This window comes from Vidua chalybeata, chromosome 6, assembly GCF_026979565.1.
Source record: "Vidua chalybeata isolate OUT-0048 chromosome 6, bVidCha1 merged haplotype, whole genome shotgun sequence".
Classification (NCBI taxonomy): Eukaryota; Metazoa; Chordata; class Aves; order Passeriformes; family Viduidae; genus Vidua; species Vidua chalybeata.
This window is the reverse complement of record NC_071535.1, coordinates 12622772-12766950: the sequence shown is the minus strand read 5'-3', so window position 1 is coordinate 12766950 and position 144179 is coordinate 12622772. Positions and strand designations below refer to the sequence as shown.

Genomic DNA, 144179 nt, shown 5'->3' with positions numbered 1-144179 from the left:
GAAAGTGCCTTCACCACGCTCCTGAGAGCTGTTCCTGCCCACAGTGCCTATCCAACACCAGCTTCCTCAGCCCCAGTGAACCCAGAGACAGGGGATGTCAGATGTTATGGCCAAGCAGAAGCCTGGAGGAGACAATGCACTGCCAGTGTAGCCACTAGATTTATGTGAAGGGATGAAAACTCACTGAGAGGCAGGGTCTGCAAAAGCCTCTCACAAAACAGAGAGCCAGATTCACCACAAATGAAGTTCATTACTCTGTTTACCCAGAGGGAGCAATATTGACTTATACAAAAAGATGGTCCAAAGTCCCACATTTATTCCCAGGCCACAGTCTCACTTAGGTGTTTATACTACCCCTAAAATAAGCACTTCACAGTAAGTGTTTGCAGAGTGAGGCACTACTTACCTATTTTCTGACACCATAAAATTCCCCTCTTGATTTGCCAGTCCACGTTCTCACACATTTTTCTTGCTTCATTTCTTAGGCCATGTTAACCAGGTGCATACCATGACCAGAGCTGGCTTCCAGGGCAATCTTTCTAAAGAAAACTTTGCAGTTTTGAAAGAACCAAAAAACACATCAGAGTGAAGAGTGGAAGTTTCAAAGCTGGGTATGGAAATTAAAATACAAACCACTGTAAATTATTTCAATACTTTGGCTAGAAGTGCTGAGTGTAAGGAAGCCCAAACACAGAAACCTCCAGGTCAGCTGTGGCCCCACAAACAGGTCAGGGTGTCTGGGAGCCCCAAAACCTGCTGCCTCAGAGGTGTGCCTGGCACTGGTAGCTGTAGGGTACTGTGGGGCTACATGAGGGTCCCACCAGCAGCAGGGATAAGTCCAGGAGCACCCCTGCACAGACAGCCCAAAGAGTGGACAGTAGAGAGGGAGCAATGAGGAGCCAGGCTGGTTTTGATGAAAATCTGCTTCCTTGTCCAGTTTTGAAATCATTTGGAAGATGTGTTAGAACAGGCCTGTTCTTTTGAAATGACTGGGTGCCAGCAAACAAGTGTGTTTTTAACAGAATAAATGTTTCAGCACAAAAGCTTTGACCAGATTCACAGAGGAGCGCAGTCTGCTAAACGTCTTCCTCAGCAGTAATCTATGGGATATGAGAGTCTGCTTTAGCCAGAAAAATAAAAGCCCAGTTTCTTGACTTACGGTGCCTCAGCTCACACCTTCTACTACTATAGGTCAGCCTCCAGTGTTTAGCCAAGATTACAACCTGTACAAGACCTCTGCTGATCTCAGAAATCCATCTATAAACCTCATCCAAAGTTGAGAGAAGATGGCAGGAGATTTTTCCATAAGCCTCAGTATAGAAAAAGACCTTAATGAAGAGCGTGGATGTTCCCAGACAGTTTTCACACATTCATGACTGCTTTTCCACCCACTGAAAGGACTGATTTTATCTTGTAATGCTTGAGTCCAACCATGACATGTACTGATTGGAAAATCTCAATGCATGAAAGAGGAACATCTGCTAAACAGGGATACAGGATTCTGTCCTGACTCAATCTCTTCACTGAATTTCAGCATTGAAAAAGGGATATCATGCCTCCATTGATTGCCAGTGCTGGATTCTCAAAGCAAAGGAATATTTTCTACTGACATAAAACTCCCAGAGACATTTCCTAATGCCAAACTCACTTCCTTCCCTGCAAGGCAGAGAAGGAAGGAGATGTCTTGGAGAGTGTTTGAGGATATCATCTCCATTTTGTCCCCAAACCTCAGTGGCAAAGACTCCCTTAGCAGCTGTTTCAAATCACAGCAACAAAGCAACATCTAACTCACACAGGGAAAGGACATCCAGTAAATTCAAGAGTTAATTTCCTACCAAGTGGATCCTGGAGTGGAAAAGAAATCATTCTGCACCTAGTGTCCCTCTACAAGCCTCTACCTTCAGCAAGGAGAGCAAAACTTAGCAAAAAGCAGTAAATATGGATAACTTAATAAACGTTTGGAGGATGAGAGATTTAAGCTCTTGAACCTGCAGTGAAAGCAAGCTTGAGAGATTTAAGCTCTTGAACCAGCAGTGAAATCAAGCTTGGACATTTTCTCCTTGGCAAATGTCCAACCAGTAGCTATTCCGGATTTGCACACACAAAGTGTGTTTATATCTTTCATGCAAATTTCTATGCAAAAGAGGGGCTTCAGAGCAAAAATTACCCCTCACCCCTGTTCCCCATCATCCCTGCTGGAGAGCACACAGTATGCTTGAGAGATCTTGTCCAGACCCACTGGGAGGCTTTGACAAAAACCTTTTGCTAGCACATGGTCCTAAGTGGTATCAAAAATAGTAATTCAGCCATCTCTAAGCAAACAAAACAGAGACTGTAAGAGACAAGAGCCTGCCAAATCTGAAGTGATGCATGTAACATTTTTCTTTCAGGAAGAAGGGATGTTTTCCCTTTCATCTGTTTTCTGTTTGTTCATTTGGTTTCATTCATTTACAAGAGTCTCCTTTTAACCAAAGGGGAAAAAGTTGATGTTTATTTACATCCTCTCTGCATAATAAGGCCCTGGCCCTCACACACATATGTATAGTCCCACTTAAATCAATGGGATTACTTGCCTGAGAAAAGTTAAATAAGTAGGAAAGTCCTTGAAGGAGTAGGGCATAAAATACCTACCATTGAGATAAAATAATTGCCCCTTATAACAACCCAAATAATCAGATTCAGCAGTTGTCACCCTTTTTCCTCATTTAATCTATAAAATTGTATTCTTTTCTGTTGCTAAATCAACACAAAGTTATCAGTGGAGTTAAGGAGGCAGGACCCAGTCTGATTTCCACACTGCCCAACACGCAGCCCTTTGTTATAATCATCATAACAATATTAAATAAAAGATAAGGACCGCTGTCAAAAAGTTAATCATCAAAAGCTGGAAATCACGTAGTGAATCTGTCAGTCGTCTGCACTGGACGGGGTCATGAAAATGAAAGGGAAAGAATGTGCAGTCCACAGATGATGTTTACATGCTAATAAAAACCAGCCAGGCAAAAACATATATGCACAAGGCTGAGCAATTTGTCACCCTGGGCTATCATGGCTGTTCCCCTGCCTATTGTAACAATGCCAGCATTCAAAATAGTCAGAAAGGAGCTTACAGGAGCTGAATGCCAGCACATGTGTTTTTCCAGCTGGAGCCGAGTCCTGGACCAGCTTCTGAATTCTAGTTTAAGTTTCTTACTCTCTCCCTCAAACAGGAAAAACACATAATGCAAAGACTGAAAGCCCTAAAATAAAAATGTTGAAGAGAAACTAATGCTGGAAAGAGTCCTAAAAACATAGCTGCAAATTTGGAAGTGTTAACCATCCCCCTGCTGCACACATACCTTCCTCTCCACAGAGGCTCCCCCAGGGCTGCCTGTCCCTAACGCCGTGAACCAGGGACTGCAGAGCCCCTGCACCCTCCCTGCCCTGCACCCGCAGCTCGGCACACGCCTGGCCCTGCTGGGGCTCTCGGACTGGGAAGGGTTTTCCAAGTACACCTCAGCCTGGTGTTGAGTCACTTTACCTCAGAAAATTCCAAATGCTCTGATGCTTTCAGTATTTTGGTCTTGCAATTTAGCAGAGCCGCCCTCTCAGCCACTCGCCTTCTTCAGCAGGAATGGTTCAATGAGGCACAAGTGTGTGTTTAGAAAAAAAAAATTTAAAAGATAGTTTTCATCCCTCTCCAAAGTTTACAGCCATCTACTCCAGGCATAATCATTTCAAACTCTGCAGCACTTCACATTCGGTTAAAACCACTTCAGTTTAGAAGTGATTAGAGGTTGAAGATTTGCAGTTTAAAATTTAAATTAAACTGTTTAAAATTATTTGAACACTTCAGACATTTAAAGCAAATAATTTTTTTATATTTATTTATCTTTCCTTCCCAGTAGTTCTGGATTTTCAGCAGCAAACTGCAGAGCAGAAGCAGTTATTAAAGAATCAGGGAGGACCAGAAGTCAAATTTAGGTTTTCAAATCCTAGTCACTTGTAAAGGACAAAGTTGTGAAAAGGACTATGTTACCACAATAGCAAGGACAGTAAAAATATCTTTAGAGACATCGAGAGAAAATCATGGGAATAGATAATAATAGTGTGTGGTTTAAGTCTTGTGCTAAAATATTACTTCAAATCATTGGCAGCCAAAATCCTTTATTTATAAAAAGGCCTGAAGAGGCAAACAAGCCTACTATACTGTTTTATCATTTCCTTTTAATTTTCTGAGATTTCATACTTTAGTGACAAATTAACCCTCTTCTCCAAAATAATCTGTCTTTTTCTTTCCACCCCCCCGAAGATACAGACAACTTCCCTAAACTTATCACTTTTACAAATTGACATGGCACAACATATTATCTGTATCTGACCTGAAACTAAACTGCATTTCCACAGAAATTAATCATGAGTTCCTCCCAAGAAGCAGCAGTGTTTGTGCCAAATTGCAGCTCCCAAATCACAAGAAGAATGGCACACCCGTGTGTGAACCTGAAATGAAACCGAGCCTTTACACAGAGCACAGCCTGATGCTTTCAGGGCAGACTCTGACAGAGTAAGCAAAAATTGGAGCATTTTCTAGTGTGCATCACTACTAAAACCAGTGCTGAAGGGTTGCACCGGCCTTTGGACACATATGAACTGGAAGTATAGGCTTGTGCTGTTTCTCCCTTCGGGGAAGGAGGTGGAAAAGAGGATAGGCCTTATATGCAATTCTTTTAGTGCCCTTAAAGGTACATTTGTATATACTGATCACTGATTTTCATCAGTGTTCCTCTGGCTTCCCTGATCAGTGCAGAACTATAAATAACCTTTATAGTTAACAAAGGGTCATTTACAGTTAGATTTTTATGGTGCTTGAACTGCTTAATATTGTGAGTGATAGAAAAAGTAAAGAAACATAAAACTAAGTGAAAATCAAACTCAAGATATACAGCGTCATGTTTAACAAAACCATCAAAAGCACTTTCATCCCTTTCTTACACATTCTTCCTATTATCAGTAGCTAATAAACCCCATTTCCTCATTAGGTTCATTGATAGCCATATATGCATGAAAAAAAGTAGATACACAGGTTGGATTAGAACTCTGCACTTATTCTTCACAGATGGAAATCTATGGCAAAAAACAAAAACAAAAAAAGGTGGGGGCAGAAATAAAGGAAATAAAAGTTGGGGTTTTTTCCAAGTACCCACAAGTAATACTCAACACTTGTACATTTGGTATTCAAATCTTTTATGATCTTTATATTAAAACTGCCTACTTGCCACATGCCTTTTTAAGCAGTACTAGTCTTTGACACACACACTGAAATCTACCCAGTGTGTTAAAGTTATTGAACTGTTGCGAGCTTCCTGACAACAGTGCTCTGCTAATGCCAGTTTTGATTCCACTGACATTAATCTTGGTAGGGCTGAGATGCTGTTAATACTCACTTCCTAAGCGAGGTAACCCCTTCAAAGGCTGACACACACCACCTCGCCTTGTTCATCAAATATATAATCTTACTAAATGCTGTAATCTTAAATCCCAACCTAGAGTAACTAGCAGTGCTTACATTATCATTTTTCTTTAAAGTTCATCTAGAGGGAAAAAAATATCTATTAAAGAATTGTAGATTTCAAAATCAAAACTTAGGACCACCACCTTCTCCATATACTGCACCAAACTTCTTATTAAGCCTTAATTTTAACACAATCTAAAATTATTTTTGCCTTTCTGCCAGTCCTCCCACGCTTCCATGCACACAACACACATGAATCTTCCAGAAGGTCCCATTGAATTTTTAAAGAGCTCTTTTTTTTTTTTTCCCCATTTGACAACTTTACATCCTCAAATTAAAAGGGGTAATGTGGTTATAGTATGTGATGTAGAAGGAATTATAAAAATGGTTCTTCATTGCCAATGCTACTCAATGACAGCTCATTTTCTTGTGCCAATAGGAAGAACAAGATTAGAAGTGACTCTAATTCTTACCCAGACTTCAGGCCGGTGAAAGTCAAGTTAAAGAAATAAGGCTCTCAGTCTCTGGAGGGCAAGGGTACCAGTCACTTATTTCTTATGAACACTTGCTGACATGTGCATTAAGCATAATAATAATTTTATTTATAAAGTGTTCCCCCACTGAAGTGCTTGGGGCATTGTACAATATCATAAAAGAAATTTAAAAAACATTTTAAAACACAGGAAATAATGGACCACCCTCTAATAATAATAATTTTTATTTGGAAAGTTTATGACAAGAACACTGGCCTGATGTTAGAGACTCCCATCAGCTGGAGGAGAGGAGAGGAGAGGAGAGGAGAGGAGAGGAGAGGAGAGGAGAGGAGAGGAGAGGAGAGGAGAGGAGAGGAGAGGAGAGGAGAGGAGAGGAGAGGAGAGGAGAGGAGAGGAGAGGAGAGGAGAGGAGAGGAGAGGAGAGGAGAGGAGAGGAGAGGAGAGGAGAGGAGAGGAGAGGAGAGGAGAGGAGAGGAGAGGAGAGGAGAGGAGAGGAGAGGAGAGGAGAGGAGAGGAGAGGAGAGGAGAGGAGAGGAGAGGAGAGGAGAGGAGAGGAGAGGAGAGGAGAGGAGAGGAGAGGAGAGGAGAGGAGAGGAGAGGAGAGGAGAGGAGAGGAGAGGAGAGGAGAGGAGAGGAGAGGAGAGGAGAGGAGAGGAGAGGAGAGGAGAGGAGAGGAGAGGAGAGGAGAGGAGAGGAGAGGAGAGGAGAGGAGAGGAGAGGAGAGGAGAGGAGAGGAGAGGAGAGGAGAGGAGAGGAGAGGAGAGGAGAGGAGAGGAGAGGAGAGGAGAGGAGAGGAGAGGAGAGGGAAAAAGAAGAAAAAGAGAAAGAGAGAAAGAAAGAGAGAAAGAGAAGAAAGAAAGAGAAGAAAGAAAGAGAGGAAAGAGAGGAAAGAGAGGAAAGAGAGGAAAGAGAGGAAGAAAGGAAGAAAGGAAAGAAAGGAAAGGAAGGAAAGGAAGGAAAGGAAAGGAAGGAAGAAAGGAAGGAAAGGAAAGGAAAGGAAGGAAAGGAAAGGAAAGGAAGGAAAGGAAAGGAAAGGAAAGAAAGGAAAGGAAAGGAAAGGAAGGAAAGGAAAGGAAAGGAAAGGAAGGAAAGGAAAGGAAAGGAAAGGAAAGGAAAGAAAGGAAGAAAGGAAAGGAAGAAAGGAAGAAGAAAGAAAGAAGAAAGAAAGAAAGAAAGAAAGAAAGAAAGAAAGAAAAGAAAGAAAGAAAGAAAGAAAGAAAGAAAGAAAGAAAGAAAGAAAGAAAGAAAGAAAGAAAAGAAAGAAAGAAAGAAAGAAGAAAGAAAGAAAGAAAGAAAGAAGCTCTTCTCGTTTTGACTTACAAGTTTTTTTTAAGGCTCCTATAGCATCTGTGTTTAAAAAAAATCACACATTTCAAGTAGCACTGTTTTCCTATGTATAATGAAAATCATAAGGGAATAATATGACTAACAAATTACAGTCAGGTAGTTAATTCTCAGCTCCTGTTAGCTGGCATTGATGCTTCAATTTTCCAGACTATCTTGAATTACTTAATTTCCTAGCTTTCACTGTTGTAAGTGGTATTCCTTATAATAATGCAGGAGCAGTTGGGTATTTTTTTCCTCTCATGTATTTTATGTATGTAGAATTTTTAATTAATGTTTATTTAGGGATAAAAAGAAGAATTTTTCTATCATGGGAATGGCCAAATTTATCACACATGCTAATCTACTAGTGTCAGCCAAATTACCCTGGGGATACGTTTGGCTCTATGTGTCACACTATCATATATAATTCCAATAATGGGCATCTCCTGGGGAATAAAAGATAGAAACCAGAAGGAGAACCAGGAAGTCCAGGGTAGGATGCTGGAACATGCTTTGACAGTGCCTGGCACTGGACATCTCCTCCCAGGCAGTAACCCTGGTGCACCGTAGCACCGCCTTAGCCAAGGGCCCAGCCAGACCCCGAGGCTGTGGCACTGCTGGTGATCCAGGGCTCTGGGCAGAGCCAGGTAGAACTGGGGATTTGTTTTCTTCAGAAGACCAAGTGTGAAGATTTCCACTGTGATTATCACATATGTAGGCTGATTCTGCAAAGCATGTTCAGAACCACCAGAAATTTCAGCAAAGTGGGACTGGGAAGGTCAGATAGGTTGTGCCTTGCAATGCACAATCAGAGAGCATAGATCAGAATCCTAATTAGGACTCTATCAATTATTTTGAAAGGATGGATATGCTTAACAAGAAACTTAGCTGAGTATCTTTGTACACTCTACATTACCTATGATATCAGTTTTTACACCTACACTTAGAGGTAAAGAACAGAGAGAACTAGAATTGAATCTGACTGCTGCAGTGAAATACAATTAAAAATATTTCCATAAATACATTAGCAACAAAAGGGGGCTAAGGGAAACCTCTATACTAGATATGAGGGGAAGCATAGTGACAAATGATGAGGGAAAGGATGAGTTACTGAATGCCTTCTTTGCCTCAGTCTTTAATAGTAAGATAAATTGTTCTCCAATTAATCAGCCCCCTGAGCTCAGAGTGGGTGGGAGCAGAAAAAAAAAACATAATCCCAGAGGAACTGGTCAGCAACCTGCTACACCACTTAGGCACAACCAAGTGTATTGTGTTGGATGGGATCCACCAAAGGTTACTGCAGGAGCTGACTTTCCCACAGAACTGTCTTGGGCAAACTGGCTTTCCATGTTGTGCACGGGTCTACTCTTCCCTGGGTAAAAAGCTGGGTGGATGGCCAGGCCCAGAGAGTGGTGGTGACTGGATTTAAGTCCAACTTGTGACCGGTCACCAGTGGTGTTCCCCAGGAATCAGTGTTGGGGCCAGTCCAGTTTAATATCTTTATCAATTATCTGGATGAGGAGATCAAGGGCACCCTCAGTCAGTTTTCAGATGACACCAGGTTGGGTGGGAATGTTGTTCTCCTGGAGGGCAGGAAGGCTCTGCAGAGGTATCTGGACAGGTTGGATCAATGGTGTGAGGTTAAACAAGGCCAAGTTCTGTGCCCTGCACTTGTGTCATAACCTGCCCCTGCAGTGCAACAGGCTGTGGACAGAGTGGCTGGAAAGTGGCATAGTGAAAAAGGACCTGGAGGTGCTGGTGGCAGTGGCTGAACAGGAGCCAGCTTGTGCCCAGGAGTCCAAGAAGGCCAATGCCATCCTGGCCTGGATGAGCAAGAGTGTGGCCAGCAGGACCAGGGCAGGGATTGTCCCCTTGTACTCAGCACTGGTGAGGTCACACCTCAAATCCTGTGTTCAGTCCTCGGCTCCTCACAACAAGAGAGACACTGGGGGCCTGGAGCCTGTCCAGAGGAGGTCAATGGAGATGATGGAGAGTCTGGAGCACAGCTCTGATGAGGACTGGCTGGAGCTGGAGAAAAGGAGGCTCAGGGGGGACCTTATCATTCTCTACAATCACCTGAAAGGAGGGTACAGCCAGGTGGGAGGTCAGCCTTCCCTCTGAGGTAAAAAGCAATAGAAGAGGAAATGGCCTCAAGCTACTCCAGCATAGGTTAGGGACAAAGTTTAGTGGTGGAATTGGCAGTGCTGTTTTAACAGTTGGGCTCAATGATCTTCAGGCTATTTCCCAACCTAAACAATAACATGATTTTCAAGAAAAACTCTGCATAGATTAATTTTCATAGAAGCGGCTGAATAACTCCTCAAATTTGGTCCCAAAATTTCAACAATAGTGTCAAGAAACCCTTTTAGTCTGTCTGTACACTCCCAAAAGAAAAGATTATGGCTTTACTTATATTTTGGATGACCCCAAGCAACTCTTTGTACTTAAAAAATAAAAACACATTCAAATACCATTGATTGGCCTCTCACTCTCAAATGTGCACATGTCCCCAATAGGCAGTCAGTCCTGCTCAGAAATAGAATTGAAATTATTATAACCAACTCACCACTTGATTTTTTTAAAGCCTTTTTCTGTGTCATTTGTACCTTTTCACTGGGTAGAATTACTTTGGTCTTTAAATTATATTTTCCTCATTGAATTTCCATGTTGTATGCTCCTTTGCATGTTTCATTGCTCAGCATTATCATTCATTAATGTTTCAGCTGCCTTCTTTTGTCTGCTGCCCTTCTCCTGTTAACATCAAGTTTCTTTGCTAGTCAAATAAGTTATCACGCTCTTTTTATAAAGCCTTGGTTATTGCTTTAAAAAAATAAAAGCAAGAGGATACAAAATCTTCAAATGGCTTATTAGAATTCAGTATGACTGGCAAGTGTCATTTAAAAAAGAGATACTGCACCTTTAATAAATTTAATCCACATCTGATTACAGAGGAAGAAAGCTCTTTTTTAATCTTACAGGGCTGGAATATTGCAATAACTGTTCCATCAGATTTTAAAAATAAGATTTGCTAAAGGTCAACGTATCTCCTGGCCACATATGCAGCAACATTGAAATTTCCTTGGCCAGGGAATAAAAAGATTCTATCATTAAAAATAAAAGCGCAAGGACATCTTGCAAGCCCATAGGGTTTTTAGAAAGAGAAGGAGACATTTCGTTATCAACTAGCAATCATAAGATTTTTAAGCAATATCTCTAATCTGCTTCTCTTCCCCCCACCCCCGCTCCCCACAACCCCCCTTTCCTTTTCACATCAAGGTCTTTTTATCTTCCAATTTTGCATCTAAAGATGAGGTGAATGCCATTAGCTCAATTCAACCTCAAGTGTAGTCAGATGTGCCTGTGATTTCTGAAAAGCACTGTCTAAGGTCACATTAAAATGTATAAGAGCTTTTCTATTCCTGAGAAGGGGGCTTATTACCCATCCATGGTGTAAGGGAGTAATGTCAGTGGCCATAGACTAGGGTGAAAACAAAAGAGATACCAGGGTTTCAGGCTTTTGTCAGAGAACCTCTCTGCCTCCCTTTTTTTGCTGTCTGAAGCCCTACAGATAGCGCTACAGACTGTAAACTTGGGCAGCGCTGGGGGAGAGAAAAACAAGTTAAACAGGCTCAGACTCTCCTCCCCTGAACCCTCATCTTTAAAAGCTTAACTCTTTCTGCAAAAATAAAATCTGAAAGCAGCTCTCCCCACCCACTGAGGGGTTTTGCTCCTCTCACTTCCCAGATGGGATCATCACCACCATGGGGGCCACCAGAGCTCCAAGCCTGCCAGAGACAGAGGCACCCACATTGCTCTGAGCACACCAGTGTTCTCGGAAAAGAAACCTGGTGAATACTCCTTGGGATTAGAGTCAGGACAAGATCAGAGCTGCCAAATTTGGCAGCAACTTGGAGTGCCATTTTTTTTTCCTTTAATTTAAAAAGGGCTGCCAAGAAAAGTTAATGACTATTTACCTGGGCCTACCTGGGCATTACCGTATTTTCCTGCAATTGAATTAAGGAACTGTCACTCAGAGATAATGCGAGTCATCAGTAAAAATATTACAGTACCAACACATTCTGTTTTCCTTCTTTCTTTAGAAAAAAAAAATATCAGTCAAAAGAAAAATTCAATCACAGAGTCTTTTCAAAAACAGATATTCATGGCCTGTTTTAAAACACTTTTCAAATGTAATTGTATATTTTAGACTCAATTCCCATCTCAGACCTTTCTGTGTGATGTTATAGCTTTAAGTACCTTGTAGCTATCCCTTCAGGGCCATGTGCATGGCTGACTTGCAGCAGTCTGATGTCTTTAAGAGACTGCAGGCATGCTCTTTCTACTGTACAATTCTGCACTGAACTCCCATGACCTGGTACAGAAGATATTCTCTCTTGGTGATCTACTGCTGAAGCTGCAGGTAGGCCTTTTCTGGAAAAACAAGGGATTCCACAACTTCAACTGCCTTTTGCCCTAAGGAATGGGCAAGCTAAAAGCATGAGACAGGCTTTTTCTTCCTTTTTTTTTTTTTTTTTCCTTTTCCCAACAGCAGGTCTGATTCATCTCCTCTCCAAAGAACATTAAACACAATCTAATTTATAAAGGGTGGGCCAAATGTATTCAGGGCATAATACTTCTGAATGCTACACTAGGAGTTAATCTGACCCATAATTTTCCACCTTGGTAAATTTTCCCATCTTGCAACAGTGATGCCAGTTAAGTGACTCACTGTGATGAGATAATGTAGTGACTTAATTACCATTGTGAACAATGAAGTTACCGTGCCATTTGTGCACCTTAAAATGGCTCACAAGCTAGTAAAGGTAATTCCTGGCTTTACTGTGTAGCATGGAGCTTATTAGAAGGAGTAATAAATTGATATATCTCTTTCTTTGTGAGTAGGGTTAAGACCTTCTGCAATATTTTTTCATGGGACTATATATTTTCAAATCTTGCCTCTGAACTCATTAGCTTTTTCCCATGCAAGCAACTCTCTGTGAAAAGGGAGCTAAGGCATGTTTGCAAACTCCAGGCAGCAGCACAGATCTGTAATGCAGTCTGCACAATCATTGTGGCATGCAAAGAAAATCACTCGTGCAAAGGAGGCTTTGACGTCTCTGAGATGTGTTTTGTCTCATAGACAACATTAGCTGGAGTGAAAATCACTCTGTTTCTATGTGCTGACAGTGCAGTTGACATGCACAGGTGATGCCAGTATAGGTTTCATCTATTTCAAGCATAAACAGCAACGAATATTCAGCATCCCAGGCTTTTAGCCCAGGTAAGGCAAAACCTCTTCTCAAGTTGCCCTGCTCAAGATGGTATCCAAAGGTTCTACACACTGCAGAGACAAAGCAAGCTCTTCTAATCCTTGTGGAAAGATACAGTGTGTTGTCTTTGTCCTTTCTTGAGAAAAAATGCCATCAGTTGGACAACAACCGTTCTGGCCTCATGTGACAATAGATTTAAAAAAATTGAGCTCTTGGGTACATCACTGTATTTACCCTATTTGTCCTTTGGTCCTGTCAGTGTTGTCACTTTCCATGAAGCCCATGGAGCACAGGCAGCCTTTACCCTGGCTTCACCATGTCAAGCCAACTCTTGACCTCTGTACAAAGCACACCTGGTGCTTTTCACAGGTCTGAAAGTGCTTCCTCTGCAGACTCCAGCTAGCCTGGGATCAGAAGGATGAGTTAAATACATAACTTCAAATATAGTCAAAGTTTCAGTAGGCTACTTGGTTGGTTTCCACACCCCACATGCCAAATACATCCTCTAAATTACTTCCTTATTTGTCATTTATGTACTTTTGAATTTTAATGAATAGTTCTCTCGTTCTTTGCCAAACTCCTATATTCATAGAAAGCTGGCATTTCACAAATATCAAAGAGTGCTGCTAAGTGAACCAACCTCAGAGAAACTCAGGAATCATCATTCAAATTCCTTGTTAAAACAGGAAAACAGATAAATGGCATTTATCTGTTAAAATACAAATAATATTTCTGTTTATCCCTTCACTGCTCCTGTACACCCTTAGAATGTCTCCCAAAGTGTTTGTGCTGCAATTTTGTTATGATTATTTGAGCTCAGGTTTCAAAATCTGCAGCAGTATGAATCAGATTGGGATTTCAGTTTTCTGCTGTTCTTTTTAATAGGAAAGTTCATAAAGAAATTGACCCCTCTTTCTTTTTTGGCAGCCATTTGACAGTAGATCATCTTTCTTTTAGTAACCAACATCACCGTTTCCACAGTAATACCACAGTATTTCCACAGTAATACTGCAGAGCACAGACATATTGATAACTACAGCAATGTGAAATATTTGTTTCATACTCGTCTTGTTTTGTTCTATTTATTTCTTTCTTTAGAAGGAAGGGGTTTTTTTCTGATAAGAAATCTCTGACTTAAGGAACAGCTATAATTTTTGTTTAGGGAAGATGAAAGACCTCCTCAGAGATCAAGGAAAAGAAACAGGGAAAGAAACAAAGGTGAAATCAACCCAGGTGATTTTTTTCACAGAGCCTTCCAATACAAAGCATTGGCAAAGAAAAGCAAAGACAGCTATGAGACACGGATCACTGTATTCTCCTGCAGTACAGAGAAAAAAGATTTTAGAATAAAAAAGCATTTGGCTATCTCCTGTGATGAGAGATGGCTGCTTTGTTTAGACGGTCTCCACTAAAACATAGAGCGACAACTTCTCGGGTACAAAATTGGCTTGTTATGTGGGCTTTAAAATACTCTGAACGGAGAAGCTTTTACTTAATGCAAAGAATCAAGTGTGTGCTTTTAACACACAAAGACAGAAGCTGAGGATCTGAAATCAGAGATGAATAGTAAGAGTACTAAAGTTATAAAGTAGCTCTGTGTGAATGGAAATTCTGTATGGGAAACAAGCAAGAAGAACTAGAAGTTTCACTAAATAATGGAATATATGAGAGCAAGTGAAACCTTGTAAAATGATTCTCATAACCAGAATATCAGTACAGACAGGTTCAATTTATATAGAAGAGATGCAACGGGAAGAGACAGAGGAGGGATGGTTTTGTATGTGAAAAACATCTCCAATGCCAGCAGATGACAATATGAAAATGGAGAATAGGGTAGTGAAGTTTTTGGACAAAGACAAAAGGAATGAAAATCAAAGGGGAATCTACAGGAGGTAAATGCTATATAGATCACCAAGACTAGAGGAAAGCAAGAATAATAATTCTTGGACCAACTCTCAAGATACTTGTAACCACAGGATACCCTCCCCACTAGAGAATATAATTTCCCAGATATTTACTGTGCAGTTAGAGCGAGATACAGGTTACATCAAAGAGATTTTTGAATAGTGTGGGAGACAGCTTCATAAGCCTGACAGGAGAGATTCCAACTGGTAAAAAAGTCAACCTGGAAGTAATTCTTCCTCAGAGGCTTGAATTAATCATCTAGAGGCGACCAGTAAAGAAACTCAGAATGAGTTAACTGCCATTTTCTTGCCCTGAGAGGAAAGGATTCATGGAAAAATATACATTTTAAGAAGCCATATTCTGAGTAGAAATGTAATTTAAATTCAATTCTCCTGCCTTCAAATCAGTGACAAAGCAACCATTGATTTTGTTTTTTAATGCTGGCTTCATCTTTGTCTAGAAGTCAATTCACATTTAGATGAGAATTTGCAGCACACCAGTAATTCTGCATGAAGGGCAAGGATTCACCTATGAGAGGTTACAGAGACACTGTCTGAGACACCAAACCCAGGTGCCAAATCTTTACCACCTTGTCAAGAGAGACATCTCCCGAGGGTGTTCCAACCCACCTAAGATCTGATTGCCCTCTGGATACAAGTAGGATTCTATGTGAAACACCTTAGGGTACCTACAGTTAGGAAGAATTCATCCCCTGCTGGATCCTCACGCGGATGCTGTTATGCTCCCACTAAGAATATTTTTATGTGAAGCAGTTAACTCTGACGGTATCCATATGGAGACCGGATAGGAAATCGTTTCAGTGTTGCATACTGTAGCCTACTTTTCCTATCTAAAGAAGACTGACGGATATATTAAAATTCATCTGTGAGAAACCAAGCTGTGAAATATCAAAGTACATAGGAAGTGATTGTTTTTAGGGTCCACATTAAATTCTCTGCCATTGTTTAACTATCAAATGGTCTGGGGTATTTTTTCCCATTTTTGCTTTTGAAGCCAGAAATAAAGTTTTCAGGCAGGAGGGCAGAGGCAGTACACTGGCTTCTCTTACTGACATCTTTCCATCTCTTTTTCTGAGACAGATTACTTCTCTGTCTTCTTCCCAGTGGATTCATGCATACATTTTCCCCCGCTTAAATTAATCTTTAGTCAATAAGAATGAACAATTGCAGTGTACACCATATTCTAGAGATTATTTTTATGCCATGTGTAGTATCATTGATAATTTGCTATTTCTACTAGGTATGTCTTACCTGGGATTTCATTTGCCTTTTTTACAGCCACATCATTGCCAATGGCTTAGACACATCTCTGTGTATTACTTTGCAATGGTTGAGATACAGGCATATGTCTGCTGTTTAAATGAGTCTCCTTTTTTCTTGAAGAAATTCTTGTTACTGTTTCCTAAGGGAAGTACTTTGCACTTTGTACTACTAAATTTAAACAAATTTTCTAGTACCAATATTCTCCAGATCATTTGTATTTCTCCTTCTCCCAGCTTTTGGAAGCACAGAGCCAGTTATACAGTGATGATGGAAACTCTCATGGTTTCTTGTAGCATGAAATCTAGGGCTAGCAGCAAAGCTTAGAACACAGAGAAAAATCTTCAGACTGTGTAAATCAGCAAAGCTCCTTTGATTCAGTTTTCACAAGGATGTGGCTCTAAATCTCTAGCATGTGTTCAAAAAATGTAGTCCAGTTAATGTGGAAGAAAATCCAAGTGCTATTGTTCTTTTGAAGACTGAATATTATTATTCATGAAATGCACTGGGGCAACAAAAATCTCATAAAGAAAAACAAACCAAAAAAAAAAACCCCAAATATGTAACATTTAAAATGAACTTGAAGATTTTTATCTCAGTATGGAAAATAATTTTTCTACCATAGATTTGAGATGTTAATAAGTTTTCCCTTATGCAGACTAACTTGAAAAGAATACAAATGTCATAATCTGGATTAAAATCATTCCTACTCTATTTGAGATATACATCTTGTAATCAAGAATATCCAGGTCCCCCTTTCACAGGCACTGGTATATTCCCCAGGGGTTTTCCATGCTGAAGTTAACTTATGCAGAAAGAAAATTTAGAGAGAGTGAGACTTAGAGCACTAACACTCAGGGCTGGAATTCATATACACGTGAAAAAAAAAATGGATGAACTAATTTTAAAACTGTGTTTACTAGATGCACTCTGTCTCTTAAGGGCTGTCTGTTGCCTCTCCTGGGTTCTCAGAGCTCTCTGTGAGCTGAGAATTGCAGCCTCTTACTGAATAATCACCAAGGCAGCTTTTGATAAGTATCACACACAGTGAAGGAAGCAGCTCAGAGTTTCTGAAGGCAAGGTAAATAGGCTTCCATTAATTGGAAAGAGCATTCTTTAATTACTTTTCTAGCCTGGACTAGCCTATTCTAATATATATCATAATTCAGAATACAGTAACTAATATCTACAGAATTTTCATTACAAAGGGTAAAGAGCTAACTTTTTAGGAGCTAAGGGTAGTTATGCCTTTGGTTTTAACAAGGTCAAGAACTCACCATAGATAGATAAAGTTGTTCCTCACTAGCGCTCTGTGCTTGTGTGAGCAAGAGCAAGTCACAGACTCCTGTGGTCTCTCCCACAGCTTCTTTCTATATTCAAGCCCATTAGCACAGGGACTGTCTCCCCACTTTGTTTGACTGGACTAATAGGGTGAGAAGTGCACCAGACAAAAGTTCTCAAAGTAGTTTAAAAAGGCTATTAAAATTTTAAAATAAATGCAAGCAAGTTTTTTGAGCACCGGACACATAACATAAAACCCACCCTGGATCAGACAACAATCTGCCCAGCATGTGCCCAGTGATGGATGTTTGGGGAAGCAGCAGAGATGCAGCTCCAGGTTGGGCCTTATCTCCAGTTTACCTGCCAAGCCTCCCTCAATCAGTTCTAAAGATCCCACAAAGCAGAATCTATGATCTGAAACATGGTTTAGAAACCACCACCAGAATTTCAGGAATATGTCTATTCTTTTTTTTTAACTCATTTTTGCTTTTCATTTCTATCATATCCTATTCCCCATTTTGATTATGTACTGCCCAAAAAAAAAAAAAAAAAGGAAGGTTTTGTTGTTTTAAACCTAGCAATTTCACTGAATTGTGAAAATCAGAGCCTAATCCTTCCCTAATGACATTCTCTGCAATATTAATTATATACCCTCAAAAGTTCCTTTCCAAGCTAAGAAGTCAAATTTTTTCCAGTCCACAGTGTATGGAAGGTATTCCTGCATCTGGTAAAGCACACCACATTTCTCTATAATTGCATTCAGTATTTAAGATACAGATATGCCATGAACATGCATAAGAACATAACAAAGCTTATTGTTCCCACTATTCTTTACCTAAACAGTCCTAATCTCCCCTTTGCCTTTCTTGAACTGCCCTTTCTGAACAGCTCTCTGAAATTATTTAAACATCTCTGGGCAGCTATAACATCCTGTCCATAGATACACATAGACATGAACAGACAAGGATTTTAAGGAGAATTCCTCCCTCTCTGTAGCTATTTTGCAGTTACCACCATTGAATTTCATTTGCCATCTAAAAACAGAGTCTCTCTGGATCATGGGATACTTCAATCAAAGCTACTAAATGTATCCACCAGAATGTAACTATCAGAACTCAATTTTTGTAAATAACACTCTTCATATTTTTTTTAATAATTGATCCTATTTTATCCTACTTAACTCCAAATTACTCAAGAGTCTGACTATGTTGCACAGACTTACTGGAGTTCCCACTGAAAATAGGAAGTAATATTGATGGCACAATAGATCATACTGATGCAATCTTATAGAAGCAGACAGCATACAAGAAGACACAGTTGATGCTCCATGTGGCAATTACAGAATTTAGCTGTAGCACTTTGTTTGAATACTTGTACCATCTCCTAATTAAATGATTCCACTTCACAGGACTGCCACATAGTTTCTCTGATTCAGTAAATAAAGGACTGTACAAGCTCACATCATCTTAGCAAAGTTTTTTTCCTTTTCTTCTTTTCCTTTTGGTCTTTGGTGATCCCTCTGCTCCTGCACCTATCATAAAGTAGGAAATATAAGAATGAAAAACAATTCTGAAGAATATATAAAATAAAATGCTATGGAACTGAACATCCCTGGGGCACATATGTTTTTAAAAAAACACCTCCATATATTCTTACTTAATTATATGCTAAATTTCTCCTGATTCTGATTAAAGAATGCCTGCATTCTTTTCCAAAAATTAAGATATTTGATATAAATAATATATAGGATAACAGAGAATATTCTTCAATCACTAAGCCAAGGAAGGAATCATTTAGTAAGTAATGGCAAGAGCCTGTTGCCATCCCTCCACTGCACAGGCTGTCAGCCAAAGAGCACCACACAGCTGCAGTTTTACAGAAGGATTTTTGGAGTTCTGTGATGTTATCCAAAAAAGAAAAAAAAAAAAAAAAAAAAAGCCAAAACTGTTTTCCACTTTCCACTTTCAAGACAATAAAAGCTTTTCAGACCCTTTATTACATTTATAAATACATAATCTAAACTAACATATAAAGACATTATTTTTTACAATAATAAGCACATAAAATATATGGTTATTCTTTTTTAGATATGAATAAGGATATAGGTATTCTATAAGGCCTATATTAAAACATAAGGAAATTATCTACTGTAATGTCAGGGACTAAAGAAGTTGCACCCATGATGTCCTATTATTTAAGAATTTCATATGAAACACATCAGATATACAGCTAATGGAAAAGTATTAAGACATCATAGTTAAATTCTTTAGACACTATCAACATATATGACATCCCATTTTTCTCCTGAAAAAAAGGGTAAGACAAATTAATCTTTTGTAGAACATCCCTGAACTGGATGATAGGTGAATTGCCTTAGCTTTTCCTAGGCTCACACATCACACAAAGCTCATAGCTTACTGGCAATTTTATTTTAAAATGTTCTACTTAGGATGCATCCATAATTGCAACTTTTAGTACATAGCCTGGCTATGGCTTTTACGAATGTTTAAATTTACCTTGTAAATCTGGAGAACCCCAAAATTAGGTTCTTTTCCTCTGTTTAGAGAAATGACAGTGGCTTACAAAATGTTTCCGCAGAAGAAGAGCACTAACCACCTGAGTACTGCGTGAGTGTTACACACTAAAGCCCATGAAAGTTGTTTTCCAGGAGCAGCATTGGTTAACAGAACCTGCCAGAGCTGTGTGTGTCAGCTGGGCTCTCTGTGCCAGCCCCAGCCACAGGCCACGAGAGTGCTCGCGTACAGCCCTGTGCTCCCGCGCACACCGCGCACTTGGTGCTGCAACATGCTATTAAGATATTTCCTTCCTTTCATCCAGAGAGCATTACAGAGGATTAACCAGCTCTCCCTTTCTTCCCAGCACACTGTGATTCTCCAAACTCGGAATTCGTGTAATTCTGAAATTCAGACTGGAGGAGGTTTTCCTCATTCTGTGCAGATCAAAGGCAAACGGGAAAAAAACAAAATTATGCCTCATATACAATGCAAGGGCCTCTTCATTTCTAAGTTATGCAGATGACCCCTCGCAAAAATAACAATCTCTAGGAACTTGGAAGAAGAAACAGTAGTCCCAGTTGCTTTGACCTAAATAAAGTGTCTGTGTAATTATCTTCAACAGGGCTTGCCAAAACATCATTTTATACTGTTCAAATGCATATTCTAAGAGGGGATGGAAATTTGAGGGACAGGATGGCAAGCAAAGTACATTTTATTTCTCTGAACAATTAGAAAGATTATAATAATACAGCAAATACTATGCATCCTGCCACTATGTGCCATCTTCCATCCCAAAGGATCTCAAAGGGACTTGTCAGTAATTCCATTTTTCTCGTTCCAAAAAATAACATGTCAACCTTTAACTATTTTGTTCCATGCAGCACAATACATACTTAAATTTCCTACTACCATTTTTGTTCTTGCCAGTGTTCATTTGTTTGTGACTTTTTTCCAGTGTCTTGGGGTTCCATACAGTTTTGATACAGGCACCTTTGCTTAAGTACAAGCCAAGTTTTTCTCATGAATCATACCTGCCTTCTTCATTGCAGGAATTTTGCAAACCTTTTGCTCAAATATTGGAGATGGTTGGGCAATTTTAGTTATGCAATAACAAAAGTGATAAAATCTTATTTTGAAAGGATTTGCATGGAAGTAAAATCTCATTTCAGTCAGTGAAAATATAAATTTAAAAAGGAAATTAAAAGTGAGAATTTTCTTTTTTGATCAATACTATTTTTTTTAAAAAATTAACTTTTGAACAAAACGTATATTAAAAAAAATCAACAAAACTGTTTTAAATTGATAATCTACTACACAGGAAAACATGATTTACAGAATGATGTAAGAGTTCAATAGCATAACATCTTTTTCAGGATAGAAGTATAGATTGATTTGTAAGATACACACCCCAGCAGCTGCCTGAAACATAAGATATGTCAAAAAAATAGGAGAAATTTATTTACCATTTGAAAATGTTCTGCAGTTAATAAAAGCTGAAGTACAATTTCCTCAAAATTTAGAAAAAATAAAAAAGGGAATAAACATCTCAGACTTTCTCCTCATTATCTTAAACTGACATTTCCTTAACCTGACAAGTTAAATTCAAGAGTCTTTAGGACATGACGGTTTGTAACTTTGAGAGGGATTTTTATAGAGAGAAAATTATTCCCTGAATTGGAGTCTGGCCAGGGCACTGCAGAGAGAAGCATCTTGAGAAAAAGTGATCTGGTCAAAACAAGAGATACACTCATGCTAAACTGTTTATATAAAACCCTCCTCCTGGCACCAAGACAAGCTGTCAGACACTACCACAGTGACCATCACAAACAAAGCAGTAAAGCATTTCATCACGAATGTTATCCCACACTGTGCAATTTCAGACAATAGACACCAGTTTGTTAGCAATGAGTTTGAGCAATTTACCAGGAAATGTGAAAGCTGGTCAAAGAGAGAAAGGAAAATATTTCCAGCCTCTTACAGGAAAGTTAAACAAGGAACAAAACAGAGGATCTCTCACAAACATGATCTTACTAGGTTGATATACAGATGCATGCCAATAGTCCCTGCATTGTTAGAGCTTTATTAGGGCCAACAGTGAAAGGATAGGCAAGACAAAAACTGAGATGTCCTGATTCCAAAGCATACAATAGGTGATGAACCAGAAACATCTCAAACTACCATCAGGAGCCCCTGTTGGGATCAAATGCAACCTCATGAGAAATAATATACTAGTGAGGAAGATCCGTGTGTTGAACAGATAAAGCTTCAATCATGTCACACAGCAGTGGCTGGGTATATTATTCGCAAAAATCACAGATACACACTTATTACAAACTCAGGACATTAACATGAAGGTGGCACTGAGACTCAGTCTGCAGGATGTGGAAAGGAGCATAGCAGAAAAACATCCAGTAAACATCAGAACAGACTTTCAAAACACCCTGCTAACAGAAGAACCAAGTACAAGCCAGCCTCTTATCATCACAAGAATAAATTGCATTGGCACCAACATCAAGATGCCTGCAAGGTAAACACAAGGCTTTGTACAATACTGGCATGAGAAAGTAACTCTCTTAAACTCAGAAGAAAACACATTAATTCTCCAAGCAAACTGGAAGCTCACAAAAGCTATCAAAGAAAGAACTTGTTGTGAAACAGTGTGAAGTTATATAATTGAGAAGAATTTAAAGCATATAAGTTCTGCTAACCACATTTAATGTTGCTGATTTAAGTACAGTAAGAATCACATTAGGAAAGGTGGCTTCCCAATAAGGGATATTATATTTCGATAGGCTGCTTGTGTGATAGGTTTATGTATCTTTTATATATTTTTATATATATATATATATATATATATATAAAAAATATATATATATCTTTAATATTTCTTTCAAGAAGTTCCTATGATAGATAACCCTAACTAGATGTGTAGGAAGGACTAAAACTGAACTATGCACCACTTTGGCTCTCTCTCTTTTTGTGCTTGAACATCAAACTCCAAGGACATCAGTTCACTTTTAGTTCATCTTTTCAAGCTTACCAGATAACACTTAACACATCCTTTCAGGGAAGTGTAACTTCTAGGTGCTGTCTCTTCTCCTTTCTTCCCAAGAGCCAGTAAGGATGAAGGTGCTAATGTCCTTCAAATGAAATGACAACAGCTGTAAAAGAGAAGACATTGTCTAAAGTTCTGAAGAGACATGTTACTTGTCACCTTCTGCATTACCTGTTAGTGCTGTGCAGACTTATTGCTTCTTTTCTCTTAAACGGGACTTCACATTTGTCTCTAGCAGATCCTTTGGCTTCCGTGGGCCTTTGTTTTGTTGTTTACTGGGTTTTCATCAGCAGGAACAATGCATGCTGTTTTTCCCATAGTGTTTTTCTACACTGTGACCCAAAATTTAACACATCATTTCTTATTTTCTACTACAGAAAATGCCAATATTTTGAAATAACTTTTCCATTGAGACCAACTTCCACTGAGCATAGGAACAATCACATAACCTGTCTCTGTGCTGTACTGTGGGCAGAAATGAATGACGTGCCAGTGTCCTCAGCCAACCACACTTCACTCAGCCACAGTTAACAAAGTATTAAATCTGACATAAGTCCAGCTGATAATGAACCCAAATATGCTGACGTCAAGAAGGCAGACAACTGTCCCACTGTTTATGATGCTCCATTTTCTGCAGCTCAGCAGGGTTATGTCCTCCTACGTGTCAAATGAGTGCGCAGCGCAAACGCCATATCAATACACCCACCTACAAGAGGAAGCCAAGACATTGGATTCATTCCGTGTATCTACAGCCACTAAATATTTGCAGTGAGTGAAAACACATATTCAGATTACAGCTTTCCGCTGCTAAGACTCATGTTTAAATAATTTTCAACTTCCTTTTTAATTATGTGCCTTGGAGCCTGCTTTCCAGATTGAATCTGTACCCTAGGCAGGCTGGACCTGTGCTAGAACAGCATGTCTCATTTCAGCAGGTATATGGTAAGAGATGGCACCCAGAAAGCTGCCTCCTGAAGGGAAGGATGAAATGCAAGAGAAAAAGCTGAGGGGTGAAGGACCCCAGTGCAAGCAAACAAGGTGAACAGATTTGGATATATATGTTGTGCCTGCAGAGCAACAAATTGCCACAGGTGAGGTAAACCTCTGATTCTCAGCTCCAGTCATCAAGGGCAGCTTGAAATGGAAGGGTAACTAGAGCCAGCTCAGCCTTTTGAGGCCAGAATTTGCTTTGTCAGTTCAAATTCAGAAAGGCAAGTATGGAAGCTGCTGCAAACATCCTGAAACTTTGGCCTGTCCTTTTAGAACAATATAAAAAATGTGAGAAGGACCAGCTGAGGAAGTGAAGAAGACAGAAAGACTCTGACAGCCAATAACCCCATCAGGGCTTCCCATTACACAAATCTTCACCAAGTGACACAACATTCAGAGGGACAAAGAAATCCGTTTTCCCCTGACTAACTGACATCTCTTATCCAAAGAACCACTCTTTCCTGTATACCTTGAAAAATCACGTCTTATGATTCCTTGATCAGACCTTGTAAAAAGCATCACATTCAACTGTCTCTGCAATATAACTGTGGTTGAAGATTGAATCTAATATGTCTGATGGTTATGGGCAGCAAATTCCTAAATCCCTTTATCATTTCAATTCTCCATGTATAATTTACATGAGACTATTATTAAACTATGGCTGTTCATTTTCTCAAGTTTAATTTCCAGAAGTATTGTCTTCAAAGCTCCACTCCCAAAAAACAACTAAGAAATTTTTTTTTCCCCACTTAAAACTGCTCCTGATTTTGGGAAATATTGGAATTGTTTATTATTAAACCTTCTGTGTTAAAATTATCTTCCACAGGCAAGGAAACACAGCAGGTACCAACAATATGCACCTACAGACTTCCAGTTACTCAATGTGGGAGCAGAACTGAAGAATTTCTTCCTTTGGTCACAATTATTTTTTCCCTCTGCTTCTCTATAGCCTCCTCTGTAAGAAAAGTGATATTTGCTGTCATAGCTTCAGCCTCACTATGTAAGTTAAAAACATGTCCTGTCTCCATTACATGATTACAGGCAGACTTTCAACTCTGATAGTCTATGAGCTAAAGTCGAGGAACGTGCGCCAGCTGTTACAAAACAGTTTTCCTGGAAAATAGCCACCAGACCAGCAGTCAAACTAGGACATTCTACATACAAGGAAGAATAAAATTAAAAAAAATTAAAAAAAAAAAAAAAAAAGAGCAGTACAACACATGATTTTAATAAAGTCAGGAATGCCATGAAATGTCCAGAAGAAAACATGTCTATACTAACCACTAAATTTCATTAAATCCATGAACATTCACTGCAAGAGCACCATGGCACTGAAACACTCACCCCAACAATCTTCACTTTCTATTAAAATCTGCTGCAGAAATTCAGGTGTCCTTATGTCCTGTTGCAACTTAGATACTTGCTCATCTGAGTATCTGAGGACATCACAATATGGGATGTGTCTCACATCCATCACATGTTCTTTGTTCTCTCATCATCTCCCCATGGAGGAGGAGTATGTGGTGCCAGGCCTCTTGTTTTCCTAGGGATTGTTGTCTTTTTTCTGGTTTTGTCTGCACATGTTTCTGCATACTGGATAAATCAAGGTCACAACGCATGTCTCACATTTGGAGTGGAAGACTGTGAGGCTTGTGATAGTCCTTAGCTTCTTAGGCTTTTGTTTTAACTGATGGAGAGCTTCCCTAAGGCTTTGTTTCCCTCCCAGACAAGCTTTATCCAAATGGAAGAGTGCTCTCTTGAGCCAGAGGAACAAAACGATCACTGTCCACCACCAGAATGCCATTTATGTAGCTTTCTAGAAACTTCAGTGAATAAACCACTGGTGTTCCCTAAAGAATTCAAGAGAGGAGTCGTGACTTGGTCCCATTTCTGATTAGAAATTACTAAGTCTAATGATCCTTGCACTATGAACCATGACAACAAAAGGTACTGTAGCTTTTATTTAACACCCAAACCAACGTCTGCAACAAATGTTAAATTCGTGTGAACACTATTTAACTTCAGGAGAGAGCTCTGCTGACTAAGACCAAACTCTCATGTGTTTATAGGCTGGGGATTGAGAGCTAGGAGCCTACTCATCCTCCCAGATGTCCAGCTCTTATGCCAGTGTCCTCATGCCAGCATGAACACAAATCACACCAACACTAATCACAGACCTGCATACAAATATGAATGAATTTAAGGACTTACTGACCATAATATTATGTAAAATTCAGGAGAAACAGTTGCAAGATGTGACAACACTGCATGGCCATGATTGCTGGCATAGATCATGAGAGGAAGGAGGATGTTTAGTCAGCTTGTCCAGGATGTAGTGAGAGCTGTTGGCAGCTAGGAAGGACAGTTTTGGGCAGTCAGGGAAATTGCAGGTGGATTAAACATTTTGGAAGATCCGGGTATCTCCATTGCAGGAGATTGAGCAGCTGAGAAGACAAGGGGTCTGTGAATACTCTCATCACAGTTGGGAGGGGCTTCTCTTAGACTCTTCTTTGGATGACCCTGTGAATTTTGATGGCAAAGCAAAGCCATTCTGACATGCAAAACTGACAGTGCAGAAGCCAAGGCACACGGGAGGGCATTGCTGCTTGTTTAGGTTTGGCATTTCAGTGATTCTGTTGCAAATTGCCCAAAGGAACTGCTGTACCTGGTGGCTGAGGTTCAGAGTGTGCAAGTGAAAAATAAGTCAAAGAAAATGAACGAATGTGTGTGTGTGTGTGAATACACATATTTGTTATTCTGAAGGTTCAAAACAAAGTTAACTGTTCTAGAAGCAAGAAAGCTTACATTTAAGACAATAAATACAATGTCAGACCACCATGAATAGCAGGGAGAATCACATGTTTAGCATGTGCACATCAAGATTTTTAATTTTATCAGAGGGGAAGTTTGATCAAGAAATGTAAACTACCCTGATTTGGCTTGAGCATAAGTATTCCCTTAGAAACACTAACCAGTTAGGTAAAAATCAAGAGAAGACTGTTTTGCACAGACCTTTTGTCTTAGATACGAGTGAAACAGGAATAATTTCATGATGAGATGTACTCTACCCTATGTTCCCTAAACAGGGCTCAGTCCTAACTTGACTGAAAGGACCCCATCATAATTTTTTTTACAGACATGAGCTTTTTACTGTACATTGCAAGCACCAGTTCAAGCCATGATATTTGTGTTGTGCTTCTAAACATGCCAAGGTGTGTTTGGACAGGGCAATATGGGTTAATTGTAACTTTACCAGTTATACATTGCAAACAAAACACTGACAATAAAACATGAGACAGAAAATCAATACGGTTATAGACAAATTAATTATCAATGGTATATGGAGTTAAAAATAATGAAATGAGATCATCCACTTAGTTATTTTCAATGGTCTGTGCTTCTGCGGTCCTCTTTTGAGTTTAGAAAATTCTCCATAGGTCTGCAAAAGCAGAATAATTGCCTGTTCAGTCAAGCTCCTTTCTCCTTCTGCTTCTGAATTGTAAACTCAGACACACTTCACCAGACCCAGTCATTGCCCTGTGCCTCAGATCACATCAGTTCCTGGCTTGCTGGGTCCTCCCGGTGCTCTCATGCCTTATTATCTCAAATTAAATGAGTATTTCCAATTACCCAATCTTTCCCTCTTTTCCTACTTCCTGCTCAGGTGGCCAGCAGTGAAACCTTCCTAAACATTCTGCTGACCCTCACCTCCTACAAAGCCCTGCTCTTTCTCACTGCCTTCCCATCATTTCCCTGGCCTGGATTCCATTCCCATGCATTCCTTGTTCTCTCCTTGCTTCTTTTGGCCTATCCCCTATTTTGCATCCTCCACATCACCCGGGCTTTCTGAAGTTCTTCAAACTTGTTTGAAGGGTTTCCATATCTCCATCCCACCTGCAGCTCCCACAATCTCCCCTGCTTCATGCCTTTAGGTCAGGTTTCCAGCTTGAATGGTACAGTTACAGACTATCCCTTTCCCAAGTCAAAAGCAGATGTCTTTGGGCCAAATCCGAATCTGATATGCATCAGCTTGGCTCTCCTGATTTCAGGGGAAGGCTGCAGGCTCCAAGCAGCTGAGCAGCTCACAGGCAGCTTTGCCCAAGGGGATGACTGCACCACATCACACTGAGAAGTTCTCATTACCCCAGTAATGGCCATGGCTAGTTCTGCCTAAAGGCCAAAGACAGGAGCTGGTATATTATGTTTTTATAGTTGTGGGTCATTCACAGTTCTGACAGATACACAATAATCACAACAGACTTTGTTTGGCTGTTTTCAAAAACTTGAAATTGCTTGCGGGAAAAGGGTAAAAAGCAACAAAAGGACTTAATTAAAGCGTATTCACTGAGGTCACCCAGTTATGACACATACATTTGGTTAAAAAAATACATTTTCGTTCATTGTCACAAAAACTGGCAATTCCGATTTACAAGGCCAATTTCTGTCTGCTGACTCCACTGTTCAGTTTGGAGCCTCCCTTAGTGCCAGCATGTAACAGCAGCGGCCTCCTGCAACCTACATTTACGTAGGACAAAGTGTGATTTTCCAGGTTCCCCTCCCTCCTGGATTACCAAACTTTAATTAACAGGACTCAGAGGTCAGTAACTCAGACTTTCCACATTAAGAGATCCTTTCATCGACAAATTACGGCTCTGATCGTGCCGCAGGCGCAACCCTGGGACAGCAGTAGGTGACGACGGCGAGTCAGCCCAGGAGCAGCCCTGGGAGGCTGAGCTGCTCAGAGACAGCCCCGGCAGCACTGAGGCCCCGCTCCTGCCCCTTCCTCGGGGCAGAAAGCTCTGTCTGTCCCCAGCGTCTTCCAGCAGCTGCCGCCAGCCCTCCCCGCGACAGCCCCGCCGTCCCTGGGAGCCGCTGCCCGTGGGAGCGGGAGCAGCCGGGAGCCGCACCCGCACACCTGGGCACAGGCGGGTTCGCAACATCCTCACTCCTCTGCACGGACACACTGATCTGCCCCAACAGGTTTCGCTCCCCAGCTGCAAAATGACTGAAATCTTCTCAGATGATAGGTCTCTGAGCAAGATGAATGTGTTAAGAGCCAGGGCCAAACCCTCAGCTGTGGAGACTTAGAGCCACGCTGATTTCATGCAATATGGAGATTTGCTTTATTGTTTGGTTTTGGGCTTTTTTTCCCCCCTATATTTCCCCGCAAAACAAAGCTCTTGTCTTCTAGCAGCAAACTTTGACCAGAGATTATTCTATTGCTTTGGCCACCCTTTTGTTTTTCACTCCCTTCTTTTTTTACACATTTTAACCTCATAGATTTTAAATGAGAAAAAAAAAATCATTGCTTACATAACTTCCAGTGTGCCATTCTGACTAACGAAAGCCAACAAGTCTCAAAGTAAAACCAGTGTGAACAATGGTGCTACAAATGAAGAAAGAAGACACTTAGCAGAAAGTTGCCAAGAGAGGCTGTGAGATGCCAGATGAAAGCCAGGGATATATCTGAGGAAACAAGGCAATTGAAAGAGATAAGAAGGCAAATACAGATATTTAAGCTCAAGAAATAAAGCAGGTTTTTGTAAATCAGGACAAAGATACAAAGATAAAGATGAGAGAGAAAACCAGGAAGAACAATATGGAATTTATCAAGACAACACTGAACAAACAAAACAAAACTTGAAAGTATGGTAGTAGAAAGAAAGCACAAGAGAGGGAAATAACATTTTATTGCAGTGCTGGGAAAAAGACAGAACTCTGTAAGTGACAGGGCACAAATCATTAAAAGAACTGAAGTATTCTACAGAGACTTGGAGTCCTGCGTTTATAGCAACTAGCCAAGAAAAGACTTTTTGCCTTCAAAAAGCACCTCTGAATTCACAAATGAATGAAATGCGTGGCCTGACCAAAGCGTACAGCAGGTCAAGGCACTGGCAGGCAGTTGCCTTTGATAATCCATGCAACAGCCTGTCAGACAGCAGTATGCTCGTTCTGATGTCTGTTTAGTGTCCTGTATGAAAAAATAGCTGTTGGTTCCCCTTGCAGGAGATACTTGTCTCTCTTACAAAGGATACCTGGGTAGTTGGCACAACCAAGTCTCTGAGCAAAGATACTGAGAGATGACTGGGCACAGAGATTTTTACATTTTTTTATATATGGGCTAAGACATAGAGATATTCTGAATGAACAAATACAGCTTCACAGTTACAAACACGTAGCATGACCCCTGCTAGGAAGGCCATTAGAGACCGTTTCAGAAAATTTTAGCAAGCTGCCATGAAGTGCATACATACACCAGCCTCCCACATTTGATTGTCAGCCCCCAAGTATGATCATAGCAGCAATGTGTGGGATCAGAACAAAGGTCTGCACCTTTTTTCTCCAGCCGTGCCCAAATACAGGAGCATGTGAAGCACATAAGATCAAGGCAGCATGTACAAGATTTCTGTTGTCTTCTCAGTCCTTTGTGGCTCAGCAACCTCCTAGGCCAAAGATGGCTTCTGTGTATTCAGGAATCCTCAGGTTTCCTTTCTGCACACTTGCAAAGCCGTCCCTTTAAGGCAGTACACCTTTATAAAGAGATGAATCAAGGAGTGCTTTGGCTTACCTGCATATAGGGTGAAAAATCACTTCTGACCTTCTCCAGCCATCATCATTTTGTCCATCCCTATCAACAAACATGTTTTTTACAAACTTCAAATATCTTTTTCATGGTCTGCAGAGATCTTTTCTTAATTTTTCTTTCCATATGCTGCATCTTCCCTGTAGACCTTCTCTGAATAAGAACCACAATGAACCACTTGTAAAAGCAAATACCACCAATGGTCTTTGTATCTGATCCGAGGACCAGTGGAAGGCAGTTTTGTATCCGTGTTAATGGGGGGAAGGGGGGCAGGGGAAGGTGTTTGGTGACAGAGGGAAGCAAAATGGAAAACATTTCTTTCAGAAAAAGAAGACAGGAGAGATTTGAGAGTACATTGAAATTAACTTCTTTGTGCCTAACATACATGTAGAAATGCAATGCAGGTGTAACAGCATTTCTGTAATAGAAATATTCTGTACAAAGAGAAGATCAGAAGAGGTCCCTTCGAGTCTTACGAAGCCCCATCATGCTGAAGCAGCCCAGTAGAACAGTTAGAAGATGCCAGATCTCTGACCAACCCATCTTCTGTACTGTCTTATCACACCAGCCCAGGTTGCCACTGCACCAAAAGTGAAAGCCCCTTAGGGGATAGCAGTAAGATCTGCCTTCCTCTGAGCTACTTGGGTAGCTTCGCTCCCCTCTTACTCTATCTTGGAAGAGGTGATTTCGCACTGCCCTTATCTTAACCTCCATTAAACCATCTTTAATTCCACAGTGCCCCTTAATTTTAGTAAGATCAACCACAGATTAAGACACTATTCAGGGCAGGAGTGACCCTACCTTCCACTTTTGCTTTAAGAATCAGAGTCTGGGAAGTATTTCACAGGTATTTAACAGCTGGTACCTGTTACCACCCCTTCACAGATACTTAAGAGGCCAATCTATTTGTTTATAGCATTCATTTATCCCGGCCTAAGCAGTCAAGTGCTACCCTGCCTGGGGAGAACACCAACAGTGGCCGAGCACTAATGGACAAACCCTTACAAAGAAAAACAAGAGAAAACCAAGACAAAACACTTGCAAATCCTTAAATCTTCTTCAACATCACCTACAACCCTCTGCCACCAGCTCCAGGGTAATTGCTAACATGGTAGATATGGGCTCCAATTAGGCAATCTGCAAGGGGTTAAATACTGGGGCTGGATCTCGGAGCTTCTGCCGATTTTTACCACCTACAGATCTGGCTTGAGATCTGTTTTCCCGCGACAAACGCGAGAAAGAATACGTCTTATGCATCCTGTTAGCATTCGAGCAAACATCGTGTTTAATATTAGAAGCCGGTATGCATGTGGTTGCTTAGGAATGAGAAACATCCTTTTGCTATGCCCTCCGATATGCACAGGGTTGCTGTGGGATGTTTTTGTGCATTCTACTTGAGCAGTTACCAGGGTCTAGAGTCCACGGGAACATGACATTGTAATCTTGGTCATGTTTTATTTATGGGAAATAGCGCAGCAGATAGGGTGTGTTAACAAACAAAGATGATTGCTTCAGGGGCACTCTCTCGTCCTGAGGTAATTAAGACAAAGTAGTTTCACTGGTTGGGGGATTCATACTGCAGACAACCTTTCCCTTGCTAAAATGATCTGCAGCAACCAGGCCAGAAAGGCTAAATCAGAAGCAACGTGAGTAGTGTTTTATCTTTGGTTAAAGGTGCATCATTAAATGGCACTGACATAAATTATACTTCTTAAAAATCCATATAACATTAAAAGCTACTGAGAAGAAAATGTCATTCTCAGAGATGTGCAGATTTTCAGCTGGAGAAATATCCAAAGAATTACTGCTATAGCCCAGCATCTCTTTCACTTCTTGAACTGAAAACAGTAACTGTCACCAAGGCCACCCCAACCACAAACCCGGAGAGATACTGGCCTGACAAAACATGTAAACTCAGAGTCAGGCTCAGCTGTCAAAGAATCTCAGCATCACAAGGGAAATCTATTCCACCATCAAAGGTCACAACTCAGAGACCTATGGCTGCTCACATTTGTTGGTTATTTGCAAACTGTATGGCTGTGATCACAGCCCTGCAGTACTTGCTCCAGAGGAACAGACAGAAACACACACAAGGCACAACACAGGTTTCACTGGGAAGTACACAAAGACCCTCCTCTTTGTCCATTGCCTCTTCTCTTCTTTTATTGCTAGCCCCATCCCTATCACTGCAGCATATCCAGTTAGAAAACTCCCTCTATCGCCTTCTCCCTCTCCACAGCAGGTCAACTTCTCCTGGTTATGGGCAGGTGCCTTGGCTGGCCAAGGCCAGGCTGATCCCATGGGGTCTAATGCAGTCATGCTGTGCTCACGCCAAAAGTGGAGAATGGCCTTGCTCCCTAAAGTTTTTAGCTAGCCCACTGAATGAAACCAACAGAACATTTTTCACTGATTCAGGCAAGCTCTATGTGAAGCTTCTTTGATGGAAAAACCTAATTTCTTAGACTTTGAGACATAAAAACCATGCCATAAAAACATGGCTCCCAAAGAGTGTCCCATAGGACTAAGATCAAAACCCACCAGAGCTGAACTTGGAAGAGCTGCACAAAATTTCTGGTTACTTCATAGAATTTTTTGTATGACCTTCAACAAATAAATTAATATTTCTGTGATTCAGATCCCCATTTAAAAATATTATAATAGGTTTTTCTCTAACTGTTTATACATGCTGCCCAAAGATGTTAGGTCTCACAAAACCAGAGGTAACAAGCTCCAGCGCTGCTTTTCTGGGACAGTTATATGCATATGGAGTATTTCAGAGGCATCAGCTATAAAGTAATTCATTTTCAGGATTCCCTATCTTTCACTAATAGGCTACATTTGCTGTATAGAATGCTTACAGCAGTGCTGCTGTCTTCTGTCAGCATTAACCCAGAAGAGTGGTCTGCTCAAAGCAGAGACAATTTGAAAGAAAAGAATAAATACACTTAATGAAACCTGACAGGTACCTTTCACACCTTTCCAGGGAAAGACATTAATTGCTCCCTTTGCTTTTAACTGTCCTATGTTGATATTTTAAAATAGATCAATATAGTAAAAACCAGTATCTTGATTGCTTGAACTGTACTTTTAATTAGGCTAATTTGCCTAATTTTCTCTGAGTTAATTTAAGGGCTAAAATCAGGTTTGGTGAAAGAAGGGAGAATCCTTTCAAAGGTTATGTTTCTTTAGCTTACACTAGGTCTGAATCTAGTCCACAGGTCTTTTTTTATGTTTGATGAAGCCTAGGTGAAGGCAAGATTGCCACTGAACTTCTCTGGTTAGTAAACATCAAAAAACCCAAAACCCCTTGCTCTTTTAAGATGCCATTCAAGGGAGCCATGATCACTAATTTGTGAGGAAAAGTTTGCCAAGGAAAAATTCTGCGAGCGACATAAGATGAAATTCAATGTGAAGATGTAGTGGATTTGTTTCTTCGTCCAGATACCATGGAATCATATGATTCCCCACAGAGGGGGAGAACACCTTTACAACATTCTTTTTCCTACTTGAGTTATCTTCCTCCTTACTTTGGCTCCTTCTGCTCATATTTGCACAAACAATCCAAATTATTCCAATATTTCCTCATCAAACATACACAGTTTCCTTTTCTCCCTTTATGTCAGCCTTCCAACTGGACTGCATTTTTTTCTATTCTTATGAACCGAACCCACAGCTGGATGTCCAAAGTTCTCACCAATACTGGGTAGAGTGCACATCATAACATTTATAGGCTACTCTGGTTGATGCATGCCACGGTGGTATCTGTCTTTTTTGCAAGAGCATATTGCTGCCTCCCTGTCACTTATGATCATTCATGTCCATTTTTTTTTTCTCTGACCAATGGCTGTTTAGTAAATTAGTCAAATATTAAGATAACTTTGAACACCACCATCGGCCTTCAGCACAGTGTTAGTCTTTCATAACCTGGTTTGGTATGCAAATATAATAAATTGTCTTCAGTCTTTCACCTAAGGAGGTCATGAAATTAAATTTAACTGCACAGAACTGGCCCTAGTACTGACCCCTTAAAACCTGCTCTATTTTGAGAGTGGCTCCTCCAAGATGATTTTGTTCCCTTCAAGCTGTATGTGTCTTTCTCTTCCTGAACAGAAAAGGTCCCTTGAAAAGAAAATTGGGAGCGTGTAGTAATACAAGCAAACTGAGACATGATATTTGGCTGGTAGACAGAGAGGCAAGCTGAACAACACTTTACTTGTAGGTATGCAGGTTGTTCTGGTGTCCTTTGTGCTCAGACGATCTGAATTAATTTTTCTTTAAGCTCCTATTTCACTTAAGCAGCTATTATGTGGGACAACTGCAGAAGCAGATCACCAGACTCCTGGGCCAGAAGTGTTTCACAGATCAAGAAACTTCACTTGTGACACAATTACCTGTACAAATTACTTCACATTAGCAGTTTAGGGAGAAATCAATGTCCAGTCTTGCCAGGCCAGAGAAAGAAAGACTGAAACCTCATCTGTGGGAAAACAGCATGGTGAAGAGAAATATACTGATTTTACATTGAGGAATCATTCATCACCAGGTTAAAGTGGTAACATGAAATCACATGAGAATAACAGCTAACAAAAGAAGCAGTCTGAGTATGGAAAATCATGTGAACTCTCTGGCCAAGGTTTTTGCATATCAAGACAAGTATATACTTCTGGGAAAAATTGCTTGAGAGATTACATCAGACTGAAATGACAAAAAAGTTACTTCATTCTGCTGGCTGATCATTCACATACCTCACAGAAGCTCCTACTGACATGACAGGAGACTTAATTTGCCAAGAGTTACTGCTTTCCACTACTCACTCTTTTTTGAGGATTGACTTATTGGGAACTGACACTCAATATCACAAAGCAATCAAGTAATTTGGTTTAAAACAACTCTTGCTTTAAAAAGTTCTTTAAAAGAACACGGTACTCTTTTGAAAAAATATATCCAATATTAAAACCATTTACCAAGCTGAGTTGGATAGCACAAATTAGAAAATTACTCTCAGCTGATAAGTAAATATGCCTCTCTGCCTTGGCACAACAGAGAGATGCTGATTTACAGCACATATCCCAGTTTAGTTTGCTCCCCCACAAAGCAGAATTAGAAAATTCATTTCTCTAACTTATTACCAAAAAAAAAGAAAAAAAAAATCAGTTTTTAAAATCCACATCTGGGAAGACAATCCATCATCATAGACACAGCTCCATCTCCACTGGTCATTACCACTGTTCTGCATACATCTGCTGTGGAGTATCCCTGTGGGATGGATGGACAAGACATTCTACAGCCATCGTCACACATATAATGTAGAACAAGGTGTGCCAATGGAAACTGTACTCCTGAAGTCCTCTATTTTTCTCTGATTGGCTTGATCTGCCAGCAGAGAACTGGTTAATCTACCTGACTTTGCACAAGAGGGAATAAGGAGCACCTATGAGAGTTGTACTGCCACTCTTTTATAGAAAGAATAAACTTTGGCAGAGGAGTAAACTGCAAATGTTTCACATATCAAACTTCAAAACTAGTGCATACATAGCAACATTTCCATCAGAGAACATTTTTCACACAGAGACATGAATTTTTAACTAAAAATGTGTTTCCCTCAACAAGAAAGTTCATGTTTTTTGTCACTTGTAGATTGGACATCTTAAATAGCAACGATTTCATACTATTACTTCGGGTCTTTGCAATAAACCAAATTGAATATCTAAATTTCAGCCTCCTGCAGGTAGAGAGTGGTATCCACCAGGGTGTCATTCCAAGAGTTTCATAGGACTATTGCACTTACAAGCCATATAGATCTGAAGATAATTCTGCAGCCTTTCATATCCAGTGAAATGGTTAAAACACGGTCTTGGCCACATGCTGCTTACCCTGAATTTGTGTTATCCATTGGGTACAGTTATGGGTTTCTCCATCAGAAACATAGGGAGTTAGGAGTTATGTCTCTCTTTAGTAAAGATGAGGTTAAGACACAAACTGAAACAGGATGGATCTGGCATTTCAATTCCTCTAAAATGTTCAGACATTAAAAGCAATAACTTAAGCCATTTGAATATGAGCAGAATAATACCTATGACAAGAATTTTTCTAAAATAGCTTTGGACCACTGCCTTTTTTTTCAATATTCATTTGGAAATACAAAGGTTGTTAAAATCTGTAGGTCTTAGAACTCAAGTTATCTCTAAGATGCGATTTAAAATCCCATTTCACTTAGGTATTTTGAAATGTCTAACAGTCCTGATTCATCAATGATCCTCCAACACAGTCCTTTCATCTGAACATGATTATCATTTGAAACATGATTTTCTCCCTTGTTTATATCTCTTAATATCTCCTTACCTCTCCTCTTCTAATTCTGTAATTGTGTCATTTCATTCTGTCAGTCATTTGGGAGTATTGTGCTGGAATGGTGCTTTTCTCTGTGAAACTGCATTATGTTACATCATTGCTAAGAATTCAAAGTATTCTGTAATAACTGTCTGGATTCTGATTAGATTGCTTGAGCCACATTCTGAATAGAAACTACTATTGCTATCAATATAATTTTTCCTTGGTTTTGGTTCTGGTTCACATTGGAAATATATTATATGAAGACTCTACTCCTTTGGCCTCCTATTTCACTCCAACAATTCTTCTCACCATCACATCACAGAGAGTTAAATGAGGAGAGTTTGTCCTGAGTTCTTTGTTCTGTGCTTCATATCTACTTGGCTTTCCTAATTTATTTTAGTTTCACTTTCTCTCTCTACATCTCACCCTGTTGGGAAGAACTTTTAACATGATGAGTGAAGTCCCACATGTAGTTTTATGTAGTTTCATGTCGTTTTATGTAGTTTTATCCATCTTCACATATGAATTAATAAATACAGTGGGGGAAAGAATTATCAACATACCTCCTCATGGTACTTTGCTACTGTGGAAATTTAGCATGTACCCGATTATCTTGGCTAGTCATTGAACTTTGCTTTACGATCTATTGGTTTCTAGTGAAAAATAGCCTTTTAGATATTTTATAGTGTCTCATAGAATGTTATATAGACATTGTTCACATACAATGGGTGCTCCAATTGTGATTTCTAGCAGGGAAGATAGGGGTCTTCATTTATCATTGTAATATCCATTTTAAATCAGTCACTAAAGTGACTGGCAATCTTAAGAACATAATGTGGTGGACTAAAATAAGCTCATTTACACTTGTCTGTTAATTAGGAGAAATTCAAATGAAAGCACTATTATACTCTGGCTTTCTACAGGTACACTAATATCTAAGTTAGGTACAGAGAGATGTATACATTGTTTTTGCACACTTACATGCATCTAATATGTTGCTCATTGGACATCTATTCTTTATGCTTAAAATATTTTTGAAGAGCAATTTTTTTTTTTTGCGTTAATGTAATTACTAGTCAGTTTTCAGGAACAATTAATTCATCATGGTTTTCTTTCACATTCTCATGAGATATTATGTTCTCTGATGATATCTATGATTTCTACCATAATCAGCACAGGCACTTGTCAACTCTATCTGAAAATATGCAAGTGATCTTCACGTGCACTGGAAGTTTGTCACAAATATCCTGACAGAATAAGAATAATTTAAAAGATACATATAGAAGGAAACCTGTGTCTAACTTTTGTGCAGAGAAAGTAATCTATGAATCTCTACATAATGCAATGGTCTCCTCATTAGTTTGGGAAGTAGAAGAATCAGAAAAAAATTTTAAACTAGTCTCACCCTCAAACTGCAGTCCAACAAAGTCCTGAATTGTGTGTCCACACTCAGTAAATTTAGAACCTGTGGTTAAAGCCATGGGGAAATGGACAGTGACAAGAATGGATGAAGAATCTTTTCCTACCAGCCATTTTTTTTCCAGTGTACAATTACATTTGATTCTGTTCTCCATAACAGCTGGTTTAGGAAATGTACTGAAAGAAATAGTCTTGCATTGGTAAAGCATTGGCAAATGGCGTGAACTGGTCTTTTCCATCTCTCACATGTGTGATCTCAGAGAATGATCTGTCATCTGCCAGACAATGAAATGCATATTGTCATTGAGTAGCTAAAGGTCAGTGTTTAGCTGAGCTAGGAGAATAATTCAGAGCAAATCAACTATTAGGCAAATGCTGCTTCTTTTTTGCTTACAAGTTGTCTGCAAATAGATCACAATTTTCTCAAATATATTCATTATTCAGAATTATTTCCTGAATTATTTTTGTGTGTAATTATTGGTCTGTTCACAAGCCTTTCATTTTGGGTGCTTGGTTTTCAAGCTGTTTTAATTGGGCGTACAGATCACATGGCATCTTTCTGTCCTTTGGTAGGCTAAATGTAACTCTACTTTCTGATGGAAAAATCTCAGTCATTGTCTTGGAGTTCAGCGATCACTGCCGTTCTGTTATATGTTCCTATCATTTATGTAAGTTTTATGTACATAAAACCTCTAAACCAGATTCAAGTCCATGGAATACTTATGCAAATCAGGAGTAAATGTATTGAATCCAAAGAAGTAATATGGTGTAGAACCATTGTGAAAAATAAAGACCTTGAGAAATCAAATTTCCTTTATAATAGTTTTTCATTCCTTCATACCAAAGTTTGAATTCCATTAGTTTCACTTTTTTTCACAAAGATTTTTCTAAGCCCTCTTCCTTTACCAATTATTATGGAGTTCTTGGACTACACAAGCATGTGTGAAACAGGAGTAAACCGACCCAAGGATGTCACAAAGAGACTCATTTGGATTTGGTTGCTTGCAGCTTTATTTGTGTGATTTCTCACATTTTCTCTGTCAAAAGGGCCTAATTCTACTTTCCCCCTCATGCCAATGTGTGTGGGTAATCAGGGTTCTGACAGACAAGCTCTAGCATATCCAGTGGTGATGAGTTAAGGCATTACAATTTCCAGGAAGTCCAGAATTCTCCTTGCCAGGCATATATCACTTTCCCAAGCAGAGGCAGTAGACAGAGACCCCTTGTACCTCCAAACTCTCCCAGCCACAAGCTGGCATGCACAGCAGTGGCTGCTGCTGCTAAATCTTTGAGCACCACATCAACATCTGCAAGGCCTGCAGAGTCTTTACAGCTGGCAAAATGACGTGGTGGTGTAAAGCTCGGCTGGAGTGAAGTCATGTTTATGGGGTGTCAAAAACACCCCATTCAAATGCAAACTGTACAAAACTTAGAAGTAAAATGTAACAGCCCTTACAGTTCTCTTCAGAAGGCATCCAAAATGAACATGGCATTTGGGAAATTGTAGCGTGAACTATTGCCCAATATAATTGTCAGCGTCGGGTTCTGATTTCATTTTCACTGTTTTTTCATGAGTGCAACTTTTCAAAGCCTGTAACTTTTATATCACTCTGAAGCCTTGATCCAGCAAAGCGCTTACACACATACCTAAATTTAGATTGTAGATTCAGGGAGCCTGAGATCAGGAAGGAACCATCTGTAGGAGCTCTTCTGTAGCACACACCACTTAACTTCCCCTCCTGACTTCTGTGTTGAGCCAAATACTTTAAAGTCCAGGAGCAGTTCCTTTGAAATGAAATTCAATTACCTGCCTGCTTTGAATCAAAAGCCTGCTACATGGTTTGTTGGACCAGGGCCTCCAGGAAACCAGAATCTGGTCTCCAACACTCCAAATCTTTCCTATGCTTTCCAATAATGGTTTGAATAACAATTCTCTTATTTAAGATTTCCATGCATTAGCTAACAAGTTGGCTTGATAAAGAGCATCAGGACAGCGAACTGCCTGTAGCTGTCAGCTCTATCCTCAAAATGCAAATTGTGCAAAATTTTGCCTTTGAATGTTCATGTCTTTGTCCCTAGCTGAGAAGGAGGAGCAGATGTTTAGCTGCAGTTACATTTTGGTGCGTCTCACATAATACAGTCTGTTGCCCAAATTCAGGTCCTGGTTGAATTTGTAAGTGTTCTCCCTATTTGCATTGGCATCCAAAAAGCAGAACATGGTAACAAACCTGAGTGCACAAACCATACGGTTACATTTATGGGGAGGGAAGGAAGAAACATGAGCAAAGCACTTCTCAGCACCTTCAGAAAACTGAGGCAATGGCCCCAAACATAATTTTGTATGAGAAATGTGTCTGTTTCAAGCATTATTCGACCACTTTCTCTCAAGACCCCTATTCAGGATATACCTTGCGTTCTATTTAAGTCCAAGGGATGTAAGCAGGACTTGAGCATCTGCTCAGCATCATTCAGATTCTCATGTAGCTTTCTCAAACAAGATTTCTCTCCTGATGGACTCCCATGAGAACTGACAGAAAATATGGCAGGAGTTCTATCATCGGTACTGAGGCTTCAACCCTTTGCTCCCTTCTTTTTCCCCTTCCCACCCCTCAATGTCAAAAAAACAGGAAAGACAAGATTTGGAGATCAAGTCAAATGTCCAATTTATTTTTGTAACTTGAAACTGGAACAAACGTTGTTTTGAACGAGCGTACAAATGAAATGGTAGACACATGCTGAACTCAACATTGTGACAGTAAGGGGAAAAAAAGAGGCCAAAAATCTTGTACAGAGAATAAAAGGAACAATAAATATTTCACTAAGCCATATTGAAATGACCTCCAGCCATCTCAACATTTTATCCATAATAAAAAAAAAAAGTGCTCTTGTTTTTTAAACAGAGCACAAATACCAAGCAATAATAAATAGTTCCAAACTTGTAGTAAAAGACAAAACCTCCAAGTAAACAACAAAAGCTCATACAATAAGTAATAGAAAAAGGTAATAAAAATATTTTGCCTTGCCGGTACAAATGCAAACAACTTAAATCAATGTTACTTTGCTTTGCAGTTCTAAAATACAAAGAGCACCATAAAAATGAGTTTGCCTGTGATAAACAAAACCTTGGACTGTCTTTTACATAGGACTGGGATGAAATGCTGATTTTTTTTTTGACCCTTTCATTAAAAATTTCTATTTTTCTATCCAAAACCAGGTTTCTGCACCTGTCCTGTTGCTGGGGAGTCAACTGGAGTTTTGTTCTGGACTTCAGTGGCAGCAAGACTAGACACAATGAAAGTAATAAATTCAACCTTAAAAAAATGTAAAACTGAAAGTGTGAAAAGAACGATGGCAGCATTCTAGCTATGTCCATGTTATATTGTGCTTATGGCCTAGTAAACTACGGCTCTTCTAAGCAAGAAGAAAAGGTGGGCCATTTCAGTATCACTACAGTCTGCAGAAACACAACCCTTGTGCTTTTGGGTGACTTATTGTTAGTTTAAGTGATCTAAGTCACAAAATTAGACAACTGCTGGTGTTAGCTATCCTGGATAATCAAAAACAACAGCGAGACTGAAACTCCTAAACAACTTAAAATAAAATGAAAAGTTAAATTCTTTCTTAAATCAATGAATTGTGGACTGAAAATGTGCAGTTAACTTCTGATCTTCGTTGCACTGATGCAAGTCCAAGACATTCTTCTGAGTTCTGTGGCATGACTGGATTTATACAAAAGCCAGAGATCTGTATTTTCACCAAAAAGTAAAAATGTGCTTTTAAGGGACCACATTCCAACCTCAATTATGCTGGAATAATCCAGGACTAAGAGTGATGAATACTTCCTGATTTACATCAGTTTAATTGAGATACAGAATTTGTCCAGAAGACTTAAGGGTGCGACATTCTAGCCACAAAGGCATATATTTATCTGATAAGGTGGACCAAATTCTCTCTACTGTCACACCCATGACACTCCAATTGCTCCAGTGGTTCTGCACCAATGAAAGCAGAATAATTTGGCATGGCAATATATTTTTTTCCTGTTTTTGTTTTAAGTTTTACTGTCATTTTCTGCAAGAGCGGTGATCATTTTCTCCTCCCCTTCACTAAAGCATTAGTGCCTCTTCTGCCACATCTTCCCCTCAACCCAAAAGGGAGAGAGTGTGAGAGAGAGAGAGAAAAATAACTGCAAAGAAGAGAGACATCAAAAGGTACAGGATTTCATCCCAGTCCCTCAAACATTCAGAAATTTATGGAATGTACAATTAGAAGTGAACAGCAGCAAAGCAGCTAATAACATGGACTGGCAAGACCTGTACACGGAGTTGATCCTGTTCTAACAGGGAAGAGGAGGGCTGTGCCTGGACTAATTTTACTTCAACCCAATTACAGCTGTACCAACAGCAGGCCATTTCACCATTTTATGTCAAAGTGATGCAGCAGCTCTCACTTTTTGCTATAAAAAGACTTTCTTCCAGAGGGCAGTGGCAGGGTGTGAGGAGCAATGAGTGGGGGTTGGCCAGGAAAGAGAAGATGTATTGGACATCTTCTTGTTTGGAAGGAGGGGAAGAAATCTCCTCTCTCTCTCTCTCAAATCTGCAGGGAAGCTGTGGGATGTTACCCCAGACACCTTTCCAGGAACGGAATTTCTTTTCACACAAATAGCCAATATCCATCCAGCCTGGTTCAACCATACCTGGTAAAACCTTGATGCAAGGGGTCCAGGCAACTTTGAAGTTATTTAGAGCCCTGTGGGAACAGCACTTTTTTGTAGGCCATTTCTGACAAAAAAATATATATACAACTAAAATTATTTGTGAACAACAACAAGAAAAAAAAAAGTAAAATAAAAAAGCACTTAATTATTTTGTTTTGTTTCTTTTACTCAAAGGTCGTCTAACAACCCCCTTTTTTCCTGTACAATAAGGACTTCACATACAAATTTTTTTTTATTTTTGAATATTTTATCCTGCCAAATTAAAAAAATATATTATGGCAGCCTGTTTGTTTGTTTTTATTTTTATTTCCAAATTCACTAACAAAAAGGTACATTAAATCCCTTTAAAAGGACAAGCGTACAGTTAAAAAATTACAAGCTTCAGTAAAAATACAGCAAGTGCCTACATCATATGAATCAACCAATATCAATATCCATTCCAGAAGGGGAAGGGAAGGGGAGAAGGGGAGAAAAAAAGAGAAAAATAGGTACAGGTCAGAAACGTGATTTTTTTTTTCTGCAAAGCAATAACAATATTAAGCACTTTTTTCTACATACTTTTTCTACATGGTGTAGCAATCACCTTTTAATCCCCGAATACAAGATTCTATACATTTTTGAAATAAAAATTCAACACCCAAGGCAGAAAAAAATTTACTAAAACTCAAGACTTTACAGTTACAGTGACAAGAACAAATTTATAGACCCACCATTTAAATTTTACTGCAACATTTTCAAGGAAAAAAGAAATTTTTTTTTTTCTTTCTGGTTTTGTAAAATGCCCAGGCATTCTCCATTATTACAAATACTGGTCCACTTTTACAGTAATCAAGAAATTTTAATATATATAATATATACTAAAACCCCGTCACCAAAAGAAAACAATATACACATGGCCATTATGGCATTTTTTTAATAACCTATTAAGCAAACTTTGAAAAAAAAAAAGATTGCTCAAACACACATACACACAATTTCTTTTTTACCCTTGTATGTATTCAATACTGTAAACGTATTTTAAGACAGAGTGCACTAAATTTAACTTTTAAAAAAAAATTAGCCGTTGTTCCTGAATTGTTTTTTCTCATTCAATGATAGCAACTTGTAATTTGTGTCATTTGAGTTTTAATTCAGCAGTAAATCATTTCCATTCCATTTCCTAAGCAGCGTTGTCCTGAAAAAAAAAAAGGCTGAGAATAATTCAGCTAATGTATGTCCGAAGTTGTGCTGGGTATACATCTTCATTTGATTGGGTCTTATGGCATTTTCATGTCCACTATCTTCAACCAGTAATTTTTTTTTTTTTAAGTAAATGTGGCTCTTTTTTTTTTCCTAAAGAATGTACTTTTCTTGTTTTAGTTTTTTTTAAAAGTCTTTCCATTTCACAAAAACATTTTGCATTTGTCTCAAGAGACTCAAATAGGAAGATCAGTTTTCAAGGCACTCACGTCAAATTGAATGGCAGTAGAAAAACTGTCCAATAAATTATTTTTATTTATTTTTCTTTATAGTGCCAGTATTGTGAATGCCATGCTTAGCAACACTGACACTTAATCTCAGCTGTTCCTCTACAGTTTAACCCACCTTTGGGCCAAGTAGAATATGATGTAATTTCTTGTTGAGAAGCCATTTTTCTCTTAACCACAAACAAAAGATTTAAAGTGCGGGTCAACATAATTAAAATCTCTAACCACAATTGTCTACTGTTTGCTAATATTAGTTGAAAAAGGCTTTTAAAAATTTGGAATTTGAAAGTAGAGCAGGTGTATTTTTCTTTGCTTTAATTTTTCTCTGTTGAAATGCTTTTATCTGAATACAATTTCATTCTGTTCCTAATTAAGTTGGAAAAAATCTTACCGGCTTCAGTAGGAGCAGAATCTTGCCAAGACAGATAAATCAAACAGAATTTATTTTTTCCCTTCTTTATAATAACATCACTGTACAGCATCTAAGATAGTTCTAATATTTCTATTAATAAACCAAATGCCTGAGTTGAGGCTTTTCACTGAGAAATTCGCACTTTCCCATCTTTTAGTAATCAACTACAGCAAATACGGACTTAAGTAGATGTCCTAAATTCAAATTTATGATTTTGTGGTTTTCAAAGGAAAAAAAAAAAAAATATGGCATTTGGCTCCTCTGAGGTTTGAAAATAATATTAAAATGCTCAAGATGTACTTTTATTGTCTCTGGGAAGAGTCACAGGAGGGGAAGAGGGAGGGAAAAACACTCCAGAAAGTGACAAACTGGCATCATTATGTTGCCATAGCTTTTAACAAGAAGAAACTATCCTATAGTAATGCACAATTAACAATGTTTCTGGGTTTTGAGTGTAGCAGCCTTCTGCATCCATGTCTTTTTTGTTGCCATAACTTTAGCGCTGAAATCCATCTAGAAAAGGCCTCTATCTTCAGCGACATTGTCAGTGCTACGTATTTGATCCAATTTCAAAAGAAAGTGCTAATTTTCAAGATTGTTATCCGCTGTACAATTTTGTTTTTCCTAATCTTCAAGGTTATTTAAGAGGAAAGAAAAAGAGGAAGGAAGGAAGGAAGGAAGGAAGGAAGGAAGGAAGGAAGGAAGGAAGGAAGGAAGGAAGGAAGGAAGGAAGGAAGGAAGGAAGGAAGGAAGGAAGGAAGGAAGGAAGGAAGGAAGGAAGGAAGGAAGGAAGGAAGGAAGGAAGGAAGGAAGGAAGGAAGGAAGGAAGGAAGGAAGGAAGGAAGGAAGGAAGGAAGGAAGGAAGGAAGGAAGGAAGGAAGGAAGGAAGGAAGGAAGGAAGGAAGGAAGGAAGGAAGGAAGGAAGGAAGGAAGGAAGGAAGGAAGGAAGGAAGGAAGGAAGGAAGGAAGGAAGGAAGGAAGAAGGAAGGAAAGAAAGAAAGAAAGAAAGAAGAAAGAAAGAAAGAAGAAAGAAAGAAAGAAAGAAAGAAAGAAAGAAAGAAAGAAAGAAAGAAAAGAAAGAAAGAAAGAAAGAAAGATAAAAAAAGAAAGAAAGAAAGAAAGAGGAAAAAAGAAAAAAGAAAGATTTCAGTTCAAATGCTGGCTTCCTCACAAGAAATTACACACACTTAGCTTAAATTTCAACAAAGCAGCGGCCCAAAAATTATAATTTTAAAAGATATGTTTCTCTCCTACTTGCAAGTAATCTCAGGCTACGACTGGGTAAAATTAAAAAGGGATACCCAACAAAATTTTAAAAGAAATTTAAACAGAAAGAATAAAAAAAGTACCTGCACATGCCAAAAACTTACAAAAACCCAATAAATACAGAAATTATTGCACAGTTAAAAGGCTCCACAATTTTTACTGCCTTAATCAACCCTCGGGTTTAATAGAACTTTGTAGACACAGGTTATATTTAAGTGCCAAAGTCTGGCACCTTACCATAGTTATGCTAAGTTATGTTTACGGAGGCAAGTTAGGTCATCTTTTCTCAGTTGGCAATAGTTAAACTGTACAAATAAAATGTTACCTAGACCCCTGAAATTTAACCTAGCAGAGGTGGGGGCAGGGGGGATGGGGGGGGGGGGGGCCTTAGCTTCTTTCTGCCTGCTCAATTTTGACGTCATTTGTCAGCAAATGTTCTCCATGCCACTTTTTCATGTGTTTCTCCAGGGTGCTGTAAACACTGAAGGGCATCTGGCAAATGTCGCAGCGGTAGACCTCCTTCCCTATCTGGCCATGCGTTTTCATATGGCGCGTCAGCTTACTGCTCTGGGCACATGCATAGTTGCAGAGCTCGCATTTGTAAGGCCGCTCTCCAGTGTGGCTCCGACGGTGTACCGTCAAATTGCTGCAGTTCTTAAAGACCTTGCCACAGTACTCACATGTATCGCTCCTGCGTCCTTCCTTCGAACTGGGTCGCCCGGGGCCGGGTCCACTGATGTGGGGGGTGCTGCCTCCGCTCGCCGTGCCGCTGCGCCCTGAGAGCCCCCCATCCAGCATGTCCCCCGGCGGAGTGGAGAAACGCAGGCTCCCGTTCTCCGATGAGTGCTCAGAAGAGGTTGCAAAGGGGGATTGTCGGGAGTCTGTGAATCCGAGGAACGGATCCTTCATGAAGTGCCGCGATGCTGCGTACCCTACCAGCCACTGGGAGTAAACGTTTTCGGAAGGTATTATCGTTGCTGGTGGCAAGTCCAAATCTTTCTCTACCTTTATTCTTTTAGAGGAATTGTTTAAACTGGGGCTCGTGATAGGTGTTGGCTTGCGGGGGAACAAGTTTGGGAAGGGTTCACCCGGGCCAAAGTTTCTTCCATTGACCGTACCTTCCTCAGTGCGGTCCAGCTCTCCTACCACTGAGTCTTCATCACCTGGATCTCTCTGACAGAGGTCTCGAGGACACAAGTCTCGCTGGTCAGAGGACCTTTTCATGAAGCTACTCCTCTTCTGTTTCTCAGCTAACATGTCGTTATATTGCTGAATGGCACCTAGACTTACATTCTCAATGACTTTTCCCAGGACGAGGGACTTCTCATCTGGCAGCGACTTAGAGCCGTTTTCTCGGTTACGACTCAGCTCTGAGTCCATACTAAAGCTCGACTCTGGCCGGCTCTCATTTTCAAGCTCCTCTTCCTCCTCCTCCTCCTCTTCCTCTTCTTCATTGTCATGGCCCAGGGAAGGATCGCTCTCATTCCTGAAATCTGCCTCACTGGATTTCAGTCCCTCTCCAGTGAGCTCACTTGTGCCTGGCTCTGGGGAACTAGTGGTGGACAGTCCATCATCTGACCTGCCCGTCATGGAGCCAGCTTTATGCATATGCGTTTTCATGTGGCGTTTTAGCTTGCTGGCCTGGGAGCAAGCATGGTCACAGAGCTGACACTTGTAGGGTTTTTCTCCTGTGTGACTGCGCCGGTGCACGATAAGGTTACTCTGGAACTTGAATGTTTTCCCACAAAATTCACAGGACTTGCTCTTGGCCTGAGGCTGGGGAGGCGTAGTGCTGCTAGGGGGCATGGGGGGCAGTGGTGGGGTGCTCAAAAAAGGTGATTTAGGACTCGGCTGGAAAGGATTCAACAGACGGTGCATAGGGTTGGTGCGACTGGGTGAGACTGGCGGAGGGGTGGAACTGTTTCCTGCCAGCTCTCGAAGCCTTCTGGAGAAATCCATCGCTGGGGACTCAATTGCCATGGGGTTTAAACGCATAACTCTGTCAAAGGCACTGGGATGCTGGGCAACTAACCCCATTTCTTCGGCACTAAGGCGATGTGGATCCAGATGATGACGAGGCGGTGGGCTGAACAGCGGAGGCGTGTTTGGGAGCCGACCCTCACCAAAGCCAGGGTGTTCACGCAAGATGGGTCCTGTCATGCGCAAAAGGTTGAAGGGGTTGTTGTCTCCAAGAAAATTCATCAGTGGGGACTGTGCAACAGTCTCCGGTCCCAAAGGAGGAGGGATGGTGATGCGTGGAGTAAGGGAACTGTTTGAAGGGCTTGTTTCCAGGTAGATGCGGAATCCATGTGTGTTCTGGGCATGCTGAAGCAAGAACCAAGCGCTATTAAAAGGCTGCTTGCATGTTGTGCAAATATAGCTTGAAGGCTCATCTTTACCTATAAAAGAAAAAACAGAAAGAGCACTTAAAAAATAATACAGCGGAGAACATTTAAATACAGTTGGCATTCACTTTATTTTGCTAACACACTTCCTCCTTGGCATTTCTGAAAGGATTTAATTGCAACGTATTGACTGATATAAATTGTTGAACAGCACATTTACTCACTGCACTTATTCACTTAACATGTATGACAAATATCACACATACGCATTTGTGCTATATACGTTTACATCCTCTAATTTGCAAATAAAACCTTCTTTTATGACGTGTAAGGATACAAATCCTTTCATGTGCTTATTCCACAAAAAGGAATTTGTTTCAAGGGATTTATGACCACGGACAAAAACCAAGAAAAATGCAGTGTGGTAGGTTTTACAAGGCACCTGTAAGGACCTTTAGTGTCATTTTCACTCTCTCATTTTATATACTTCATGCAGCAGTCCCCTGAGATCTTGCTGAATTTAATTTATACATGCTTAAGTCATGCCAGCACTTCCATTTTTAAAATATTATGTAGCTATTTAGCCACAAAAGTCCTATTCAAGTCAACAGGAGCTTGGAAAACATACCCTTGCATAAACCACTTTGACGTTCTTTTTGCCAAAACACCAAGAAGCCACTCAAATGAAACATCCGGTAATCAAAGCCGACAGCACAGTTGCAATTAACAGTAACAAATGTCGGGCCATGCTTGAACCAGGTCCCAAGAATTTCTGAGGCAGCCTGAGCCTGCCCTCCAATGCAGAAATGCTCACCAGAGCCAAAAACACTGTTCTGTTTTCTTTTCTAGCCTCTTGGAACAACTGCATAAAGGTGGAAAGCATTCCTTTAACCTTGATTCAGCTTTACATAAAGGACAGGTGTGGACAAGTCTGCATCACAGTCATAATTTTTCTAGCTAGAAAATTCCGGTCCTAGGCACAATGTAAACTATGTGGTATCTGCAAAAAGCACTTCCCTCCTTGCCCTCCCTCCTTTTTTCAATGCCTCTGCAAGACTCTGATAAATTCATAAATATGTGTCAACTTGAAAATCATGATCCAGGATTTGTTTTGTTGTTTGTTTTTAAATGAGTGGGAGGTTTCCTGAAAAAAACCTGACCATTCCGGAAAACCAAAAATTAATTCCTTGCTTGCTTATTTGTTTATGATAGCGCATGTTTTGTCTAGCAATGGCCCCACTGAACTTAAAGGCACTAAACTTCCTGAAAGCTCAATACTTGAACCAAGTTTCCTGCCTGACCCATGATGGAACCGGGACCCAAGCAATGCCTGATTCAGCCCCTCCACAGGAGCTCAAATCCAAAGCTGAACTAACACATCCTTTCTAGACAGGGGGCTGCCATTCCCAAAAGCTTGTTGCATGAGCTTGAAAATTAAAGTGCTTATAAAGTGAACAGAACCATATTATCGAAACTACCTTGTATAAAGGAATGACTCATAGCAGACCAAAGAAAAAAACAAAAATCAAAAACCAAACATTTAAACTTGGGCACATCAAGAGAAGCTGATTGAATTCCCCTCTTCTGGCTGTTGCAGGAATGACTGCTGCTAACAAAACCTACAAAACCTTAGACAAGGAGGCTAGAAGATTATCTGCCTACCTATCAGCCTGTCAGTTTATTTAATCTTATCAAGCAATATGCATCCATAACAGCATAAAGGAAAAAGCATGTATCAGATTGAGACTTATTTACAAAGGTAGGTGATAAATGTGGTGCAAATCTTCATGCACTTATTGATTTAGTAAGACTATTGCTGTGGATAGCAGCTTCAAACCCTGATTTCACTGAAGCTGTCTTTTTACAGCCAATAAAAAATGTGCACAATACAGTAGACATTTCTGCCTAGCTGATGTGGCCCCCATGCACTGGACCCACACTGTGTCTGTATGGGCCAGACATAGTTGCTTTGATTAATTTCTATCAATCATTATTGGAAAAAAAAAACAAGTTTGGGAACTGCCCTTGGCTTGAAAAAAGTGCCCATAACTGCTATTGACATTAATGAAAGCCACATACAAACATGGAAAGGAACTGTTACATTATCCCTTAAAAATCTACTTAGTACTGAGGCAGTTAGGAAGTTTTATGTCAGCTTTGCAGCCAAAGCAACAGTAAATGCTCCCATTATTACTTCAAATATTTAAATTTCTGTTTCTTACAGAAATATTATGAAAATGTCTAGACCTTTAACTTTTCTTGCACAGCAACATGTGTAGTATAAAAAGTGACAGAAATCACTGAAGCAAATTAAAGTATATAACATACTCTGTCAAAAGCTTTTTTAAACAATATGTTTTACCTCAGCTCACCCTAGAATAGATTTTAATAAAGCCCCTTACAAAGTGTGATCTAATAGCAAATGCAGTGCAGCATCTTACAAGGTCATATATCTTTAAATTAAAGAGTGCTCTGCACCCTTCACCTTCACTTTATCCACTTTAATTAATCGATTTATTACCTACAGCTGTTCAATTCTTTCATTTTTAAAGTCACAGCATGCACTCTTTTTTTTTTGTTGTGGGTTTTTTTCCTTTAAAAAAATAAAATTACTGAGTGTCTGTGTATGTGCATGCATTCTCTTTGCTTAGCTCAAGAACTGACAGGAGGAAGAAAGCAGCTGTGTATTAGGCGACAACAACAGCAACATGTTTACTTCAGAAAAGGCGCATACGTAAGAAGGAAAATTCCTGAGCAGGCTGAGGATCAAGGCCAACCTAAAACTGAAATGGCTGATTAAAAAAATTACCCTCAAAATGGCAGCTGGCTGGATGCTTGCTATTACATGTTACATGGAACTAAGAAATTTTGGTTTGTTTTCCTCTCCAAAACTTCACCTCCATGAAATTCAAGAGAGGAAAGTAAGTCCCCACCTTTTTAGTTTTCTTTCAAAAAGACAAAATTAGTGCTACTAGTGATCTAAGATTTATATGCTAGCAGCCATAAGTCTTCTCTCCCTTGTTTGTTTTGTTTAGCTTTTATGTCCCTCAGGGCTCCTCTTCAGGAGACCACAGCAAAATTGACTGTAGGCCACCTGACTACTAATCTCTGACTGATTCATGAATGTTCATATATGCATACCTATATATATATATATTCACAACCCTCAAAGACTCTCCCCAGACTCCCTCTTAAAAAAAAAATAGGAAAAAAAAAAAAAGTTAATTACCATATTATCACTTCATGGTTATCTTGCCTAAAAGTTGCTCTGAGCAGTGTAGATGATCACTTTTAAGAACAGAACAATGTCAAAAAGTCTTTGAAGATCCTCTCCGAACATTTTTATGTTCAAAAACTTGCTAAATATTTTAAACATGCCCAGAAACAGCCATGTATTGCTCAAGAATGATCCTTATATTTAATAAGGCACCTACACTATAAAAGTCTTTGTTATAAGGCTATTTTTGATATATAGCTATCTTAATCCCTTGCCACCTGCACTGAAGTTTGTCTAAATACCCACTTTATGACAACTACCTATATAGTCTTTGTCATATGCAGTCTTTATCACTTTAGCATGTGCTTCACTTTGAGCATGTGAGTAATCAACATCAGTGAAACATAAGCATAGGCTGAAGTGCTCTGTTGGATGGTGATGAAATTATTCATGTGCTTAGAGTCAAACACAAGCCAAGACTTCATTAATACTGTTAGATGAATTGAACATGGTTTCAGTCCTACAGTCTGTAACTATGCTTGAATTTCGGGGCTGAGAGCTGAAGTATAATTCTTTATTTTTACAGTAGTTTGTAGATATGGTGTATGTACAGAGATGAGACATCCAGGTCACAGCTCCTGAGCAATCAATTGTAGCTTCCAGGTTGCAGTAAAGCCAAACAAATACTGCCAGTTTAGACATGATAGAGGTTTGTAGGGCTGAATCCTACTAAGACCTACTGAAATGGTATTTCAGGTATTCAGAAATACCATTTAAAGGCTAGGAGGGATTGTGAAATTAAAGAATGAGAGGACTGGGATAAACCCTAAGGTTTGACCTCATCCAATTCCAGCCCTCCTGTCATGGGCAGGAACACCTTTCACTAGACCAGGTTGCTCAGACTTCCATCCAGCCTAGCCTTGAATACTTCCAGGGATGGGACATTTGTAACTTCTCTGGGTAACCTGTTCCTGTGCCTCACCAATCTCATAGTAAAGAATTTCTTTCCTAATATCTGGTCTAAACCTACTTTCTTTTAGTTCCCTCTTTGTCCTGTCACTACATGTCCATGTCTGTGAATCTATTCATATCTATGCCAGCTTCTCCAATATCCCACTTCAAAGGCCACCAAATGGAGAGCCTACAATCTTTTAAAAGTCTACCTTATTCCTTCTCTCCTTTACCATCATTAAAATTCCCCAAGTGCCTAATCTAAATCTTTCTTCCTGCAATTAAGATCTTAATATATTATCCTTACCAGATGTACATGTAAAACACAGGAAAAAATTTGGTCTGCACCTCACAGTTATCATCCAACCCAAGGATTTTCAGCTGAACCACTTTGTGTCTTTTAGCACCCTCTTCTTTCAAGTTGATTTGGAAATGTTGAGGGAGAATTCACTTTGCATTGGAGTAGTCAGTGGCCATGTTGACTATTTTCAGTATGAGAAAAAAGCTGTCTTTCCAATTCTAATTGCTGAGTTCAACTCACAACAGTTAGATTTTGCTGTATTTTTACCTGGTAGATTAAAAATCTCTCTAGTATCTTCTCCCAAAGCAGGTCATTATAAACTTTGAACTTATTGAACACTGTTGCCTTTTCTGCATATTATGGCAAAAAGATGGTCTTCTCCAGAAATATTAAAATGTGTTCCCTCGATTAGTGCATGACAGATTATGTTCCATTCAAAATGTCAATACAATAATGAGCCTTTTTCTCTTTTGTGAACAGCTCTAAACAAAGCTGAATTCAGACCCTGCCTTCCAAATTCTGCCCTTACAGGAGACAGTGAGAAAATACAGGTCAGAACAAGACTAGACTGGGTCTGTAGACATCCACCCCACTGCACCAGTCAGCCTGAATCCCTGACTTATCTGTCCCCTGCAGTCTGACTTGTATCATTTAGTGATATGCCGATCTTCCTTGCCCAGTTGGTACATAACTTTATATGTACCCTGAATGCTGAGCGCCTTTACCCTGGAGATAAAAATTTCCCTCAAAATATCCTCAGTTATTCTGGATACCATCAAACAATAATCAGTGTGAGATAAGAACTGTTGAGAATTCATTATTTTCTGCTGAGCTACAGTGACATCCAGTGCCTTATGAATCCTCCCCTCAGCATGCCTGAATAATTCCATTAGCGGTAACAGGGAATGAACTCCCCCTCATTTTAATCACCCACCCATAACCCCTGCCAGGACTGCAGTGAGGACCTGCAGTCAGGTCCATATAACCACTGCCATTCCTTACCTCCAGCAGGACTTTCCAGATAATGGTTCTGGCTCCATTTTACAAAGTTACAACAGCAGCAATAAAAATGTTAAGGAATTTTAATGTTGGTTTACTGCACCTTTAGAAGTTCAGGAAAGGTAGAAACTTGCAAGCTTTAGAGAAAGGACACCTTTTATTGTAGCACTCAGGAACAGACATATATCAGGTTCCTACAATCTTTCCTCCAATATTGCTCTCTTCTCCACCACTTGATTTTTAATGAACATTTAAATAATTACTCCTTGTTATTATGATGGTTACTCTAATAATACCAATAAAGGTAGCATTGATGCTCCATAAAAAACACACCTTCAATTGAATTATTATTAAATTAAAATGCCATAATCGAGAACACAATTTTAACAAGTCTCCTTATAAGACCAGCTGACATTAAAGAGAAGGACATTAAATACTAGAAAGATTTAATGTTTCATAGTGAAAAAAAAAAAAAATCATCATAAGTGGTTTGACAGATCACCCAGACAAGGGCCAAATGCTTTTCAGGTGTCTGCAGTGTGGTTCTGCTATGTGACCTATATCAGTTCATGCTTGGTGTTTCATTGGGTCTGCAAAAATATCTCTAATATAGGTATTTATGCTGAAGGGGTTTAATAAGCCATATTACAACTTTAAATTTTCCAAGTTAGCAAGAACTTTTACTCACCTATGTTTATAATAGAATAAACATTATCTGAGCACACACAATATTGAGAGTTTTATCCTCCTTCCCTGCATTCACTGAGCTGTTTGGAAGTGCTGCTACCTCCATTTGAAAAGGACTGACAGTCTCAATAAAAATTAAGACAGAAATGCGAAGTAGGGTCCAAATATGGGTGTGAATCACCACTGCCAGTCCAATGCCAGTCACTAGCTTTAAACAACAGACACAAAGGTCCCATATCCCTTTTCACCTCTCTTAATATTAATTCTGTTTTGATGGCAGCAAGAATTGAAGACGGAAAACAAGCACAACTCTATCCCCAGAGCTAACACAGTTCATCCGTCCCTATACTGCCTCATCTAAAGAAAGGGCTCAAGAGAGTCTTGCAGCACATCCTGCTGAGGGTTATGGGGACTATCACCAACAGTTTATAAAGTTAGCATCAATTGGAAGCTAAAGTTGGTATTTTATGACTTAACAAGTCGCCTGCAGTCTCACAACCCACGCACCTCCAATTCTACACTCAGATAAACAGCCCTGGTCTCCTGTAAATCTCAGCCAACCTGAAGTGCATCTCAGTCAAGAAGAGTAGGTGAAGGTTTAGGTGTAAAAGCCCAAGCATGAGGGGCCACAGGGCCTGTCATCATCTGGAAATGGGGAATCTCAGGATGAGGTCAGTGAAAGAAAAGAATGTGACAGGGAAACAAAAATGAAATGTTTTTAAGAGGTGGATGGAAAATCAGGGGTTTCTGAAGAAAGAAGTAATCGTGAGGTGTTACTTCTCAGTTACAGAATCCTATTTCCTCCCATACAAGGCCCTGTTCTCTTTTCCTACCTTGCCTCTTGATAGCCTATCTCCTCCAGTGCCATCTTCAACAGAAGAAAAATCACGACTTCATGCAATATTCTTCTCCCACACACTGCCTGTATGTTTTACAGCTTTCCCCATCCTCTTTCTACCTTGACTAGTGAGACTGCAAGCTCTCAACAGAGATTATGCAAGAAGCTTTATGCCAAGAGAACATACACACCCCACAAGACCCCATTATTCCCTGCACTGATTTTGATTAGTGATGTGAATATTCTTGAGAGCATTTTCTACCTGTTAGAAAATATCTACAGTAGTACTGGTTTACACAAATATTAAAAAATATTAATATTACACTACTGTAAACAGTTGCTATCATTCTTCCTATGCTAAAGCTAACTGTCAAACTCTAGTTTTGGTGGACTAAGTGCTGTCCCACTTTTGGGAAACGATTTTATTTTCTGAAGTCATAACAGCAGTATTTTTTCCCTATTAGGCAGAACTGCAAATAATCTGTTTGTCACTCTTGTAATAATAAATATTTATTTTGCCAAATTAACTATTTTATTAAATGAGGGGAAAACCAAATGGATTAATTACCAATACAGAGCTGAGAAGTCAAATTGTCATGCTACCTACAGCCAACCTTTCAGAATTCCAAGAACAAAGAGCATAAATCCTTAAAATCTTAGCAATATCAAGCTGATATACCTTGCCAAACTCTGATTTGAATTACCCTGCTATGAATTCAAAGTAGCTGTGATGATCACCAACGCAGAATTTTCCAGATAAACCATACCCAGTTGTCACTAACAAGGATCTTAACTAGACTTACATAAATGTACCAAGTTGCAATTCATTTGTTTTTTTTCATTGAACTTTCCCCAGAAGCATATTATATGTCCTCTCTGGCATTTATACTTATAAAAAAGGAGGAGGCTGCAGGCAGACTACAGCCATGCATAACACAAACAGATGCTTCCTGCTTCTTAATGGACATGGGCGACCTTTGGCTGAAGCAGCTTGTGTTCAATGGTCCCATTTTCTGTGAGACTTAATCATACCTCAGATCTGTACTGCCAGATTCACATAAATGAACCAAATGCACAGCTCAGTTTAATTTCTAGTGCGTTACAAAATGGTAATACTCTATTTTTAGGTAGAAAATGTCAATAGGCATTTTGGGCAACTTCCTTCTGGATGTCCAATTTCTCATTCCTTAAAAGAGCTTCTGGCTTACTGGAAGTTAATGTTCAGCCTACAGAAGTATAAGATATGCTTTCACTTAGTGCAGAAAAGGAAAGAAAAATGGGTTGCAGAAGTTGGAACTTGTGACACAGGGATTTTTACCCAGAAGCACTATTTAAATGGAAGATAAAAAAACATGTTTGTCATCTCTGAACACCTTCTCCTAATTGGTGTTAAATCTAAAATGCAAAGGCAATTTATAAAGGAGAGGAAGGGAGAAGTGTGAAAAGTAAGGAGCAAACAGGAAAATCAATATTAAAAGATCAATAGTGAATGAGTTAACTTTTAAATTAGCCCTTTGTGATACAACAGTTTCAACTAACTCCACCTTTAGCATCTAAACAGCTTTGTGTCTTTTAGATAGTTTCTTTGAACCTAACACATCAACTAGCAGACTCAATGGATGTTTTACAAACCTGCAGCATAAAATAGTGCAAACTATCAGCTAAAATGGGGATGGTGATACAGAGGGGCACTATACCCACTCATGAGATTAAAAGACCACAGGACCACCCGTGGCTAGTGGTGTAATATGTAGAATCCCACTTACAGCACTCAGGAAAAACTCTTGTACTGCTCAAGGACACTTTTAGGCCTTTTCTTTGCATAAGGTATTCAAATGCATTTGAAATAATGTCAGTCTTTTCTACAACATATGAAATATGCCAGCAGCTTCCCTTTAAATCGGTTTCCTGTAAGCAGTTTTGTTTGAAAACTGGCAAGTGCTGGGATTTTTTTTTCCCACAGACTTCTAAGGTGCCATTTTCTCATCTTACAGTCAAGAATTCTCAGTAATCTGAATAGGAACTAAATGGAGGGTACATGAAGGAAATTGTCCATGTCACATAATGGAAAAGCAAAGAGAAAATTAGAAAACAATAAAAAAAGCCAAAGGGTGAAAACAAATTTTCCTGGGATTTTTTTTTCCCCAGGAGTACTTCTGTCTGTTTTACTACAACTGTTTCTTAAGGGTATTAGGTGTCTATTCATAGTTGCTAAATAAAATAGCATTTTTGTTTTAATTCATTGCTTCTTTAACAAATGCTAACTCCCATCTCTGCTTCTTTAAATCTACAAAATCTCCACATTCAAGCCTAAGAAGTATTGTAAAGGCTGTAAATCTTGTTTTAATGGAATGTACATTTAGCTATGAGGAGATAATTGACGTTATGGAGGGCCTAGATGCTGAATTATATAGGTTATCTAATACAAAGGGGACTCATTACCGAAGCACTACAAACAAGTAGTAATATATGTATATTGTTCTGAGTGGCGTTATAGCAAAAGTGTTCAGGTCTGCGGGGATTTATAAAACACAAGAAAACAGCAGACATGCACTTGTAAATTTGTCTCATTTGTCTCTGAAGTTAAAGGTTATTCCCTTGATCTGAATTTGTAATAAAAACATGCTAGACTAAGGTTTGTAGAGAATGTTTGAATATGTAAATTGTGTATAATGATAGGCAATTATAGGGTAAAAACTGGACCTTATGAATGTTAGAGAATTGCATGGAGCATCAAAGTATTTTCCTTCAGATGAAATATTTATCTTTTATGCATGTTATAAGCACTTTTTCAAAGGTATTCAGCAACCTATTTGAGCAGAGAGTTGACAAAAATCAAACCATTACAGCCAGCTAAGACTGTGGGCTTATGCACAGAAGAAGCCACAGCTTTTTACAGAATATACATAATAAATCTCTTGAACTAATGGTTCTGGAGATGGATCCTCAAGGACAAGTTCCACTGATTTTCACTCCCTTAGATGAAAGCTGGTCAGATGGTCCTGGATGTTTTAAAAAAATATATGTGGGTGGAAGTGTAGGGAGGGAGACTGCAGACAATAACTAGGTAAGAATGTGAATTTTCTTGGATTGATTCAATGAAACTCCATTTTCCCTCCAGTTCATTGGCTGCTGTTTTCAGGGAATAATAATAATAATAAAAAAAAAAAAAAAACCAAAAAAAACAAGGACGTTCCATCAAGATAGAAAGGAGTAAAGCCAGGAGATGATACTATAGTTTATGCTACTGAAGATAAGGTTTTCTCCTTCTCTGAGCACGACAGTCTGTTCAGGTTAACCAACTGCAGTGTTAGAATAACTCCAGCCGACTTGTCACAGAGTACAAAAGTCATCAGCAACTGAATGTTCTTTTCTGCACCGCAATTAAGACGAATCAATACGACGTGCCACAAATGGTATTTTACTCTCAATAAGAACTCGGGCTGAGTTTATTCAGAATATTTTAGCGCTTCCCCAGGGGATTTTGGTCCGACGCAGATGGCAAATAAAGTACTCAGCCTAGGGCTAGAGCACATTATGCTAATTCTAATGTCAGATGTACTTTAATATACAGCTCTATTTAATCACCCCATTATTTCACATTTCCATATGAAAAACCTGCGGCACTTCTGCAGAGCTTTCACTCTGCGACAATGCCAGCTTCCTTCAACTAGCTCACTGTGAAAGAGAAAAGAAGACTGGTCATTCTCGCCAGTCAAAATGTTACAGTTTCAAAGTTTCAGTATTCCTGAATTTAAAGTGGGTCTTCCAGTGCAATTAGCAAATCGCTCGGCTAGAATGCTGATATGTACAAAATGCTAAGGAGGTGTGATTGAAAAAAAAATAAAAATAACAGCCCTCCCTCTCCAGCTCATCTGCTCAAGCATGCAGACATAGGCAGGCACGTACCTCAAACCCGCTTGCAGAACAGTAATAATAAAAATAATGAAAATATTTTCATAGTGCAATTCAACCAATATTCTCAACACTTGTCACTAAAACGTTGCTATTCCCGGCTGTGTGGCTTCCGTTACTTAGAAGAACAGACATGGCTGGCACAGCTGCCAACCTACAGATGTCTCTGAATAAAACCTTCCTTGTGTATCAATAATTTTTGCCTGCAACAAACTACACCTCTAATTAGGTTTTAGAAGCCACACACCTTCAATACAGGCCACTACTCAAATTATCTGCAAATTTACCTTGATGCCCCTTCTCTGGTGACCACAGAATTTGAACCTTGAATGTAAAATGATTTAAAACTGGATTGATGTTGAAAGAAATGAAGGAAAAGACTTTGCTGTGGAGCAGTTTTTCAAGCCATGTAGGCTCTCAATGTGCAGACAGGGAAAGCAGAAGCAGTCCTTGGAGCACTTCTTCAGCATCCAAGCTTTCCCCTCTGAATAATTCTGTGAAGGAACCTTAATTCAGCATTTATGCACAACCACCAGTGAAATGAGCTGCATGGTCTCAACAAAATCTTCCCTCTGTTTGGCATAACTGGGGCTGCATGACAACCAGTACTGCTCCTCAGAGGGAGCCAGGTCAGGCCTAGATTATACAGAGCTGTTATTAGAGGAATGTATGAAGCTTAAGTCGATAATTTTGTAATCATTTCATTAAACCTAAAACATATTTCACTGAAAAAAAAAATGTATTTAGAAAAAGGCATCATTTTTCCTCCTCCCAGTCTGCATCCCTTAAAAATTGTTCAACAATGCATGCAGCAGCCAGCACCTGGGGCCAGATCTCACCTGGTTTCACTGCTATGCATCAACATTTAAAGACACAGAACTGCACTCTGTGGCTTGACACAACATATGCCACGACTTCCCTGTCCTAATTTAAACACAGAGAATGATATCCTTCACAGTCAAGGCAGAAATGATTACATTTTCAAGTTTTATTTTATTTTTATATGCATATACATATACAAATGTATATGTGTGTTTATGCATATATGTGTGTTTATATGTGTATAAATACATTATTTGGTCTTTGTTAGACTGGCTATGAGTACAGCATTATGCACAAAGAAGAAGGGTGACTCTGGACAGGGCAGAGGTCCATCCTTCCTTAGCTACTTAAACTAGACCTTCAAACACATGATCTTACCATGGAGAAGTATATGCAACAGTTGCACCCCACTGGAAGTTTTGCTTTTTTGAATGGTAAACACAGCCCAAGTTAATTTAGTAAATTAGGGCAACTTTAAGGTTTGTTTAAAATGAGGTCTGTCACTCTTAGAATGAGTAGTTAAATTTAAAAAAAGAAAAAATAAAATTTAAAAAAAAGATTAAATGAATGTTTAATATCCCAATGCAAAGCCCACCAAAGTCAATATGAATCTTTCCACTGGCTTCAATGGGGTTTGGAAGCAAGTCTTCTTCCATTCTGAGATTTGTTAGTCTCAAGACACTGTCTTCAGTGTGGGGATAAATCTGGCTGTGGTGGTGTAGTTAAAAGAAGATAACTGATTTCACAGCAGCTACAAACCTAAAGAACTTAGCTGTAAATACTTTAGAGGAATAAATGGCGACACAGATTGTAAAGTATCTTTTGTATCTTTAGTTAAAAGGAAAAACAGTTGAAATACAAGAAATACACGAACTGAAATTAATCCTTGACAATTCTGTTGCTTTTTTCTTCTGCTGATATTATGTTGATTTTTGGAAATAAAAAAAGGACAATAGCAGTTCTCCCTAGGTCTATCTTATTTCTTTAGCTCACTTTAGATAAACTGACTGCATTCTTAAACTCATTTTTAAAGAATTCTTTTGTTGAGACTAGCAAAACAATTATTAATAACATATTTATTCTTGACAATACACAAATTTGTGAAATCCCATTCAATTTCCATCATTATGGAAATGTTTGAGTGCCAGAATGTTTGCAGACACATCTACACAGAACTACAGGACTCAGAAGTCCTGCAAAGGGAAATCCAGTCTGAGTGAACAAAGAAGCAAAATGAACAGAAGCTTTAAAAGCCTAAATGTGGAGGGGGTACAGGGGGGGACAAGGGAAGGAGGAAGGTATAAAACACTTGGATGAAAAATAAAACCCATTAATTACAGAGGTAGGGATCTTGAGGGTTGCTCTAGATAAAGCATTTAAATTGCAAACTATGACTATGAAGTTAAAAAAGGTGAATCTCCAATCATACTTTTTGAAGTGCAAAGATAAAAATACAACTTTTTCTCCATAAATAGGTGATGTTTTATATCCTTATAACACTGCAGAAAAATAATGCCGATCTTGGCTAAAAAGAACCTAAAAAGTTCCTATTTTATTTCTATAAATCTAATCCAGATTGGTCACCTAAGAGAAGCATAATTAAACAATGCTAAGCATCCCAACCCCTTGGAGAATGTGCTGCTTAAAAATATTTTTAGAACAATCACTGTAGTAATTCTTCTTAGTTGTAGAAACACTCCAAATCAGAAAGTCAATTTTTCCTCTATTTGCAGAAGTGTGCTGGTTTTCACTGGAAAGGCGCCTGTGTTTTGTTTGGCTGCTGTTCATATACTGCCTTGGCAGGATTTCCTTGGATTGCTTACAGTGAACATTGCTCTTGCATACAGTAGCACTCCCATTTTAACCGTCCCAGCCACACGTTTTCTAATAACACACGGAGAGCTGCAAAATCCCTATAAGCACAGCTCTTTAAAGCAGCAACAGAAGGGGGTGGGGGCGGAGGACCGGAGAGGGGGAGGCTCTGCCCGTTCAAAATCCAGCGCTGCAAACAGAGGATAGTCCTTTTAAAAACAACCAATGTGAATTGTGTTTAAGGAGCAGCTTTCCAAGGAAAGAAAAATCATCTCCGAGAAGATTCAGCTGATTCACCGAATCTGATCTGCACAGGCTGAGCTCTGAGCATCACTGAATTGGGTCCTAAGTACTGTTTATGTGCTTTCTTTTTTTTTCTTTTTTTCAATATTTTTCCTGCCCTTCTGAGGGGTGTGCAGATAGCTTAATAATTTGTACGATTACCTTGCATGTTTGAGACCCTGCACCTGTGTTCCTTGTGTGCCCCAATTTTTTGCCTCATCGTGGAGAGGCTGGGATGCATGAAGAACACAGGGCTCCACTGTGAAAACCAAACGGGCAAGAGAGATGAAAAAGGAGGACATCTATCTCGCTGCAATAGTACCAGGAAACAAATGCAGCATTTCTACCTACGGCTGAGCAAAAGAAAAAGCCAATAACAAAACCGTTATTCAGCTCCATGCCCTTTACAAATAGGACTGACTTGTTAGTGGACAGCTGCGGCTCAGCCCCCCTCCACACCATTCCAACTTGCTGCCTTTGCCACCCTGCTTTTGGAGATCAACAGCAATTTGCATCTCCATGCATCTCATTTCTCGTTAAGTAAGTTGATTAATTTGGGCGAGGGAAGTTGTCATTCAAAAAAACAGAAATTTCCACTTGCATAATTTCTGCCTTTCAAAACTGGCTGACCTCCTCCCCACTGATCCAGCCCCCACTTCACACCTCTCTTTCTCTGGGTCCCTTTCTCCCCCATTCCCACTCCCTTTTTCTCCCTGTTGTTCTCCCTCTTTCCCTCTTTCTCCCTGTTGTTTACAAAGGTTTCATTATGTTTTCAACTAATCAGAAAGGCCTCCTAATACACAATTAACATGTGACTATAAAAAAATAGCTTCCAGAAGAAGGAAAAGTAATTAAGTAGAGAATGCTTTTCAGTAAGTGCTTGCTTTAACCCATTGTCAGAGAACAGAGTGTAGGTTAGTCCACAATGGAATGAACAGATGCCAAGGGCAAAATGTTAAAAGCAAATAAAAAAGGGCATTATTTTCTTTGGGAATAATAACTATCAACGCCACAAAAACGTACATCACATTGCAGTTGTTTATATCTGACCTCCTCCTCTTTCCTACACTTTTCTGAAGTGCCTTTTCTGCCTATTTTATTAAAATAAATACAAAAATAAAGGTATCATTTATTGCATCTTTGCTTCCAAAGTGACAGGAAACCAAGTGTCTTGGTTTCAGTTGGGATAGAGCTATTTTTTTTTCCTAGTAGCCAGTACAGAGCTGTGTTTTGGATTTAGAATGAGAATAATGTGGATAACACATTGATGTTTTAGTTGTTGCTTACTCAAAGGACTTTTCTTCTTCTCGTGCTGCCCTGTCAGTGAATGGGCTGGGTGTGCACAAAAAGATGGAAGAGGAAACAGCCAGGAGAGCTGACCCCAACTGACCAAAGGGATGTTCCATGCCACATGCCCTCATGTTCATTATATAAATGATGGGAAAAGCTGGCTGGGGGCTGCTGCTTGTCTATAGTCTGGGCATCGTTCTCTTCCCTGTAAGCAGTGGGTTTGTATTCACATCACTTGTTTTTCTTCAGTTTTACTTCTCTCTGGTTTTGTTATTTGCCTTTTGATTACAATTTTTCATTATTCTTTTATTTAATTTCAATTATTGAACTGTTCTTATCTCAACTCACAAGTTTTCTTACTTTTACCCTCCCAATTCGCCCTCCCATCCCACTGGAAAGGAGTGAGCAAGTGACTGTGTGGTGCTTAGCTGCCAACTGGGATTAAACTCAGCGACACTGAGGAATCACCATCACTATCAAAATAGCACAACACTGTAGTTTATTAAAAATATTTTACTTCAAAATATTTTAGGCCTAAATGTACACAAAAACTAAGCACCCAGAAAAATCAGTAGGAATTATGCCCAAGTAATGACAAGGGGTGTTGAACCCTTCTCAAGATGTGCTGTGTTATTACAACACAGGAACTACAGGAAACAGGAAAAATGTAGTGTTTGCAACACTTCAGTTATTAACTTTAGATCTGTCTGTTGACACTGTCCTCAGGCTGAGAGCTGCCATACAGGTTGGAAGCCTGAGGACACTAGCAGATATATATGTGTGTGCATATTGGGGAGGGGGCTTAAATGAAAGTGTTATCTAAATAGATTCTTTTTTTTTTTTTTTTTTTTAATACAGGGATTGTCAAAATATGTCCAAATGTTCCCTGTGTTCTTTATGCATTCAGTCAACCTCCCCAGTAAAAATCATTCCCTTTGGAAAAATATGTATTCCTCTATATGTCTATCCTTGGAGTGGAGTGTTTGGGATATTTTTTATCTCTGTTTTCGTCTCCCTTATATGAGTTCTGAAGCAAACAAGACACTTAATTGTGTCGTTTCAAAACCAAATTCTGCAAGGGGCTCAGTATTTTCAGCAAGATATGAAACACCATTTTGGTCCCACTGAAATCAAGTGGGAGCTGAGAGGTGTTGGGAGGAATAGGTCCTCCAAAGTCACAAAGGACTACACATAATAACAGCTCCTTTGCCTTATATTCCTCCCCTCCACCCCATGAATTTATATTCCAAACTATGTATCACATACAGAGTATTTTTTACTATCCAAAATCCCATTAGTTTCATTGGCACTTTAGGTAATAAGATTTGCATGGTAAAAATTCCATTTCTATTAGATTGGGTCCATAGGACTCACCAGCCTGATATGATTGTCAGAGGAAAGGGAGGATGTGTGGGTTTGTTACAATATGAGGATTTGTCCACACAGAATTTGGCACCAGTTTAATCAAAAGGATTCAGTTTAACCAGTGCAAACCCCAGTGTAGCCGCTATTTCTGTCAGCTTAAAACTGGCTGTATCAGGAATTTCTCACTGTACAGTTATATAGGTATGCTAAAACAGGTCAGCTAAACTGGAGTGGCAATCAGTTTAAATAATCTATACCCTGAAGTATTTTGATTATCTGTCTGGAAGACTCCTTTAGCTAAACTAGTGGAAGGAGGTGTTCAGGCCAGACCCAAATGATGCTTCACACAGGAGAGAGAGATGATGGCCTCCTGGGCCAAATCTCAAGGTCTCTTTCTGGACAGAGTGAAATCAGTGAGAAACTATCAGCCAGACACTGCTGCTCTTGTTCATGTAAGAACCTAAACCTAAATCATGCCCACAGTCAGGAACCCATTTTCAATCATGGCCACCAGCTGAAGCTGAGGGAAAAAGCTTGTGAACCAAGGTAGAAAAAAAGGCACAACTAGACCCTGTCCAGACCTCCTAGCAATCAATTATTTCAGTGCCAGGACTTGATCCAGATCAGCATTTTTATAAAGCACCCACCAAATCTTCCTGATTTTGCCTTTGCCTAGCCCTAACCTGTTCTTTATTTTTAGCCCATAGGGCAACCTGCAGCAATGAGTTCCACATTTCTATCTGTTGTGAACAAAAAACAACATCAGTTTTTGGTCCACTGCCTGATCCATGAGGTATTAAACTGGGACATTTGCACTGTCAAGTGCAACCTGAGCAGGCCACAGCAGCAGACCATCACAAGGTACTCTCTAGAGATATGGACAGAAAAATCACACTGTCTGCTTTTACATAATTCTTTCTTTAACCAAATCCTTACTGATCCCACAGGAGACTGAATTGTAACTAACAGCAAATAGAAAACTTCAGGATTGGGCATAAGTCAGATAGGGTAGCTCCTTTCCAGATCATCCCTCCCTTAATTTGTTTGCTCTTGATTTCTGATTGACTAAAGAGTTTTTTGTCCATTCCTAGCTTTGTTGAGGCTTAAACAAAGGAGACATATTCACCAAATGCTAGGAGATGGGTTTGTAACTACTTTGCTGAAATTTGGCAGTTTTCCACCTCTTAAGAATGCTCTACGACCTGAAAATGAGTCATGGTCTGGAATTTTTTTCTAATACTCATTTCACACATAGTTCTGTTACCTATTATTCATGGCTATAGCTCTCATTCTGAAAATACACCTATGTGTAGCATCAGGCTGATACTGAAGTCTCTTTAGCTTCAAAGACTTTGAAACCTCACTCAAAACCTTCTGAAAATGGGGCCTGGAAGGGCTGTCTCACTACTGAATCATCCCCAGTGTTCCTTCAATGGACACTTCAATCATAATTCCTCTACCTGCTCTTTATTTAACTTGCTCATATATTTTTAGTTTTCTTCATCTTTCCTTTTGAAAAAATCCTGTTAACATTTTAATCATTTTTGTTGTTCTTCTCTGAATTACCTCCAATTTGACAACACCCTCCAATTAGCAAGGTGCACAAAATCCTAGGCCATCTTGGGTCTTTGTTCTGCAGAAAAAATAGTTTCCCATTGATCCTTGCTGTGGATCACATTCTGACTTCAAGAACACCTTGAGATGCTGAAACTAAGGACTGAATTTGGCCCATGTACTTAACTGAGAAGTAAGATTATTTTCCACAGTTCTGTGTCAAGGTTCCTGGATGAAGAGCCTTCCTTCCTCTACCCTGAGACCAGGGTGACAGAAGGGTTGATTGACAGAGTTCAGTCTGGACTGTTTTGCCTTTATCACTCAGGCAGGTGTTTAACCCTACACAGAAGTTCTTTTCTAACCAAAACATCATGGCACACCAGATTTACAGAAAAATGCAGTTGAGGGATATGGGATACAAAGGAAGAAGGGCCCTGGACACGCACAAAGCAGACAGCAATCAGGCTGACTTATAACCAGAATTTGGTTGGAGACTCCAGATAATCATCCAGGAGTGTCTGACAGGGGACAGATAGTGAGGCTAGCAAGGAATTGTTTGAGGATCCCACTGGGGTATAAGAAGAAGTAATGAGATTTAATTGGACTACTGACAGTATAGGCTGATTATCAGGAAAACATTTCCTAACTCTGAGGCCAGCAAATCCTTGCAAGGAGCCCCAAGACACTGACATCTCAGATGAGGAGGAGCACTTCAGAGTACACAATGATAATGTCCCATTGCCAAAGTCAGGCAGCATTATGAAACAAGCATTTTCTACTTTCTAAATTTACAGTTGTGATTTACAAAAATGAATTGGGTTGATCCAGGCACCTCATTTAGAAACACTGGACTCAGCATGAGTTGCACACACCCCCTCCAACCTCAACGGAGGCTGTGCTGTATGGGAGCCTCAGTGTGCTCTAGAAATGAGTGTTATCAATATCAGTCACTGAGAGATCAGGTCAAAAATGTTAATATCTCATCAGTCACGCGAAATTCATCTCCTTTCCAACACACACCTACAGATTTATTATTAGGGTACTTCAACTCTTTTGTATTTTTAAATCAAGCTGATTCACATACTGTAACATTCATTATATAATTAAAAAGACATGATGGTAAAAGGTTTTTTCCTAACTCATTAGGAAAAACATATATATTTATAAATTACATATTATCATTGTTTTAGGCCTAATGATGTGTGCTGTCTCAGGCAAGATGACCTGTTACTCAGGCTAATTGATGCTATTTCATAACTACAAGCACGAGGTATTTTTATCTAAGCTTGGTCAATTGGCTCTATCCATTAAACATGTACTTCAGGTTTTGCTGGGAAGGGGGATGGGAGGGAAACAAGATTGAACATTTGAGTCAATATTTATCCCTTTGTCAAGATGGATGAGGAATGGATAAATCTGTGTATATGCTTTGTCTACTGAACCTGGCAACATGGACTCTGCTCAGCAGAGCTATCTAAGTCAACAAATACTCTCCCAATTAACTAACAGGGAATTCTAGGTGTGAGGCAAACAAAGTCCTGACTGCTGCAGTGAATAACATGAACTTTCATGAAGACAACTGACTCTCCTAAGAGGTGAGATAAACACTCAAGGTAATTGAAGTGTTGGGAGAAATAATAAAGTAATTTTGGGGGTGTCAATCCAAAGACATCAGTTTCTAAAGCCACTTTCTTCATCTAAGATCCCCTACAAATAGTAGCCTTCAATTCTTCTAAACCCCAGTGCACACACAGTTCTCAACTGTATTCTTATGTTTAAAAAAAAAAAAGAAATTGGAGTAATGCATAACCCTTGCATTACTGAAGACTAAAATGGAACAGAGGCATGAAACCACCCCTAATTCTCTAACCCTCAAAGCATGGATAGGGACTTGTATCTTTTTACTTCTCAAATCAAAGAGGACCTGAATCAAAGTGGTCACTCCTGCTTCAGCCGAGGGTTCTGACCTTCCTCAGAGACAGGGAGCGCTTTTTCACATCCCGTGCACAGAGTGGGGTTCTCTGAAAGCACAAAGCAAGAACTGGTGGAGGCTGGAGCCATATTCCACACAGCTCTGCACTGCCAGCCCTCCATCTCTTGGGTACACCAGTATGTTTGCGCTTGGCTTTGGAGCTGCAGGCAGACCGAGCTCCTCTGCACAGCTCAGCCCTGTGCTGAGCAAAGGCTGTGGCCACGGCATGCACAGTTCCAGCAGGACGGAATAGGGCTGGGAAGCAGCATGAGGACAGCAAAAGGTAACTGCCACAGAGGTACTGTCTGTGACAAAGCCATCAGGCTCTGATGAGGGAAGGCAAATGGTGGCAAGGGTGACATTGGAAAGCTGCTCAAAGAAAAACACTGTGGAGCTCCATTGAAGATACAGGGAATGAGAGATCTGCATTTTTCCCTTCAAATCTCACTCTGTGAAATACACAGTCCATTCATATTTTCCTAATAATTATCCATCCTCCTTTGCCAAATTTCCCTTTGTTTTACCTCCTATTATCAAGCTCTCTTATGGGAGCTTCTGTTTAATTTTTCCACCACTGGACTACCTGTCAGAAACTAAGCAGACCAAATTTTTGCCCTATTGTAAAACTACCAGAACCTTTTACCAGAGGTAAATGTAGCCCTGCACACACAATAGGATGCAACAGCATGGTATATGGAAAGATCTGATTTTCATTACTAGAAGGATAGACAGTGCAGATATGAGGTGATTATTATATAATCGACATTTCTATAATGGACAAACAGGAGTCAAACTTGTGTACTTCAGTAATAAAGGGTTTACAAATAGGCCTCTTCTAGTCATGTAAATAGTCTTCCCCATTTTATTAAGATCCATCTGGTGTACAGTGCACTGAACTAACAGGCAATCTTCAGTTGCCACCTTGCGTGTCTGCATTGCATAGTACAATTCCTCCTAGTTAAATATCTCAGGAGAAGCAGGAAAACAATTAAAACTAGAAGGTAATAAATGATGAAGAAGCCTATGAACAGCATGCTGGCCCTCTTCCCAGTCTTCATTCATGCATCAAAAAATCCCATAGCTCTGAGTCTGTGAGAGGGCAGCTGGGCAGTAGGGATGTCCACAGTAATATAAATGGGAATTAGATATGATCAAATGTGCTCATTGCATTTTCAACAGCACATGTAATATTCTCCCCCCTTCCCTCCAGTTCCCCCACCTCTCACCCTGCTACCAGAATAGATGACTAATGATTCTGTAACCAAGCAACGGGGCAATTGAAGAGTTTCAAAGTTCCAGTACATGACAATTTAGCTATGATCATTTAGGTGATCGGGCTCTGACTGGAGAACCCATTCCTGAGTTAAATACCTCTGCTCTCTCCAAATAGTTTTACCCTGGCAAGGGTTTGCAAGGATTGGCGGAGGTAGAATTTTGTCCTCGGAGCCTGGCAGATCTGTTCATTACTTCTACTGCTCCCTGACACATGCAAGAGGATGATGACCACAGAGGAAATGAAGATGCATCTACTTGACAGTCACCTGCATAGCAGCAATGGAGGCAGCCCAGTTAATACATCCATTGTGATACTCCATCAGTGATACCCCAATGAGATTTCATCCCCAGTGAGCAGCACTCATCAGTAGGTATACTCAGCACAGTTTAATCCACCACTGTTATTGTTTGGTTTTTTTTTTTTGGTTTTTTTTTTTGGTTTTTTTTTTTTTTTTTAAGGCAAGAACATTATTTATAAGAATTAAGTCACTGAAAACATTTTAAAATACCTAAATCTTTTTCATGGGTCTATTCTAACTGCAGTAGTCCTTTCCACTGGGGAATGTATTGTGAGATAATTGATTTTGATGCCACCACGTGTGCCCTTGCTTTAGACTCAGGACACATAACTCACGTGGGTCAATTATCTCATAGTACTATCCCCAGTGGCAAAGTCTATGGCTTGAAAAGATCCTATGCTAGAAAAAGTATACTATTATCACTGGCTGGCATTTGTTTCCAAAGAAAAATGTATTGGTAAAATTGTTTATTGCTGGCCCACATATACATGCAGATAGATGTGTGTGTATTAAATATATCTTGAACATAAAAGGAATATGTGGAATGTATATTTATTTATACACATGTGTCTGTAACTCCCACCGCAACAGCATCTTTGATGTAGATGTAGAAAAATACAATAAGGATTTTTAACTTTGCCTTGCAAAGAAAGTGTTTCTAGTAAGGACATTCAGCTCTAGTAATTTGAGTAAACAAGGGAAATATCTTTAAAAGAAATGCAGCCCAGATTCTGCTAATTGTTTTTAAACTCTGAGCTTTCTTAAGTCTTCTCAAATCCTGGACTATCCTGATAATACTGAGTTAGCATTCACGTATCATCCTTAACTGCCAACTAGCCACCACAGTTGAAAACTATTAGTAATAAAACTTAACTCTATTACATTGACCCAAGATTAAGTTTTCTGGCTAATCACTGAATGGAGGTGGTCAGACATGAATCTGTACATCTCCATTTAGCCACAGAGGCCCAAAAGAATGAGGCAGTATTCTAAAGAAAACTAGTCATAGGTAACTAAACCCCCCACAAAAGACTTGGCAAGTCACCCTAAGATCACACTGCCAAATTCCAAAGGAGTGAGTGCTTTCCAATCCCCAGTAAGTAGAGAGGCTAGATTCTTTGGTGACACAGAGCTTAAATCAGTATCAGGTAAAGAAAATTGGTGCAAACAGTGGCATCTTTACCAGTTTGGGATTCTAGGCTGAGCAGTTAAAGGTAGCTTGCAGATTAGGGGATATAGCAGGAAATTCAGTCAGCTGGAAAACATCACATTCCTTTTCTTCAGCCCAGGTGCTAGGTGCCTCTCCATAAGCAAGCACATTTGGGTTCCAACCTCAGGTTTTAGGTTACGTTCAATTTCTGACCCCAGGTGAATGCTGAAAGTATTCACATCTTACCACTTACAACTCCCTTTGTTTTTTACCACCTTAAACCCACACAATATAGCCTCAGCCATTTGAATACCAAACCTCAAGTCAATGTCAGTCCCAGTGAGAGATTTGCCAGAGGGACTGAGATCTGCCTTAAAGTGAAGACAGTCGAAGAAATTAGGAAAACTATCTTGGGAATGTGCATCACAGGGACACTAAATCTAAATGAGACCTATCTTCCTTTTCAAAGTCAGACTGAAAAACAGAGTTTCAAGTAAGAAAACATACAATCTGGGAAATTAAGAGGTTAGTGCAGATGGCGTTCTTAATCACTGCTTCTTAGTGTAGGTTCATTGGCCACTGTTAAGTGGCCAATAAGAGAAAAGAATGCTTAGCAGAAATCATCTTCAGCACAAAGAGCTTCAAACCTGGAACTATTAACAGCCTCTTCAGGGTAAATAATTACAATAAATAAATTCACCCTCTTAGTCCATGTTAGAATTACTGTGGCTGTGAATAGTGTAAATAAGGTGCAGGGTTTTGGGTAGTAACCCTGCTCACCACATTGGTCTCTCTGAACTTACATCTCACTGTATTGGGCAGTAATTTACAAAACTAGAGAGATTTTATTTTTTTTTTTTATCGTTTAAAAAATAAATCAAAACACTAAACCAAATTTAAACTCTCTCCAGATCTTGTGAACTACGGGAGTGAAGGAGGCCAGATCCCTATAGAGGTTGACGTTTAATAAAACTAGTAAGAAAACAACAGGGGTAAAAACAACACTGCATGAGAGTATTCAAGAGCAGAGAACAGAGTACCAACCACAGCACAACTGCCAAAGCACTGCCCATTCTCTTCCTTGCTGAGGCACTAACTCCAAACAATTTGCTGCAGCAAAGAAGAGATTTAATGAAACAACACAACTGGCAGGGCTGCAGTGGCAGGAGGCCCAGCAGCCCGTGTGACATGGCAGCACCAGGGCTCCTCCCCAGGGAAATGCCCATCCTAGAGTGGCCATGCAAGCGACACAGCCACCCACTCCTGCTCTCCCTCTACCCTTTGTCCTCTGAGGCAAGCCCTGGGAAGGTAGCTTGGTGCTCCAGAGCTAGTCTGGTGCTGGAAATGCTGGAGTGGGCTAAAGCAGAAGAGGAATGGAGGATGCTGTTACTCACACAGTGGTGTTGGGAGGTGCCTCACTCCTGTCTTACAAAATCCAGTTGGAAGCCTCCACAGAAGCTGACTGTGCTCCCCAAAACAGGTCGCTGATGGTCAGAAAGAACCATTCCTAAAAGGACTCCTTGGCAGCAGCCAGGGTAAAAGTACTCAAGCCCAGAGAGCCCAACACAAATCACTGGGAATTTTCAATACCTCAGTTTTTGACCCAAAATGTGCCCTCCTAAGTGTTAACAGGGGTGACCAGCATGTCCTATGTTTCCTAATATGATTTCTGCTTGATTTACAAACCTCTCAGTCTTCCTGAGCATGTCCTGCAGTCGTGCATGCTGCACTTGGAACGCTGCAGGCCCATCAATTCAGCCTGATTCAAATCCTCACTCTGGAGTGATGCTTTGCACCGGGCTATTGTCCACAAACCATTATTTGTCGAAAAACAAACAAAAGGAGAACATTGGAGATACTTTTACATGATACTTTTCTGATTCCTGAAAATGTGAGATAATGAATAAAAATGTTCATTACAGAATTATTCACTTTTCTTCGTGATTCACGTCCCAGTAATTACCGTGACCAGCCTAATAAAAACTGCTACAAAACGAAGGTCAACTAGCAGTTAGAAGTGTTCATTTTCATTTCAATGTATTCATCTCTGGCTCCTAATGGCCTCATTTTCTCCTATGCTCTTTAATAAATACCACTGAATTACAGGTTAAATAGCTAAATTAAATTATTGCAATTACAGTGTGCGGAGCACTGAAACTGGTTTACCTTTCCCAGTTCAATTAGAGGGGAAGTTTCAACAGCCTGAGACTCCTGATTGCTGTCAATATTCTGAATCACTAGGAATCCTCACTGAAGGCCAGGTTATTTGGTTACAGACTGAGTAATTTCCACACCCCTCTTCCCTCCTGTATAAAGAGGAATGACTTGAGTGCTCTCAGCTAAAATAAAATGAGGCAATCAAAGTATTTTGGGGAAAGTAACCGCAATGCATAATTGATTCTTTTTGACTGAAGAGAAGGAAGTCTTGAAGTGTCTCAGGCTGAAGGAGAGTATATAAAATGACAATCTCCTTCCTCTAAAGCAGAGGCAAGTACATTTTAATAAATATGAACCTGCCATCGGCCCACAATTATTTTACATGTACAAATTAAAGATGTTCTTCATTATTTAAATATATTCCAGCATTTGTTGATGTTGCCCCTTCCACGGGCTTAATTATTTAACATCCCTTTATAAGAATGAATATCTTAATAATAAGAACTGTTGGAATATAAATTTTAAAAATATAAAAAGGTTTCTTTCCAAAAGATCCCAGAGCATGCAGCGATATTTGTTGTGGAAGAGCTCCCCCTTACTTCTTCACTCTCAGCTTTGCAAAAAGAACGAAAAAAAGCTATCAAGAATGGGGAATTCTTTGCTGCAATGATAACGGGACAAGAAACACAGGCACTCTCAAACACAGTTAGAATGAGAGACTGAAATATTTTGACTGCTCAGCACTACTGCTATTTCTAGCATCAAGGGAGAAGGGATCTCTTTGTCTTTCACCAAAATCCACATGTTCAAAGCCACATGTTCTGTACTTCACTTAAACAGAGAAATTATACTGTCGCTGTGAGAAAAGTGAGCTGGACCATGCAGGTAAAACACTCTACAGGCTTGGATTATTTCTTCTTAGGAGACCTACAGGAAGTAGCAAGAAAGGGAATTACTTTGTGCCAAGCTGAGGAGCCACATTAAAACATTTCTACAGCCAAAGTGAAAATATATAAACTCATTAAGGTAATTGGAAGCATACACAAAATCCTGTTATTTTATTATCTCATCTTTGAGATGTTTTGCCATTACAAGAATTTAATTCCCAGTAATCAACTGGATGTAAGCAAGAACAGAAAACAGCCAAAACACTGAAATGAAGTTGGAAATTATTATGAATGTTAAAGAAGGGGACACTGATAGGGGCACAGCTGCAAATTAAAAATGCTACTGACTCCTTACATGTGCCACATCAAGGATATGCAACATTAAGATGATTTTGCCTATTGGATTTTAGGCTGAGGTTTTCTCACACGTGGACCCTACTGCAATTAACCTTAATGAGCCACAATATTGCAATGGTATTCTCAGTAGCTTGAGTGTATCCTACTGTATTTTCTACAAAATATAACCCACATTTCTCATGAATTTGGGTGGAGCAACAGATTCCAATGTGAATTACCAAAAGAAGATCAAATCACCAGCAAGGTAACCTACAGCGTGGGGCAGATCCTGAATGCATATTATAGCAATGCAAGAGTTAATTAGTGGCAGCACACAGGGCCCTGAAGGAAAGCATTGTACAGCTTGAGAGTGACTCAGCAAAGAAAGACAGAAACACAAGTAGAGGGAACCAGGATCACTTCAAAGTCCTGAGTAAAGAGTACAAAAGGGCTCAATGCTCATAAGAGTAGAGGAAGACTAAGAGGAGTAGTGAAGGTGTGAATTTCTCAGATTCATCCCTCTAAGCAAGCTTGAAAGGTTTGCTTCTCCACCCACCCTTCCTCAACCTGAGAGCAGGGTTCAGTTCACATACAACCTTGTGAACTGGACCCTGCAGGGCTTGAACAGTTCTAGACAAAACTGTAGCAATAGAAATGAAATGAGTGTTTTGTGATAGCTGACAAACTAGGTTAACTCTCTCCAACTGTGAAGTGCATCCACCCTACACGGTATGTTTCCACCACTTTCCACACAGATCCAAGAGGGCATCCATAATACCCCAGGGCTGAGTGACCCATGTTTGGACTTTCATATCCTATTTGTAATTTAGAGGGGATAGTCAGGACATAAAAGAGACAGTTGGAAGGTTTTTCTTATGTCTATCACATTAAAAAAGCTCTTTGATGATAACTGTACCAGCCAAGCAATTTAGTCAACATGTAAAGGCCGCTTCTCACAGAACACAACAGATCCTATCTTACAGATTTGACGTGCTTAAAGTTAAAACAAGCTAGAAGACAATGAACTAGAGATGCTCGGAACATTTTTACCAAAGATTCTTGACAGCTAATATGACCTGTGTTAGGAGCTGAGTTTCAGTGGAGTTTCATCAGAAAGACTGAGTGAGAGAGAATTGCTAAGTGGTCCTGAGCCCCATGTTCAACTCCTCTTGTCAGACTACAAATCGTGTGAGAGAAAAATGCTGAAATATTATTGGTAGTTACCCAGAAGTCATCAGGTATAAAATACTGTGTGTTTGCCTAACAAACTGAGAACAAAGCTTAATTTCTCAGAAGTCTCCACATTTGGGTTTCATTCCAGTAGAAAAATCCCACAAGACCTTAATAATTTTACAAAGTGAACATTTGCTCTTTTCAATTCTTAGGATGCAAATCCTTATGAAAAACCTACAGAAGTCACCATGAAGTTTCTGGTGGGTTTAACAGACCACAGTTTCATACGTAGATCATGTGGGGTTTTTTCAGAACACTAGTGCTAGTACATGAAAAAATGAAAGATTAATTTTTTCTGGACAATTTCAAGTTTTTACATCACTATGAAGTTCAGGTTTCCATAGCAAGAAGCCAAGGTAGGAATATTAATGAATTAGTAACAGATAAAAAACATAAAATATACATCCACAATTCCTTGAATTACAGACACCAGTCAAAGCTCAGATAACTTGGAAACATGAGCCAACACCAATTTCTTTTTTAATCTTTGTTTTCACATGGCAAAGCATAGTTTGTACCCTGTAGGGTGAAACTTTCATTATACTCCTTAGGGAAGAAGCACCAGCTTGCTGAAGTCACTTGTTCGCTTCTGGCTAAATCACCACTCCCTTCTTCAAGGTGAGGAGAGAGGGAAATATCACCATAAAGCACTATCGAGGTCTCAACAACTTCAAGAGACTCCAAACCAGCCTCTCAGGGCTGGTGGTAAACTGCATTGCCTAAGGGAGGGTAGCAATAAAATCTCGAGACTTCTTCAGGGCTGACAACTGTATCACTGCAGTCACATGCAATTACAGAGCTGGAGCAGCCAGCAGGAAAGGGGGTTGACAGTGACCAAGAAAGTGGAAAGTCCTGGGAGAAAGCAGACCAAACATTAGTAATGCAAAATCAGTGCCTACATTGCTAAATCCATGCATTACACAAAGGACCTCCTTTGGCAGCCACCACTCAAGATGACTAACGTTTGTTCATGCTGACTTCAACGAAAATTAAGTGCCTGAGAAACTGCTACCTAGGGTGAGGAAGGGTATGCCTGCATGGTACCTGCAGGCTGACAAAGCTCACCCTGCCTGCACTCTAACCTGGCCAGGCACAGGGCAGTACCAATGCAGAGGACCTGTAGCTGTGGTTGGTAAACCCCAAACCTGAGCTCACCAGCCCTGCAGAGAAACAGGGCTGGGGTTCCACATCCTCGCTCAGGCAGCTGTACAGCTTCCGCTGGAGCTTGGCTGGGCTCCAGTTGGCTTGAAGCATGGGCAGAGCAAGCTCATGTCTTCTTGCAAAATACTGCACACACCTACCTTCACACAGACCTGACTTTCGCCCAGGAGGTTGAAGAAATGAAGAAAACTCACATAAAGCAGCCATTATGGATTCTTGGCTTCTTCAAAACCTGGAGACTCACACTCTAGGGCCAATCCTGGTTTGCCTTCTTAGCAGGCTCCAGGTATTAAATACTTAATCTCAACAAAATAAAATTAATTGAATTTAAATATTTCAGGTCCCCTCTTTTTTTTTTTTATTTATTCCACATGTTCTCAATTACAGTAAAAGTTAAAACCCATTATTTGATCCAAAATGCTCCAGTATCTCCATGCCTAAGCAAGAATTGTAGATGTACGTCCATCATGCATTTCAATTCTGACTACCTTGGGCCAAAATATTCTTACCTTCTGCAAGATAATTTGATGACTGCTGACCTGGATTGTGGGCCTAATCCAAACCCAAAGCAAACCACTTTCAACAGTAAATTCATTTTATGCCTTTTGTTCATGCAGCAACGTGACCAGACCAGATTTCTAGAGGCTGGGAACATATTAACCAAGTTTGTACCCAAGCTCTTTGTTTTTTTCCTGCCTGTAAAATGGTCATATGCACCTGTGAGGGCTGATTAGGAGAAACCACAAAGAAGAGCTATGCTACACAATTTCAGGCAAGTAGGCAAGTTGCAGCATTTTTAAGGATTATCGCTCCACTTCTAAACCACCAAAATTCTATACTTCAGAAAGCAGAGCAATCAAGAAGCACTGCACTTTCTGACCCATACACAGCCTAAATCCTTAGAAATCTACATGTCAATGTGATGACCACTATTAGTAACAAAGCTGGACACTTTACCCTGGTGCCTTCCAATCAAAGCAGATTGCTACACCCCTTTCCAAAAATAATGACTAATGAAATGACTAAGAGGGATGGGTAACTGAAAGGAAGAGGCTGCAGGAATGACACAATACTGTGAAGTACTACTTCTGTCAGGGAACCTGGCACTGTTTGAATATTTTTTATCCTTTCTCTTTGGGAACACAATGCTAACCCAGCCTGGTCATTTTATTGCATGGGGGAGAGGAATTCCTCCTTGCAGCAGGAACCTCAGGACCACAAAGGAAAAAGTAAAGTAATCCAGTGGAGAAATCCAGTGGAGAAGCAAAATGTTAAAGCAAGCCTATGAATTAGAACTTAAAGTAGGACCCAGAAAGGTGGCAAATGACAACTGCATCAGAATCTTCTCTTGTTACTTATGGTACAAAAGATGTGAGAGAAGTAAGACAAGAGCATGGCAATTGCAAAAATGAATGGATGTGCCAGACTTTCTCTTACTGCCCTTGCCAAAATGCCCTGTTTTCTCCTGAAATACAACTTAACAGCAGTCAGGGAGCAAGCAACCTGACCTAATGCTTACTGAATCAATAGCAACTGATTCTCTGGGTTACTTCCATGGACTTCATCTATGTCCTGCCCTGAAAGAGTTCATTTATTCACCCACTATTTGATCATATTTCTTCTTAGAGTGGATCTCCATGGATTCAATTTCTCTGAACATACAAGTCTATTCACAATAATCCTGTTTAGTTCTTGCACTGCTTGCTTTATCCACAAAACTGTTTGCCTGAGATTAAGCCTCACATATCCCCACTCCAGCCACAGTTCACAGAGAGATGGTGTGGTGGGGGCAGCAGCAAGAAAACCATTTCCAGTGTCTTCCTAGTTCACCCATTGAACTACAAAACTACCCCTGCTATAATTACTTGGATTTCATTGTTTATTGTTTGCTCAGTCTTCAAATTAGAAGTGTTCTGGGCTCCTTGGAATGAGAAGCTCCAGCTAAGTCCTTGTTGTAGTGGTTATCATTAAGATAATTTACGAATAGAAGTGTCAAGGTAGATTCAGAGCAAGTTCTTCTGAGGGCCATATATCTTCCAGGCATCCATCCATGCTGTTATATAGTATTAAGGTGTGAACAGGGAAAACCATATACCCAGTCAGTGCTGTGTTTAAGTGGCCTGCCAATTCCAGCTAATCACCAAGTTATTTACTTCCAGTTTATTAGGCCGAAACTGCCACTAGCTGTTGGCAGCCTCTAATATACACATCTCACTTTCCTGGGGTCTCTTCAAGCACTGCTGTAATAAAAAAAGCCATTTCTTCCAGTTTCAGATGCAAGAATTAACACACAGAGCACCTCACAAGGCCAAGGCAAATTCTGATCTCAGTTACAAATGTGCAACCCCATTGATTTCCAGTGGCTTAATTTGCAATGGTCTTGAGCTGCTGTACCTGAGAGCACAATTTCATCCACTGTTTTCACAGAGAGGAGTAACAGCAGTACTTCTTATGTATTTGTGGGTATTTTAAACACAGTAAGAGTTGGATAAACATCAATCACTATCAATGGCCCTCAGAGTCATTTACATCACATCCAATAAAACCTTGGACAAGCAATTCATCAAAAATTAGCCTAAATTATTTGCATTCATTTTATATACTTCAGTAGCTTTTTATTATTTTAGTATTTGAGCACCTCAGAAACTTCCACATCTTTATCCTCATAATATTCCCATCCAAGACTGAAGAGTTGGAATTCCTTACTGAAGTAGGAGGCTTCCCATGGAGAAATTAAAGAATTTTTCCAAGATCACAGGGAAAATTCAACAAATGCTTGGATTTAGATTTCCCCAGCCATAGGGAATAGGACAGGAAATGCAAGAATCTTCTTCTCTTATCAATGTTTTTCACTGGGTAATAATAAAAGCGTATAGTAAATTCTCAAATTATCTCACAATATTTTTCAACTTGGATTTTCCTATTTTAACCAGATGTAGGGTCCTTACATTGGGAACACTGGGGACCCCTAGACAAGAATGTTTTATTTTCTCCCACCTGTACAGACAGTCTGCTTTTGGTCTCCTAGAGCTGTTTTTTTCCAAGGAACACTCCCTGTGCGGTGTTTTCCTTTGATTTCAGATGCATGATTAAACCTTACAGCCATGCCTGCAGTTGTGTAAGGCCAACAGAGTGTTTGTCCATGCAGAGCAAACAAGAGATTCCTGATGCTAAGCCTGAGGTGTGCACTGAGCTATGAGCACCACGTGAAGTTCCCAACCCCATTACACCTTCCCACTGCCAACATGAGGGAGTTCCACAATTTGCCCAGGGCCAGACACACCTTCATTCAGAGGAAAACCTGCTAAGAAGCAGCCAGAGAAAACCAATACTTACTCATAGCACATGTGTACTTGCTCAAGTGACCACTTCCAGGAACAATAAAATACTGCAGACAAGCCCTGTCCTGCAAAAATTACACACTCACAGCTCATTCTGCAGGCTGAGTTCATTGCAATGAGGAAAGCCACCATGTTATAAAAGATAGTTTTAAGAAAAGGGAGACATCTTTATAAAAGATATCTCCCTTTTCTTAAAGATATTTTCTTCTACTCCACATAAAGATGTAGGAGCAACCAGACAGGAGACCAGATAAAAAGAAATTGCAACATATATTGTTGACTGCAAGATCAGCTGTGTTCCATTTCTTAACTTCAGTCCTGACTCTTCTCCAAAGAAATGAAGTTTGCCATGCATTATTCAGTGACCAATAACAATATCAGCTACATGAGTAATTCACCAGCTTAATTTAGGATAGTCATATTTGCACCAATTCCATTTCCTGCCTATAAGAAAATAAAAGCTAAGAAGGGGGTACAGAAACTAAGAGAAGTAAAGACAAAAAGCAGATTTTGGTTTTTAGTAACTTGAAAGTATGTCCTAATAGGTAGAGAGTTACCATTTACTTTATTTTGGTCTGCTTTCTGATTTCCAGTCATTTTGTAAGATATATCAGCTGGGAATTATTGACATCATAAAAGAGTCAGGTAGATATAGGTCAGGGAAAATCATCAAGAACAATCTGAATGCCCAGGTTTTACACCAGTAAAGTGTAGTTACTTTAACTGAAAAAGTCTCACTGCTCAGATCAGTACTGTCTTAAAAAAAAAAAAAAAAAATATATATATATAGTTATATTTGGAATTATTGTTTTTATAGTTACACCCCAAATGATAAAAACAGCTTGAAAAAACAGTCTCTTCTCTGTTCTGACCTGGCTGCTGGATGTAGAGCCCCACTGAGATTCCAGGTGAACAGGAGGTGATACTGCAAGTACTCTTCTTTGCTGTAAGTTTGACAATGACTACAGTAGAACAGCTGACATAGATGGAGTTCTGGGATGCCAGTACCTGTCCTTCTCCATGACTCCTAATCCTTTTTCTCTGTGCCTTTTATCTCCCCTCCTCTCTCTCTTTCCCTCTCCTGCCATACACACATCCCAGGTCAGCCTGATTTATTGACATCAAAGAGAGTTATGTTGGTCGTTACATCTTTGTCTGTCCATCTGTGAAATAGTTTTCTTGTCACAGACATTACCTGAATAGCAATTTAACAAACAGTAAAAATGCAAAAGCTATTTCATACACACACACAAAAAAATCAAAGTGACTAAATCTGTTGTTTTCTCTCTAGCTCACAGTAATACTGGTGAGCATTTAAAAACTACTGGAAATATTTTTAAAAGAGGCTTTATAAAGAAAGCGCGCTCTGTTTTTTGGAAACACTGACAATCCTACTGCCATTATCAGAATTTCCTGCCCTTGGCTAAAATGTCTCTTCCTCTGTGCACTGGCCGCTAGCTTGCTGTTACAGTGGCTGGGAAGGGGAACTCCAGCAGCCCAGAGAACACGAGGGAGCCCTGCTTGTGAAAGGGCTGAAAAGCATCTTTACTAAACTGAAGACCCATGCAAAAAGATCCCATCTGTACCTGCTTTCATCTGAAAAGCTGTTGCACTTACTATGTGCAGTGCACGTCAAAGTTGCCTGGATGATACAAAAACTGATCTTGTGTGCCCAAGTCATTTAGTCTTTTACTCCTTTTACTGTCTGCTCTCCACAGATCTGCATGAGCTCAAGCTAGAAAACTCTGAAAAGCATTTGGCCTGGCTTGCCAGAAATGCCTGAGCACCTAGCCAGACCCCCAATAGCAAAGACATCAGTATCAGCCTTGGTTTGGTTTTGTTGGGTGGTTTTTCAGGGATTGGGTTAACTTCAGAATCAGCACTGTGCACTAGAAATTGAACTTACCAGCCCCTTGGACAATATACCAACACTACTCCCTGAGTGAAAACTCAGAGACAAAGTCCTTCTTGTCATCAATTCACAGTGCCTCCCCCAAACCAGAGTTTGTCAAGTACTTCTGACAATTTGAGGATAACTCTGTCTCGTGTATAGATATTACACAAGCAGAGAAAAACCTACCTGGGATATTTTATTTGCTAACTGCTCACTCTGCTGATGATACATGTGTGACTCTGAACTGCGTTTGGCATCTAACATCTCTCTTCTGATAGATAGCAGTCTCTCAGCAGCTTGCTGTCTGAGACAGTGCAGGCAAGGAATGGGCAGCACACGTTCATCAAACTAACATCTGCTTTCAGTTCTCATTTATAGATATGGAATCCTTTCAACTGGACATTAATCTTCCTCTACAGCAGCAATTAGATACTTGAGACAGATCAGAACAAATCAAATTAGCCTTATTTATTAAACAAAAAAATCCTGAGTAAATAAAAATTATGGCAGACCATCCTGTGTGCATCAACATAAAAAGAAAATTAAGGTACTAACACACAGGAGTCTAAAAGCTTTCAGGTGCTATTTTCAAAGCCTCAACTGTAACCAAATAGCAGAGGGCTCTACTGCAGAATGCCTCATGGATTATTTTAGCAATAAGGTATAATTGAAAGGATTATCATGAATGTAATGTTTCCCTTCCAAAAATTCCAGGAATGCAAAAATTAGTCTCATGTGCACTGCATGACTCATGTTTTTAATGATGGAGCTTCATTTTCACTCATGAGGAATTCAAACCATGGAAATGTTACCACAGAAATTCTCATTCAATTGACGAAAGAAAATCTTTTTTTTGCTACAGTTAAACAAAGCCTAAGAATTGTATCTTTAGAGAGACTGGCTTGGTTCAGCTTCAGGCAATGGACATCCTGCACACCAAGAAGAGACACTGCCATCCCTGAGGGATCAAATGGATTGCCCCGAAGAGCTCAAATTCTACAGATTTGTCTCAAACCAAGCAGAGCAGCTTCCTCTTGATAGATTTCCCCAGCTTAACATGGCTGATAGCTTTAAGCAAGCAAGGTGGGAGACTCTGTCACATTTGCATGGAAATTAGTAGCAAAATATTTGTAAGTCACAAGATGAATGGACTTCCCTGAACGGGGAAGGTGCACAGCTATCCACCAAGCACCTGATACTCTCTCTTTCCTTAATCTGCTTTTTTCCAAAAGTCATTTCAATTTTTGCTAAGGAAACATTTCAACATATTCATTAGAGAAAACTAGCACTGCCTAAGTGGAGTTCCCACCATCTAGATTACATGTATCAGCAGCATTCCAAGGCTGTCTTTTACAATGGGAGCTAAATGTTAAGCAGATGAGAAGTTTCATGAAAGAATATGTCGGAGAACAGGAAACAGGGTTTTGCCATCCAAAACCAAAATGATCCTCATCTGCTGGTGCCATAGATCATAAAGCTGATCATCTGCTCTCATCCAGAAAGCGCCATCCCACGCTGGGCTGCCTTTTGCTGCTGGAGAGCACGAGGGTGGGACAAGCAGGTCTGGAGGAAATGTGATTCTGTTGCACGCCTTAAAAAGCTGTGCTGCTTTATCGCCTTTGTTCTCAGCATCTGTTCAGGGCGTCCATGGGTGGGATGCATGGGAAGGAGGAAGAGACTTTTTCCAGTGAACCCATCCAACCTCTCCTTCAATATCCAGAGCCACTCACGCTGATCCTTCAATCTCCCTTCCTCAACTCTACATACACCTGACTAATAACAGCAGAGATATCATCTGGGGTTAGCTCATTACATGTTTATTACTGCTTTGTTTATTTCTTCATAAATATAAACTGCTGCTACCTGTGCAAGCCTGTGCATCTAGCCCAGTTCTGGTGAGCCTTAAAAGCTCCAAATTGAAAATAGCCTAAAGATGTGAGAAATCACAGCCAGCATCACCACCAGTTAGCCAAGGTATGGAGAGAGAACCATTGCAACATGCAACATGTAGGGTTGGGTTTATATTTAAGATTTCCTGGCTTGAAGGTACCATGTTAGCTGGTTAGATGTGGTTATAAATGGAAGCACCTGTTGACATTAATCACAATAATTTGGCAATGTGGCTACTAATGCAAAATTATGAAAGAGACAGTCACTTTGAAAACCTAAGTCCAGTTTATCATTGGCCAGAGCAACTATCAGCCAGAGAAAATAACCTGTCCTTTGTGTTCTGTGATCTCATGCAAATGGAGATCTGAGGAAGAGAGGGAGGAAGGGACCATGTTTTTTTATTTGATGGATTTTTCATTTGGTTCAATGTAACTTTAAGAAATATTAATCTGTTCCTTCATTTAATTTCATCTGTACCACTGGCCAAGAGAAATGCACTAATTTTTAAGTTGAAGTAAGCCTTGAGATAATGTCACCCACCATTCATCCAAATTTGTCACTAGCATCCCATTAAAGCCATAATTATTTTTTAATTAAAACTAAGGAAGCTGGCATGTGTGTGCCTACTTTATACATCTGTTATGGGTTAAAATAGCTTTTAAAAAATGTTTCTTTAGACCGCAGTCTTTTGTGGCCATGGCCTATGCCAAAGAAAACGCAAACTTGCTTATTTTCTCCATGGGGCGCAACACTGCCTATGTGTGCCTGAACAGATTCGACTGGCCGTGAAAAGAATTCTAAATAAAACACAAACATGGAATTTGGCAATGCCACAGAAGCGAGCTTAAGACTAATTCCAGCATGCGGACGGCTCTCACACAGCAAGTCTGGCTCCACTATAAATGAAACCAGGCTCTGTAAAATCGCCAGTAAAGTTTGAGTTAGGATTTAAAGAGACAGCACTCTTATTCCAAGGTCTAAGGGGGAAAAACACACACATGCACGCACACACATACCCCAGCTTATTAAGGAAATTCATGCTGGCTCAGTAAGTCTGTACATTGCAAACTGTGTTTATTTTCAGCAGTCATTTCCATTTTAAAAAATATGAAGTTTAAAAAAAAAAACCACTAAAAAGAACAATTTCACTTTGGACTTGTTTTTTAGAAAAAAAAAGTGCTGTAATTATGACTTCAGGGACTACTGGCAGTGACAGCAACAAATGAAGGACCTACCTGAAGGAAAAATTAAAATGTTATATATAAAATAAGAAAGAAATATGAATGTCTAGGGCAGAGCAGGGGAAGGGAAAGGTGCAGATGGACAGAAGCTCCATGGACAGAGTGGCCTGGGACAGAGCATCCTGTTCCCATCAGACAGCTAGCAAGCAGGATGGTGACTCACTGAGACTTGCTGGGAGGGAGCTATATGCAATACAGCTCCATGCTGCTGTGTAGATGGAGAAATCTAACCCTGGGGCAATGAAATCCCCTGGGAAATACCTCCCCAGCAGTGCCAGCCAGTCCCAGAGAGCAAAGACATCTGTGAAGAAAGAGTGAGGAGAAAGTGAAAAATAGCTTTCGCTCATCTTTACCTATTAAGGAGAATACAAATTTAAGAAATCTCAGTTTATAATCACAAGACACAGCCTGACAAGCTTAGACAGAAAGGGCAAGGAGCAAATTATTTAAGCACTGGTAGTTCTGTCTCCCACACTCTTTCTCCCCCTTACAGCTTTGGATGATACCAGGTCACTGAATTAAAATTATATCTCAAGTGCCCACCTCAAACCCTGACCACTGTGTTTTTTCTCAAAAAGGAAGAGCAGAAAGGGAGATTTGCTGGCTAGAGAGCTCTAAATATGGGAAGAACTCAGACATTTATGAGTGTGCTCAACTGCACTAATGAATGGTGACAGTGGTGATTGAAGCAGGAGCAGGATGGATGCAGCTTTCACAGCACTCTTCATGGAAAATGGGCAGGGAAAGTGTGAAGGAAATTGGGAAGGAGTTTACAGCAATCTCAGAGGATCACTTTACAACTATTCTATGTATCTATTGATAATGATAGTGAAGTGTTTGGTTTCAATAGACTGTGGAGCTTTTAAGATTCTACCTCAAATTTACAGTGGAGGAATTAGTTCCATTTGAAGAAAAAAAAAAAAAACAGAGAAAAATTGGTGGTTTTGGAATTAGATTTTACAGGAAGGTAAAGTTACTCACTAGTCTTGTACTCACTGTATGTCCACAATGGTCCTGTTCCCTGTTAATCAACAGTTCACACATTTTTATAAAGGATTTGGATTAATCAATCCATAAACACTCAGCTCCAAATTTTAGACATACTTTACATTTTAAGCCTGTCTGTGCCATAATAAGTTAACTTATTCTCTCCTTATTCAACCAGAAGAGATGAAAAAATAACCCAAAACTCTGTTAGAAGATGCAAACTGAAAGAAATAATTCCCCTGCAAGAAGAAGGCACTGCTGCTATACTGAGGTCTTAAAAGATTCCATGAATTTTTGGGTTTTACTCTCATCACCATGGGCAGTTTTAAATTATATGTATTTTCCAACAACACTCTGACTCTTACTTAAATCTCTGTACATCCTGGAATTCCACAGACCATGATCACCACTGGCAGAACAGTATAACACCACTGAAGTCAGAAAACACCTCACAGGAAGATGCTTAGTCAAGCATCTCTAGGCAGCCCCTAACCCATCTCTCAGTGGACTGTTGGCATGGTACAGCACACCCTGGGAGCTCCACGTTTGTCACACAGCCATGGAAGAGATGTAAGGATCAGGTTTAGATCTGTGTCTCACGTGAAGTAATCTAGGTCAATACAGGACATGTAAGGAGCCAGCCTGACACACAGGAAGGATGGGATGCTCCTCTCACTTTGCCAAGGGGATGTACTGAAAATAATATATTTATAGTTGGCTTCAAATACCAGGTGACGTCTAAACAACAATTGAAGCTGCAGGTATGTTGTGCAAACCAGTTCTTCTCTAACCAGAGGCCCTTTATGTTCATAGCAAAGACAGTAATTTAGAAAGCACTGTTTCATAGCACAATTCCAGTGACTGTCTCCCCATCTCCTTGCTTAGTGCCTGCATTAACCTCATTCCTGAAGTCCCAGGACCTCTGACTCATACAGCTGAATTCATAAAAAATGCAAGCCTTTGCTATGTGGGATTTTTGCCTCCTTCTTTCCAAGTGCAATTTTTAGTGTCTCATTGAACCTGGCTTGCCCAGCCCCTGCTATGGCAAGTTACATTAGCTGGAACAGGGGCCCAGAGAAATGGCTTGATTAAAGACAAAAACAAGAGGAAAATACAGATACCAAAGGCATGTACCATACACTAGCCTACCAGATTTCTTGAAAAAATCCTGTCCAAAAGAAGGCAAAGAGCATAAAAAGGTATGTTGCTAACAGTTGCTCAGCTGTTTATTGCTCAGCAGAAAGAAGGACCAACATGCAGAACACAGGAACCCAGTGGGGCACACATGAGATGCATCAGCATGGCTTCTTTGACTCAAATCCCATTCTGAACATAAAGCATTCCATCTCAGCATAGAAGCCTTCCTTTCATCTATTTTTATGAAGCACTCGGAAAACAAAAGAGCAGAGGTCCTTTGAATTAGCTCTGGAGGGATACATGCTAATTTTTTTGCAGTTCTCTGGCCTAAACCTGAGCTAACCCAGGAATAAATGATCCAGTTCCTCTAAAACAAATAAAATAAAATTAAGTGATTTCACCACAAAATGTACAACACCTCATTGTTCCCTCCACCTTTCCCACTCTGGCTTGTGAACTAAAAAGCAGTTCTCATCACAGCTACCTACACCATGCACCATGATTTGCCCTACTTCCTTTGACACTGAGCATTAGATTTGTGCTCAAGAGGTTTATCTCTGTTCTCACAAATTGAACAGGCCAATTCACTTCCTGGCTCAGACACACAAACACATCCGCACAAATCTGACAGAAAGCGAGAAGAAAAGTGATGTCAAAAAGCTACTGCTGAAGGGGCAGAAGGAAACTCCATCCTGAATATGCCAGGTGAGGCTGTACAAGTGAACTGCTTAGCATATGTTATGTACAAATGAATGGCAATTTGCTGAGAGAAAGAAAGAATAATTGCAAACATTTATGCCTTGTGCACGTGTATTAAAAAAAAAAACAAACCAGCTTTTAGGAAGCTGGTGCATTGCCCAACCAAAAGGCAAGGCACCTGACAAGCACTACCCCTAATTTTGTCGCTTTTTAGGTGATTGCTTCCTTCCTTCTCTTCCTGCAGTTGATTTCTTCTCTTTTTAGGAAGTGTTCACCAAGAGGCATTCAACTCTCTGAAAATGGGTAGGAAAACAGCAGTAGCAGGGAAGAGGCTGGTCCCATCCTGCAAACCATCCCTGGCAGTTACTCTGTTGCAGAAACATGAAAGCCATTCCCATCCCTTTGCTGATCACGGACACGCACCATGGTACAACTTCAAAAAGAGGTCTGATTCTCCTTCAGTTAACCAAGGTGTTTCTGGACATAATGGCTGCTGAGAGTCATGATGGTGCCCAAACCTTTCCTACTGTGCCTAATTAAAGCACTCTTCACTTTTGCTGGTGTCTTGTGGAAAGTACTGCCATGCAAAAAGAAGACTAATTTGTTTGGGTCTTCTGTCAGAGCAGCATAAACCATGTCATCAGTGGTGCCTCTTTGTAGCCAAGTTACTCTCTCCCTTCCAAATTACCAGTACTCCCAAATGTTTAATGAATCAAGGGGGAAAAAAATGGGGTTATTACTAATGGGAACAGCAAGACACGACAAGGCACAAGAAAGAAGCCCTGCAATGAAAAGAAAAAAACTGTTCAATGAGATAGAATAGAATAGAAATGTCCTTCCCTTGCTTTTCCAAAAGCTCCCTTTTTACCTCATCTCCCACCTGATACCACCAAAGCTTGTTTGTGCTTTAACAAATATGGATCTGTTGCTATGTGCTCCTTTGGTCCTTACCTATATTCTGAAGTCACCTCTTCTAATTCAGCTATCACTCAGCAAACTCCAAAAGGACAAAAATTCATTCATTCAAATAAACAAATTATAAAATCGCCTTCATCCATCTTGTTCCTATATTTTTAAATTTGATTGTGGCTAGAGAATTGCTGGTTGGAAATTACCCTGCCCCCACTCTCACATACACCCTTTAAAAATGCAAAATCTAGCCCTCTATTTCAATATTTCTGATGTCAGTGACCGGTGTCGGCTCTCCCCATACAGTAACTGCTTTAAAGCGCTGCATACAGCACTGCATTAAAAATTAATTACACATGCTATTTTATTGATAGTGCATAATGTAATGAGCACCAGCTGTGCTAAACATCCAAACTCCTTTTTAAGACAGCTATAAAAAAAGAAAGAAACTGCACTTCCAAATGCTTCTCCTGTCAGAGGAGAAAAACAGCAACATCTTGGATGGATTTGAAACAGGATTCTTTGATTTAGCTCTCCATTTGGAGCGTTTGAAGAGTTCAGACTCTCAGGCTCAGTGTAGTGGTATGTGATCAAGTTAACTCTCTCAATGTTGGAACCATTGTCCTTACTGCAAGCAATGTTGCCTTAAACCTTTTTGTACCAAGACTACCAGATTCAGTACTACCCATTAATATTGCAATTAAGGGCTTTTCTTTTTTCCTGGGATGTCCGGAAATGGCAAGCATCCGCTTTAAAGAACCTTTAAATATCACTATTACTCCTGCTGGTTCTTAACTTGACGTAATTAGGACTTACAAAGTTATAGTGATCAGCCATCTGTCTAGAACAAAGCCACAGCCATGCTCACATTGTCAGAGACCCTGCCCCATGCAGCACCCTCATTTTAGTCACCTCTTTGCAATTTTAAGGTCACTTCACTGCCTCTTGGCAAACACACTAGTCAGTCAAAAAAACAGTCTGTGTTAAATCCACTTATTTTGAGTTTGGATCTGATTTTAATACCTGGTGAGACAGGGAGCTGCCTAGACAGCAGGTCACATATGATTTTAATACTTGCATAGGTGAATGAATACAGAGATTGATAGATAGGTGTAAAGATGGATGCGTGCACTCAGACCGATGCATTACTCTTTTTAGTGTATACATCTCTCACACATCCCTGCACTCTGTAAGTACTGTCCACAAAGTCAATTCTACTATAGCATGCATTAAATATTTCACTAAAATAAATAAATACATGACTCATAGGGACATCTTTCCTGAATGTTAGCTAGTATTTTATGCAAACCTCTTACTTATGCAGCAAAATGAAAAGATACATTTACAAAGGCTCTCTCAGGGAAACTATAGATCTTTATCTGTCGTCTGACACTTACACCAAATTCCTCTTTCTCCTCTCAAAAAAGCACCGGTGCTAAAGAGAAATCAAATTTTTTGCACCTTTTTTTTTTTTTTTGAGACTCCATTCAGCAAAAAATGAAGAGTAGAGTATCAGCCATTGTCCTGGGACATTATGAGTTAGAAGGTTTTTGCTAGATGAGTTTGTATTCTCTGTTCTGATTACTGTTTTTTTTTCCATTGATCCTCCTGTGTTAATAAAACCCAGGCTGGAGTGAACAAAAGCTTGCTTCTTGTTCAAGTAAGAAACGTGCCGAGTGCATACCATATCATTAACATAAAAGTTTTTGAAATAATACTTTTTTCTAGACAGACTGTATTAATTGCACCAAGTTTTTTACAGCAGGATGGTCTAATCTAGCTCTTCTCATTGGCTGACTCCAGTTATAAAACCAACATAAAATGAATACGGTGATATAATAGATGGAGAAAAAAGTATTCTTTTAAAACCTATGATTTAGTTACAGGGACTGCTTTTATCTTTACTGTCACCTTAATCTCTGCCAAGAAAACACCAGACTAGTTAAATGATGCAGTAAGTAGAATTTCAGTAGCCAAGTAAATTGATATTAACTTTACAAGATGACTGTGATTTTCAGAATGTCCTAATGACTAACACAGCTGACTCCTTGAATTAGCAGGAGCTTGTTCCTCTCCTCCAAGATATGGCCCCATGCCTTCCTCTATTTTAGACCTTAAATTTCACAGCCCTGTCCATTAATCACTGCTGTCCATGCCCACTTGCTGTTTTTATACATGCAACTAAGTATCGTAATTGCTTTCCACCTCCTTCCATCAGCCTACATGTGGGAAGGAAGCAGTTTCACTGGTTAGATGAATATATGTGTATTGGACAGATTTAATTATCTTTACAGGGGTATATAAAACCCTCACTCGTAGGCCCAGGTGCAAAGAATTTGGACCAGGTATATATCTGAATGCAAGCACAGGGGATTAATTATTCTCTGTGCCATTACGATCCTCTTTGTCTTATGCTGATTATGAGCCTCTTCCTGGGGTTTTTCCACCACAGTATCTTCAAGGCAGGGACTTTTTTCTTTGGAGAACACACTGTAAAGTGCCGTGCACTTCTGCGCTGAGATTTTCAATGCTCGTTTCTCGTTAACTTTAATGGGAAATGGGCATCCAAATCTCTTAGGCAGCTTTGACAATTTAAGCCTTAATGTACAATATTAATAAATCAGCATCATAAAAAGATGCCTTATGAAGATGTATTGTGAAAAAATAGCCCCACAAAAAGCATTGCAGTGTATGTGTGCATGCACACAGGCATATACTTTTCTTTACATAATTATGTCTCTCAATAATCATTTGCATGTCTCTGTTATGCAAAAAAAAACTCTGTGTGTTTTACAGTTACTCTGAGCAGTTGCAATTCATTGAAATGAAATAAAAAGCAGGCCCAAAAAAAGCACCCTAATCTGGCAAGGGGTAAAGCAAAATGAATGCTTTGCCCATTTATATTTTAGATCCAAGCTACATAACCCTGTGAATTTCATTACTCCATTCCAACTTCTAATTAAATAGGCACTAAAAACATTTGAACGGGAGAACCCAATTCAACTGACAAAAGCTTCTGGGGCAAAATATATAAATAAATAAATAGACTGAGAGAGAGATTGAACCAGCGATAGAGATTTTTTTATAAATCACATGAAAAAACATGGACCTTTACTTGTAAATTCCTCATCCTGGGGTGCTTTGAACACAAATAATTGAACAAAGACAGAAAAGACCATGATCAGCACTGGCTGAGCAGCACAGTGGACATCCAAGCAGACCTCCCAGCACCATTTGCTGTGAATGAAACTATCAGCAGCACATTTTCTAAAAATCACTAACAACTGTGGATGAGGCAGCACTACTTCCTCTGTGCATGACTGAACACTAGTCAGCATCCCAGACAATCACTCTTATCTAGGTCGGAGATTTCCAAACACAGTTTTCACACATGTGTACCCCAAATCCCACCAGCAGCCAGACATTTGGATTCTCCTGCACAAACTGTTGTGAGGGACTCTTGAGGGCTCAGTTTGTGAGTGCCCAGCAAAGATTTTGGAGTACCTGCAACTTCAAGCCATCAGAGTCTCAGTCTGCTTGAGAACTGCATGGAAAATCTCCAGGTCCTGAATTAAATAAATGTTGAAAAACAGGAAAGGTAAGAAATGATGAAGGATGAGGGGAGGCGGGAACTGCTGATGGCTTTTGTTCAAAGAAGTAACCAATTCCTCAGAAGCAAGAACAGGGCTGACAGAATAAAAGGCTAATCAAGTCAGAGAGAAAAACTGATCTCTAAAGCTGGAGCAAGTGACTGTTGTATATGTCTATATTTAAAAAAGGCACAATGCAGAGATTGTCACTAGATTGTTAATCAACACAAAGAACTCCCATTTCTATCATTTCCACAAAACATTTTGAGCGACAGAAAGAACCCATAACCCTTGCCTAGGCTCACATACAGTGAATACTATGGGAGCTAAGAAAGGGTTAAGTAGACATAATCTCCTTTTTCAAGGGAAGAAAATGTTTCTTTCAAGCAGACCTTGACCAACTACTGTCATAAACACGTAGCATGCACTTTGATAAAACCTATTCTCTAAGTGTCTCAGACTGCAGCAGTAATTACAGGAAGCCATGATAACAGGTCTCCCTCTCCACAGAGCTGGCATCACTCTCCCAGCAAATAGGCAATTCCAAAGACTCACAGCACACAACTCCAAAGAACTCCAAGTACACAAAGTATAAAAGCCTCACCTTACCCACATTCTTCAATAAGTTATTCCTTCCTTCCTTTTCTATTTTGAGGTGCACTTGCTTCCATTCCCACTAGCTGCTGGCATCAGAAGTAAGAGGGAACCAGGGTATCCAATTCAGTGTTACAACAATGTGCCCCCTGAAGACATGTAAGTGCATACTACACCAGTGAAGATAGAGGATAGCAAAACATGAGACCAGTTCCAGTTTGGTTTACTGGTTCCTGGGAGGAGAGAAGGCAGGGAAGCTTTCTGACTTTCTGATCCAACGCTCACCATTTGCAGGAACCTGTCTCGACATCCGTCTCTGTCCAGTTGGTCAGTCTGCCGAGGCTGATAAAGCAAATTTCATTAAAGCAGCATCCTCTGCCATACTGCATGCAGCAGCTTGGATAGAAAATTTAACCAGACCCTGGATTTACTGATGGCACCTCACCACACAGCACATTGCTACGAACCCAGACCTGTGCACCACTGCAAGCAGATGGATGCAGGTTGAGCATCTTCCAGGCAGCAAGAGAGTCTTCACTGTGTGCCCTGAGCTTCACCCAGGACCTACACAGCACCCTGCAGAGTGCTCTTAGCCTCCTCCTGAGAATATATTATCTTTCAAAACCCAGGGTTTCCAAGATACAAATTTGAATTTCTTGCAAAACTTTATATCTCACTTTATTACATCAATGAAAGATGTACAGGAACATTCTCATGTGATACAGCATACTGTAGCCAAGTGGTACCAGCGCTTGTGGAAGAAAAAGCTAACACAACAAAGTTTTGCCAGCTTCAGGGGAGAAATGAGGAGCCATTTCCCAAAGGCTTTACTCCTGACAGTCATTGCTGTCTCTCTGAATCCTTTGGTCCTCACACTTTACTTATCCAGCATAATTTAGGGAACTCCTTATTAAAACTACATGCACATTATCATGAATGAGGGCTGTGGGATTTGGCCCACCACAGTGAGAGTCCATAAACATTTGTGGATCTTGCGACATCTGTATTTTCTTTTATACCCTCCCCATTTTCACCTCACCAATCCAGAGTTCATCACAGACCAAGTCTTGCCACTGAGCCATGCTCAGAAACACCCACTGATTTCAAAGAGATCACTGGGTCTGAAATGGTGGGGTCTGGTGACAATATGTCCGTGTTCTCTTTGGCTAACTTGGTTTGCCTTCATTTTCACTTTCCCCTCCTTGTGGTGATAAAAGTCAGGCATCCAAAAGGAATAAAGGAAAACTGATGGGGTAAAAGGCCAGGGATGCATGATGAGTTACCAAGGAGCATTTTCTCAAAGCAAGGGAGAAAACAGCATGGAGCAAATACATCCTGCGTGCACATGGATGTGGAGGAGAGCCTTTAATATGAATGACTGAGGAGAAAGGGCAAAAAAGAAGAAAATAAAAATAGTTCAGATGTTAAATACTATCCAATTAAGCTTAAAATAAACAGCCTAGAGAGATGAAATCTTGATACTGGGGTATCACATTCTGCAAGGAGTCAGACATTTGTTCACAACATGGCACAAACGGCCCAGCAGTGGCCGCAGGTGACAACTGAGGGTGGGAAGGCAGGAGGGGAGGGATGAGGAAATGGACAGAGTCGCATGCCTTTTCCCACTCCCCATCCTCTTCCAGGGTGGAGAAGGAAGGAGGAAGGGAAGTGGGGGGTGGAGGGCAGGTTAGGGCATTTTCTCTGCCTTCCCCATGTGACCCAGCAAAGGCAGCTCTCCCACAGCAAAGACGACATCACTTGGCAGCACTACTGACCTTCAGATAGCAACAAAAAAAAAAGTATTTCTATTACCTGACAACTGACAATGACATCCAAATGTGCCTGAAGTCTCAGTCTGAATCTCAGTCTGAGTCCCGCCAACTGAGACTGCACGTGCACCACAGCAGGGCAGGCTAAGGCAGGGCGGGAGGGAGGCCAGTGCGCGGAGAGGTGACGTGATCACGGATGTGTGAGGGTGGGAGGAGGCAGCTATGGGAGCCCCCGGCAGGTTTGCAGGCCTGGACGGCCCTGGAGAAAAAACAATAGAAAAAACTGTCAGTCGGATCTAAGTTTGAAGGGACAGAGGAGGCATCAAACAAGCGAAGTGGGGGCTGGCTGCCTAACGCACAACACGCTTGGTCTGAACCCCTCTCTGGGTCCAGCTGAGGCTGGTGGGCTCACGCTGGGCGGGGGAAGAATAAGAAAAGACCTGAAGGACCTGCGAACCCAGGCTGAGGGCCTGTGTGGGCAAGGATCAGGGTGAAGGTGGGGGATGGCCAGCCCTGGCACAGAGCAGAGCCAGAGGCGGCGGACGTCGCCATCAGAGCTTGCTCAGGGACCAAATCAAAAGGGGGATAATTGTTTTATGGCTGTGCTAATGCACTGAGCTGACACAAAACTGGGCAGGCTTTCTGCCGAGCCACTGCTGAAGCGGGCTTCACACACCAGCCCGGACAAAGTGCGGTGACTTAGAGCTCAAATGGCTTCAGTGAGGTGCCAGGAGCCGAGCTCCCAGAAGGAAGCCTTGGCGGCCATGTGCTGCCTTCCCGCTTGAGCTGCAGCCAGTTGTGCATTTTGCATGCCCTGATTATGCAGGCTGATTCCCTACTGAGCCTGCGAGGAAGGGAACAACCTTTTTCCTGGTAGCTAAAAGATGATATTGTAACCTATAACCTTATTATTTATTTTTAACCCCTCTAGGAATCACCTGCCATTTAAAAGCTGCATTTAAGAGTTTTCTCCTGCTCCACTGGAAATGCTTGCTCCTCCTGGCACTAGTCCAATCTGAATTCTGTGGCTTTGAAAAACTAAGATATAAGTCTTAAATATCGACATACACCTGCACAAATACAGACACACACACAGAGAATCATGTAGGAGTCACGTTTTTGGCTGGCACAAATTAGCAGACTTTAAAGGGAAGTATTTTTATTTTCTTCTTTTTTGCCCTTCCTCCTCAGTCCAAGTGAACGGCATCACTTTCCATTCATTGGGAATCCCAACCCCTCCATTTCAAACTATTCCTGCCACTTAGTTATTAAATATTAGCTACTAATCAAAGCCAGTTTCTACATGAAGAAATGTGGTGGAGTAGTCGCCATTAAAAAGTTGGCATTTGCCAACAGTTACCGCACAGTGGTAGATCAGGAACCACAGTTTCCCCCTGTATTTAGATCAGGAAATATGTGTGCTAATTGTGGGGTACCTTCTGGCAAATGCTTTCTTTCTAAATGGTGGCACTTCTGGCTGTGCATGAATGTGCACCTTGCAGATAGATGGCGTGTGCACCATGGCAGCAAGCAGAAACATTTATCTGTGTTCCCTCCAATCCTAGAAAAAACATTTCCAAAAGGAACTTAGACTGTGGCAGCAAGGAATAATATTTATCCATGCTCCTTCTGACCCTAAATATGCAACATTTTCCAAGGGAGTCTCCACCTTGAGAGTCCCAATTTGGAAACCAGGCCTGCATGTTGATCTGACAGCTACACATGTGAGGCAAATGGGGAAACTTCATCCTTGGCACAACATCCAGCGCTCCAGTCTGCAAGGACTGCATTTGATTTTGGCGTTTATCTTAAATGGCTAAGAGACCACCAGTGCAAAACATTTGTGTGAAGCTTTTGCCAAAACCACAAGTGAAGAGTCTAAATTCCCTGTGTAAATACTTGAGCTTCAAGCATCGAGGATAAAATTTGTGCTGTTTTGTGAGGACTGGTTTTAAATAGAAGCCATCTCTGTGGCTTGTGGGACAAGGAAGGACTTTTTTTTTTAATTTTGGGAGTTCTGTTGTTTGACTTTTGTAACTCTTTGATCTCTCTGGAAGTACTATACAACCAGGTATGATAACTGCTATCCAGATCCTACCTACATTGCATTTCTGGCAAGATGGTGTTCTGTGCATGTGGAAACAGATGTTGGACATGGATTCTATGTGGGTAGGCACCACTCTACTGCCACTGTAACAGATATGAATAATGTTTGCTTTTTTCATGGAATAAGGAAAGAATAGTACAGATTCCCTCCAATGACTTAACAATTGTATTTTATATTCCTAATACAATAAAAATTCCTAGGCTGTGTTGAGTTGCTTGGGCACTTGTCCTTGCTTAGAAATTCATCAGCTTGAAATGGAGATTTAGAGTAAAACCACAGGGCAACTACATCTCAAGTTACACTGAGATGTGTCTGTAGTTTCACCATGACTAAGGGTACAGGTCTTGCAGTAACTTGGCCCTCTATATATCATGATGCCTTACTATGGGTTTTGAAGGAGATAATCACACAGAGAAATTATATGAAGTCCAACAAATGCATCATCTGACTCCACTGCACAGGGCTTTAATGTGGAGGTCCATGGGCCCTGGCACACAACACTACCCTGAGAGTAACAGCCTCCTCTCTAGCTCTGGTGTGTCCCATATGTCCATTGGCAATGAATTTAATGCATTTTGCACAGACCTGAGGTGTACAAGAAGATGCAAAAAGGTGTCATCAAGGAAGGCCTTCCCAGATCTTACTCAGCGCATCTCTAGTGTGGAAAGGGAATAAAGGTCTCAAATAGGAGATGTCTCATCATCTGGTCAAAGGGATCCTGTAGGAGCCTCCCAACTGGGGGCAAAACAGCAATGATTTTAACAAGGTACCTAACAATTTTAGCAAAAGAACTGTATGAACCAGATGCCAGTGAATGGATGGAACTGAAACTGTCACTTAGAAGTTCTTTTTCTTGTCCTCACCCTGGAGAAGAGAGGCTCTGGGGAAACCTTATAGCAGCCTTCCAGTACCTGAAGGGGGCTGACAAGGGAGCTGGTGAGGGACTTTTTACAGGATATGTGATAACTGGACAAGGGACAATGGAATTAAATTGACAGAGATAGGTGTAGATTAGGTTTAAGAAAGAAATCCTTTACTGTGAGGGTGGTGAGAGACTGGAACAAGCTGCCCAGAGAACTGTGCTCAAGACCAGGTTGGATGGGTCTTTAAGGTGTCCCTGACCATGGCAGGGCAGGGGCATCTGTTCCAACCCAAACCATTCTGTGATTCTATGATTTGATGTTGTCCAGGACAGATGTAAATTTGAGGAAATCTAAAAATTGCTAACCTGGTATCACAAAAGAATGGATTGGTAAGGGAGAAGAAGATTGGACCAAGAGAGACTCTGGCAGATTATCAGGGATTACCACCAGCACTCCCAAGTCCATGCAGTTGCAAGACCAGGAGACTTAAGTCTGCTCCTACAAGCAAAGTCAAATCAGGTGATTCCTTCTCTCCTTTACTACCACTTCAAGGTTTACTTCTTTGTTGCTAATCAGGACAGTCTTACAGAATCAGATCAAGTGGAAAATCATAAAGATGGAAATCATATCCAGTGGCCTCAAGAAAAGGCAGGGAGAAAAGGAGGGGTCCACCATTAGGTACATGATACCTCTTCATAGTTATAGAAAAAATAACACTTGTGTTCAAAAATACTCAGTTTGTATTTGCTAGGAACATATTACCATTTCATCTCTTCAGCTCCTCTCTGTGGGATCCTAGGTGTATTTTTTATTCCACAAAGGGTCTATTTAAAGCTGAAAATGAAGATGGAGGCTCTTCAACTTAACTGTTACAGGTGGCGGACAAAGGTCCGCAAAATGAACAAAGATAAAAAGAGAGATAGATTAGATAGATAGATGATAGATAGATAGATAGATAGATAGATAGATAGATAGAATCTTAAGGTGGTGCAGAGAGTTTTTTGCTCAGCCCACACAGCAACAGGCATGGGAGTGGAGCTGATCTTTGGAATTCTACATCCAATCAACCACATCACAATTTCAAAGAGAAAACACACCTGCGAGCCCCTGACTGCCACAAAGGGCATAACCACAATCAACAGTAAAGGGAAAGCAAACCGCAAGAACTAAAGTACAATCTTAGAGGCAAATATCCCATCTGGATGGGGAGAGCAGGCACACACATGCAGCATTGTGTTGCTTGGACATCCCTGACACGATGTGTGAGGCTCGATTTTCCTCTTGGGTCAGCACCGGGAAATCACTCACCTGCACTGCAGATCTCAATTATATATTCTGCATTCATTCTGCATGGAGAGTTTTGCACACAGCATGAGTGTGAAACACGCACAGGGACTGTCACCATGTAAATAAAACATCTGCATTGCTGATGGTAAAGGAAGATTTTGTTCTCGTGCATTAAACAGTCTCAGCATATCCTCAGAACCTGTACATGGCAGTAGCTCACAGGTGATGTTGACTCCAATGCATCACTGAGAGTAATTTTCTTTTTTCTCTCTGCTATTTTTAAACTTGCAAAGAAGAAAATAAGGTAAATTGGACATGACCCCAGATGGAAAATGGAAAAGCCTAGATGAACCTGACAAAAGCCACAATCAAGGTATAAATTGCATCCTTTTGTTGCCCCTCTCCCAGAGCCTAGGCATGGCTGGTCATATGATATGGTGTATGTAAAACACCATGCTCCTCTGGCACATCTGCAGAAAAGTCCCTGAGCAAAATACAAAGAAGGAGCCAAAGCATCATTCAAAATGCCCCACCTCATCATGGCTTAGACCAGGAGAAGAAATCTTAAATTAAGAGACCTGGCTTTACATCTCATGGCACGTATAACTGCAGCCACATGTAGCTGGTGTGTCCCAGGGGGGCTGTGTGCTTGGCAGTGTGGGTGCCTGGGTGTGGATCCATGTACAGGCAGACAGGCAGGTGCACAGGCAGACGTGTGAGCTGCTTAACAGGGCACGAACCAAGTTTTTCTACTTGTTTCTCTGTGCCTGTCTGGTGATACAAAATCCAATCAATTGCTGGTTAGAGAATAAAGCTCAGCTCCATTATTAAAAAATTCTCTTTCAATAAAAAGAAAAACATCTGTTCAGTGTACGGCTACAAATTTGGAGTGCGGGCTGAAGCATCATCCCTGCCCTGTGCCCGTCATGTTCAGGGAAAATACTGCAGATGTTTTGAGGGGAGTTTTACATGAACCATTGCAGCAGGTTTCCAAAAATGATAGACAAATCTATCCACTAATCTCTCCAACAGATTTTTTTTTTCCAAGCTTTTTCTAAAACAAGTTGTCTTATGTGCATCACACCCTCTCTTCTGGACTGTTCCCACCTGATAGTATTGTCTCTCTGACATGTCTCTTTTTGCAGACACCAACAGGGTTGGGAAGCAAATACACACAAGCACACACACATACACACACAGAGACACACTTCTAAATACACACAAGCACAAACACTTCCAACAGCAACCAGCAGAGTAATGCCTGCACACCCTGCAAGGGGCAGATACACACAGCATCCCCCAGGAAAGGCAGAATGACTCCCTGGTGTGGGCAGACCACAACTGCACACACTCACACCCAGAGTCCAGCACTCAGCCAGACACCCCTGCACGCCAGCCTTCACCTGTCCCCCCAGCGCACACACGGCACTTTGGGAGAGGTCCCCCCACACTGATTGTGATGCTTAGACTGAAACTTTGCCCAAGCTCAAAATGCAAAAGTTGCACCTGGTAGAGAAGAAGGAGAGCAGGGAAGAGATTCCTTGTTGTATTTTGCTCAGGGATTTTTTTCATTTTGGCAGACAAGGATTCCCTTTGAATTGATACATTTCTTTCTCCCAAGAATTTCGAATGATAATGCATAAATGAGTCATAGATCAAGAACGCGACATGGTGAGCAAGGAGGAGAAAGAGTGTGAGTGAGGGGCACTGGCACAGAAATTTGACAGTACCCCAACTCCCCCCCTTCCTCCCCCCATGCCAAGACATTAATTCTCACAAGTCGGAGAAAATTACTATGCATGAATGCAAAAAGCATGATCAGGAGTAATTAACATGGCTTCATATGCAAATTTTATTAATGCAGAAGTACAAAGTCATTATGCAAATGAAACTTACGTCAACTCTCTTGACAAATATTCATTTCTAAAGCTCAAGTTTCTCCCTTCTAATTTTTTTTTTTTTTTGGATTTTTGGTGTAAAACCAAAAAAAAAAAAAGTGATGAGGACTGCTTGACAAGTTTGCAAAGTTGTTTTATAACCAGAGAAATTTTATACTTGCATTGTTGATATATTTTTTTTAGTTGTTGTTGTTGGCAGGTACACGACAGCTCATGGAGGAGAGCGGGAGGATGGGGGACGCGGGCTACCAGCAGCAGGCAGCCAATCAAAACGCCAGCGGCTGTAATGAGCGCGATTGATGACTGTTTGGCTTTACTGCAGGGTAATGAACTAGAATCCAGTCTGAGGAGGGAAAAAATATGAATATTCATGAAGCTGTGCTCCTGCCTTTGATGATTAAAGAAATTTTTAATATTCAAATAAGCGCTTGCCAAGTGATTAACAAAGAACAAGCACGCAGGAATATGGAAATGGAGCTGTGGAAGATTTGGGAGTCACAGTCTGTGCAGAAAAGACAGCACAAAATTTCATAAACAAGATAGGCAGATAACCTAATTCAAATCTGAGCAAATAAAGGGGAGAAAATCACCTTCTTTTTCATCAGTTTGTATCAGTCACATTATTGTATCAGTCACTTTGTTTTAGAATGTAAAGGAGAATAAAATCAACCAATGTAATAAGACGGGGGGAAATACTCAAACCCTGAGAAACAGAACCCAGCAATTACTAAGTAAGAATCCTGGGTCAGAAACCGATAGGAAAATGATGGCTAAGGCCACCCTCTGCTGTGGGCTATTGCTTTTCAAAAGCAGGACCCTGCCTGATGCTGAGAGCCTCCTGACTACTGAGAATCGCCAACTTGTTGTATACAACAGGCAGGAGTCAAAAGTATCCTGAAATTGCCAAGACCAGTCCCTGCTGTTAAATCCCTTTCCTTGGATAAAGAGCACACTGCAGGGCTTGACTGCTGTCTGGGAGAGGAGGGAGTGCAACAGAAACAAGAAATATTATTGCCAGGGAAAAAAAGCAAGAAAAAAACTGAAAAGAAGGATGCAAGGGGGTCTCAGCTGCCCACCCTGGCAATCAGTTGGTAAAAAATGTGTTTTCCATGTCTGAGCCAGAAAGGTCCTCCACTCCCCACAGATTTCTGAACAAGAATACAAAAATTCAGTCACATTACAAAATGTCTGATAAGTTCAGACTCTCACAGTTTAATAGCTTTACTAAGGATTCACACTGAAGCATATAGTAACAATATTAGCTGCTAAAATGACTTTGCAGTTAAAATACATCTAATTAGCAGCCAGCTAATTTTTTTATTTTGTTTTTCTTTGAAAAACAGCTAACTTCAGGGCTGTATTTTACCAGAATGAAATGTGGTTGAGCTCTTTCTGTTACTCAAAAGCCAGAGTAAGGATATCTTCAAAGTCTTAGGGCGCTGGAAAGCCAACTCACCTTTTTGTTATTAGATCCTGGGGTTTCACAGGCCTGTTTGCCTTTTCTGCAGACCTTTAAAAACTCTGGTTAATTATTTCTTATTTAAAAATCTAAAGAAAGCATAGGCTAGGTACCATTTAATAATTAACTGCGGTTTTCAGAATGTAAAATTTCAACTATACTTAAAATAAAAATAATAACAGTAGCAGCATGAGGACAATGCTACAAAATGCAGAAAAATGGCCATGATAAGAACCTTCAAAGTTGTCATGAAAACACATTATGTAGCTGATGGGATTTTTCCCCCTATATTTGCTTCATTTTTGGAAATACAAAAATATTCACTACTGATGTATCACAGAAAAGAACAGGAGGAAAAAAAAAAAAAAGGAAGGAAGGAGAGGGAAAAAAAAAAAAAGAAATGCCTAAATGTAAGTAAAGATAAGGTTAAACACCATGCCGAGGTATTGCTGGGAGTCTTTGCTCTGAATAATGCCAAGACCTTTCGAAGATGTCTGTTGTCTCTGAGTGCGTGTGGGCGGGTGAAGTGTGATATTACATAACTCACACGCGGCAGCGGCTGTGCACAACCGTACTGATTAAAACGCTTGACTGTGAAACCCAGATCTCCATTTCCTGGGCTGTTTGTAGCTCGTGTCAGACCTCTGAACACTGAAAATGTTATTCTTTGTCTACAAAATTCCTTGGCTTTGTTTTAATCAGTGCATTTTCTTTTTTAATGACAGAGGAGCAACTACCAGCTTCTACAAGTTGGTTGCTTTGAAGCACTTCTTAAATGGCCATTAAATTCTACCTTACAAATATGAATACTTAATATTTATTCCATATTTTCATTCTTTCTTTAAAAGTACCCCATTTACATATTTCTGGAGAATAATGATACTTCTGCAGGGCAGGTGAACACACATTTCTGCATATGGAGTCAATGGGGAAAAGCATTAAGAGTCCATATTGTAAAAATCAGCCCCTAAATTTAAGTGGTTTGAATTGAGCATGCAGCTGTGGTTGCCTGTCAGTAGTTAGATGCTGTAATAATAATAACAACAACAATAATAACAATAATAGTAATAATAATCTTTTCATTTCTCTAGTGCCTTCCACGCAAAGATCTGGAAGTACTTTACAAAGATAAATAAACTGAGTTTGGAACACCCCATGTGGTTAATAAATATCCCAGCATATCTAAAGAGCATGCAATTCCTCTCACTGTGTAAAAATCCATGTTATGTCATCCACGTATTTGTATATGACATTTTGGAGGCTTGACACCAAGGGCAGGCTGGGGAGAATTTTACTTACCTCGAGACCATGCGAATTCACAGAAGTAGCCCACTATGCCTGCAGGACTGTTTTGCCAAACTCCCTCTTTTAGAAAACCGGGGTGGGGATTGTCAGTGGCCCCACTCAGGAGCCAGCGTGAGTGCTCCCCAGGGGTAGCCAAGTACCAAGTGGCAGCATCCCTCTGAGCCAGGTCTCCACAGGGGCTCCTGCAGGACCACCTGTACCCTCCTCCCACCTGATGCTCATCTGAACTTGTTCCTCACCCCTTGTAAGTGCTATGAACATGAAAAGAGAAAAACTGAAACATCTTGGCTCATCCCAATGAAACACACAAGAAAAAGGACTCTTGCAACCCAAGGCTGCATTCCCCACCTCCCCCTGCTGTGTCCTGTGCCCACCCCACCAACACAAGTCTTTGCCCCTGGAGGACCATATCCCTTTGTGATGAGAGCAACTGGGTGCAAGAGCAAGGGAAAGCAGGGCAGGATTTGGCCTAAAAACATCACAAGGCATGAGTAAATAGGACATATCGATAGATGTGCTAAAAATATAACACAGGAAACCAGGGAGTTTCTTCATCTCAGGAGGGTGGTTTTGCAGACCACTGGGCTGGGAAGAAGGCTGGGGTGCAGACCCCAGGGCATGAGCCACACAGGCTATGGCACGTTCTCTCCTGGAACTCAGCTTCCCTTCTGAGCTTCCCACTGACTGCCTGTCTGGTCTGCTCAGCCCCAACACGTTCTCAAGCAGAGCCCAGCTCTCACTCTGGGAATGTCGAGTGTCTAACACAAGGGTGGGCTGATCTGAGCTGCAATGTCCAGAAGCTACCACAATAAACTAACAAATAATAATAATCACCCTGATTTGTGGAGGGGTTTTTTTTTTGTTTTTTTTTGGTTTGGGTTTTTTTTTTTTTTTTTTTTTTGGTTTGTTTTTTTTTTCCCAAAAGGCATACAGGGGAGACAATAGACAGTTCATCAATTTTCCCAGTTTTTTTTCCCCAACTCTTGTAATTAAGTCCTGGGGAGTTTTTAATGGTTGTAAAAATACTTGTGGGTACTAAAAATTATATAATTAATATTTCTATCTCCCAGCAAATATTTCTCATGTAATTGAAACATATAACTACCCCAACAGACAACTGTAGCAATTTAACAGGCCCTGAAATTAATAAAGTAACTCAGTGGTTGGAAAGAGCTGCTTCCAAAGGGCAAAATTATATATATATAAAAAAATATTTATATATATATATATATATATATATATATATATATATATTAGAGCAAGAAACATCCCTACAAATAATCAGAGGGCTTGACTACAAGAGGAAGGTCAAGTGGTTAAAATGAAGGAATTGAAGTGGCCAGGGAAGAGCCACAGTTAAGCAGGAGTCATTTACACCAGTGGGCTTCTCTGCCTTGGCTTTTGGAGCTGAGTTCCACACACACTGGCAGATGCTGCATTGCAAACATGTATCCTCAGGGTGAATATGGCCTCTGGAAAAGAGAACAGCAGGATCTGCTGCTTGGGTAAGTATCTCTGCCTCGCTCTGAAGTTTGCCTTCTACTAGTAGTTTTAAATTTTGTCCCTAAATTTTTTCCTTATCTCTCACAATAAAAAATAATGATAATTTTTAAAAACTTGAAGGAATTAGGCAAAATGAGGCTCTTCAGCTGTTTGGCAGCAAAATCAATTCCTGGAATGGGAGGGAACTTGGGGAAAAAGAAGCAGATGAAGTCACTCTGCTCCTCTGTGCCTCAGTCTCCCCATCTGTGAAAATCGGCTAATGACATCCACCTGATTTAGTTAAATGTCCTGGAAACTAAAAAGACTCTGTAACAGCAATATATTAAGCAGCAGCACTGTTAACTCCTTCACTGCTGGAAATGCAAAGGAGAGCCATCAGGTGATGCCATGTCCCTGCACAGCACAGATGGACAAACTTAATATACAGAAACAATTAGCTTTGGGGGAGAATCACAGCTTCTGTTTTTTTGGCTCACACCTTGCCAAAAGCAATGTAAGTGTAGACACTGTAAGTGCTGAATTTCAATGTGAAAAATAGTCTACCTGCCTAGTGTGAATGTATACACCAGACTTAAAGTAATAGAACTTTAAAATAAGTGGGGGAAGGGAGGGACATTAACAGGCACATTCATGATTTTCAAATTTTTCCTTGTTCATGGAGCACTTTCACACTTAGAAAAGAAATTCACTAACACCAAGCAAACTTGAAAAAGCAAAACAGAGCGACTGACTGGGGAGGGAGGGAGGGAGGGAGGGAGGGAGGGAGCAGCAGAGACTTAAAATTAGGGCTCCCATTGAGTTTTGGATCTCACAGGTGAAAACTACTCCAGCTATGTGTGTACGAGTAGACCCAAGTCTGATAACTGAATCTGTCAAATTAAATGAGCAGAGCAATCATTTGGAGATGGTAAAACACCAAATGAGAAGAACACTGAGGATCTAAAGGTTCAGTCTTCAATCCACTTGACGCCAGCACAACTAAGCAAATAATGCTCTGTGAATGGAAAAGAGGCTAGGAAATTAACTTGCTTTTAAATAATGAAAGAAAGCAGATAAATAAACCAGCAACCAGGAATTTTGTTCAGACTATAATGTAAGCCAAAAAAAGGAAATAGTGAAACAGCGTTTCATTTGCACAAGGAAGCATGCTGGAAACTTGCGCCCAATCCCTCTGCTAAAAAGAAAAATGAAGTTTTACCCAAAGACTTGGATCCAAACAGAATTTGATCAGTCACAAGCACTAATTAGACAGGATACCTGAACCTTGCACCAGGAGAGGTAAAACACAAGTGCAGTATAATAAGAACCCTGTAATCCTTTCACTCTGACACAAAACTAAGAGCAAAGTGCAAGAAAACAAGAACCATTCTACATAAAGAATTTTTTTCTGAGGTATTTATTTTCTGGATCAGATTTCCCCGTAACTCTCAATTTACCCATTATTTGTACAGAACAGCATCTTTCTCCATAACATAAAAGCATAAGACACAAAAAAGGCTTTTTGTTATCAAGTCTGCTTGAAACAGAAGCTGAATACACTTACCTAGGAAAGTGTATTCAAAAAAATTCAAAATTATAAAAAAAAACAGGCATACTGTACAAGGAAGGTGAGGCAAGAGAATTCCTTCAAAAATCCATGGTTAGTATAAGGAAGCAATGTTAAATTCATACATATCACTCCAGAAAAATAAAGCTGAGTAGGCTTGTTTTGTTTCTGATGAAAATGTCAATATTCTCAAATGATAGTTTATTGCTTTATATCACAGTCTAACCAAATCTTTCTATAACCTCCTGCATTACAAGCAAAATCTCTAAAATGTCACCAACTAAAAAACTGAACCAGCCTGTAATTAGTTTCAACAAAGTCATCCTTTTTAACCCTAATTTTCTAGATGTAGATGATATTTCCACAGTAAGCATTATGAACCTTCCTTAAGGACAAGTGGAATCAAATTGTAAAATCATAAGCAGCGATCTAGTAGTTCTTCCTCGAAGCAAGCCCTTTATTTGCCTGTAATAAATTCAAATCCAGTCTTCAGTCTCTTAATAGGTGATCAGAGAAAATATGCATGCACACCTAAACCGCTACAACAAACCTTATTTTTTAAATAACACTTCAATCGCTAATATAATAAAGATTGTTGTAACCCGTTAGCACTGGTATCATTATTCCTTATGATTCAATATTCTAATGACTAGCTCTAACAGAGGTTTATGTTCTGCAGAGGTTTATACCACTATTTAATGTAATTAAGCAAACTGGCAGCCAGTGCCTCTGTGGAAATATCATTTCTATCACAGAGTATTCCCACCAGAAATTCAGAGGGATCATAACATACAAACTTGGATTCTGTTTATTTTTTTCCCTGTTCTGAAACTGATCTGGCATTTCTTGGACTTAGTACTGAGTGGAAGAAGGAATTAATTTGGCTTCTGTAGACATGTTACTATTGACAATACTAATAATCTATGACAAATGGGCCATCCCTGCTCCTCTCTTTCAGCAGACATTGCAGCCTGCAACATCGCTTTGCAAAACCCCAGAGCTGGACTTTCCTCGTGCCGGGAGCCCTGTGAGTGTACCAGCAATAGGGTTTTAAGTAAGCCATTAAAATGCTAATATTCAGCATGGGCCAGATCCCTGTTACCACTGAAAGCAGAACTAAAGCTTCTCTGGAGACAGGATAAGGCCCTTCCAATGTGATCAAAGAGTAAATACATGCAAAGCTCTGATGGGAAAAAGGATCTTTTTTCTAATTTTAAAACTAAACAGGGAGAGTCCGCCAGGCTCATAATCCATGTTACAGTCACATCTGGGATCACTGACATCTGGAATAACAGCCGTGAGGAAGATGGGTCCAGGCTAAAAAGTTGCCACCTGGGGTCAAAGAGGAGCACTTAACACTCAGGATTCTGTGAAAATTTACTTGTTTATCTTTTGGGCTACACTCCCCTCCACTCTACACAACTCTGTTGATGACAGCAAATGTGCCACACTATGTATATATAGGTATGCCACACTATGTATATATATGTATCTACCTATGTTTTATATAGGTAGATAGATATAGATATAGATAATATAGATATATATAAATATAGATTATATATATAGATATAGATATAGATATAGATATATAGATAGATTATATAGATATAGATAGGTAGATAGATATATACATGCACTGTGCATTGCTTTGTTACATTTGCATTTACCCCATCTTGCAATAGAAGCTCAATCCCTCACTCAAGCAGGAGGTTTAGAGAGTAATCTAAAAATGCAGGGTCAGGAACAGAATTCAGACCAAAAACCAGAGTTCACCCTTTGCCTGCAACAACAGAGCCAATTTTGTTAAATAAAGGCTTAGTTATCTCTCCTTCCCAACTGCAAAGCTCCCTGTAGAGGGAAGGGAAAAAAAAATAAAGCCAGAAAAACTTTGAAAGAAAACCCACTCCCATTTGTGGGGGGGAATGGGACTTGGAATAATAAGGGAAAATGTCTGGTTCCTATTATTACTATCTCCAGCACTTTCACCTCTACAAACAGCTTAAAGAAAGGCTTCTGTAACTGAAGTTCAACTTTCCTTAATCTGGGCTCTTAACTGCCAGGATCTGGTTAGATTTTCTCCTTCTCCAGATTTTAATACTTTTATTATATATTCTAATGGGGAGTGGGGGGAGGAAGAGTGGGAATCTCAGTGTCACTCTAAGAAAGAAGTCACCCGGTTTTGCGATCCAGCAGCTTCCTTGGCAGAGAGAACTGCTGGTTGGCATAATCCACTCGTTTGACAAAACTACTATTTCTGGGCACAGGCTCAAAAACAGGTAGGAAGCAAATGCTGAGAAATAAGGAAGTAAAAACAGCCAACAGATTTTTCACTACCAAGAACGCCAAGAGTAAACATGATTTATTTAGCTGTGTTTAACATGTCTCTTCTGCACTAGACTGCAGAAATCTGCTTGCATTTAGAGCAAGAGGAGGAGGAGGAGGAAGGGGGGAGGGGATGAAAAGGGAATCCATTACGGCACTCCGCTGGTACTTTCTGAATTGTTCAGTCACACAGTTTTATGAAGTACAAGTATTTTCTAGCCCAAAATATATTCATGTGTCAGAAGAAAGCAGCACTAATCTGCTGTTAATTAACAAGCTGCTGCTAACAAAAGATGAAGGACCCAATTCATACAAACAATATTTACGTGGGTGTCGCATGATTTTGTCAGAAATCTTTTCTCTATTCCCCTCTCCTCCCCCCAGTTTCCCCCCTGCCTTCTCCTCTTCCTCAGCACCCAGTTGCAGGGATACAGAACAGAGGAGTGCCAGCTCTTCTTGGAACCAACACTCAGAGCGGAGGTGAGGGCATAAGCCATGTCCCGACCCAGCCAAACTCAGACAGAGTCTCACCTGAGCCACCCAGCTCTGGAGTTCATGCCTACCCACACAGGGAAGGGCCCTATCACACGTTCACAAGTAAATTTTCTTAGATCCTTCATCTCCTGGCACTGTGCCCACAGTGGCAATGCTGCCGAGGTTCCAGGAAGTGGCATGAAGCCTCCCATCCTCCATCCATCCTCACCAACCAGTGCAGGCTGTGAGAGGGGATGGGAGACACCACTGCCTTCCCCAGTGCCTGGCCTGTGATTTCATTTTTGTTTAATCTTTGCCAAGGAGTTTGAGGAGGGGGGGAGCATGCTAACAGCACAGGGGCTCACAGGGATTAGGGCTTTTTCAAACATACCCACGCACACACAAATGGGTAGGGCTGTGAGCAGTGAACCAGAGGGCAGCTCTCCCAGCTGCAGCCGTGCTGACCTCCCCTGGAATTTTGGACAGTAGCACCTGTGGCCTCATCCAGAAGGGTGCTGAGCACTGCAGCCTACCCCAAGTCCCTGCCAGACACAGCTGGGTGCTTGGGAAAATAAACCCATTCACAATCTCTTCTGCCTCCTGGGAAATGAGAGTGCACATCTCCTGTGGGCGTCTTAAAGCTGGTGCTGGCAAAGACATGGGAGAGTTAAAACCAACAACAGCTAACACTAAAAATTCCTGGACTTGTTCCCCTCTCAGGAGCAAAGCTGAGGCTGAGGGTGGGAAAAAGGGCCGATGGTACCCTGTGCTTCACCCATCAAACCACGCCAACCTGTCCTACAGAAGGGTTATATGGGACGGGGTTTAGGCTCTGCTCTGCACTGTCATCACACAGCCAGGGCTGGGAGAAGCACAGGGACACGAGGGTGGGAAACAGAAGTATTTAAATGTGATTCTGGAAATGCCAGGGTTCTCCCGTCATGGCATGGTGGGGTGGTATTTCTGCTAGCACGGTTCTCTGCACACCCCAGTTACTGTCTCACCCTCAAGGCCACAGCCTCCTCAGTGAGAAACAAACTCCACTGGAGCATACACACGTCTGCCCTTCCAGGTTTTCTCTCTGTACCCTTACCCCATTCCACAAATCATGGGGTTTTCACTTCCAAAGTCACAACCACTCTCTCAGCACATTCCCTAGGCACCCTGGCCAGCACCCAACCCTACCACTGGCTCCTTCCAGGACCTGCTCTGGCAGAAGCCTCTGAGAGGGACCAGCCCTGAATGCAGACTAGCACTGACTTTTCCCCATATCATCTCATTGTGCATTTCCAGAATGATCTCTGTCACTTCTAGACCAGAATTTTAACAATGTCCTGTCCTGGGCATTTTCAAAGATCTATTTTTTAAATTAATTTTTTTGGTAGCAGTGATACTTGAAACACTGACATCTACCATTTGAAAAGCAAAGAAAACAGATTTAAACAAGCATCTTAAAAGAGCTAATGAAAGAGAAACAGATCCATCTGTATTGTATTCTCCACTCACTATCTCTCGAAGAAGTAAACCTTTCCAGATAGCACGGAAGTGTCCCAAAAGTGAAGACAATAGCTGTTCCCAAGCTTCCCGCAGAGGGAGTGAGGACAACCAGTGAATTGCCCCATCTGGGTAACGCCTGTTGCAAGCTGCTGGCTGCCCAGAAAAAACCCTAGCCCAAGCAGCCTCAAGGCCCCAGCCCATAAACTTCATCAATCCAGCTGGTTAGTCCTTCCAAAACAAGCAGGTGCCTTTGCTATGGGTCTCCAACCACCACTGCATCCTTGACCTCCCCTTGCAGAATTATTTCTTATGAATGTTAATTGTCAGATAGGGAGCACTGAGGATTGAGGGTACTTTTCCTTACCCGCAGAGCAGATATGGTAAGGCTGAGGCCAGTCCAAGACAATTCATTCTCAAAGGCTCCCTGAAAGGATGGGTGCTTCTGGTGGCCAGTAAAAATGTCTTTTGCTCCTGTCTACTGGCACCACTAACAGAAAACAGTCTTGTACATCCCACTGGATAATCAGCCCCAACCAGGAATCCTCAATCAGCTTCAAAATCAAAAATAACATGCATCATCTTAAATTATGAACCTCACACAATGGATAACATCCTTCAGCAGAGTCTGGGAGCTGGAGTGGGGGTTCAGGGGTTTTTTAGGGAGTTTGGGGGGCTTACAGTTTTAACTTCCTTCTTGTGAAAAGGCACCATACCATAAACATTAATCAAACATTATATTCTGCCTTTTAGTCTTGAACAATTATGAGTACAATTTTGTGATCTTTAGCTATATTTACTGATACTCAAAGGCAGATTCTATCTTGTTAGAATGTTATAAATGGGACCCCAGGGAATCGGCACACAGGCAGAGGCAGATGTGAAAGAGCCTTCTCAGAGCTCGGGTGTGCTTCAGTTTTCTACTGCTAAAATTACAAATGTTTTGGAGAAAAAAAAAAACCAACCAACTTTAGATTCTTCTGCGAGATAATTACAAAGAGCTGTCTGTCGATTACAAAAAAAAAAAAATTTGCTGAATTTAATATTTTTTAAGGTTAACTGTTAAATTTCAAAGTGTGGTTTACATGTGCTGGCCACTTGTGTGAACAAAAGTTTCAGAGACAGACAGAGAAAAGGTTTTTGGTTATAAACGATTAAAGAAAGAAACCCACAAATTATATTTCATTCCCTCTTACTTAAATATGTTGTTTCTGTTCCAGACCTGTTTCATAATACCATAAAATAGAGGCATGTTTCCGACACTAGATTTGAGAAGCTGTCACATGAAAGGTAAACTTTTAATCTGCTAGAGACAAACAGCACACATTTTTACTTCCCAAGAAACAGCTCTTGAGAAATGTTTAAACAAGAATTTAAGAGCTGTGTGGTAAAGCCACATACAGGGGTCTCAGACAGCTACTGGGTTTGAGCTTCTTTTCCTTGTTGTTGTTTTTTTAATTCTTTAAATAACCCACTAAAAAGTAGACTTCTAGGAACAAAGTAACCAAGATGCACAGTAAATTGAACCTCTAGGTTTGCTTTTATTTCTAGTTAATAGAAATGTTTTAACTGAAACACAAGCCTGAATTTCTAGCTGTTCATCTCCATCTTTTTATTTTCTTGGGACTCACAATCAAATACTTTTAAGAAGTTAATTGTGTCACAATTAGTAACACATTAGTCCTCCGATATTTTTAATAGCAACCCAGGTTTTTCCCCAAGGCACTTAAAAATGGCAGGCTCTGCTATATTCTCCCTTTTTAAAACTCCCATGCACTTTCTTCTTTAAAAAACTCCCACATGCATTTCACTTGGTCTGAAAATACCAGCACAGATCTTAATCCTGCCAACGCTTACAGACATGCTTAACTTTCTGCACATCAGTAATCCCGCTGACTGCAGAGGGCCGTTGGCGTACCTACAGCTCGGTGCAGCTAAGGATGGAATCCAGCCTGCACCCAAGCCAATGGCAAAACTCTCATTGACGTCAATAAGGTTGTGCTTCGACATCCAATTTGTTGCAGGATTGGGACCATCCTCATTTCAAGGTACTTTCCCAAAATCTATTTTGGTTTAGTTTTTTGTTTGGTTTTTTCTCTCTCTCTTTTTCTCTTTCTGCTCTTTCTCCCCCTCACCTCCCACACTTGCTCTTGTGGGGCCTCATATTGAGACCACTTGAAAACTTCTGCCTTTCAAATCCCTCCACAAGGAAAACCCCCCTCGCTGAGACAGGAAACATCCTTTGCAGGTAAAGCTGAAAGAAACTATTTTGCTCCACTGTGTGCATTTGAGTAAACTAATTAAAACCTGGGAACTTGGGTTCCAACCAATGCCAAGAAGCAATCATTAATATGAGCTGAAGTGAAATGGGAAGCTCCAGACATTTAAAATCAGCTGTCAGGGAAAAAAAAAAAAAAAAAAAAAAAAAAAAAAAAAAAAAAAAAAAAAAAAAAAAAGTAAGTAGCAGAAAGAGGGAAAGGATGCTTTGTAATTTTTGCCAAAAAGTCAACTCACTGCAGCTTGAACTGCATGGGGTTAAAATACATTTGTGGGGGGATGTTATACACTGAGGGATAAAGCCCTGCTGAAAAGCAGGGGAGGGCGAAGCAGCGGCAGGCGGCTCGGAAGCGCTGCAGTGCTGTGAAGAGCGGGCAGAAGTGAGCAAACCAGCTGAACCGCTTGCAGAATTAATCAGTAACAAAGAGACTGGAGCTGTTGGCGGGCTTCAGCCCTTGAACCTGGACTCTGCTCTATAAATTTCAACTTGGAATGGCTCTCTACTTGTTGAAAGACAGGTTGGCTCCAGGCCAAGACATAGGGGGAAGAAAAAAAAAACAAGAAAAAAAATTCCTTCTTGCTCAGGAAACTTCCCTTCAGTTTCTAACTCTTTTTATGAGCTAGTAATAGGGTAGTCTAGAAAACAGGAAACAAAAAGTGGGTCTTGAAAGGAAAAAATGAACCAGAAGTTGGTTTAATAAGGAAAATAAAACAAGTAGGTGCTAAGTTCAAATCTGGATTTTGTCTGCGCACAAGTGCATCAGCTCTAATAGAAGACTTCAGAGCACCTCGGTAATAATTCAAAGAAGACTTTTACAGTTGCATTAGCTGACTACAGGTTTGACTCTGAAAATAATAAATGTCTTAAAAGAGGAAGAGGGTTGTTTAATCCTTGTCTGCCGTCTCATCTTGCTCTCTCCTCCCCCACCACTCCACCTTGTTTAAATGACCATTACAAAAGCAGCGTGGTATAAAAACATGTAGAACCATCATTTATTCAACAGCATCCTTTCTTATTTTTCCCCTATCCAAACAGGGGTGTGCAGGACAAGCTCTCCTCACTGTCAAGGCAGTTTCAGCCACAAATACCTTGCTGCTGCCGTGCTTTCCCAGCATGAGAGACAAGGAGCGGGCTGGAGCAGAGTGAGGGGCTGGAGTGCAGAGGGGGGAGCTGTCAAAGTGGGAAGAAAGAAGGCAAACATCTATTCAGGGGCCAGATGCTCTGAGCAAGGTCAGCTGCAGAGACACAGCCTTTTGCAGCAGCTATGCAATTACATCCAAAGTCTGAACAGCAACAAGAGTCCCACAACCTGCATGCAAGGGCTGGAGTGGCTGATCTAGGACAGCTGGAAGAAGGTCTATAATGATTTTAATTGCTCTTCCAAGATGCTAAAAGGTAGATGAGATGCTCTTTAGCTAGAGCAGAGGGACTGGTGCTCTGTACCTCTTGCAAGAATACATGCAGATAAAATACCCTAATGAGAGAATGGAGAGAGAAATAGGGCAAGTGCCAGCGGTGATCAAAATGTGAAATAAAATAGTGAAATAAGATGCAGCCTAATCACAACATGGAGGACAAGGATACAAGATCTTGTCACCAAAAGCGGCTGTTAAGGTAAATTAGATTAATCACTCCCAGCTCTCTTCCTCTCCAAACTCCCTTAATTTTAAAGAAGAGGCTGACTCCTGTGCGGCTGCACACACCGTCCAAGCCTGCTGGACATTTAAAGCTATATACGTAGCATGCCTGCTACAGACACACATCCTGTACTTCCACTTTCCAAGAAAACTGGGATCTGCTACTTGGTAGGTCTTTTCCATCTGCAGCTTTTATGACTCTGCTGAGGGACCAGTGAGCAGTGTCCCCCCTTTTCTCACTCAAGAAATATGCTACCAAATGCCAGAAGAAGGAGAGAGTTTAAGAGCTGTTGGGCTTAACAGTGGTTTATGCTGATCACACTCAAATCTCTCTGCAAAGGCGTACATGCAAAGAGAAAAAAACAACAACCACTAAGTAACCACTTCACATCTGCCATTAACGTTATTAAACTCCTTACAAGCAGTATCTACCCCACCTTCCCCACTACACACAAACATACACACACCCCCCAGCTCTGCAACACAGCAACTAGGAGCCAAGAAGGCTCTCCTCTCCTCACTGCAGCAACCACATTCATTCCTGTTAAGGGGTTAACGATTCATTTCCACTACTTCTCTCGAGAAAACCTACAATGAAAACATTGGCTCACGAAAGCGTTCTCACTGCCAGAATGCCACAGCGCGAGTGAAAAGTCCGTTTTGTTTTCATTACATCTCTGGGATTTCCGGCTTAACTCCTGAGCTTAGACACCAAATCCCTAGATACCCCACCCACCCAGTTTTTCTTCTTTTTTTTTTAATAACATTTCTACTGCACAGCCCACCAATTACCATTTGGAGGGTGGGAGGGAATGGGGAAAAAAAAACATGCAGAAAAGGATGTTCTTATTGGAAAGAGTACACGCATCTCCCAAGACAAGAGTTACCCAGTTTCTCCTGGCTTCTAGGATTTTCTGCTGAGAAACATGGTTTTATTTCTATACATGGCCTCTCTCCTCTATTTCTTACCCTCTGGGCTCCCATCTTCCACTTGGCCACCAAAGCCAGTGCTGAAAGTCAGCCCCAAATCTATGCCCTTTGAAGTTATGTGACATGACATAGAAATCCAAGCCTTTCTTGTACAAAAAGTATGATTACTTCACAGGGTTGGTTTTTTTTCTCCAGTTATGATAGAAAAATGTTCCAATCTCAGAAAAAACCTAGAAAGGTTCAACCTTTATGTCACAGCTGATTTGGTCACTGTGTGTATAGGCAGCACAGTTCAACACTGGCTGAGAAAGAAAAACAATCTATGGAAAATACATGAAGGGAGGCAACCTCATGCTACAGCAACACTTCTGTCCTGCTCAAGTGAAGGAACCATTTCTGTGCCTTTAAGTATTTATTCACCACTGGAGAAGAACATCGTTGGAGAGAGCTTTTCTCTTTTACAGTACTTCCACACACCCGACTTTCCTTTAGCTACATCCCAATCCAAAATTCCCCTGCAAACACATACAAATTCTTTCTTGCAGTCAACACTCCAACAAGCACAAGCGTATTGCTATTTGTCACATCCACAGAAATGCCAAAGAAGTCCACAAGCTGGTTGGGCACTACTTTTACTTTGCTCTTAAAAGTTGCTCGCAAATTTGTCAAGAAAAATGAGTAATGGCTGGTTGAACAGTGCCTTTTCACCATCCACCGTCACTGTCGCCTATGAAAATCTACCAATCTTTCCATGGTTAATAATAACCAGATACACATACGGTTTCTGGACACATGACCCAAGCAATTTCACAAAAGAAATTAAATAAAGGCAAAAAGCTGCTTTGTTGGGTGACATTTTTAGTGGGTTCTAACTCTGAGTAAGTCCAGAGTTCTTTCATTGAATTAAAAGAAGCTAACAGCAGTGCCAACAGGGTACAAACAAGCAAGTTTTGCTCTTAAAGGGTGACTCCTCACACGCATTCACCCCAGAGCAAGAAGACCGACTGTGTGTACTGAATGACCTTCTTAAATCCCCTCTCATCAGCCTGCAAAATGGCACTTCTGTCGAAAAGGTTTTACCCAACATTGTCACTCATAAAACAGAAGATGACTAAGACTAGGAGAGATTAGAGAAGGAGAAAATAACAGCAGCAAGCTCCTGTTTCTCAGTACAGCACACCACGCACTCACGGGCAGGTCTTATTTGTGCCACCCAGTCAATCCAGCATGGTCCTGCTGGTTTCAGGGGAATTATCCCACATGAAACAGGGGCACAGCAGGGTAAACTGGACCCCCACCACTCCTGCAGCCTTGTAGGAATCCTGCTAACCACATACAGGGCATAGAAGATAACTCTGAGAAACAGGATGGCGAGAAGAACAAAACAAAAAGCGAAGATCAGCAGGGAGAATCAAGGGCATAATATGCTCAGTATTTTTTTTTTTTTTAATCTGCTTTTAAAAGTCGGTGTGATTAATTTCACTCTTTGCTGGCAGATGCCAGGAAAGCCTTGGTGCCTGGCAGGGCCAGACCCTGGGCAGGACAACTGGGACAAGCTGAGGTGGCAGCAGGGAGAGGGTGGTAGGTGGCCTCAGGCTGGGTCTCGGCAGTGGGTGCTGGAGTGGGGCCCCAGGGTGTGGTGGAGTTCAAGTAAGGGGAAGGAAGCATTTTGTAACTGGCAGGCTTCTCACCTTTAACTCTTGCTGGGGTTAGCAGGGTCCATGCTGCCGCCTTGGTGAGAGACACTGGAACCATCGCCCTGTGGCTGCAGCCCTGGGGGTGGTATGCTGACAGGCACCCTCCACACTGCCCTCTCTTAGGATCTCCCACAGGGGCACAATCATGTTCCTTGGAGAGCCCCATGCTGACCTCCACCAGTAGCCTTAAAACTTTAAGCCATCAACATTTCAGCAGCCCTTGTTCAAGCTTGAAGCCTCAGCAAACCCGGGGAGGGCAGCTGCCACTGCAGGCTACTCCTGTGGGCTGCGGGTGCCCTGTCCCCAGAGGAGAGCCAAGCTCCCCAAGCATGCCCTCCACCCCCATCCAAGCAGGTGCAAGCAGGGCTCTGTGAGAGATCACCCTGTTTGTTTTTCTCTCCACACCGCAGCAGGGACCTCAACAAGGTCCCAGGGGCTGGAAGCTTGCTCATTAACCCACTCTCAGGGCACTGTCAGTTGACACCTTCCTTGTGTCTTGTGTCCTCCCCTTACTGTTCAGCAACACCAATTAGCAGAACGTGTTGCTAAATACCTGCTGAAGCAGCAAAGGAGTAGGAGGAGGTGACCAGGTAACTCCTCTGCACTCAGGAAAACCCTAGCAGATTCAAGGGAAGAAACAAGCCTGGAAAAGCCTCATGAAAAGGATTGCAGCTGAGTTTCTCAGGCACTGTAACCACATACTTCTAGAAGCCTCTTTTTCTTCACATACTGTTTTCTCCTGACCTCACTTTTACAAGTCACTCCTGCAAGACCCATTGCCCCAGGGAGGTTCTGGTAGCAGCACCTGGTACCATGACAGGCTTGGGAAGGGGACAGCCACCAAGCCCTGTGCCAGCTCAGCTTCAGAACACCTCTTCCCAACCTGCCTGATGTCACCATCGCAGTCCTTGGGTTGTTTCAGCTCGCCTTTCTCTCCCCTCACGTGTGAAGGCATCACAACGGCTGTCTGAGTCCTGCAGTTAAATATGGGTGCACGGGTCCATAATGGTACATTGTAAGAGAATGTCTCAGGGTAGGCAGCAATAATAATTAGCTGTCAAGATTTGAAAAAAGGATAATCCATGCCATTGAGTTAACAGTCACTCACACAACACACATGGATTTAACTAATCTTAATTTGGAGAAAAATAACAATTCTAAATATATCAAATAGCCCATTTCATGGCAACCTGCAGCGGTGTTTATCTCTGGCTTCCAGCACATGCGAGTTATTTAGTTTCTCTCACTGGCAGTTTTACCATTCAAAAGCCTGAAATGAACATTCATGGAGCAGGGGTTGCAGTTAAATCCTGCCTCTGACAGGGAGCCTTTTTTCATGGTGTACATCTAGTACAATGTATGGAGCCCAGCACTGGTGGCCGGGACAGGATGAATGAGGAATTCCAATCAACCCCCTCCCCTTTCCTAGCACTATCTTTGCAAAAATTAGCTCACCATCTTAGTGAACCTCTGCTGCTGCTGTAGTTATATGTTTGTGAAGGTCTGATGGCCTGAAGGTCCAGACCTGTCAGTGAATCTGGAAAAAGTCTGGTCCAAGTGGTGCCTGCTCCACAGAGGCTCCCTCCTCTTTGCTGGGCTTCTATGAAACCACTCAGCATTAAAATCAAGCTGATTGGTCCTTTTTTTTTAACTTGGGTAGTTTCAGATAATCCTGCTAATAAACAGACCACAGGGCCATGGGGAAGAGATGAGATACCATCAGTGGAACGACAGTGGGAGCACCTTCCCAGGTGATTCTTCAGCCAGGACAAGTCACCTGATTATGCCCAAGATCTGATAAATATGAAAGATAAAAAGAGGTATAAAATACAACCGTGGTCGATTTTTTTCCAAAATACCTGCCAGCAGTGAAATAAAAGACACAGTGACCAATAACTACTTGCCAACTCACTGGCCTGGTTAAGTTTTGCTGTGCAACAATCTGGTACATCTCTTCGATATTATCACACCCTCTATACAAGAGGCAGAACTGATTTTCAAACAGGTCAGCCAATTTGAAAAACAGGAAAAAAAAAGCCTTTACAGGGCAGACTGCTCCTAAGCAAGTCACGTCCTCTCAGTGCCAGCTAACATGTTACCACACATCTTATGGACAGTGGTAACTAAAAACACCTTGAAAACTTGGATTTGCAAGTTACCAGTCAGGGAAAGATGACAGATTTCATTATCAGCAGATCTTTAAAAGCTGATTGCAGAGACAAAGTTGCCTTTGTTTCCACTGGAATACAGAAATGTCTGTCGGAGATTTGTGTTGCATACATAAAAATTCTCGTGGGCTCCTGAGTTCTGCCTCAACGTGTCCCTCAAAGCAGCACAAGGACTGTTGTGTGGTCAAGAGGTATTCAGTGACTGGGGCAAGAAGAGCTACCAAGAAAGTAAAAAAAAAAAGAGAGGAAGAAAGACCTCAGGACACATTCATTCAGGATGAATACTCAGCGTGGTTTCTGCATCCCAATATCCTCACACTCAGAGCTACGAGAGATACAATGGCAGAGCCAAGCTCAGCACTTGCCGTACCCTCAGAGCATTCAGCCACGGCAAGCTGTAAGGTCTGGTGGCTTAGTCACACCACGGAAGGCTTTATAAATCATTCTGACCAAATAAGAAGGTCTGCAAAAATAACACAAGATCAAGGAGAGGAGCTGAAACCTCTTCGAGGACAGCAGTGGTGGCAGCATATTTCAGGGAGTCAGAGTGGCGAAAGGGTGATTTCTGGTTTCCCTCTTCAAATATAAAGACTCAATTATCTTTGAGCAGCTTGCTTTACACATGAATTGACACATTTATTTTACAATAAATAACTGAAAGTTATCTATGTTTCCTTTACTGTTAATCTACACAAAGAAATAATAAACAGACCTTGTCTACAAAAATGCAACTACTGCAGTCCTCAGAATTCAATTAAGCTAAAATAATTAATGCTTCCACCATATTAAATTACTTTATACATTTGAGCCACTGAAGTTTTTTTTTATTCTTTAATCTTTTTTGCCTTTTTATTTAATAAAAAAAAAGTTAGTTTCAAAGGGGGGGGCTGCCTAGGAGGGGGAAAAAGAACATGATTTGCTGTTAAAATGTAATGGTCTCCTTTAGCTGACACAGCATGTAGAGTGTTTTGTGCCTTTGATTAAAATAACATTTTAAATGCTTTGAACAAACATATCTCCCCATACTTCTAAGGGATTATTTTACATATTTCTTGGTGGAATAAAGAAATTCATTCTTCCTGCCGCAGTACAGAAAGGCTAAGAATATCTTTCGTCACATATAAAGTAAAAATACTGTAGGCTGTTGCATTATTACAAAAAAATAAAAAAATAAAGAGAGGGGGTGGCAGGGTAGGAGAAAGCTGCCTTAGAGATTAAGTTTCCCTTTTATGAAATCGTATTTAGTCTCTTTTTTTAACAAATCTAACAACAATGCTCTACAGCCGCTCACTGGGAAATACCTTTAATGTTAAATGCAGATTCTGATTTTCTTGGCTAATGCAGAAAGCCTTTCTATTGAAATATAAATAAGGGGTTTGGTATATCCCACTAAAGCCTTTCCAGTGAATGACTTCTGTGGGTTTTTCATGGCTACCCTCCATGGCTGTAATGTGAGGCTTTTATCCTACTATTGAAAACTATCCGCTGCTATTAAAAAAAATATGGAAGGACACTGCACCTTTTTATCTCAGAGCTGGGCTCCTAATTGAGAAAGTATTATTACAGCACTGTTTAGTGGATGTCCCTATCTCCACGCACTGCTGAGAAAATGCCAATCAAATGATAAACCCTTTTATTTTTCTCAATTCAAAATCTTTCCTACATATTTTTCATTTGATATTCAGTTTAGTCTGAAAGAGATTAGGTGCTCCAGATTGGCTTTTAATTTTTTTATGCCTTTTCCACATGTGAACATCTCCTTCACGACCTCCTACCCCAGCAGATTTTCTGCATGGCAAAAGCTTTGGTTATGTTGTTACTGACCCCCAGAAGCTGGGATGGGACAGCCCCCGCTGCTCTGGGAGTAACCATTGAGGTACTATGGACTGAACTTGGGTAGAGATTAGTAAGAGATGAGCTCTGGACTGCAACTGCAGCAGAGCTCTCCTAAACATGCCTTACTAAGCACTGCGCACCCTCCACAAGGGGCTGAGTGCCATCAGCTTGCACAGAAACCAACTGCTATTGGGAGTGCTCAGCACCACTCAGGCAGCCTTCAGCAGAGTAGGGAAGGTCCTGAATACTTCCCTTCTGCTCCTACCAAATGGAAAGGAAATCTAACCCTCAAATCTGCTACACCATGATGTAGTCATCTCTACCAAGAAATGTATTCACGACTGCAAAAGAATGAGGAAAGCTGAAAAAGGACGAGGAAAAGACAGGGTCAGGTCTTACAGTAGGTTTGCTTCCAATGCTACAGCACAGGCCTGCCACAGCCAATGCTCCCAGAGCTACCAGCTGCCCCATGTCAGGGTGGTGGCTGCACCCAAAAAAATACTCCTAGAAGAGAACAGTGTAGTCAATGGGCATTGTATGCCCTGTCCTAAAAGACAGGAGGTCTGAAGACTGCAGCATTTTAAAGCCCACACCCTCACTGATGTGATGCCCAAGCCTGTCAGAGATGCTGGGAACTGGCTCAGACACCTCAAACACTAAAGGCAGAAATCTCTTAAGTTTCAGTTGTAAAGATAGGAGCTGCTCACCTGCCTTCTGGGGATCCCCTCATGGGAGCATCTCCACCACAAAGATCCTGGACTGTCAGATCTAATCCCATAGGACAATTCCTACATAAATCGTGATAGTGGCAGCAAAGGCAGATTGTCACCGGTCTTCTGTATGGGATGCAGTCGGTTTGAACAAAAAAGGCCTGTTTGAGGGGAGATCCTGCTGTGTAACATAAAACCCCCACTCACTAGCAGGGAGGAGAGTCATCCTTTCACCACTGCAAGGGGAAAAACACCCTGCTTGATGGAAGTAACCCCATGCCAGGCACTCTGCAGGAACCACTGCATACCATCTCACCTAGGTGGATAATCATCACCTGCCTGCCCACGTCTGAGCGGGGGAGGTCCACTGAATGAATGTTAACTTCACCACATGTGAGAGTTTTAGAAAAATAAATGCCTGCAATTTGCAATTTGCTCATCCAGGCCAGCCTGTGCTCTTGTGTCCTTATTCAGAAAGTCTCTTTGGGGTGTGCACGAGAGTGGAGGTGTTACCCACCCAACCCAAGCCATCTAAGGAGACCCAGAACAGGCAGCACAGGCAGCAGTGCAGGCCAGGAAGCTGACATCTACCCCAGGGAATGAAAAATGAAGGACTTAATGGAACCCTGCTTTAGCCCTCACAAAAAAATCTTCTTCCCATTACCAGTCAGTGGAAAGAGGATTTTTTTTCTAGTGTCAGGATGCAGCCCTTCCCAGTGAGTTTGCATGTGACAAAGGGTATCTGGAACAGGACTGAATTGGGTACCTCATCAAAGTCCCCTATCCCTCTGCCACTGCTACTTGTTTAAGGATGTTCCTGAAATGTTTTCTGACCCAAATTTTCTGCATTTTCCCAGATGTACAGACTGCCCCTTAGCTCTCCCAGCTGCCTGAGAGGCCCCTTTCTTCAGCAGCTGGCCCTGCACAGACAGCTACAAAGAATTAAACAGGGGATGGACAGCCCTGCAGAGCTGTGAGGATCCTCCAGATGGATGGCTCCTAAAAAGACGTGTTGCTGAAGCCTGTTTCATGGCACTTTCTAGAGGACTCTAGTTAAAAGATTACCTAGGCAAGTTGATTGAGTGTAAAACGTGCTGTACCTGCAATGTTCTCCTGCTTGGGGCAAATTCCTTTTGTAGGCGTGAGAAGACGGTCTTCTTCATCGGGTGTGACTTGGATCCCGATTTCCACTGGCTCTGACACTTTCCTGAGCTCGGCGCGTGAGGAGGGGGGAGGGCTGCTCTTATCCATGCTCTTTTCATAGCAGACACCACCAGTGCCATTGCACTGTTTTCTCTTGTGCTCTATAAAAACCAAGATGTCTCCCAGCGGGAAGTTCATCTGACACTGTCCACAGGTTAACAAGTCGGGGTCTGTCCCGCCTGCGGCGATGCTGATGCCGCCTGGGTCTGCTATTGCCAGGCTCTCGTCCTCGTCGGCCAGTGCCGGTTCCACATGGTCAGCCTCTGCTTTGCATGGACAAGGAGAAAGAGGGAGGAAAGGGACGAGGGGAAAAGAGAAAGAGATTGCTTTGAGCGTTCACAGACTCTGAAGGATGCATCACCAGAGGCCCAGCCTCCCCCCACCCCCCTCAAAGGAGCCAAGCCTGATTAGATCTTTCTTTTATTTTTCAGCTTTTCCGCTCTCCCAGAATGATTTCAATATATTTTGCAACCAAGCCTGCCCAAAACAAAACGGAAAGGCTGACCTGGCATAGCTTTCTTGACAGCTCCTTCCCACTGCTGCCAGCACTACAAGGATATCAGCAAAGAGCCATTTTGCAAGCGTTCGAGCCCCGAGTCACATTCTGAAATAGTTCCTCTCTTTTTATCCCACCTTCTCATTCCCTCCGCATCTCCCAGCCATCTGGCCAAGGCCCCATCCAGCAAAGCTTGTGCACCCAAGTCTTTCCTTCTTTTTCAGGGAGAGAGGGAAAGCTTTTATGCACCAAACTAGCAGGACTGGGCTCCCCGTGACATACAAAATTAGTACCACCTTGTCCCATTACAGAGTTACCGGCAAGATTAAATGACCACCCATTAGCAGAAATTACAAAAAACTACTTGCAAGACTAACATAAGCAGAGTATGGTCTCATGAGCAGTTAAGGGGTTTCAAAATTGTGTACAGTAGGAAAGGGAATGAGGCACTTATTTAACGTACTGGAATATTGGCTGAGCTTGAAATATTCCACTCTATTTTTCCAAAGCCAAAAACCCTGACATTGCTATATAGGCTAATAAAAGTTTTTTTTTTGTTATTTTTTTTTTTTCTTTGTTTAAATCTTGTCCACAGATGTGTTGAATTTTCTACCTTTACCCCCAAAGATTGGGAAAGAATTTCTGGGTGACCTGAATAAGTTTTTAGAAAATATGTAACTTCTCATTTGACAATTAATAAAACACAGTATATTTTAAATCAGTATTTAGAAGATAATTTTTACACTATTAAATAATTGTGGATCACAATCCATTTCTGGACAAAACATGGTTTTTTGTTTGTCTTCTCTTGTTCTGCCATGTAACTGCCAAATCATACAAACCTTGGACTGTACTTAGGCAAAATTTCCACTGACTTTTGCCTAAGGCTGGTTTGCCTCTGCAAGGACTATAGGATTTAGGCTGAACAAAACAGAGGAACTAACAGTATGTAAATCAGTGACTGAGACCTCTAATCGAATATCAAATCAGGATTAAAGGAATAGGAGGAAAAATGTTCTCTATTAGTTTCCTCATGGATTTCCTGGGGAAAGTAAGTAACAGAAATATCTCAAAGAAGTAAGACTGTGATAGACAGATGTTATAATTCAGACCTGGATGCTTCTCCATTCTGAAAACAAAAGGATTTTTGTCCCACCCCACAGCAATTGCAAAAAAAAAAAAAAAAAACAAAAACCCCAAAAACAACAAGAAACACATAGAAAAGGGGCAAGAGGTAGAAGGTGGAATGCATTGCCTGGCAACAAAAATGATTAAGCCTCAGAAAAAGGTAGTTTAGAAAAAGAATCACTCCCACTTTTGCCTTCCAGAATAAATAACTGATCAGCAGATCTACCAGCTGTATTACGAGTTGCATCAGAGCTCTCTAACAGCAAAGCGGAGGCAGAGCGGCAGCAGCAGCGACAGTGACGGCAGAAAAGCACAGGGACCCCAGAGAAGTGCCCAGGCATGGACCATCCTGCTGGAGCCAACGATGGGCACAAGAAGGCTTATGCTTCCCAACTCACTCATTCATTCTGAAAATCATTAATTACCGTTTTCCTCTTAATCTAGGTTTAAAAGGAGTTTGAAGACAATACTAAGCAATTAATTCAGCAATTTATATCATGAAAAGATGTCTCCTTGCCTTAGTGAAAATGTGACTATAACCCTGTGCTGAAAAGACACTGCAGGGAAGGGAGTAGATACCTGCGAACAGTGTGTCACGATGCAAAAGGTAATTATTTAATGCTGCAGCTCCCTTTAATGATCTAACATTGAGCAATATTGTTTATATTGAAGAGAGCTTGCACTTTTAATTACCAATTACATATACATCATTTTAGAGCCAAAAGAAAAGGACTGTGAAAAGGGTCTTTTAGAAATGTGCATGCAATTTGTAGCCAGAATTCCTATTAAGGGGGAAGAGTGTGTCAAAATATTTTAAAAAACTGTACAGAGAGGCACACACAGGCACGAAGATACACAAGTGGGAGATGGGACAAAGAGCTGGAAAAGACAACACAAAAACAAGAACTGAACCAAGGGTCGTAAGAATAAAAGATGGCACGGGGGAAAAATGCTTTTTACTAGTTTCACTAACATTCCTGTAAAGCCTTTTGATTAAAGTCTATGTCTTAAATTACAAAAACTGAATTTTGGCATTTATATATATGTAACAAATATAAAGAAAAGCACAGATCTCAACTTTATTATCTTTTTGATGTGAGGATTTATAAATTTTTTTTGCCTGTGATTTAGATTGTGCTCTTCAGAAAGCATAGCAAAATTACTGCAATTGATAAGGGTCCTGACCAGGCGTCTGTGGAAACATGAAGGAGGTTTGAACAGCTAAACTGTTACGAATTCTTTCTTTTCAGTTCTACACTTCATTTGAATATTAGTTAAATCCACATATGCCTATTCGCTTACACTCGCTCACTCTCTCTTTCCAAGGACTCTGCAATGGCACTTTTTTAAAATAACATCTGGTATTCCTTCATATTTTGGCAGTCGTCACATCACCAAAAATCAGCTTTTCGTTTTCTTGGTACGCCGAGCCCTCGTGATCAGTAGTAATTGGGTTTCAAACTATCAAAAGATTTTTTTTTACTCAACTCTATTTCTGATTTGAGCTTAATAAATCATCAATCATGAGACCAGCTATTCACCCAACAATGCAAAAGCTATATTACATCCCCTTATTCACAACATGGAAAACAGACATAAAAGAATGAAAAACAAAATACTGAATAGATCTTCAAATGCATTTTATCCATGTCAATTTGCATTTATTTTTTTTTACTTAGAATAAAAAAACATCAGAAAGAAAAGGCTTCCTATTGACAACTCAATTAAGCCATTAAAAACCTACATTCAAGTAACATTACAGGAGAGATTTAAAACCCACAAAGGGAAAGAGAAAAAAGCCTGCAAGTCCAGCCCATAACACATTGGGTCATGCCTGGTTAATACAACAGCCAAGATCTTAGGCTGTTTAAGGAGCCCCTTAATACCAGTGGGGCAATTTAGGCCAGTCTCAATCTAAAGTTCTGACTCTGCTTGTGTCTGTGGGTTTAAAATGAGTCGCTTCACATTATTTGAATTTAACTCTGTGGTTTTATTGCTGTTGTTGGTAGACGGGTTTAGAGGTAATAGGGTATTTCTTCACAAGTATTTATTTTAAATTAATTTATATTTTTAAGAAGAAGAAATTAGGCCACACAAAATAGAAGGGAAAACATCTCATGTCACTTACATGGGAAAAGTAAAAAAAAAGCAAATTATCTATTTCCAGCCAGGACTCGTGCCCTGGTTCTTTCAGGCGTGTTAAGGTGTGCCCAGTATTTTCCCTACATCCAGAGATTCCTACACAGAGGATTGCCTTGGCATTGCCTGCCTAGGGAGCACAGTGAGTTGGCGATGGGCAGTCTCTGGGGACATGAGTGACACAGTTGTTATATGATGGCTTTGTGAAATTAAAGCAACCGGATGATCTAAATCATTTGCTTTACTCAAAAAAAAAAAAAGCATTACACTTGCTGACTGGACTCTAAGCAGCATCTCCAAGGTCTCTGCCTGTCTACCACACCGAAATACAGTGGACAAACCCCTTAATTCCATGAAGGCACTGTCACAAAGCCACCAGCATTCCTACTCCAGCGTGGTGACATCATTAGAGCATATGTGCCCCATGCAAATAATGCTCTCATGCCCAGTATTAAAGTGAATGCAAATGCTTACTACTTTCTGCCTGTCAGTTGTCCCAAAATCTTACCCACTAATAGTGGAAAAGACTGCTTTGCTAAAAGCCATTTCCAAAGCTTTAAAGGACAGAACCATGGATGTTTGTTCACAGAGTTTGGATGAGACTGGGTCCAGACAGCAACCATTTATTTTCTTGTCTTTTTATTGCTCTGCAGAACCAGGGTAAAAAAGGATCTAGAAGTTGCCAACCTATTCTTTTCCTTATTTTTCTTGTTCTACAGCATCAAAATGAGGCAAAGGGAGCAGAGGAAATGTTTTGGTGTTGGGTCAAAGTGTTGCATGTGAAACTTCCCCCCACCGTGGGTGCTCTCTGCACAAATCAATAATGGGCTGGTGAAGGCAAGCACTGCCAGTGCCTTCACTGCAGAGGTGCTGCTGGGTGCCCTGCCTGCCGCGGCACGCTGCCACAGCCTCTGCCCACCCTTGTGCCCACCTGGGAGACCAGGCACAGCCTACCCCAGAGGCCGCCCTTCTCTGGGACAAACTGGGGGAGCCCGGAGTCCACCATGGGGACACAGTTCTTGGTGGTCAGGCGCAGGATATTGCCTAGAAATGCGCTGCAGCACATCAAGTGCACTGTTCTCACAGTCACTGCTGTCTTGAAGGCACAGGCAGAGAGAGCTCAGCCTAGTTGGGGAGCGAGCACAAAGGACTGACTTGCTCTTCAGGGTGTTGGCCCAAAGCAGGCCTGAAAATTATGTCCCTTCAATCAACACCCACATGTCACATTTACTGTAACATCAACATGCTTAACGGAAAGTAGCTCGAATCACACGCTCTCTGGCTGGGTTATCACTGAGATCGGTGTCAGGGTCCTTGCTGCACAAAGACTAACGCTGCTCAAAGCGGGCAACGCGGCTCTTTGCCGTCGAAGTTTATCCATAACCTGCTTCCAGAGCATCCCATCAGCTCCCTGCAGCCACAAGGTGCAGAGCTGAGATTATACCTACATATTGCACCAGCATCATGTTCAGCGGTACCAGGCATCGCTTATCTGACACCAACTTTTAATTTTTCTGAAGACTGCAAAGCAATTGTTTGTGGTATTTAATTTTTTTCCTAAATGTAAGTCTGAGGCTGAGTTTGCCAAAAAAAGACAACTTGATGGAGAAGCCCCCAAAACTCAGGAGACCGTACTCTGCCTCGCTTTCCCAGGGACTCTCCGGCATGTGCGAAGCGCACAAAGGCAGCCGGAGCAGCGGCAGGCGAGGCTGTGCCCCTCCGTGCCGTGCGAGCCCCGGTGCAGCCGCAGAGCCGCCGCCGTCCAGTCCCCCGCCGCCACGTGCCGGCGGCCAGCGGCACAGCGCGGCAGGTGCCGGGGCCCCGCGGGCAGGATGGAGCCGGCCGCCCCCGCTGGCACCGCGAGGGGACCGGGGCGCGGCGGTGCAGAGAGGGCGCGCGAAATGACCCGGTCACTCCAACGCTTCAGCACCCGCCGAGGGCTGCGAGGTGAAGGACTGTGCTGCAGCACTGGTACCTCAGGCACCTTTTGCAGAAGACCGAATCTCTCAGAAAGCAGTTTAACCCTCTGTACGCACCTGAGACAGAACAAGCCCAAGCACTGCCACAAAGAGCCAGTCAACACATCAGGATTTAGGGAAAAGAAGAAGGAAAACAACATAATAACCACGCCGGACCCAAACAGGACAAAAGACAAGAATATCCAAGAATCTGCACAAATCACCAACACTTGTCAGATGTTATTTCTTCAGAAACTATGTACAGTGGTACGGAAGAGAGTAGTGTGTCTCTTAAGTAAACTATACATTCATAAAAAATATTTACTGCTTTTGAAAGCAGAAAATGTATAGGCTCTTCTATAGACTGCAGAAGCTGTAAATCTCTGCAGATAAAATGGGACGTGATGATGTGATATAAAAGCACTCTTTGTTCCCCAGTGAATACATTTGTTTTATTTAAAACTAAACGACAACCAAGGAGAGAAAGGAGTGCTCGGTGCCACAAAAGGAGAAGGAGCAGTATTTGGGTACAGGCTTTCAACTGGCATAGGAAAGAATACTGGAAGCAGAGATTCTTACCCAAGGATTTAAAAGGCATGATCAAAATTAAGTAATTAGTTTTGAGCATGTATTAAACACACAACAGATCTTTTCTTAAATATCAGACTTAAAAGAGACTGCATTTTTCAATTGTTTGTGGCACACTGTTGCTCATATACGATTTTCTTAAGCCTTTTTTTTTTTTTTTACTTTCATTGAAGCATACTCATTATAACATTCAGCGAATTTATGGCTTCTTCCAGTGGCTTAGTAAAAGGGGTCATAAAAAAGTTAAGTAAACCAGTATGTTTTTTTCCTCTCCCTTAACTTTGGATTCCTTTTTTGTACTGTGCTGTCTAGTGCTTAGTCTTTGGAAAGTACCTTGGGCATATCCAGCACACATACAAATTATCAGCTGCTCCAGGAAAAAAACAAAACGGAATTTCTTGCACTGAGGCAACTACACAAAAGACTTGCATATGTCAAAAATACAGAACTAAGTCCCTGTGAATGCTGCATCATTAATCAAATCCCCGATCTGGTGTCACTTTTTGCCAGTAAAATGATTATATTCTTCTAACCCCCTTCTACTGGCGCGTGCCTGCAATGCATGAAGTGTGTCCCTCTACTTTAATTTGTTTTCGAATAGCCTGCTTTAGGCATCTTTTATATATCCTTTGAAAAAAAAAAAAAAAAAGAAAGAAAAAATAGAAAAGCAAAGAAAAAAGAAAGCAAAGAAATAAGCTGCTACTTAAAGCTCCAGCAAGGGTCTACAGTACTGATCAAGCAACAGCTTTTTGAGAAGGAGGACAGACAGCGAGCAAATTTAACTGATGTTCAGGAACCTCTGAGGCTGCAGCTGAGTGCCGAGAAATGGTGTGCAGCCTGCCCAGATACATTTTTAAAAAGTAAATAAACACCGAGGAGGAAGATGCTATAGTACAAGCAACTGAATGAATCATGCATTTATCAGTGCATGCAGTTATTGATGCCTTTTCCCTCCCTCATTAAAAAGGTACATACATATAAAGCCGTCAACAGACAATGCTGATGCTTCACCAAGTGCTTTAGTGGAATTGCTAACTTTAAAGCATGTGGGTAAACCCCAGCACTCTTTATTTTTCCATGTGCTTTCTCTGGACGGTACTGAAGGGAGACTAAATTCAACCAACAACTGCACTGCAACCCTAGAGAAACCAAACTGCAACCAAAGATTAGGAAATGCTCTGGCAAGGAGGCTGAGAGCCATTTTGGGGTAACAGGTCTCTGCAGGGAGGCTTTCCCACCCGGCTTTGACCTGAGGGAGTGGGAAGGGTGGGAGGCAGAAGAGGGAGAGAGAGGAAGGGGAGCGTGGGTGTGTGTGAATTTGGTGGGTAGAGGAAGGGGAGGGGGAGAGAGATAGCTGTTTCTCTTGATAAAATTTAAGAATCATGCAATAGAAAGAAAGCCACAGTAAGTGAAGTCTGAGGTTTTGGGAGGGGAGAAGGGAAGGTTTTCTCCATGGCTGTGCAACACTAGCATCAGCAACGGCCCAGGCACTGTGCTCTTCAGCTTACCAGTCTGTCAAATGAGCTGGCTGCTGTGTATATGCTTCCAACTAGCTCAATTCAAACATTAAATGAAGTAGAGAAATCATCAGATAAATTACTGGTCCTCTCTACCCAAGAGTGAAGGGTTTTTGTACAGCTGATGACAGCCCTGATCCTTTGTCTGGCCTAATTTACTTCTCTTGAAGGTTAGAATAAAGCGCACTTTCCTGTCACAGAAGAACCTCCATGCACATATTGCACCCTAAAAGTAAGAAGACGCTTCTGCTATGTTAATAGTGCTGCAACTCGATGGAGTTCTCAGGATGCATGAAACACATATCCAAAGCTTCCCGTGTGCATGCCACTAAATTATACGTTTGGTTAAGAAAGCGTCCTGCGAAAGTCCATCCCCGACACCCAAGCCGACTGCAGCAGAGAACAGCACAAGCCTGTCGGAGAAGCCTGTGAGCTGCTCAGCAGCAACTTCTACGTGACAGATGTGATTTTGTGTTTATTTCTCTAGGAAAAAAAAGAATGCTTATTTTCATTTGCAGGAACTACAGATAGTTTGCTCTAAGGACCTGAGGATCAAAGTACATTAAACTATCTCATATCAAATCCTCTCCGCAGAAGTGCATGCGGCTTTCTGATATGTAATAGAAGCCAATTTCTGTACATGTGTGTCTGTTTTGTTGCTGCACACATCTTGTCCTACAACTCCAGCTTCTTCACTCTGTGTTTTCACATCCACTGGAACAAACATACGCTCTGTGGGTTCCCCCCACACCCCACCACGCAGGAACTCACTCATGTGCAGGTATCATTACCCTGATCACTATCTGACAACAACAAATTGAGAATTTAAACATTGTCTGTTGACAATAAAAAGCACCGTTAAAAACTAATTTTAATTAAAACTTCTGTCCGCCCGAGTCAATTAATCAGCCGCGATTTAGCTAAAAATAGATTTGTCTCGCTGTCAGCCTCTCTCGGCTAGCTCTAGATAGATCTTCGCATGAAAATCAATACTACAACTTTACGCCGAGCGCATTTCGCAGCACGGTGCGCGCCGGGCGCGGCGGTGCGGGCTCCGGCGGCGCATCCCGCGCGTCCCGCGGCGGAGCCCGCGCGGCCATCGCACGGGCTGGGAGCTCCCCCTAGTCGCCAACCCCCGCCACTGGCGGCCGGGGCACACGGCAGGCTCCGGCAGCCGGCGAAGTTTATTTTGGAAAGTATTTTCCATCAACAAACAACACAAAGAGCAGAGATGCAGGTAGGAAATGTGGGAGACAAGCTAATATCGTGTACGAGGCATTTTGGAAGCAGAGAGGTTTGCTCGGAGCAAGCTCAGCCCTGGGAAGAGCAGCTGAAGTCAACCAGCGTCTAAAAATGATATCAAAAATTTGTACCACTACTTTGAGCGCACACTTCTCTAAGTCATAATTATTGCCAAATATGCCACAAGACAACCCTTTGTTCTGCAGAAAAACACACATTTTGTGCAAAACAAGGGCTCCCACCATTTCTATTAAAGGCAGCCAGTTTGTGAAATCTTGAAGAGTATTATTTCTCGGTATTTAAATAAGCCTGACAAAATATGCTCTGCATCTGCCGACAAGAAAAAAAACTGCAAAATGGTTTCTCACCCACTGTATATCTATTTAAGCCACCGGACACACCAACCAAAAAGGACAGAACAACCCACAGCCGCAACCTAGTTACTCTGCAGCAGTTTTAAAAAATATTTTTAAAGAACAGAAATTATGAAAATGTGCCAGTATTTTTTTTTACTTATCTTGTAAGTCCAATACAAATATATTCAAATGAAAGACAACCTGGAAGTCGACGGCAAACAACCTTTATTTTCCCCTGTCCTACTTAAAGTAAACACATGTAATGTCTTTTAAAAGGCTGTGCTTTTCTGTGCACAGCCATGCAGGTATTATGAAAAAGTCATCCATCCTTAAAATAATAGTAATTTCCTCTCTAATTCTTCAGTCACAGCTTACATTCTCTTTGTATTAGAGTTGATTACATTGGTGTGGGTTTTGTTCTGCAGGGAAAGTGCGTTAATTGCACTAAATCTAAATGCATTTTAAGAGAAGCTCCTTGGAGCAATTTGCAAAACTTTGACATGCAAAAAATCATAGGGGTTTTTGTTATGATTTTTAATGACTACGTACAAAACAAAGTGATACAGGAAATTATTGCTCTTCCTAGGAAACCTGTTGACCAAGTACTGAAGACCTGCCTTGGGAAACCTGGTTCTCTGCCTGGAATTGTATGATTTTCCTGTGCTTTTCCCTCTCAATCTTTGCTGCTGCTTTACAGAAATGTTCTGGCTTTGCCACCTTCTGCAAAACTGCTACCAGCGAGGTTTTCACATGCTCTTTCCTTTCACATTTCCTTCAAATGCAAAATGCAGGGCTAGTTTGAAAACAGATTTCTTAAGTTAAAAATGGAAGATCTTAAGCTGGAAAATCAGCAATTTGAACAAAACCAAAATAACATTTCTTTGCACAGAGCAGCTCAACACTTCAGCTTCCTCTTCTATACATAATCAGTTCTTTTGCATTGTCCAACCATTTAAATGAGCTTGGCTACCAAGTTTGATCTGTCAACCAGTGGTGAAGAAAGGTCCAGAGTTGCTTTTTTTCTCACCATGTGTTTCACCTCTTTCTTTTGTCCTGCACATACACGGTTACAAGGCTGCCTGGGTGAGCCTGACAAACACAGGCAGGCCACTCCGTTTTGCAGTCTTAAAGACCACTGTGCTAATGAAATGCTGCAACTCTGGAGCACAACTACATTGCACTTTCTCTCCTTTTTGAGTTTGTTTGTCTTACACTCAGGATCTAAATGTTTCTCCAAACACCAAATAGATGAAACCAAATAAACTCCAGCTGAACAGTATTAGAAAACCCTTCTCTCTCTCTGTCTCTCTCCCCATCTCTCTCGCCATCTCTTTCCTTGCCTGACAGAGACCTCCAATCCTTCCTGACATGCAACTTCCCTTACAGATGCCAAAAAGGGAGACAGGGCGAAAAAAAGCACAAGCTAAACAAAACATAAGAGCAAGATTTCTGAAAACAATATCAATTCATCCTAGCTTTGGGGTCTTGGCTTGGGATTGACTCTATTTTGTTGTAAGTGCTTTGGTTTCCTATTCTGTTTGCCCACTACTTTCCAAACTCCCATTTAGAGAGGACACTGCCTGGCTGCTTTTCCCCCATGAATGACATTTCCCAAGGAGTGCAGAGGCTGCGATCCCCTCTCCTGCACGCCTGCAGCTGAGGCTTAGACCTGTGCGCTGAAATGCCTGCGTTCCTGCTCCCCAGCCCCAACCCCAGCCCGACGCAGCTCCCCCCCGCCCCCTCACCTCCCACCACCTCCTCCCCTGGATACCTTCATTTTTTTCTGCCACTGTTCAGTATGCAGCCTGATTTCTCCGCCAGCTTCCTCAGGATGGAGAGATAGATAAATACAAGAGGGGAGGGAGGGAAGCTCGTACAGCTCTGCTCTCCATTCCTCCCCCAGCCTTCCCGCTAAACCCATTGTACACGCAGCTCCTCGGCACCTTTGAATACTCTCCTGCCTCATTATTTACCTTCAAGTAAAGCGATCGGAAAAGGAGATCAAATTGGAATAACAAGCCTACCTGACTCTCTTCTCCACCCCCCTTCCCCCCCTCCCCAGCAGCAACATCAACGAGAAAAGAAATGTTTCACCCATTGAAACAAATTCAGACGCGCGCAACAAAACAGATTTTCCGCACACCCCCTTTCAACACCCCACATCTCCTCGCAAGTGAGACAGAAAACAAGTGGGAGAAATTACACTGGGCGATTTAGGTGGCTGTTGATGCTTTTTCTTTTAAAAAGAAAATTTAAAAACAGAAAGGGGAGAAAAATAAGAAGCCACCAACAAAAAGGACAAGACATTTTCCAAACCGGATGGTTAAAATCAAAAATGCAATTAACGAAGGGGAGGGAGTTGAGGAAGGGGGGAATCTACCTTTTATGGTGATGTAAATCTGGTTCCAAAATAACAATGAATTAAAAACAACCCCCCAGAAAAAGCTGAATACCAGATGCATCTTCATCAAGGTTCCACCAGCTGGTGGGCTGGAGGTGGGGTGAGGGGTACTTTTTGAAAAATAAAGATGCAAATAAAAATGTGTATATGTATATATATATATATGTGTGTGTGTGTGTGTGTATGTGTGTGTGTATGAAAAAAAAATAGCGAAAGAAATTTATATTTTGGAACTCAAACCGTCCCCCAACAGCCCTCTGCTATGAAAAGAAAATCCCAATGGAGGTGGAAAAATTATATACACATATATATGTCGATTCCCAAGGAAATCTTACAAACAGAAATTTATCACCGGTAACAAAGAAAGAGAGGAGCTCGCAAGCACCAAATGCTCCTGGCAGATGGCTCCTATTCTTGGCTTTCAGGGGAGGGGAGAGAAGCCGAGGAAATATTTTATTTATTTATTTAAATTTTTTAAAATCTCAATATAAATATTCGGATCCGCCGTGGCTCAGGCTCAACCCCGGGCTGGCTCCGTGCGAGCCGCCGCCCCCCGCAGCACAACAACTTGCGGACTCGTCTTGCGGGGCGGGGCGGGGGGGGGGGGGGCAGGGGTCCCACCTGGCTTGCCGGGTGCGGGGCCACGGCGTTCCGGGCATTTTTTTACCACCCCCCAAACTTGTCCTATGCTATAGGAGGGAAATGGGGACCCTCCTGACCTCCCCCTTCCCCGTGCCCCGGAGGCCTCGGAGCAGCGCGGAGCGCTGGGGGCCGCACGCCCCGGGAGGCGCCCCCACATTTCTCCCCCCCCCCGCCTCGCTGCACAGGCCCCGGGGGACGGGAGCGGCGGAGCAGCGGAGTGGGGCGCCCGCTCGGGGACCTGCCCCCTACTCTGCCTGCAGGCACTCGCCCCTCTCCCGGAGCTTTAGGGGTGGGAACGGGGAGGAGGGGGATTCTGATGCTGGGGGGGAGGGGGATGCCTCTTTCCCTCCCCCCCTCTATTTTTTCCTTCCCTATTTTTTTTTTTTGTTGGGGGTGGGGGGGGCGGGAGGGAGGGAGTATCTGTGTGTATTTTCATTTACAATGGAAGCTTCAGCAAAGTGCAGCCTCCACTCCTGCCCCGCAGGCGAGCCGGTGCCGCTGCCCGACCCGCATTTCGTGCACTCCATCCCCGGTCCCCGCCTCGGCTTTCCTCGCGTCTCCCGCCACCGACAGACACTCCCACCCGCACCCAGCTCCTCGGCAGCCCCTGCCCTGCCTCTAGCCCCAGCCGAGCTGGTTCTGCCTTGCCCCGCGCTTCGGAGAGTTCTTTTCCCCCGCTGGCGATGCACCTGGGGCGGGCTGGGCGCAGCTGGCCGTCTACCTGCCCCGCGCTCCAGTGCCGGGGGGCTCGGCCCCGCCGCCGCCGGCCCATAGTCTCCATGTGCTTCCCGCTAAGCCCTCCCGGCCGTTCCGCGTCTCCCTCCCTTGCTGCCCACCTTGATTCTCCTCCCCCCACCCTCCGCGGCTGTCACGCCGAGGCAAGGCTCTCGGCCAACTTTTCCCACCGCTCCGTGTTACCCCCGAAGCAAGGAACGAGGTGCGGGGCGAGCGGCGGAGCCCCGGCGGGGTGGCCCGGCGGGGCCCGGGGTGGCCCGGCCCGGCCTGGAGCAGCGCGCCCCGCTCCGCCGCCCCCCGCACATGCAGCCGCTGCCCGGGAGAGCCCCGCGCCGCCCCACGCCGCGCTCTGCCCGCCGGCAGCTCCTTCCCCGCTCCACGCCGCCTGCCCTCCCGCCTGCCTGGCCGCCTCACCTCCGCACCGCTGCAAAAACGCACGGCAAACTTCGGGCTTCTCCCCCCCTCCACCCCCAGCCCATCCCCCCCGCCGCACACCCCCCTCCCCTCTTTAATTCCCTTCTCCTCTCCCTCTCTCTGAAGTCATTTACCAGCTTTGGTTGCTCCTGGAGTTTCCCCCCCACACACACCCCCCTCTCCCCAACCGCTTCCTCCCCTTCCCTAATTTTGCTTCTCGATTTCGGCTCGGTCTGGTTCCAAGTTCAAACTTACGTGTGATAATCTCTCTTTGTGACAAGTGCTGCGGGTTTCCCTGCTTGCGACGGGACATTGCCCTGGCATTTACACTGGCATCGCCTGGAGAGCTGCACTGGTTTGGGGGGATGTGTTGGGGGGCCGATCCTCCTCCTCCTCTTTTTTTTCCCCCTCTTTATTCTTCTTCTTCTTTATCGAGTTCTTCTTTCAAAAAAATCAAAAACGAAAAAAACCGCCTCCTTTTTGTTGCTGCTGTGGTGCACTGGTTGGGATTCCCTTTCAATTAAAAATCATCATCATCATCAGAAAAAGCTCTTTCTTGCTCTTTTTCTCTTTCACACACTGTCTTTTCTCCACTGCTTCTGCCACTTGGACTTCCAGATCTCTTCTTGAACTTAAGAGGATATGCACCGCCAGTGACACTTTTCTCTTTCCCTCTTTCCAGAGTGCTTGGCAAATTGGCAAGTGCGCTTTTCCACCAAGAGGGTAAAAAAAAAAAAAAAAAAAAAAATAAAGAAAAGAAAAAAAAAAAGAAAAAAATTTAAAACTGTAGTAAAAAAAAAAGAAGAAAAGTACTAGAATTGGGATAGCCCCCACTCAAAAAAAAAATTCGCCAAAAAAAGATGTTTCTCAGAGATTGACCCTTGCTGGGTAGATATACAGAGAGAAATTTTTTTAAAAGGGGTAGCCGAAACTGTGTCTCCTCTTTCCCAGTTCAAGTGGCACTGCTTTGCCCTGGTGCTTTTGGATTGCCAGTGCTCCTGCACCACTTTGCACTCTTCCCCCCTCGCCTGGCACTGGGACTGGAAGGAAGGAAGCCCCCAGTGCAGCTGGGCTGGTGCTGGCTATTACTATTATATATTGCAATGTGAAGATGGCGGAGTCCTGGTTCTCTGGGAGCGCTCTGTCTCTCTATGGCTGGGGCTGCCTCTGTACAATGGGATAAAATTCAAGTTCAAGTGCGGACGTGACGTTTAATCTGCACTAGAGACAAAAAGACCCAGAGAGTAGGAGCACTGGGGGCGACTAGCGGTGGCTTTTTAACATTGTACCCTGCAAGAGAACAAGAAACGCCACTCGCACACACCGCACACACCGCACACGCACACACACCGCACACACACCAACTACGGCACACGCAGGGCTCGCCGCCGTTCCGGGCTTTGTGCAGTGCCGCTTTCAGTAGCGGAGCGCCGGCGGCCAGGGAAAGAGAGGGGGGAAGGAATAAATCCGCATCCTCACGCACGGCCAAACTTCCTCGAGCCCGGCGCTGGCCGCAGCGGGGGCGGCTCGGGCGGGGGAAGGGTGCCGGGGTCCGCGGGGGGCGCGGGGGGAGGCGGTGGCGCTGCCCGCCCGTGCCGCTCTGCCCGCCCGTGCCGCCGCCTCGCCGCTGCTCATCGCGGCCGCCGCTCTCCGCCGCCCGGGCTCGGCGCTGGGTCGTGCTCCTTCCGTCCGTGCCCAGGAGCGGAGGCTTCCCAGGGGTCGCGGGCTGCTCTTCCTTCCCTCCAGGCGCCGCCGCAGCTCCTCGGCGGCGAGCGCGTTCCCCCTGCATTTCTTTCAAACAGTTTTACAACAACACAAATATCTGTGTGGGCTGGGGAAAGGGATTTTTTTCCCCCTCCTCTCTCCCTACCCGAAGTGCGATGGTAGCGGGACACGCGCGCACACTCGATCCACACACGCACACACGCTCCGACCTTCTCCCTCCCCCCAACCCCCCTTCCCTTAAAATCCTGGCAGAGACTATTTTTCCTTGGAGAAATTAAGTCTCAGCCACGAACGGAGAGACGCCGAGCTCCCAGAAGCTGCATCCCAATGCACTTGTCCTCCTATCTCACACGCAGGTAAATGCCCACAACTGCGTGCGTTTCTAACTTGGAAGATTCTTGGAAACCAACTTTTTCCCCTCTACCTCCGCTCTCCCGGCCCATCTCCCCACATTGTTTCTCTCTCTCCCTCCTCCCCCGATAAGTAAACAGTTCGGTGAAAACAGCTTTTCAGCACCAGGTCTCGCCAGGGCGAGAGGAACGGGGAGAGGGGAGGCCTGAGGGCTCGGAGGCAGATGGACCAGGAAACCAAGGAACCAGCCTGTTCCCGGAGCCCACTTGGAGACCCGCGCCGCACTCATGTCATTTACTTTCCACGTTAAATGAGTGTTTCTCGTATTAAATCGCATGAGAGTCTTGAGGGGACCAGAATTCATCTCGGTGCCCTTAATCAGCTTTGAGAAGAATTTGGCTAAACAGCATCGCTCTCGCCTCCTCCAGCAAATCTGCCTCTCCCTCCCCACGCCCGCCCGCCCGCCCGCTCACAGCTCGCGTTCCGGCGCTGCCAGACCCCGCAGCCCGGCCCGGCGAGTGCCGAGGGCGGCGGGCACCCCATCCCCGGCCGGTGGGCGCCGGGCCAGCCTGGCACTGCCCTCCGTGCCCGCGCCCGGCCCTCCGCCTCTACTAACGCTCGACAAACACGTCCAAGACCACTAACTGCGTTTAAACTGCTGCGATTGCTCGCCCTGTGTGTTTGGTTTGTTCTGCGGTGTCCTGCAAAGGAAAATGACCGTGGTGATGGCAGGGGCCCTGCCGCTGGGCGGGGAGGGACAGGTCCATGGCCCCGGGCTCCCCGAGGGAGCCCCCCTCTCCTGCCCTGCGGGGCAGCCGTGTCCGAGTGGGGGTAAAGGATGTGGCACCATCGCAGGGGAGCTGGAGGGGAGAAAAGCCTCCCCTCGCTGACCTCCGCCCCCGCGGGAAGGGGCCCGGGCCGATCGGCGGGGACGGAGCTGCCCGCACGGCTCTTCCCGCTTTGATGCCGCTCTGTTCGCGGCTGGCGAGGCCGAGAGGCTTTGTGTGGCTGTGCTGCTGCGCTCAGCGCCGCCCGTCCCCCGGCCACGCCGCGGGGCTGCGGCCGCGGCCACGGGGCCCTTGTGGGGTGCAAAGTCCGGCCGCCCGCGGCCGCCGCTGCTCTTCGGCGAGCTGCAGGAAGCTGCACCCCTTGGGAGCGCAGCTTATCGGGAAGTTACTGGGCATCATCTGTTGATTAACTAGTGTCTTCCAGTGGGCACCGAGAGCAGGAGATAAGGGCCGGCAATGATTGACCAGGAGGACTCCCGACTGCCCGGGGCAGCGGGGCTGCTGCAAGTCCCCTCCCGTCCCTCCGGCTGCGGGCAAGGCTTTAGGGGTTGACCCCCAGCCTGCCTCTTCCTCCTCCTCCGAAAATACCTCCCAACAGAGGAAAAAAAAAAATTCCAAAGTGATTTCTCAGTCTTCTCTTTCCTCCCCTGTCTGGCACTTGTGATCATTAGCACTGAAAGCTGTTAATGTCTTGTCTCACAGCTCCCCCTTTAGTCTCTCTGCTCTCCCTGTCTCGCGTTCAAAGCCAGATCAATAGCAGGCTCTTTCTAACCTTGACCTATGCCTCGACCTGCCTCCATCTGCAGCTGGCCCCGCGCTTCTCTCTCTTCCCCATCCGCCGCAGCAGCCCCTTGAGAGGGCCCAGGGTCCCCGGGGGCTGCCCGGGCGGCGGCGGCCCCGGCATCGCCCCGCTTTGTCCCGAGATGCGCGGCCGTGCTGGGCGCCCGCCGCCGGCACAGGGGGCTGAGCGCCCCCAGCCTCCTCTCCGCTGTCCTGGGGATGAGGCCGAGCTCCGGCCTCTGCCACCGGTCTGCAAACTTGGGACGGCATCTCCCCACGACAACAACAAAACACCCAAACCCCCCACTAAAATATCTCTAAAAGAAAGATAGAAAAAAAAAAGGCCAAGCAAAATGGGAGCATCATCTGCAAGAAGAAAACAAGCTTTTTGCTAGCTTTAAAAGTACTATGGTCCCTTGCTTTAAATTAGGGGTGAGAAAGCACTCTCTTGCACTAAATATCTTGTATTAAGATAATAATCTTTTCTGTTTTCATAATATGTAAGCGGTTTGAGGAGTTCTCATAGAGAAACACCATCCTTATAGGGAAAAATAAGCTCATCTGATGTCAAATATTCCATTTTATCCTATATACAGCAAGGCATGCTGAGTCAAGAACTCAGCACAGAGGCTTATCTTCTAGGTTTCTCTTTCTTCTTTTCTTTTCTTTTCTTTTCTTTTCTTTTCTTTTCTTTTCTTTTCTTTTCTTTTCTTTTCTTTTCTTTTCTTTTCTTTTCTTTTTAAATTGTGCTGTGTCTTTAGCTAAAATTTGTCACGGATATAGATGCATAAATAACATCAGCATCAGTGTAAAGAGGAAGTCCAAATATCCTCATGGAGGATAATCTTGATGTGCCACTTGGACATATTTCAAACAACTTTTCAGTGGAAAAAAATGTAGTTGCAGATTCTGTGTGATGTCATTTTGGTTTCTGCTCAGTCCTTAATGTGAAAGCTTATGCTAAGTTAGAAGTAAATTGTTTTTGATACAAGTGTGGAAGTTGGGGTGGGGTGGGGGGAGAGAAGAGAGGAAGGAAGGAAGGAAGGAAGGAAGGAAGGAAGGAAGGAAGGAAGGAAGGAAGGAAGGAAGGAAGGAAGGAAGGAAGGAAGGAAGGAAGGAAGGAAGGAAGGAAGGAAGGAAGGAAGGAAGGAAGGAAGGAAGGAAGGAAGGAAGGAAGGAAGGAAGGAAGGAAGGAAGGAAGGAAGGAAGGAAGGAAGGAAGGAAGGAAGGAAGGAAGGAAGGAAGGAAGGAAGGAAGGAAGGAAGGAAGGAAGGAAGGAAGGAAGGAAGGAAGGAAGGAAGGAAGGAAGGAAGGAAGGAAGGAAGGAAGGAAGGAAGGAAGGAAGGAAGGAAGGAAGGAAGGAAGGAAGGAAGGAAGGAAGGAAGGAAGGAAGGAAGGAAGGAAGGAAGGAAGGAAGGAAGGAAGGAAGGAAGGAAGGAAGGAAGGAAGGAAGGAAGGAAGGAAGGAAGGAAGGAAGGAAGGAAGGAAGGAAGGAAGGAAGGAAGGAAGGAAGGAAGGAAGGAAGGAAGGAAGGAAGGAAGGAAGGAAGGAAGGAAGGAAGGAAGGAAGGAAGGAAGGAAGGAAGGAAGGAAGGAAGGAAGGAAGGAAGGAAGGAAGGAAGGAAGGAAGGAAGGAAGGAAGGAAGGAAGGAAGGAAGGAAGGAAGGAAGGAAGGAAGGAAGGAAGGAAGTTTGAGACAATCTTGCATAAATGAGGCTGCTGTCCTCATTCTCTTTGAATCTTTAAATGTTGCTGCTTGAGAAGGAAAAAAAAAAAAAAAAGAAAATAAACACAGGGCGTTGATCTGTTCAGCTTAGTTAGCCGCTCCACCTTGTGAAATGGCACAGAAACACAGGATCTAACCAGATCATATTTACATACATATTAATAAAGCTCCCGAGGTGGCAGTTCAGCCTTCACATACAGAGCAAGGATCTCTGCGAGTTCTCATTTTAGACTCATAAAAACAGATAAAAAGAGGTCTTTTGGGCTTCCCTGAATATTTTTCTGCAGTGGTTTTATATCATTTCTGAAAATTACATAGTTAAGTGGCATCAAATTTCTGGGTGATATAATAACTCAAAATGTGTAATTTTTTTAATCAAATCACTTTGCAGCCATAAACAGAGCTTCAGAACCTCAATTAGAGGAATGATTTGGTGGGGTTTTCATTTATGGCAAACAGTAAAATTGTTCTTGTTATCTATTCAAATATATATAAATTGCAACATTTATTCACTTGATTTTCTTTTCCATGACACTAGTGTATTTGAGAGTGCAGTGAAATGAAGGCTTAAAAGGATAATGTATTATCCCCTGCCCCATTCCCAAGACTTTTTGGAGTGAAGCAAAAGGGATGAAGATTTTGCTGTGTTTTCAAGACGTTTGGTGTCCCCTTATATTTGGTGGTTGTGACTTGCTGATGTTTCTAGAAGTGAATTTAGAAAATGAGATTTTTCTCAACATTTACATTTTAAACCTTCCTTGGAGTAATTTCCTCAGTCAGTGGCCTGTGAGTTCTTTTGCTGGGTTTTTTTGGTAGTTTTTTTTTTCAATTCACACATTCCCTTGTTTTTCTAACTCTTTCCAAGTGTCAAATGTACTAGATAACAGTCCAAATGCTGGAGCTGAGTTTCCCCTGCACCTATTTTCAATAAAAAAAAAACAAAAGCAAAACAATGCCACTTCTCAAAAGAAAAAAAAAACACAGAAAAAAACCCAAAAAAACCAAAAAAAAAAAAAAAAAAAAAAAAAAAAAAAAAAAAACAAAAACAAAAAAAAAAAACAACCTAATGGAACCAGCAAGCCAGAACAGAAAAAAAACCACTGTTTTAATTTTGAGGCTTTCTAAAAATCACATAAAATGCAAGATGTTCTCCTTCTCCTTCCATGTTCTCCTTCTTTTAAGCTTCAGACTTTCTGACAGTAGATATTCAGTTGTTTTCCCACTGAAATCATTTGCAGGACCTTAGGGACTGCAGGGAGAGCCAAACCTTCCTCCACATTTGTAACTTGAGGGTCCTTCTAAAAGATAACAATTCTGTCCAGCACCTTCTCTCATCCTGCAAAGGACTCCCTTCACCTGTGCGCACATGCTGGCAGGCAAAGATAGAGGGGAACATGCTTTACAAGCATGCAACACAAAAAGGAGTCAAGCATTCCATCTGCTATAAGTACTCCATCCCACTATGAATGCCATTTGTACATCCACACAGCACCCGCTTTAGGACAAAAAAATATTTGAAGGAAGATGGGCAAAACCCGCTGTTGCTGGGGAGGTTTTTTAAAAAAAAAAACTGGCACATCTCTTCTAACTACTTCAATCCAAGGATTGTTTTTGCCTTTGGAAAACAAATGCCATCATTGCTTGGTGCAGTAAGCTGAGTTTTGTGAAGCAGCATTAAATTCATCCAAAAAAAAAATCCCTGAAAAACCCCTGAAAACAATAGAACTTGAGGGCTATTTTTGTCTGAAAAGTACTTTAAAAATTGGTCCAT

General features: G+C 41.6%; 1 protein-coding gene across 2 annotated transcripts; it reads right to left on the bottom strand.

Annotated features, from left to right (window-relative positions):
• Positions 1-46191: 46191 nt before the first annotated feature.
• On the bottom strand, positions 46192-137352 carry BCL11B (BCL11 transcription factor B). Of its 2 annotated transcripts, none has more exons than XM_053945545.1 (4): positions 137295-137352; positions 123321-123689; positions 94747-94962; positions 46192-48203 (listed from the first exon to the last, which is right to left on the bottom strand). In XM_053945545.1, exons 1-4 carry the CDS (start codon positions 137350-137352, stop codon positions 46192-46194), a joined length of 2655 nt encoding a protein of 884 aa, XP_053801520.1. The 2 variants fall into 2 exon arrangements, with proteins under 2 accessions (XP_053801520.1, XP_053801522.1); XM_053945547.1 differs by having other exon boundaries at positions 123321-123686.
• Positions 137353-144179: the final 6827 nt, after the last annotated feature.

Coding starts and splice junctions, on each gene's coding strand:
- BCL11B (XM_053945545.1), bottom strand. CDS start 137,352: ATGTCCCGTCGCAAGCAGGGAAACCCGCAGCACTTGTCACAAAGAGAG. Junction 123,690..137,294: donor ACAAAGAGAGATTATCACAC/GTAAGTTTGAAC, acceptor GTCCATGCAAAG/CAGAGGCTGACCATGTGGAA. Junction 94,963..123,320: donor CAAGCAGGAGAACATTGCAG/GTACAGCACGTT, acceptor TTTTTTCTCCAG/GGCCGTCCAGGCCTGCAAAC.